The sequence below is a fragment of the Vespa mandarinia genome, chromosome 3 (genome assembly GCF_050613455.1).
Source record: "Vespa mandarinia isolate Hongniang chromosome 3, ASM5061345v1, whole genome shotgun sequence".
NCBI classification, from domain to species: domain Eukaryota; kingdom Metazoa; phylum Arthropoda; class Insecta; order Hymenoptera; family Vespidae; genus Vespa; species Vespa mandarinia.
The window spans coordinates 2,333,442-2,477,620 of NC_140812.1; the positions used below are offsets into that span (position 1 = coordinate 2,333,442).

Genomic DNA, 144,179 nt, shown 5'->3' on the forward strand with positions numbered 1-144,179 from the left:
TTACTATCTTGCCGCGTGTGGTGATAAAGAGAGAGAGAGAGAGAGAGAGAGAGAGAGAGAGAGAGAGATGGGATGGGATGGGGAGAGGGCAGAGAGACAGAGATAGGTGATTTTAGTGACGTGCGTCACTTATCCGACGAGGAAGAGCAGTCATGGGATGGGCAGAAGAGTATAAGTCAAATTTTGTTCCAGACAAAATGAATTAACGCTAATATACTCTACATATGCTGTCCTTTGCTTTGTCGTTTTAATCGTACAAATCAATTCTACTTCTTTCCCCGCTTTTTCACCTGAGATTCTGATGAAAATTTAAGGAGTGAAAATTTTGCTCGAAATAATATGTCGTAATTTGTAAAAAGACAAAAATATCTCTAAATCGATTATGATGTATATTTTGTATCGTTCAATGAGGACGAGGCGTATGTTATCAATGTCCATAATATAAGGCGGTACATGTTTCATTGTAAATATTATAAGTGCTTTTCCACGAAGCTAATAATTCTGTCTTAATCTATTATTTTGCCCGTCTAATAGAAAAATGTCAATCTACAATGTGTCGTTTCTTTTATAGAGTTTTTGTTTTTATTTATCGCTTCAAAGAAAATTATAACTTTTAACAATTAAGAAGCATTTTTGAATAATTTTGAAAATAAGTTTAATCATAATCTTATCATCTTTCTTTAGCTGGAATGAACGATCTTGTTTACCATCTACACGGATACAACTTTTACGTTGTCGGAGTTCAAAAATTTGGTAGAAGCATGTCTCTGGATGATGTTAAGCATCTTGACAGGAAGGAATTACTTTTCTTCCGTAATTTGGATTGTGCACCGTCGAAAGACACAATAACAGTGCCAAAATTTGGCGCTGTCGCTCTCAGATTTAAAGCTAATAATCCTGGTAATATTCAAAAGCTTACGATATATAATCATTTAAGATCGATTCAGTTCAGTCTCGGTTCAACCTCTCGGTTCTATCATTTCAATCACAGCTTAGCCATTTACATTGGCACATATTAATTCAATACAGTTACATTGCCAGTCACATTATACGAATCCTACTCATAGGAGACGTAGAGAGAGAGAGAGAGAGAGAGAGAGAGAGAGAGAGAGAGAGAGAGAGAGAGAGAGAGAGAGAGAGGGTAGAAGGTGGGGATAGGCGGATCTCCATTAATAGTTTTGAAAAAACTATTAATCGTTGCAGATCGATCACGAACGATACGGGACATAGAGAAAATAGGACGGATCGGTGACTGAACTGAGACTAAATTGAAATGCGTGAACGTGTACATTTAAATTACATACAATAATATTCAAAACACATTTTGAATTTGATTGGAACGGAGATTGAAGCGAAATGTGTGAATCGAGCTTTATGCGTTAAAACTATTTCATTATTAATATCCATTCACGATAGTAATCTCTGATCGTATTCATACTCAATATTAATATTGAATACCGTCGAATTTAGGATATTGGATGCTGCGAGACGAACACGCTGTCGATTGGACCCGTGGCCTCGATGTTATCCTACAAGTTGGTCAACCTAATGAGATGATAGCAGCGCCACAAGATTTCCCAAAATGTGGCTCCTTCATCGGACCCGACTACTTTCTGATATAGACCACTTTATATTTCATTAATAAACGATTTGTAAATAATTGTATATAATGTAAAATGAAATGTTCGCTGCTGGGATAATATTATTTTTTGTTAACAATAAACGATTCACATTCATCACGTTCACGATGTTAATAATTTTTAATCGATATTAATCGTAAGCCAATGGCCAACGAACAAAAGAATGACGCAAAACGTCAACTCTCGGACTCGTCCGAGGTGTCAATCTAACCAATATTATTTTTCTCCTTTCGATCGAAATACTACCGTCGGAAAATCGGAAAAAAAGAGATCAGGCTGATGAGCAGGGTTGTCAGTAATGTCCTGTCTGAACGGCGTACACGCCCAGATAGTCACGTTCTTTTCCGTTCCCCATGAGATTCTCTCCCTTCAGCACAAAGTTTTTCGCGAATATGCCAAGGTAGCCGTTGGTCCGGATTTCATTCATACCTTGCCGTCACTTTTGATCTTGACCGCGATGACGTTAGTTTTCTGGAAAAATCCACCGAATTCCAAGTGGTTCTTTCAAGCTACAAACGGCTTCCCATTGATCTATAAAACTTTTCAGGTAATGGCATATGTTCCTCTTGCTTTTCAAGTCGAATTTAACGATCCAAACTCTGACTCCTTTTTTCTCAATAAACTTTCAAGATCGCCACCGCATGGGCAGCAATCGATATGGTTTTTTGGTCTTGGTTGATTTTCCAAAGAATACTTTATTGCATGGTTTGGTTTTATTGGAGTTACGTAAGTATACTCGTGGGGAAACTGTTTAAATGAACCACCATAATGGAATTTATTTTCTCATCGTATCGCTTCTCTGAGTCTAACCCTAATTATGCAGGAAACTGAATATCGTGACATAGTTTATCCTTGGTGGCAACGAGTTTGGTCCTTGTATTATCCGTCCCCAACGCAATCACCAGTTCTCTCGGCCGGCTTCATTAGTTGGACCATTTCAATGTCACTTTCAGTCTCGGCGTTAGCCTGTGCAATATCTACGAGTCGTGTCAGAGCCTTCCTCGACGATTTTTCAATCGTTCTACAGGATTTATTTATCGCGATTAAACATTATATAGAATATCTCACGAAGAAGTTAGTGTTGTATAGAAATGTTTCTTTTAGAATTTTAATTGAATTTTCTTCATCGAATATATTTAAGAATAATTAACAGTATCAAATTCCCATATCTTAATAATCGAAATATATTGAACATATCTTTAAATAATTGGAGTATACGTTGTTTTTTTCTTTTTTTTTTAATTAACACTGTAATTTCCTCATAGAATACGTGAAATTGCGTTGTCCTGGGATAGTGACAAGTCTTCTTGCGATGGTGCGGATGGAAGCGATCTCAGTTCTCTCTGCGAAGACTATGGATCGGAGATCTCAAATGATATTAAACAAACGAAACGTCAGCAGGTGCATCCGATCTGTTATGGAACTAACTGGACGCCCAAGCCGAATTTCTTGAATTTTGGTAAAGAGACGCAGAGGAAAGCATCGATGAAGTCGGTGCATACTGTAACGGGTGTCGCAGAAACACAACGAGCAGAGAAATTTTCACCCAGACGTCATAAACGTGGCTGTCACACAGCTATACCTAGCAATTCGAGTGACAAATCGAGCGGATGTTAAAATCATTCCATTCTTTGGAGAATGTTTTTTTGTCATTTTTACTACAAATATAGATACAAGCATCATGATTCGATGATCCGAATGATGATTATTTTTCTCTTTTTCTGCCTTTTTTCTTTTTTTTTTTTACTTTGCTTTTATTCGATTTGGGAAGAAGGAATGGACTTCTTCCCTGACGATGATCGGATCATTAATTTTTTTTTATAGGTTGAACCTTCGAAAAGAATGAATTGACACTTCGATATCTTGTGAATAATTGATTAGGTATAATAGTTTAAAAGTAAAATTGAAAATCGCGTGATTTCGTTATTTAGACGAATAACATTGAACGCTTTAGAGCGTTTTATATTCTTATTATGGATAACATGAGATTACGTGAAAATAACTTTAGGATGAACTTTTCTTATAAAATTATTTCTTTTTCTGTGATCCAATAAAGTAAATTATGGTTTATTTTTATGATTCTCCATTAATCATCTCTAGAATATTTTCTTTGGTGAATGTTTCTCTTCGTCTCCTGTATGCATCGATGGTTTTAAATGAATATATTTATAACGTTTTACATAATATTTGTAAATCATCGTTATTTATTTGCACAAATGTGTATTACACAGATATAAAAGAACGTACGTTAATGTCGCATCTCATGTTATCCTTCTTTAATCGATGAAAAAAAAAAAAAAAGAAAAAGTGACGAGAGTCCTGCGACTCTCTGTATAGCCAGGATTTCCATGGCCCGATCACGAGAGAAGGTATACATTCTCATTGCGCATGCGTCTGTAGTATAAGGAGGGAGATAAAAACATACACACACACACACACACACAGAGAGAGAGAGAGAGAGAGAGAGTATTACTCCCCGTCTTGCACCGAAGCATTATTCTGTAACGATATTCCTTGTGGGGTAGGTCGAACAAAATAGCGGTCGGTAATTTCAGTCGAAGGCATATTAAACAAATAAGAGAAAAATATATTCCGTCGAATGATCAAAACTGTGACCTTTCTTTTTAACTTTACCATTTGATATTTTTAAGTAGAAAAGAAAAAACTCATCAAATTTTTTTCAACCTTTTTTAATTCCGACGAAAACGAAACTTATTTCACGATTTTTTTCTCGATCGGATTACTTTTTAAAATTTTTGAAGTGAAATTGTGATATTCGTTTCCGACCTCCGTTTTTTTTCTTTAATTGTGACGCATTTGGTAACAAGATCACAGAGTTTTTAGAACGAAAACAAAGAAAACTTTTTTGGTAAGTTTTGTTATTCTTTCAAAGATATTTAACATATCAGTCTTGTGTTTTATCGACTATTAATTTGTATCAATAAATCGGTCTGGACGAAACAATCGATAAACAAGGAGAATATTATAAAAGTTTAAGTTGGCTTTGAGATATTATAGACATTTGAGAGCTCGTAGAGATTTTTATTATTAAAAACGTTCATGGTTAAATATCCGTCCACGTGTACGCGAGTAACGTGATATAAACCTTGTTATTGATTTTGCGCTGCGGTTTCTAGCATGAGCATTGTGTGCGCGCGCACGCACGCACGCACGCACGCACGCACGATGGTCCATGGAAGCGAATTGGATCGCACGAAAACAATCGCATATATAGGCAGATGACGCACAGATACGTACATGTATATTTGCGTTCACTGGTCCATAGTAATATCTCGCACGAGTATGAGTGTCGAATCGAAGATCTTGCTGATGAGTGTACAGGGTTACGTAACTCGCATGATCTATAGGTATAATCAGTTTAAGGAGGATAATTCTGTCGCTGGAGAAAATACGAAGATGGAAAATACAAAGATCGTGCATATTAACGACAAAAAATATATTTTAGGATAAGCTATATGAAGAATTTATCATTATTGTTGGATGTGAGATTTTTTATTTGTTGACCTTTTCGAATAATAATATATTAATTAATATATTAATAATATTGTTAATATATTCTTCGATATAATATGTCTTATGATAATTGAATAAATTTCCTCTCGATATACGAATCGCTCCTTCTTATTAATTTTTAATACAATTAATTTACTATGAGTTGATTTTTGGTCAAGTTGATCACTCATTTAGGATTGAATATCAATCGTAAAAGATGTATGAGCGTATATGTGTACTCGTGTCCATATATGCAAATAGGTTCGCGCACAATTTTCCGACGCGTGTTCTTCTTACTCTTTCTCTTCGTTATTTTTCTGCGGATTCGTTTTATTCATTGAATCGATTTGAGTGTGCACATTGAAGTGTGCACGCAATGGAAAAGAAAAAAAATTAAAAAGGAAAAGAAAGGAACAGCTTTTACGGAAAGTATAACTGTGTAAAAAGCTACTTTTATATAATGTCTTTTCGAACAAGTATTTCAATAACATATTTCTGCTTTTCTTTCGAATTTCTAATTTAATTATTATTAAAACAATGAACGAAAGTTAACGAATAACTTTTTGCACGAAGGTGAATGCATTTTTCTTGTTTTGCTCTATTAAAGTAATTTTCCAATTTGTTGTCATAATTTCTTTAATAAAAGCTATCTTCATATAATCATGAATCGCATGTTACCAGATAACGGATTGTCCGATGACACGATTCTTCGTGAAGGAGTAATTTATATAATCGCTCCATCGTCATTTTTTTAATCGATCTTACGACATTAAAATATATGCATCGTATGTTAAAGGTCACGTAAATTCACTCAGTACCTATATAATTCTTAGAATTATACTGTAGAACTTGCCTACTAGAGATTTGAAATGAGCTTTCCAGACAATTGCTTTAAATAACTAAGCTATTCGGGTCCTTGGGGCAACCTGCTTACGAATGCCTATTTAAATTAGAGGAATGGAGACACGACACTGATTCCCAACATTACGAGTACTTTCATATAAAACAAACGATGTATTCATACATGAGATATTTTTATAAAAATTTGCAAATAAAGAAAAAAATAGCGTAATCATTTAAATGAAATAATTGGATTTGTAAGAAGATAAAAAAATATTTATGTCTAATAACGGAGACGTTTTTCTTTCAGAAACAATGACAGAAAAAATGTATTATTGGGACGGGGAGAAGAATCAAAGTGATTCTGATCAGACTTTCATAGAATTTAAAGCAAAATCTGGACCGACGGCAGGGAAGATGAAAAAAGAGGAATCGCATGCTGTTTCGAAAACTTCATCGTCCGCTACTCAAGGAAGATCAACGGATTTTGTGAGTCGCGAAGAAGATGCAGAGCGCGGAGGTTGGGACAATAAATTAGACTTTCTCTTCTCATGCATCAGCGTTTCCGTCGGCCTAGGAAACGTCTGGAGGTTTCCTTATCTTTGCTACAAGAACGGCGGTGGTAAATTAAAGTTTACATTAATTAATATAATTAATTTTTCAAGCCTATCAGTTAAGATCGTCGGAAATTTTTTCATGTCCTCGCCATCATAAAAAGTGTTACGAATAAATGCGCTTGAAATTAATTTATGCGAATGTTGTTAAAGCTATTGCACTTGGAGAAAGGTAACGCTCTACACTTTGTCGATAATGTCGTTTACTATTGTCATGCATCGGTAAGAAAACGATAAACATATTATATCAGAAATCGATCGACAGTGATGCACGATTATAGCAGTGAAAAATTTTATACAAATTTCTATTGAATTACTTGCAAATTTTCTACTTTTTTGTTCTCTCTCTCATAATGACAGAACACATTACCATTGATAGATCTTAATATATTAATCATTTTTATCTCAAAACATATATTTAATAATTCTTTACCTATTTTTAGATACAATCACGCGAGTGTACAAGTTGATGTAATGATTTACGTTTAGTCCATCAAAAAAAGTACACGTCATTTATTTCTTCGCAGGTGCATTTCTTATCACTTACGGTATCGCTATGCTATTCTGTGGGATTCCAATATTTTTCCAAGAAGTCGCCATTGGACAGTATCTTGGAGCTGGTGGAATGACTCTTGTTAGTCAACTGTGTCCCTTGTTACAAGGTAAGTTGTAGAAATCTTCGTTAATTAGATCGTGATATATTTGAAATATAATCATTTTATTATATCCTTCGTAGGTGTAGGATATGCCACGATGACTATTGTTTTTTTTCTTGACATATATTACTGCATAATTATTGCCTGGACTCTCTTTTATCTTATAAGCACCTTCATTAATTTACCTGGTGTCCCTTGGAGTAGTTGTGGTAAATATATTATACATTATACTATATATATATATATATAATATATAGCTGACGTCTCATGTTAAACGATATGCCGATATATCTACGATCCTATCGTTTTTATAAGCAAATACTTTAAATAAGAGTAGCTTTGAGGATGAAAATGTAATATTAATTGCGGCTATTTCATAGAAATGTCCGTTGCCAAGATACGAAAGTCATAACAATTTTATTAAATGGAAATCGATATTTTATGAAAAACAAAAGTTTTAGAGAATATCAATACGAATAAAACGGGCACCTACAGTTTTCTTTTTCACAGAGTTATGGTATCTCGAAGTTTAAAAAAATTATTATTATGCGATCAATTTTAGTTCTATAGAGCATGGGATAACCAATGAATTCATCAATCAATTTATCTTGTCTTATTTATTTATCTTTCTTTATACATTTTCGAAATCTTAATCATTTCTTTTTTAGTTTAGTTTTTTTGCTTGGAATCGTTGAATATTTCATAATATTGGTGTACACATAGAGTGAAAAGATTTGTTGAAATATTAATTGAAACATTACCTCTCATGAATAAATATTCTGACACCTTCTGATGTCAAAAATGTCGAACGGTCGATAATATCTAATATCTCTTGCGAGAAATACCTCTGCTAACATTGTTAAATTTCAAGGCGCCAGAACTCGATGAAATATGGATGAAAGTTTATACTGCAGCTTGTATTCGTATAGATAGATATTCTCTCTACGACTTTTGGTAGGCTTAAAATATAGATACCAATTGGAAAAGAAATTGCGATGACTTTCGTCTATCTTGAAAACATCACCGCCGTCTATGAAAAAGCTGCGATAAATATTATATTTATCTCGAAAAATTTGGGAATCGTATCGTTCGAGACCCGACATATAATGTATACGTATACACACGGGTAAAAGTATATAGGTATATACTTTTGTATATCATATAGATGTATAAATATAAGTAGATATACTGCGATTAAACTTTTCTATTCTTTTTTCTTTTCTTCTATTAGGACATTGGTGGAATACAAAGAATTGTTTTGATGCGTCGGTAGAAAGTAAGATCAGTCAAAATGACAAAAATGATACCATAAACATGACTTATCATCATACCACACCCGTAGAAGAATTTTACGAGTATGTAATCGCTCTTTCGGCGATCATTAGAAATAAACAAATAAATATATAGAATATTTATTTATTTATTTATTTATTTATTTATCTTCAGACGACGAGTACTTGGAGTTACATCCGGTATCGAAAACATCGGTGAAATCCAATGGGAACTCCTGGGTTGTTTGATAATCGGCTGGCTACTCGTTTACTTTATCATCCGACGTGGCCTCCATCAAAGCGGTAAGATCATCTGGTTTTCAGCCTTGTTCCCGTACGTGGTGCTTTTCATTCTTTTGGGAAGAGCGGTGACCTTGGAGGGATCCTACGATGGTTTACTGTATTACGTGACGCCAAGATGGAAAGAATTGTTAAATCCCGGACCGTGGATCGACGGGACGACACAAATTTTCTTCGCTTATAGTATTGGAACCGGCGCCTTACCTGCCTTGGGATCTTACAATAGATTTCATCACAATTGTTATAGGTAAAAAGATATTTAACGTTTTAACCTCGTTGCTACAGCCACATACGTTTCTACTCTTGGCTCGAGGTATTAAAGATCGCACGTAATTTAAATTCTTATTGCTCGCTTTTTAATTAAGGATTAATCTTTCCCTTTATCGATGACCTTCGGCTTTTCAACCGTAACATTTACATTCAATCCTCTGCTCTCGTTCATTAGCTCGGTCGAAAGGATTGATTCTTTATGTTAAGAAAATAAAAAAGAAACGAGAAAAGAGAAAGTAAGCCTTTTTGAAAGCAGGGTCGATCAATGAAGAAGAAGACCTTCTCCGGTGAAATCTTTAGTGAGTTTTATCTTCCAGAGATGCACTAATTACTTGCGTAGTCAACACCCTGACTTGTCTTCTGGCCGGGTGTCTGACATTTTCGATATTGGGTCACATCGCTTTGGAACAAGGTACTGAGGTGTCTGAGGTCGTCAAGAGCGGACCTGGCCTTGTGTTTCTCACGTATCCTGAGGTCGTTCTAAAGCTTCCTGGCGCTCCGATTTGGGCTATTATATTCTTCGTCATGCTTCTCGTAAGAAAATTATCGTTCCAGCGAGAGACTTTTTAACGTCTCTCTCTCTCTCTCTCTCTCTCTCTCTCTTCTTCAGCAAAAAGAAAAAAAAAGATACACTGTTTAAAAAAAAAAAATATATATATATATAATATACTCCATATTTTTTAATGCATTTGCGTTTCAAACTCGATACTTCGTCACCTTCGTCGACATACATTATAATTTTTTCTTTGATAATAGCAAATGACGAGACGTAAGAAAAATAATTGTACAATAAATAAGAAGATTTATTGACGATAGATAGCACATTTCTCCTTTTTATTTAAGGCTTATTTGTTTGATCGTCGTAGAGAATAGGACGTAACGTAATCTTTTTTTTCCTTTTTCCTTTTTGTGGTAAAATATTGTCAATAGTACCCTTTTAGTTTTCCAATTTTGTTTTCACTTTTTTTGATTGATTGAAAATTAATTAAAGTTTATTTTATCAGAATAATTGATTTTCTTTTACAGGCAACCGAATAAATAAAAAGTTCTTTTCCCTTTCTTTTTATTTTTTTCATAAGATCGAACAAATTTTCAAAATAACTCGTTAAAATTATTTATCAACGGATTTAAAAAACACATTTGCTCGTCGTTATAATGCCGTGTAAGAGTATATAAAATAAAAATTAATCAAACGTATCGAAGTTTAATGATAATCGTTAAATTATTTACTATAGATTCTTGGAATCGATAGTGAATTTTGCATCGTCGATTCGTTCATCACCGGTATCATCGATAATTGGCCGGATCTTCGTCCTCACCGAAGCAAATTCACCATCGTCATTTGTATCCTGATGTTTTTCTTAGGACTTCCTATGGTGACAAATGTTAGTAATCTTTTAAAATGTCTACAAATACATTTTACATTTAATAGTTAAATCTCCCTTTCAGGGTGGCGTTTATATATTTCAATTAATGGATTTCTATTCGGCAAGTGGAATGTCCATTTTATGGGTATGCTTTTTCCAAACGATAGCTATATCGTGGTTTTTCGGAGCACAAAAGTTTTGTGACTGTGTACACCAGATGATGGGAATACGATTGAATAAATTTTGGTACATCTGTTGGATCTTCTTTGCGCCCGTGATTATGGCAGTGCGTATAACAATTGAGGGAACAACCATCTTCTTTTTATCATTGACAATACAACAATGGATTTTCGTTCCTTTTTTTTTCTTTTTCAGTTTATCTTCATATTTCAATGCGTCCTATATAAACCATTGAAATATGGGAACGATTATGAGTATCCGATATGGGCGGAAATCGTTGGTTTTTGCTTAAGTATTTCATCGATGATTTGGATACCCCTTTATGCGATTTATTACGTCTTTGTAACACCGGGATCGATTAAGGAGGTGAGATTATTGTTTAATATCATATTTTCTATACATTTTCATTCTCCTCAATGTTCGTTATTCGTTATTACTTGTAGAACATTTCGAAGGGACTGAAACCCAACATAATGTCTCATCCGAAATTACCTAAAGGAGAAAAATCTACGGTAATACCGATGTCGGAAAGCAGTGCTGGCTTGATAACGAAGAACAGTAGTTTTTTAAGTCAAACATGATCGAGACTATAACAACTATCGTTCTTATAACGTTCTTAGATCGAGATTGGCGTTTAAGAGTGCAATTTATCTTGAAATTTGGTGAAATGGCAATGTAGCTGAGATCTTTCTTTTATTTGGTACATCTATCTTATCAATTTTTTTTCGGACGCTATTTCGGTTAGTTTTTCTCCGATTGTTTCAATATATCTCTTGTTGATATCTTATTAATATAGAAACGAACGAAGGGCTGTGCGATTTATAGGACAGATATTTCTTCTTTGATTAATTTAGTATTCAATAGCATAGATAAGTGTTGACAGGAAAATATGAAACGAGCAGTATTTCTGACCACGACAAAGGGAATAGATCGATGGAATATGAATTTCCATTTACTATTTCCACTTAGTATTTACGTAATAAACGACGATGAAACGCTGATATAATACGAACCTAACTATTTTTAATGCTTCCTATATTTTACGTAAAAATCTTTTATCTTTTATTTTCGCATAGCGTTGTTATGACAATGAAAAATGATATTTCTAATATTAATATAAATTACTATATGATATTATAAAGAAGTAAACGGTATAAATGTTTTATTACAGTTTTGTTATCTATATAATGTATATCGAATGGAACGCAAGTAATAATATTTGACACGAACATCTGGTACGTCTCGATGTTGTGCATTTCATTAGAAAATTTTTATATCAATTTATATAAAAAAGAAACAAGATTAATTTCGATGCTTATTTATGCTTGATCAAGATGTGCGAATCGTCATAGGTCATAAGGCGCTAAATTATTATACGTGTAGTTTCTATAGGTAAAACTACATATACGAAATACCAATGACAAAGAACGTGCTGTGTGTGTGTGTGTGTGTGCGTGTGTGTGCGCGCGCGTGTGTGTGTATGTATATATATATATATATATATATATGTATACTTTTTTCATCATCATCCGCAAACACAATCGTCGGTAATTACAATTAATTTTATTATTCTTCTTATTTTATCATATTTGTAAACTAAATGAATTATAATCGAAGATTGTAATTGTAGAGAGATGCTCGAGAACTTCTCTAAATTCTTATATGTATAGGAGAAATATTATGGTTAAAATCTATACTACAGCTATGTACCTGCAAAACAATTTTTTTTAACAACGGCCATTTCTTAGAATTATCGAGTAACTATAAGCTAAAGGAAAATAATGAAATTCGATAAAAGAATGAGGATTATTCTTTTCTAATCCTGCCTTTGTATTTTGCTAATCATTTCCCTTTCCTTTTGTTCTAAGAAAATACTTACTGGCAAATTTCGAAACGGAGATAATGATCAGATGCTGATTGTTTTTAAGTAAATTAATTTACTATGATTTAATTTTGTTTCGATATCATCGTTTAATATTTTGACATTAAAAAGGTGGAGAGATATTCTCTAAAGATTAGATTTAATAAGTGCGTAAAAATGCATTTGCATAGGAACCTTGATGACTAACAAGCACGTATTTTCCGTCGACGTGAAAATTATCGTATAGGCATAGAATATAATAGTCTAATGAACTTTATCGAGACGCGATTAACTTCACTAAAGTTAAGATCTAACAATAAGAATTTTTTACGTGTCAGTTTGGATAACGATACCTGTCGCTAACATAACGCGCATGCTTAGGTTCATTCACCTCTCCTTCTTCAACGTTAGAAAATTTTTCTAACACAATAAAGTCACTTTGAAACCAGCTTGGAAAGATAGTTTCTTCATAGAAAACTATAAGTACTTTCTTTCTAAGGAAATAATTAACATAAAAAGTCGATGAAAGGATGGAATATCATTGCTTCATAGCTTCGGATCGATCGAAAGTTCGTCGAGTGTGGCACGAATGTATGCGAGCAATCAGAATTTAATAGCACAGCTTTATAATTTTCATGTTTCATTTTTTGCTCAATTGTTTATTATATCGTCCAACACATGACGTTCTGTCGTGACACAACTTTGACTTTGTTTAACAGAAGAATTTCTATTTTAACGTCCGTATATTCGAACCTTGTTCTAGTTTCATTCAATTTTCTATGCTATCGGTATATCGTACATGCATAGGTTAAAAAGTAACAAGAGAGAGAGAGAGAGAGAGAGGGAGAGAAATTTCGCTGATCTACGACCGTATTAATCGTATCGTCGGTATATCCTGATGTATTTTCAAAAAATATTTTTCAACGTAGATTTGTTAATACAAACTTTGGGACTTTTATCGTATCTCTCTATTTACGATCACACTATAATACAATATTGCCCGGTTTCTCTGGGTCATACGAATCAAAATTTGTCGAGAAATGAAAATAGGATGAAAAATTTCTCTAGAGAAATGGTTAGCTTGGTTAGAATAATAAGCGATAAATTTTATTTATATTATTCGCTCACTTTCGTTATTCGTTTAATAAAGAGCCAACAATTATATGAAATTTTTTCACGAACGAACGAATGAGGAAAGGAAGAAGGAAGAGGAGGAGTAAACAAGAAAGGTACGTGCTTCGTGTAAATCTTTTCACGAATTATCATATATCTCGAGAAGGGCGATTTATCATGGCATCGTTCACAATAAATTGCAGGGAAAAATAAAAGTTAACGAATAGAAGAGGTAGGGGATATTGAGGAAGGTGTCACGCAATGCGTGGCACCGTCTCTATGCCTTTTCTCCTTTTCCCTTTTATTAAAGGACGAGAAAAAAGGTCACGAATAGTACCCTTCTTTAAAATTTAAAAGACGTATGGATTCCTTAGATTGCTCTTTTTTTTTTTCAAAGTTCAAACTCGATCAAATACGTTCATAAAATATTCAACGACGCAATCCTCTTGCCTTCTAACGAAGTTAATTAAACATTTTGTATTTTCTGTTTTCTTATTGCAATTAATCCGGAGCATTATTGCATCCTATCACGTGAGAATGGACGCAGCTTGTTAAACTATAAATAATAGATTTTTCATTATGTAAGATAATTCGATTTTCGTTAAACTAATGATAATGTGGGGGGAGAGTAGGAAATGAGATAAGTTGAAAAGGGTAGAAATAGATCCTTGTTTTTTACGATATGTTATCGAATGACCGACTCGTTGAACACGATATCAGCATTTTCTTGTAGGATACTCTGAGGAGCACGAAATGAAAAGCTTAAGGAACCTTTGGCAAACAGGACGCTACTTGGGCGTATATGGTTCGAAGTCGTCGTCATGACGACACCCTTCGACGCCTTTGGATGCCTCTGTTTCAAATAATATACCTAACGGCTGAAAGAATGCATTTAAGACTTTCGTCCTTCGTTCTTCACTTTTTCCCCAAAGGAAAAAAAGAAAAGCGTCAATGTATGTGCGTTCTAAAATTTATCCTTTTTTAAGTCGTTAGTATCTCGGAAAACTGAAGCGATTAGTTTGTTAATTTTACTAACACGCAATCATTGTTCTCTACTTGTTATTGAAAATTTTAATATTCCTCGAATTTACTTATTAAGAGTCGCGTTATGGAAAATATTTATTATCGGCGTTACAGAACGCTTAAATCATTTATTTTGTTATTTAATTTTTATTTCTTTTTTCGTATTATTTACTGAACGCTCTTACGTTTTATAATACAATTATTCGCGAACTTTGTGATTCGATGTTGTGTAGAAACTTCATGATGGTTTCGCGGACACGTCATGTTACAAGTTTAGAACTAAAAATATTCACCGGTCTTTTCTAATAAATTTATATTTTACGAGGACTGTTAAAACTCGGTCGTGGAAAAAGCCAAGCAAGATACGAGATAACAGCCGTAGAATGTATGGTTTTCTTGTATACTCGCAACCACGCCTTACACTAAAAGCGCACCACCACTTGTGTTTCTACACTGCCTGCAGCACTTGAAATATTTAATATTTCATACGTGAGCGCTTGATACTCCGAGGTGTCTCGACTGACTCCTACGCGCTTAATAGACTACTTTCCGATTCAATAATCAAGATCATTTTCTTCTTTGTATAAATAGGATATTATAAAAGGAAACGAAAGGGATGACATAATTCGTTAGAGTTTTAATAAAAAATTTCTTATATATCGAAATGAAGCATGACTTTGAACTGTTATTGTTCGATATCTATCTAACATTCCGTTTATTTCGTTATCGTCATCTACGTATAATTCTTCGAACGCGCAATTATTTTGCTGCAAGAAACGATATTCTAAACGATATTCCCAAATGATGGATCAAACATTTTTCTAATATTTTTCTGTCGTAATACATATCATATTTTCTACTTTTGGCCTACCTACGAGCTTGTAACGTAAGCTACGTAAATGTAATAAATTCGTACGCAAAGCCATCTTTCACAGATCTTAGAATATCTAAAGAAGATCCGTTAATCAATGACGTTATTATATCTATTATATCTATTATATCTATAGATTTTTAATTAAGTGCTGTGAACTTATACATGACGTTGACGCAGACCAATATGATAGATATGTTATTTATACGAGCGTCATATAATGTTACGCTCGTTTTAACTTCGAGTATCAAAGTGAAGCCGTCATATTGATTTTTATCGTAAATAATGAAATGCTTTAATCGTCGTCGAGATTCGTCGCCGTATGAGAAAAACGATTTTTGATGAAAGTCCCTCCCCTTATTCGAAAGAAAGACGTACAAGACGTACAAGAATATGGATCCTAGTTTTATTTAATGATTACTCGGGATAATATCACGACCCAGAAATCGTCATCTTGGATCGATACGGTACGCCTTACGTGACGTCTGAGGGTTGGGTGAAACGAAGTACACACTGAAAATAATTATCTTACGTACGACACGGCAGAGTAATTCGGTAGGTTTATGCTCAACCTATTTCGCGAACGTCATATTTTAAACGTATTGAGTTATTCGAGCATTACGTTAAATTCATATTTTCTTTTATTAATAAATTTATGATTAATTAAAAAATATACTCGGTATTTGAATTCAGCATTTGAACTCGATATTCAATGTACACGATTCGTTGAGATAATGCAGTATGTTGAAAAGGTAATCGAGATGTCGATGAAGCAATTATAATTGATACAAATCTTTGATTATTTATCGTTTAATGATATATAAGGAGAGAATGAAACGATGCCCTCCCTTCATAAGTACTTACTTATACAAGTTTTTATGGGAGACAGGATTTTACTTCCAAGCCTGCAGAACTTTTACTTTATTGCATTAAAACTTTAAAATCCGGGGCTATACCATAACGTACTTCAAGTATATTGCGTTGTAATGTTTGCTAAAGAGAAAAAATTGCAGTTGGTTTTTTCGAGGGTATAAAAATTACCCTCCGTTTCATCCCATCTCCCACTTAGCACCCCTATCTTCTTTTCGTACTCCGAGACTAATAATATTTTTAACTTATATGCCATTTTTCTTTTTTCCTTAGACAAATTTTCTTTAGACAGACAACAACTGTCATCAGATTGGGACTTAATTTGCAAATAAGAATAGCAAGTAGAGTAGAGTAACAAACTTGCAATTAGATAATATTTATTAGATAATTGATTATTAATTTCTTTTAGCTTCGTAGCTATCGCATTATTAGATGTCGCATTAATGAGACAAGTAAAATCCTAGGATGAAAACGGGATTTTTAATAATTTCTACATTGTTGTCGTTAATCATATCCTTCAATTCTAAAGATGATCGATTAGTTAACCATCAAAGGCGAATGGAATAAGTTCGAATAAGGTTACGTTTGTCAGTAGTAGAAAATACATAACACCAGTAAAGTTTACACGATACGTTTCGCTCAAGACACTCTCCAGTGGCAATTAGAACCATCACCTCCATTTGTCTTTTTCCCTTCTTTTTTTCTCTTGCTCTTTTTTCTCTTTTTCACTTTCCTTTCATGAGAAGTATTAACTTCGATGTCGGCAATTTATATAGCATTGTAGAAAAATGCGATACAAAGGAGAATTTCTTTATGGTCTAGGAAGATTAAGTTTTCCTACGTAGATTGATGAAAAGAAAGAATTGTAAAAAATGCGAATTGAAAAGAGAAGAAGAAAGAGAAGAAAAAAAATACCTTTCGTTCGCAGTCCTCGATATCGAGCTACGCTTGATATTTACGCGATGTTAAGCTTCATTGTAATTATAGTTTTTGAATGAGAGCACGTCGATAGATCTTTAAAAGCCGATAATAAAAAGAAAAGAAATTAATTCGTTAATTAAACAAATATATCTTCTCCTTTTCCTCATCTCGATTTCTTTCATTTCCCTTGAATATTCATTTTAATGCCTATTCCTTCTCTAAGACGTATCAAACTGGATTAGTAGATCCGGACTTGATCACGCTTGACGAAACAAGAAGCTTGAATACATTACAGATAATGCACTAAGCTAGTAGTTTGCATATTAGAAGAAGCGCCTTTCGTTTCATTAAGATCAAACTCTTAATGAAGTCTATCTTTGGTCTGAATTCTTCAAATGCGTTGCAATGCTGCATGAATATTTTTTATTCGGCAGGAATTTATTATTCTTCGATAAATACTTCGATATAATACACAGGTACATTATTTGTACTTTTTGTATTTTTTTTTTTTTTTATGACGATAAGAATTTATATATCGATAAGAATTATATATAATATTTATCGATTGAGTGAGATCAACAATTAATCGTCGAAAGATATCATGGAAATAGAAACTTGAAAAAAGAACATTCCTCTGGAAATATTTATTATATGACGGATTTTAGTCATCGTAATATCTCTGAAAGTCGTTGACCATCGTATTTATGCTTCGTTCGTTCCCATAAATTAATCCTCTTCTTTTCTTTCCCTTTTCGTCATTATTTCCTCTTCTTTTATTGTTTTCAAGCTAACCTCGCAGGATAGATCCAGGATGATCTATTATGCCAGCATATCATCATATACCATTATATATACCTTTTATCGTCTACGTATCGTTAAAAATGAATGGAGTTGTCACGATAGATACGATTGCTGATTCGTTTCGTTGAAAATGAATGTTGCTGGACTGGAGTTTTCTCCTTTTTTCCTATTCCTTTTCTATTTCCTTTTCTTTTTTTTTCTTCGTTTCTTTTAACTTCAGCTCGTTGACGAAAAACAAGAAAGAAAGAAAGAAAGAAAGAAAGAAAGAAAGAAAGAAAGAAGAAACGAAGACAATGTTAGGTAAAAGTCTCGGTTGGACAGTCACTTACGTTTTCTTCTCGTTGAATTTTACCCGAGAAACCCACCATCTTTCCTCATTCCCTTCTTTTCTTTTTTACTTTTCTCTTCGCATTCTTTTTTATCTCTTTTTTCCCTTCTATCTGTTTCCCTTTTCCGTTTTTCTTCGTCACGCTGTTGGTGTTATACACCGACCACACCCATAACCCTCCGAAAGAAGTATTACTTGCATCCTGTCCGTGATATAGAACTTGGCGTTTCCGCGATTTTCGGTCGAGCTGAAGGAAACGCGGATGAATTCTCTTTTATAACGGTCTGCATATATACTGCGTGCCCATTTTAATCAATGTCTCAGTATTCGAACGTCGATGATATAAATATATAAGGCACACGTCGTAATCGATCTTTTATAAAATGACATATCTTTATTAATACAAAATTCTTTCAAATACTCTACCTTTAAATGATCTTCAAACGATTATTTTCCATTTCTATAAAAATTACAAATAAATTTCTTATTTCATGAATTCTACTAGCTATTAGAATGGACGAGAAACGGTTTTTGTCTGAATTTTCATTGCGTTGTAATCTAATATGGATTGTTTAAAGAATATTGCGATTGTGTGTGCGCGTGCTCATGTAAAGAGTATCACATATGCGAACGAATAAATTCGAATTTATGGTTTAAATCCAGACCAGTTTTCGAACTAATAAACGAACCGAAAGTTTACAAAAGCTTACGAGTGACCCACTTAAGGTGGATCTCTGGAAGTTTACAAAAGGTGAACGCCGTAACCTTTCAATTTGTAGTACGGATCTACTTCATCTTTAATATCAACTCTCTTTTTTTCTCTTTCCCTTCTACTATTCTTCTTTAGTATTCATCGCGAGCGAAATCATTATTTTTCTTAAATAAACTCACGTTGTTATTATTATATATTTTGCTTTTCGAATGTACTTTCTCACGTTCTCTGTAGAGGATGCTCTAAAATAACGGGAACAATGAGTTTAATAAAGTGAATAGATCCATTATGACGAGTTTATTTATCGTCGTCCTTCTTATGATCCTTTTTCCATTATTTTACATGAGATTTATAATTAAATGTTCTCTTACCTTGATATACGACGGAAAAGTATTTATAATAAGCGTATCCTTTTGAAAAGATGCAACAACACTGAAAATAACTTGGGCGTGAAACAATAACGACGAAACCACGGAGGAGAAACGAATTACTACATAGAGTGCACAGTTTAAACTCGAGGACCGACCCTTTGATCTCGCGACTCGCTGACAAATTATTCCAACTCCAATCGTCATTGGTTCGCATCTGCCGACGTCTTTGATCTTGCATTGAAAATTTAGCATCTGGCCGTCTCTAATCTAACTTTCGATGAAAGCATAAAAAAAGAATAAGCGGAAGATGATGGAAAGAATGAAGAAAAAGGGATATCTCGCATTTTGTTCCTCTCTCAAACGCTTCTCCACGAACGCTTAAACGAGGAATATGCAAAATTTCAACGTTCGTCATTTTTTTTTACTTTTCTTACGAACGACTCCATGGATATGTAAACAGGTTATTTTGTTGAATAAAATTGCCGACAAATGGAACAATTTTACTCGTGGAACAATTAACATGTGGTCATAGAGATATGCGGAAACTTATATGTGCACATGGCTTAGACCCTAGAGAGAGAGAGAGAGAGGAAACGTTGCGTATGCACCGATGCAAAGGACCTAACACAGTTTATGCTGTATTTGCATAGGGTATTTGCTTGGTGCCAGTAATTGGAATTTCTAGAAGATTCGTCGAATGTAATTGTAGAGAGGCACTGTGATTTTCATATTTATTATAACAAATCCCATGATACACCTATGATACATGATATATTCTTTTTAATCCGAAGAAATCTTTTATGAATCAATGCTAAAAGCCAATGTTAACTGACTTTCGAATTGTTTCAATCGTAATATTTTATTGATAGATCTATGAATAAGATTGTACAGTCGAGGTATAGGTAAGGGACATTTCGTGAAAAGATAATGAAGAAATATGTGAAAAATCAATATGTCCTCGATCGTGGTAAACGATGTTTACTCGCGATTCAAACGCCTCTATAGAACGCCTCTTAATGTAATGTAAAACTCGTAAAGTATCGTATAGAATCGAGCTACGATCAATTATGTTCTATTAACGATGTATTCCGTATACTACAATACCGAGTACATTTCTTTTCATTTTCTCGCAAAGAGAAATGCCGTCGATGACTTGGCATTACTGAACAAATAACCTTTTAAAAGCTCTCGAACGGCGTGAAAGCACTTTTCCTACTGCTTTTTAATTAATTCCCCTTTTTCTTTTCCGTTTGAATTATTTTTTCTTCTCAATTGTCATATTTTTCTTCCTCAACGTTCCTAATATTGGATACTCATAATGATCCTTTCTTCTTTCTTTTTTTTTACTCACTTTTATAAAAGTGATTAAAAAAAGATCTTTCATAAAATTTCAACATTGATCAGCAGCTTGATCGTACAAGACTCTGATTGAATAATTTACGATTTACGGCTACTTCTTCGATGAAGAATCGAAATAAAGCGTAAGAATTGATAAAAATGTTGAAATTGTACCGACGATGGATTCATATAAGCCATTCTATTAAATTTTCATTTTCAGGGAAAAGCGTGAAATTTTTGAAACGCTCTTCTGCGATCTCTCTTGTTTCGGTGGATTTACTTATGAACGTACGTATAAACACAAAAAACATTTACAGATGCATGTTGCTACGTACTTACATAGCTCTCGTGTTCATTTCCCTAGATACTTTAGCCCATCTTCCGCGCTGTTGGTGGAGAATACACGTCGACGGTTTTCCTCTTACAACTGTTGTATACCACTTTTTTGAATGAACATCATAAAAATCTAGCTTGTTTCTCGGAAGAACTCCAAAACGAGAGAAATGTACCCTTTCCGTCGGAAGTTTGAAATAATGATAGGTACGGACGGATTTCCTTTTTTCTCTTCATGTTTTTTTTTTTCTTCTTTTTTTTTCCTTTCGCTGTTGTTTCATCATTCGTTCCTTTGTCACTTATTTTTTATTTCTACTTTCTTCAAGTTCTCTTCCTCCTATCTAATATTTTGACGTAAAATCCGTTGTGGATTCGAAGGATGATACCAAAGAGAGAAACGACATACGCATTTAATTTACGTTCTACGGAGTGTCCGTTTAATGGGATTAAGAAACGTGTACAGCATACGGGTGCACGTCGAAATGATTTGATGAATATAATGCGATTACGTAAGATCGTTAATACGAATGAGACACATGTTCCGTATCTCACGGATACATACGCAACGACATACGTAACGACATTGGGAGCAGTATTAAAGTACTGCCGCATTATGTTCAGTGATAATATTCATGACAGTATCAAGAAGTCTCTCGTTTATTCGTAGAGACTTTCTATCATAATAATTGTGCTAGAATAATATAGTAGTCTGTTACTTAAAAAGAATGTAATATGGCTCTACAAAAAGGGAACTAAAAGGCACGCGCGCGCGAAAATAGAGAAAAGTGTTGCAAATCGTGTTAAATTAAAATGCGCAAATAACTTTTGTGCAACAGAAAACAGCGCTTTTTTTTCTCGAAAGGAAATCTATATTTTTCACTGTACCAATTGATGAAGTTTCTTATGTCCTACATAAAAGTATTAACATAGTTATGCCCTAAACCTATACGTTAGAAAGTTATTATCCGTACATTAATACTTGGCGGCAGACGTAAATAATTCAGAGAAATTCAGTTACGATAACTTTTTAACGTATAAGTTAAGGCCATTAGTATGTTAATACTTTTATGTAGAGCGTAAAAACTGCAGTCAAATTGTGCAGTCAAAAATATAAGTTTTCGTTAAAAAAGAAAGTGCGCTTGCATTTTACTGATGCACCGACGCACAAGAGCGCAAGAATGGACCAATGTGCAAAAATGTAAAAAAATTATCCGCTTATTATGCACCACTAGTCTAGTACCATTTAACTTCGACTTATAACATTTTTTTTCACCATTGTCTCATTGTCTTTCGAAAGTTTCACATTGCTCGCTTTGCGCCGCTCACACATACATTACGCAAAATAGTCACACGCAAGCATTTATACTTTAATTTGCACGATACAAATTTTTCTCTTATGAACACCACATAACAAGTATTAATACAAATAGCAGAAAGTTTCTTTTTTCTCTGCTCGTTTGACATCGATGTTTCGCATTTCTCGCAAAAAGAATTTCGTAAAAAAGCAAAAAGTACTTTTTTTTTTTTCCACAGCTATTTTCCATAAACAAGATCACCGTGACAGCATTTTCCGTCGTCTTTTCCTATTGTTATTTTTTTGCCGCTTCGCTTTCGGTTTGCACGTATTTTTTTAAAGATTTTCTCATATCGTAATATAGTTCATTTTTAAATTGATGTTCATTTGCAAAAAGTTTTCTCTTCGACTTGTTTTTTTAATTTATATTTTTAATAATTTTACACTTTTTCGTCGAAAAAGAGAACAATATGTATACCCATATAATACGCGATGTCTATCTACGTATTATTTAAGTTTAATGGAAAGGGATTTTAAGTTTCAAACGCTAGAGTAAAGCAGTTTTCATTTCTACAACTGCGCCAACTTTACAATCCCTTAAGGGGGCTTCTCTTCCTATGCATCTGCATGGTTTAATATCATGAACTCTCATCGATGTTACACTTTCGATGCGATTTTACTGATCGTGGGCTCGTTCGAGGGATAAAAGTTTCCGACAACATCCGATTAATCTTTTGAAAAATTGTTGAAAAATTATTATTTTCTTTGCAAAAATAGTAGAGTATTTTCAACGGTAATTTTCTTCCAAGTAAAAGCTTGCTCGTTTTGTCGGAACAATCGGAAACAATAAGCTCTCTCGCGTAAAAAAAATCTTTCGAATGAGCTCAAGATAACTATAATTATGTTAAACCGTAAGTCGTTACTTTTATGGTTTCTAATTTTCTTTCAATTTATTAAGGCCCGATGACGTTACTTCGTGCCGTATCAAAACAATCGAAGTTCCTTCCTTTACACGGACGTGGGATATCTGTTGCTTTGTACGTTGAGTGATCGAAAGTAAGGAGGAAGAAAGAAAAAACGTTGACACGATCAATAACTCTCTGGTGTAGAGTAAAAGAAATATTAGGATATTGATTCCCTTCCTATGGGTATCTAATTAAACGACCAGAGTCTCTGGTTGTGGCGCCGTGGCTAGAGAAGATCATACTTTGTTGGATGTTCACTTTTAATTCAGTTTTTCAACTCACGCGCGCCGACGTTGTACTTGACAGGTACAATGTACTTACCTACACAAGCGTATAAAGCGATACAATGAATCCGAGAGAAAGGACAATATACTCCTAACGCGCTTGTACTTCATTTTTTTTCCGCACACGTTTCGAGTGATATTAGGTGAATATCTCCTTATCGTAAAATATCTCGTTTCCGGTAGCGGATATTTCTACCTAAAGATATTCTCGTCACGCGTTATTCTCGATTCCACTTTGGTGCTGTACAATGTATCAATTAATAGAAAATTACGAGGACTTCATTTTTATCTTAAACGGGCTCCGATATTTTTATTTATTCTTCTTGTCAACCGATATCCTCATAAGTTTTTCACTTTGATAATGATTATCTAATGAAAATAAAAGAAGATATTCAAGTAAATATTAAGAGAAATTTCAGCCAGATATTTTTAATACTAATAAATTCGAATGATCAATAAATTGCTTCCCTTTCTAAGAATTAATTTCCTTCCTCTTTTTTCTTTTTCCTTTTTTTCTTTTTTTCTTTTTTCTTTTTTCTTTTTCTTTTTTTTTTTTGATGTGGTACAGTATACCAAAAAAAAAAAAAAGAAAGAAGAAGAAACGAAGAGGAGTTGAGGTCATAAAAAAAAAAAAAAAGGAAAGGAATGAACAGGGGGTTTTGGTATTGACCCAGCTGGTAGTGCTTTGTTGTTTCGTTCTCTTCGTATAGCAATAAGCTCTCTTCTCCACTTTCATCGTCCTCCTTATCATCCTTGAGGTCAGTTTTGTGCGACCATTTCCACGAAATATCACTCCTTATTTTTCTACGCAGATCCTCCTCCTCCATGTTTTTGTTCACACGCACGAGAATGCTCGCACAACGTGTGTCTCCGAGCAAATGCGCCTGCCTCTACTCATGATATTTCTAGGTAATATAAAGATTAGCAAATTTTTTATTAACTATAGTCACATTATAAATATATTATAGATGATCAATTATCGTTGTGATTCGTTTTTACGAATAAAAAGAAGATATATTTATTAATGCATTGCTTTGATTCAAGATATGATTTGATCGTAACGATTTCGTTATTATATCTTTATGAATTAATCATATTGCTCAGTTAGCTTATTTATTATTTATGTGAAAGTATCTGTATGATACAGTGAAAAACAATATTTAAATTTGTTAAATTACAATGCCGATGATCGTATAAGCGTAAGAAACAAGATGGGTTCTAGCATTATCTATACGATGCTTTTTAACCAACTAATCGTAAGCTACCCGATATCTCAGAGATATCATTCTCTTGCAATTTGTTACATTGATTTCTTTAATTACACTTACAACGATATTACATGTATCGTTTTTAAGACAAATTGTTTTGTATTTGCATAAAATTGTATTATTCATCCTTCCGCTATTTAATTATTGCCGAACATATGTCAAGCTCTTGATCATTAGATTAGAATTAAATTAATACAAGTTTTAAATATTGATGAAATAAGAAGTTGTAATTAATTAATCAATAAAGTTCTTTAAAGAAACTCATCGAAATGTTAAGATCGTTAAAGAGCTTTAGGACGTTCAATTGGCATTTCGCTAATCTAATTAAACAAATTTGATGAAAATTACACGTTGATCACGTAGCAGGAAAGTCATAAAAAAAAAAAGAAACGATCGAGAGTTTGCGGGAATATTTCCTCTTTTTTTTCCTTTTTTCACTTTTAAATAACGTCTCGTGATTAACGAGTTACGCAAAGATTATTATCGCTGTCTCCAAACGGTAATTATCCGCGATACGGTTTTTATCGTCTTACCGTAATTAACTTAATTACAAACAATTTTGTGATTCACGCTTTATACCCGATCGTTATCTTTATAGGCTCGATATGCTACAATTCTTATATAAATAGCCAACTATAGCCAATGGATTTCTATAATTCCCTATGACGAACTCTGAGTTAAGATTATTATTATGTAGTCGCGAAACAGATAGAATCATTGGGAGATGCATAATAAAGAAGTGATTGGCTAGAAACAAAATGCAATATGAGTAAATGGCCAAGGTGTTAATATCTCATCGTGTTTATTTTTCATCGTTCTAATTCGAAATCATAAACAAAGTAATTAACGTTCTAGAGGTATGCGTATAAATGTGACCATGAAGGTTGCGATATAAACGGATCAGAAATTTCTTTCCAAGAATATCTAATCGTGTTATTTAGAGAATAATAATAAATATGATAGTATGTATATATGTATCACTAAAGGATGACATAAAAGTTTGCGTTATAACGTTTAAAAATAATTAATTTTGCTTACAATTTTTTTTTGTTACAAAAAACATTGAAATAGAATAGGATATTAAAACAAAATTATAATTTTAATACGTATATTCTACATCAACATATATGTTGTTGTGTATCAATATTTATAATTTTGTGTACCATAATAAAATTACCGTACTGTAATGTGTAAATGCGTAATAACAACGCATTGCCAATCAGCACCTAGCATAGACTTTTCAAGCAACAAGCTACGAAAAGCCTGCGGTAAAACAATCAAACTTTTACATAATAGAACGAAAGTGACTTTCAACGAGAAAAAGAGCAAAAGCGACATGGAAAGAGAGAGAGAGAGAGAGAGAGAGAGAGAGAGGGAGAGAATCATTTAAGGTCGTAACCTTATGCTATCCCCGAGCTATACCCAAACTTTACAAATTCTCGACGAAGACTGTTCTAGAGGACACGCAGCTAATTTAAAATCTATGTACACTATCGTGCCATTTGAGTATTTGACGTAAGATCGAAAATAAAGAGAGAGAATCAAACGACTTATGATCGACTCGGAGTTCGTACGAAGAAAGATAACGAAAAGCGGGCTAGTAAGATATTTGAGCAGACGTCGGAGATAAAGGTTCGAGAGAAAGAAATACGGAGAGAAAAGAAGATGCCTTTCTCCCTTGTGGATAAAGATGGATATATACATACATACATACATACAGCATATATATATATATGTGTATATATATAAAAGAAGAATAGCAGAGAGAGAGAGAGAGAGAGAGAAAGACAGAAGAAGCTCCAGGTCGACGAGCAGTGGTTGAGGCGTATCTGAAAGTTAAAGGAAGACACGTATAGATAGATAGGTAGATAGAAAAGAGAGAAAGAGGATAGATGGAATTCAAAGCGCAGGTGCGAACTACGAGCTCGGCCCGTCGGCGTCGGCGTCGGCGTCGGCGTTGGTGTCGCAGCAGCACAACCACCACCAGTAGCCCTTTTAATTCCTTTCCGTCATCTCCCCGCTTCACAAACAACGTCGAGCGCGTCGGGACGCGTGTTTCGTGACGTACAGAGCGCGGCAGGAGTTCAGAATATCCCGAACTCCACGAAACCTTCAAGCCCGACTCGCCTACCTCTCTCTTTCTCTCTCTCTCTCTCTCTCTCTCTCTCTCTCTCTCTCTCTCTACCTACCTATCTATCTAGCTACCTTGCGTACGCATATAACGCACGGTCTCTCTCTCTCTCTCCCCCCCTTCCGATCAGTTTCGCTTTTTTTTTTTAATTTGTTCTCTCATTCTCGTGTGTGCGGTGATCTCGATCGTGTTCATAGATAGATCCGAAAAGCTAAAGAGAGAGAGAGAGAGAGAGAGAGAGAAACGAGTTTGATATGAGACGCGATTCTTGAGCGCTTCTTGTCTAAGGAAAGGAAGATTCTTCGGGAGAAGAAAGAAAGGTCAGTGATATATTAAAAGCAGTCATCGCCTTCGATATTATCGACAAAAGTTATATATCATTGACTTTCGCCCTGTGCGTGGAATATAAAGGGGAAAGGTCCAAGTTTCTTTTCTAGGCCATTCACTGATTCATATTACAATAATCATGTTTACAGTAAAAAAACGTCTTCGACGATCTTTTTTCCTTTTTTCTTTATTTTCTTATCGCTACATAGGTGTATATTATTTTTTATATGTATTTATTTTTTTTCTTTTCAATCCAATTCGAGTTATTCGGCGATCGTAGAAAGTTCCTTTTTTTCTTTTAATTTTCTTTTTTTTCGTCCTTTCTTCCGTTCGTTGTCCCTACGCACAGAGAAACGTCAATTTTTACAAACGTTATTTGAGCTTTTTCGATTTAACTCAATGATCGCTGATTGAATGTTGTACGAGAAGGAAGGAGACAGTTAGTGAACTGAGAATGCGCACCTTTGTGATCAGGAAGGAGTGAAATTTTGTGGTTTCGATTGAATTGGAAATTGTGATTCTTAACTTCAGGTAGTGACGATCGTTCTTTATTTTCTTTTCCTTTCTTTCAAAATCACTGTAAAGATATCGATCGATCGCTTTCGGTTCGACGTACGGTGAAAAGAGTAGTATAGTTGGAGAGGGTCGAGCACGGAAGTCCAAAGGTGCGCTTCCTTTGTTCACGACGAGCGGATGGAAGAGACGGGCAAGAATCAGACACCTGTTACTATGAATTGCAAGAATTGCCCATGAGATTCAACACCATTTCTATTATCACTTTATCGCCTTTAAGGAATTCATTACAAAATCGTGAAAATTACGACATTGTAGAAAATTGTTTTTTTTCTTTTTTCTTTTTACGACTAGATCTTACCAATTTTATTAAGAACAAGGAATTATTATCCATAAGTCAGGTTACCGATAGAAATAACACAATTATCCCTTTTTCTTTAATTCAGATCAGTATAATTGGCAATTTTTGAAAGGAAGTAAAAATTGTACCAGCCAATCAATTGAAACAAAGGAAATATCTCGAACGAACGTAGCTTAATAGAAATACGAAGCGATTATGCCAATATCGCATAATATCGTTAACGAATACAATATTGCCAACGAAATTGTCATTGATGAGTAGTCGTCGTTAATCAAGCTCAAAATTAGTCAATCTTAAAGATTTCGTCGTAGGTAGAATATTTAACCCGAAGGGCATCACGTTCGATCGTTTACGTAAAGGCTTACTTTCTCCAATAATAATTATTCGATTTAATAGTTGTATTAATGGTAATCTCGCATGTTCCTTTTGCATTAAGGTATATCCATCTATATTTTAATTTAACTCACGGACACGCCCTCTTTGATATTTATTAACGATTTCACGATTATACTATTTTGAATTTTTTTTAACGATGGTTACAAATTTTATATTATTTCATATTAATATGTATTGTACATCTATACGAATTCGTATATACTCGTAAGATAATTATACTCGTATTTCATTTAAACGATATAGACATTAAGTGTATATATTTTGTGTACCGAATTCAACAAAAATAAGCGGGTTGCATCGATTGGAGGATGAAATTTACCGATGGTATAAGAGCACGTCGCTCATAAACCATCGATTCGAATACACATGAATCGTATGAATATACGATTTCCAAGAAGATATTATAATTAATATTATTCAATAATAAATTTTATATCGTCATTCGGCTCTTTATAATATATTTCAAATTGCAAGCCATTTATTCTTTATTTTCGTTCCGTGTTTTTGACTAGTTACCGTCCCCGATAATTTTAACGATCTTTCATTTTCATACATTCGAACATAATTTACATCGAATTGAATGGACAAGACATCGTTTTTTTTTCTTCTTCTTCTTTTTTTACTCTTTGAATTGACGCAAATAACAATCGATTTGTTAAATAGAATAAATATTTGCAATTCTTTTTGCTTCATTTTTTATCGAGTAGAAAAAACATTAGGTAATTAATTTTCTGTTTCGCAACGTTATCATAAAGAGCTTGCAAACGAAGGTTGATACGGATGTAACATAGAATGAAAAGTTCATTTCTTATTGGTCGGCGAACGTAACAAGTGGCTTCGGGTGTTTTCAAGTCTCTTCCGGATTCTTTTTCTGCGGTGGTCCTTCTCCGTTCTGTAAATCCTAGCCACTTTATGGTAGTGAACAACGACGGTAACATAATATTAACTTTTTCCACTATAGAGGAGACCTTCTTTTCTTCTTCTTTCTTTGTTTTCGTTTCTCTCTCACGTTAACAATAGGGGCATCTCTCTTCATCTCTTCTTATACTCTCGAACAGTAAACGCCAACTACATCGAATAACTAACCGAGTGCGAAAGAGAATACGAGCTGGGCGGTTCCTTAACGACCTAGCTAGTCAGTAATTAAATAAATGATCGCGTAATATATTATCTTCTCTGTCGTCTCTCTATTTCTATATCTCCCTTAAATATGCCAGGGAAATAGATATAAAAATACGTCGATGGATCGGCCGTATCGAATCCTACCAATTTCCTTCTCTTTTTAACCGATCAATATCCGAGTCTTCTTATTAGAACGGAAATTCTAATCCAATCATATCGATTAATGGGCATCATCATTTACCTTTTTTTATAACTCGTAAATCTTTAAATGTAAATAGTAAATGGCTGTTACTGTTATAATTTAATAAACAAAAAGTCAAAAAACCGATTCTATAATTCGTTTGAATGAAATTTCCAGTTTACACGTTCGATGACAAAATCAATGGATTTTAATTGTAACGAATCAAATCAGGAAATATCAAAACTAGAACGAATATTATTTCGAAATAAATATGAAAATGTCACGAAGCGAACATTTCGATTTATATCTTCCTTTCATCCTGAATGTTTTATGTTTGATAAATTTTCTTACCTTTTATTCGGCATATACTTGTAAACGTTCGTTACACCCTATATACGTCATAAAATGTAGACATTGCACTTTGATAAAAACCTGAAGGGTGTGTCCTGATTTGGGTGTGTGTTCCTTAGGTCACCCTGTTTGTGTAATACATGGAGATGTTACAGCACGGCTCGTTTCCGTTTCATCCCTTTGTCATCGCGGTTGTTTCCTCATGAACATATAAAATCTACCTCTCTCTCTCTCTCTCTCTCTCTCTCTCTCTCTCTTTATGTGCGTTGTATTAGATTCATAAATGTATACCATACGTACATATATTTTACGTATTCCACGATGATAACAGACACACAGAAAGAGTGGTAATACATATGAAGTGGTAATACATATGATTGGTAATATATGTTACTTTAGCTCTTTCAATCCACTAGGGCAATTATTTATTTGCGTTCCATTATGGATAGTTTCTTATATTCGAACGTAAGAATCTCCACATTCTTTATTCATTTCATGTAACAAAGATGTCCCGTCTTTGAATTTTTTCATCTCTGATGAACTTAAACGTAGCCATAATTTAATCTCATTCAATTAGATTTATGTCGCCGTAGTAAAGAAAGGGCACATCAATGTGCTAGCAGACGGGTTAAGCGTTAAGGAATTCATTTTTCTATCGGGGAATTATAATTTGATTATTTTCGAACGATTATTTATTAAGAAAAATAATTTTTTCTCTTCTTATGCGTTTGTGATATCTTTTGATATACATGACGCGGACCTTTTTTGTCTCTGCCTTTTACAGAGTTCTTAAGACAGAAAATATTTGTCTTATTATCAATATTTTAGTAAAACAGATGTTTTGTACTGAAATATGTGAGACCATTTCAGATAGTAAATTATCTTTTTCTTTTCATTCTTTACTCCTATCCGTTAAAAAAAAGTACACTGCCTGAGTATAAGAATTGTATGGGTGTGCTCAATGAAAATCCTGAATTGGTGCGGTTCATATGCACACCCTTGGAAGTAATTTATTGTCACACGAAATATTTCCTCTTAAAGGTCATTAAGGGTTTTTTATTCAGCACGAAGAGTCTCTCGCATGAACGAAACACGAGTAAGGGACCATGGCCTATACCTATTTATGTTTTAAACGTGCTTCCCGGAATGTCCTAGGCCGTCCAATAAATTCAAGAAGTAGGCTCGTAGTAGGCCAAACGATATACGACATTTATCTTATCAGTCTGGCCATTAAATAATTACTTTTTTAGTTGTAAATCAGTGTAATGTCGCGTACAGGGAACACACTATTAATATTTATTTAAACATATACGAGACGAACTAATCCGGACGCAAGGTTCATTCCTTCCCATTTCTCCGTTAATCTTTCCAATCGTTAGTCCATATAGTTGGTACAAATCATCAGAGTCAAGTCATATTCAATCCCATGATAATCACAAGCGCTGATACCAACGTAGTAGAACTTGACAGTACGATCTAAGATATAGGTATCTAATGGCGAATAGTGTAATCTCGATCTTGTATATTTGAGATCGCGCTTCTAGCATTAAATTGCCAAAGGCTAAAGCATTACTACTGGTATACCTCTTACAAAGGAAATACGGTAACGTGCGTGCGTCATTCATAATACATACGCTTGGCGTATTATACGACGAGGCCGTTGTTCCGTTAATAAGAAAAGTTTTTTTTATATAAGCGCATCGTCTTTTTTCACATTCGATAGGCATTGATTATATTTCACTTTCTCTTCGTCACGGTACAAATGAGTTATACGATGAACTGGAAAGGAGAGAGAAAAGAAAGTTGGTCCATATGGCTAGTCGAAACCGAAATCGAATTAGACGGGACAACGGCTCGTGAAAACGCAGTGGCAGGTGCTTTTAAGGTGATTTTTTTTTCGTTCGCGAACTTTTATATAAGGTTGCTTTTATAGGCGGTACCCTCTCTTTCTTCTTCTTCTTCTTCTTCTTCTTCTTCTTCTTCTTCTTTTTCTTCTTCTTCTATCTTCTTCTTCGTTAAGATCCAATAAAGGCGCGCGTTCGCCTTTCTGTGCTTTCTCCTTGATAATGTCATTTCACGAGCGTCGTCGTCGAACTTTATAGTCCAGACGGGTTTAAGCGAAATTAGACGGCAAACGGCACATTGTATCGGCGAAAAAAGAAATGACCTCTTTCAAAGTAACTCTTTCTAAGGGAACAAAATGCAAGTAAATCATTTTCTTCTTTATCGAAGGTTAAAATTTGAATCTCTCAATTCGCGAATTATTTTTCAGTAACCGTACAAATCTTAAATATCTGAAAGATTTATTGGGGTAAGATAAGATAATGTCTCGTAATTCCAAAAGTGAGTTTCAAATTGCTCTTCGAGCAATGACTAGCGGGAGGGTTGGAATAACTGAAGTCATGCGGAAAGAACCCTTGAAAGAGATTCTTGAGGCAAGATTCAGTTCCGGATTCAGTTCTTCACGAGATTTCTTATTTTATGTTTTATTAGGTCATTTCAGGGGGGAATTTTCTACTATAAAATTGTAGAATCTGATGGTTCGTTATGCGAATAACGTAAAGAACGTAACAGAAAAATATTGCCACGCCAATGAAAAGCTTTATCTCATTGACCTAAATCGTTATTAATTTAGTAACGATTTTTCCGACTACTAACGTTGAGAAAAAGTATTTGGAAAAAAAAGTTAAATAGACATTCCTAACAACAATTTCATCCTTCTCTCGCGTTATTAATTATACCGGTGAGATTACTATTCCAGGAAAGATGAGATTCCATCGATTACGCCGTTGCACGCAGAACTGTTTTTAATTACGAACTGAGAATTTCCAGAAAATGATTGTAGGAGAAGGTATAGAATGAAGTTTAGCGAGTATCACGATCACAGAATTTCTGTTTGCGATGTGTTTCGTCCTTTTCCTGATAAGGATAACTTTGCCTTCTTTGAATTGTACTACGATGCGCAGCAAGGTCTATTACCATTTTACCAAGTCCTTTTCTTTGGTAAGAAAAAGCGAGATGAGTAAGCGAGAGAATGTAGGAGGAGAAAAAAGTGCAAGAAAAATCTTCTTTGTGTATATTCTGAGATTACTAGCGAGAGAAATTCTACGTTCCTTGCGCACGTATATAGAAATTATTACGGAAAAGAAGAAAATATTTAATACTACACTTCTTTTTTGTTTCCTTTCTTCATATCTTCATTTCTTTCTTTATTTCTTTATTCATTATGTTTTTTCTCTTTCTCTCCTTTCATGCCATTTTCTTTCTCTTTCTCTCACTTCTTTCCATTGCGTATTTCACATTTTTATCGTGAATTGTAAATAGAAATGAGAGAAATCGAAGAAATTCGATAACTTAACTTTTTCGATTATTTTTCAACATTATCACAGGGAAATATTTAATGGAATCAGTTTTGCGAAAAGAATAGGCTCGTTATAATTTTCAATGGAATCAAATGGAATGTTTCAATTTTGTTTGTTTGTCGAAGCTTTGCACGAGTCATGAGATTTTTTTAAATGCGCGAATGTAGATGTGAGCTGTTTTCTATATCAGCAAAAATTTGAAGCTACAACAAAATTTTATATACTATTTATGTAGCATGATTTACATTGTTGCTTTTCTATTTCAAATAAATTCTTCGATTGGTTTCCTATTTCAATATAAACCTTTCGTACGATCGAGCAGGAAGACTGATGGATAATTTATTAATGTTATCGAAATGTTGCGTCCTCTTAATAGACTTAAATTAACGAAACGATTTTAAATAAATGAAAAATTTACTTTACTATAATTAAATAACAAATGCTATACTTGTTACAACATATACGCATATATACGCATATATATGCGTGATCTTAATAATGAATTGATCACGATAAAATCTAAAATGTTGCGTTTCTCTCAGGGAAGTCGAGTTGTACTCAATTCTATCTGTTGCAATTTCCAAGTTACATTGTTCCTCTGGATATGTTCCATGCAATGTATAATTTAATTCTCTTATTTTAGATCCTTGAAAAAACTCAAGGATTCATTCTCCACGTTGTGATGGCATATTTGTCCTTTTGGGCCTTGCCGCGTTGATCCTTTTTTCCGTTCCTATAAATAAATTTGCCATTTAGCGTTCAACGAGTCAAGGAAATATATATACGTTATAAATAATATAATCTTTTAAGTGTTTTATGTCTTGATAATACCTGACTTCATGAAACTTCGTCATGCCGTAATATTGTTCGGTCTCGAGCTTAAATTAACTGCAACTGTAGATCTTTTCCCGTTGCCGCGCTTTTAAACAAATTTTAATATTAAAATATACAATAATATTATAGTAGTGATCATGCTTAATGCATAGGTAATAAAGAAACGAATAAAACGAGTGTAGTTATTATGCAGAGTTCATAATATTAATATAATATAATGCAAATATTATGTTGATCATTATGATGACGGAACTAAGGGCGGGGGATTGGGAGGCGCAGTTCATTGGCCGTGACGAATGCTAAAAGCGGTCGGGCTAGTTTCTTTTGATAATGAATAATTATTCTCGTTTATAGTTTTTTAATTTGCCTTTTTCCAACTCGTATGATGCTTTTTTTGATACTCAACTCTTTTTTTTGTCCCTCTTCACGGTATACCTACGTATAAATATAAAATGTTCAAATAAAATCGTATCACAATGATCAAAGTTTTTCCTTATTCACGGATAATTTTTCTGCATTTTTTAACGTTGAAAATGTGCGTTGTTATCGATGACGTTCATCGCGACGAAACCAAGAGAAAAAGACAGAATTTGGTAGTATGCAACTTTTTACTTCTTCGCTTGTAGTTGCATTATCTGACCTAAACAGTCATGGGTGCATTTGGACTTCTCTAAAAAAAAGAGACTTCTCCGAATCTGAAACCGAATCTGAAATAGCGACCATAATGTCAAATTAACCAATTAACAAAGCTATTAAGGAAAAAATTAAGGAAATAGTACATGTCAAATGAGACACAAGCATTTCCGTCAAAAATACTAATCACATTATGTTAAGAAAAATAATTGTTTTCAACTTTTATAGAAAAGTACACATTGTCTTTTTGGAGTTTCATTTGAAATATCAATTAAAGAGCAAACATATGAATGGACGGTACCGTAGAAATGTATTAATTGTAGAGAGCCACTGAGGATTGCATAGATTGTAACTTTTGACATTGGCTGAATTATTCGTGTCCCATTGATCTTCTACGAAAACTCTACGAGACAGAGGGATGATTCTTCGATACATGTATTTATAATGGCCTCCTTCATCATGCTCCGATATATATTTTTATATCCCATATAACTTGTTTTTCACGTTATTTTCTTAATAAACAGTTTTTTACTATTGCACGAACATCATGTCGCAAGTTTTATTCTTCGTCGAGATAAAAAAATTTTATTTAAATACGAAAGAAATTTTATTAATAATTTTTCCTCCAAAATTATTAACAAAGTATCTTGAATTGTTTTCAAAAATGTTGAATCACTTTTAAATGATTTTATTTATTGAAAAAATCGAATTAATTACAAAGTAGATTATACTCTAGATAGAAATTTTATTTTGACTTGGCGACTAGCATTGATTTAGCGCCCGTACTAATTCAATTGCCTCCATTATTAATGGAAATAATCTCGCAATAGATTGTTTCTACTAATGAGAAGATGTTATTTTTTTATTTTTTTTATTTTATATTAAATTCATTTTTTACTCTTTGATTTGATTTTAGTACTAGACACGTCCTCTTGATTGCGAGATGGGTGTTTGAATATTTCACACTTTATTGGAAAATTTTCTCAATGAGAAAGGAAATGTCTCTCACGAGGACATTAAATACTTTTGAGAATAAAATTGCAAATCCTTGATAAGGCCTTGGGCGTAAGGAGAAATGCAAAAGCATAAGACCCAGACGTATTTAATATAACAATACCCGTGAGAGTTTCTTGAGAAATCCAAGAAAAAGTTCTTATCGTTGCACAAAAAATAAATGGATTTATTGGTCTACAAGTGCGATGATTAAAGTAATTGGTTACGTGCGATGATACGTCATGGTAATATGAAGAAATCTCAAATGGTTTTATTTCCAACCCGAGAACTATTCATTATATTTGATGACTTTAAAATAATCTATAAATTATAGATTTTGTTTGAGGAAAGTAAAAGGAAGGTGATGTCGATAGAATCGAAAACGAACGATCGTGAAGTTAATTTTAGATTCGATTAAGATTCTTTCCTTTTCTTTTTTTCCTTTCTTTCTTTTACTTTTACAAGTTGAAATTTTGTTCGTCTTCCCCGTCTTAAATGTTCTCAAAGTTGATCGAGCACGAGCTCGGTCTTCATCAACTTGATCAAGAACGAGCCGAAGTTTTCTCTTATTTTCAATTTCGCTTCTCCCTAATCTATAGATCAGATGTCGTGAGAGCTATCTCAATCCGTTAACCGTCAAGATTTACAATCGGTAAACGTTAATGTATGAAATTTATTTTAATAAAAAAATTAAATGATATGGATTTAGAGTTTTCTGGTGATATGTTAAAGCAATGTAAAACGAATAATCCAAAAGGTATAATGCTCTTTTTCGGTAGAAAGAAGAAACAAATGATTTATTTATTCTCGTATCAGTGGAAAAATTACATTTTTATGATGAGTTAACTCGTATTTCTCGGTTAATAGCTTAATGCGAACTTAAATAAAGAAAAGAAAAAAAAAAATGTGAGAAATTCTTCCGATGCGTTAGCCTAGGGCCAATTTTTTTCTTTTTTTTTTTTTTTTTTTTTTTTTACACGATAAACTCGCTTTTAAGTCGATAAGCGTTGAACGTTTTAATTCACTAAGCGTAACCGAGACTTAACAGACAAGAATCGATACTTCGTTTTCAATCATGATCCGATAAAGTTACGTAAATATTATCTATTTTCCATTTTGCAAATTTCACGAGACGAATTTTTCGATAAATTATTTCTCTTTCGAACATTCTTTCATCAAATGGGAAACTTTATTTAAGTTAAAGTAGTTTCGTATAGAAAAGTTATTAAACGAAAATCGATTTATCCGCGTGAAAGAATTCCAAAAGTTTCAGTGTATCTATGAGGATGAATCTAACAATGAAGATAAAATCAAGAAAGTGGATTATTTTGTACAAATATAAAAACGAGGCAAGAGGATATTTAAATCGGGTAGATCATGAAGAGAGAATTTTCGAATTTGTTTCGTCGAATTTAAGAAGGATTGAATAAAACTAACGCGTATTTGATTGACAAGCGCACATATATCTATATAGTACGTATGCAAGGATAGGGAAATCAGGTTGTCGATTCCCAATGGGTGCAGAAGGTGAATGCTTTCAGTCGAAGAAGTTTCGCGTTCTATCGATCAGAGTCTACGTTCTTTCTAGCTACCTCCCAGTAAATCCCAAGTGTATGCGAGCAATCGTATAAAAGATCGAGGCCATGATTCATCGCCAAAAAATTCTCAGCTTACTAGATTTATCGTTGGAATCAATCAGAGTTGAGTATCGATATTGATATCGTTTCATTGTTACCGCGTTTCTGCATATAATCTCGCTCTTGGTAGGTTCGCACTAATCGACCTAAGTCGGTGGTGTACCGATAATCCTACACCTCTCTCTCTCTCTCTCTCTCTCTCTCTCTCTCTCTGTTCTTGAATCTAGGTAATTTCTCAAGTTGAGAAATTCGTACGGAAGATATTCGTTCCAATTAACGCAGTGAATGCGTTTTATTATATCGTTGAAATGCTAAGGTAAGGTAAATCGGTTGAATAACTGAAACGAACGACAATACTATTTAATTAAACATTCTAAGCGTTTCACGACTATCGACTTGACCCAGATCCCGTTAAAAAGTAGAGTAAAAGGTAAATCCCCATGCAAGTTAGATATCTTTTGCGGCCGAGAATACCCTATATTTTTCTTTACTCTCGTCAGGGGTGTTTTCGTAACTTGAATCGTACAATAGAAAGTTATCCCTTTGAAAGTTATTCCTTTTCATATCAAAAGAACATCGAAAGAATAGTGTTATAGCGTTTGTAAAACTTTCCGAACTTTTGATATAAATGGCCGATAATTGCGTGTGTTTAACGAAATTGTTTAAAAGAGCTCAATTTCATAATACCTTTGAATTATTTAATAAGGGAGAATCGATTGAATTACATTTTTGGTGGAACGATACTAAGGAAATTTATTTCTAATTTCCGTATGGTTCGTTAAACCAAACTTACACCTATCTTTACTCTCTTCTTCCATCTCTTTCTTGTTCATTAGTTCTCAACGTTCTCTACTTCCTTCCGTGTTACTTTACACTCTGTCGTAAGCGATAAAATTGCGCTCGACTATTCACATTTCGTTAATGTATTTCAATTTATACGCAGAATTTATGTAATCGGACACGCACTTTGATATCCGATGAATTTTTTTTTCTATCAGGATCAACGTTATGTTTAACGTTTGGATATTTTTTTTATGCTCTTCTCCAGCATGATTAGTAGGAATAATTATTATAGAGAATAAAACGCCTTTGAATATCTGTAGAACTTCTCTCGTTATAAACTTTTACATCTTCAATGTTAACGATTAAGCTCTTGGCGAAATTTCGGTGCTGGAGCGAGGATTAAAAGGGCGTAAAATTAAAAGGTAAGTGGTGGTGGTGGTGGTGGTGGTGGTGGTGGTGGTGGTGATGCTGGTGGTAGTGGTGGTGGTAAATGGCTATAAAGAAGGTAGAAGTAGTAATAAGTAAGCGCAACGAGTAAAGGGGTCGCAAGAGTTTAGACGTAGGTACTTATAAGAGGAGGGCATGGCATATACGTGTCTTTAGTATGTGACTCATTCTAGGTTTACTTTTCCTTTCATTTTTTTTTTCTCGCAAATGCGCTAAATGTCCTAAGTAATGTTACTACTCGTCTACTTGCAATTATTACGACAATTTTCATGGGAATTAAAAATCAGTCGCATGTTTCATGAGCTACAGCACATTGATGTAATGTGCGTGCGCGTGCGTATGTATAGAAAGTAGAACAAGTAAATCGATCAAGTGGTTTGTCTTAAAATGAATCCCATTTAAAGAAAAATGCAATTTTATTTGATCTTAATGATAGTAATAAATTCTCATCATAAATATATAATAAGTTCTAATTAACGTTACTGAAATGTTTTCGATAGAAAAGAATCATTCGATATTATGAATTAGATATGACCCTTCAGAGAGAGAGAGAGAGAGAGAGAGAGAGAGAGAGAGAGAGATAATCAATCCTCCACGGTAATGGCTCATTTTGAGATATGAAAATCTTATATGAACGTTTAATTAGCAAGTAAATCGATCAAGCATAATTACAAGTTGAAAATTAAATTGTTACCTCACCGAGAGATCTCCGCGATGAAAATAATTTTCGTACGTGCTTTTTGATTCCTTTATTTTTATCATTTTGCTGGAATACAACATGGTCTTGTTATCATATCACTTCTTTGACAGTTGATATAGAAACGTAACAAAGCGTAGAATAACATGCACTTGGAGAAGATTGTATACGCTAAGTAAGCGTGTATGTTTAAAATCGGAAAATCAATGTTCTATTTTCCATAAGTAAACGTACGAAGAAGTTCGATCAGTTCGAAGTTAGAGTGGTTTATTTAAACTCTGCGCTATAACACAATCGATATTTACCTCGATCATCATACGCTGATTTATATTTTCATTGGTTAATTATTTCGTTAATTCGTATCTAATATATAAGATCAATAAAACACGGTCCTTCAAATTTTTGGATTCAATTTGAGTAAATCAATAAGTAAAATAACGTAAATTTTTAAGTAATATCATCCAATTCCGTGTCATTTAGCGATTAATTAATTCACCAATTAAACGTCGAGAGCTCATTGTTTTGGGAAACGAGTCTGTATAAGAGTCATATTATGATATACGTTGCACATACTTCTTGTTGCATATGTGGTGTTTCGTGAAAGTAAATTATGCTCATCGGACAAAAGTTATTGCATGACGATTGCGTGCAGTAAGTTCAATGAAACAAGAACAAACATTTAATTTAGACGCGAAGAGAAAAGGGTAAGGCTACGTGTCTTCTTTGAATGGAACTCGCATGTCCTCGCAAAAATGAAATACTCGTAAATCTTTTCACGGTTGTAGGACACTTGTGCACGCGAGCTAATGCACGTGTACGAAATGGGATATACAAAACCTGCTGCACGGTGCACTTGTTGAAGAACTCTGAATAATAACACCAGCCTGCACTCGCTACATCTAGCGGAGGGATTTTTTTATTCGTGAACGACGTTATGCCGTATACCATCGTCGCTCGTGAAATTATAGTTTTCTCATTCTTCAAATCGTCGACTTTGAGAAATTTCTTTTTCTTCTTTTAAATCAGTCTAACGGACGATCGCATTACAAAAAAGAAAATAAATTTATTTCTTGGCGGGGATACGGGGAAATTTTGCGCAAAAAAGAAAAAAAAAAAGAAAAAAAAAAAAAAAAACAAAAGAAAAAAGAAGAAAGAAAGGAAAATCGAAGCTCATGTTTTTCTTATGTTCTGGCGAAGAAAGTTTCTTCGATGCAGTTTTTCCGAGTAGGTAGTTACGATGAATGAAAATCGGAAACCAAAAGTTCTCTCATCTTGTATACTCACACACAGACACACGCTTCTCTCGTCTAATATCCAAATAATACGAGAAGAAAAATGATACGTTTGTTCCTCATCCTTTTTCGTTCAGCAGATTGATCAAAAAATTTGCGCTCGATTTCGAACATTTAACCAGATTTCGTGTTCACTGGAAATTAAATTATTCTATTCTCTTTGTATAAGACTCATAATCATTGCATCGTCTTCTTTTATTTTCCAGCCTGACCCGAGTTCATTTGAAGGATATAATTTAGTCATGCAAGAATAACGAACAAAACTTTTTCTTCCGTCAGTCGACCTACTACGATTTAATTGCATTAATTAAATTAAATTAATTAAATGATTTGTTAAAATTAAACTCATTCATTCATTAAAAAAAATTATTTATAACATACATAGATTTTAACTAATTTCTCGCGAATCGCAGCCTATTTTTCAGAATAAATAATCCATTGGAAAAATGATTAAAGGATTTCCCTTAACATTTGAGAATAGTAATTTTTTTAATCGATTGCTGGCAAATTAAACTTTTATTTCTGTCTTATGCGTGAACTACGTTCGGTATTGTTTGTATTCTATAGGTATCCTAAGGACACGTGCAATGTGCATATAACGTTGTATAGTAATCTAAAAGTTCAATATAACTAACGGAAGGAAACTTTTCCTCTTTTCCTCTCTCTCTCTCTCTCTCTCTCTCCCTCTCTCGAAACTAGATATTTCATGTTTCCGCAATTCCTCATGTGCAACGATGCTAAAGTTCCAAGCAATGTTACAGCAAATCGAAAATAGTAGACTGTCATCGGATTTGTGCAAGCGTGCGTTTTCAAACTCTCCTAGACCTTCCCAAGTCTATTCAGTAATTTATTTACATCACTACTTTATTCACTACACATCGACATAGCTTGTTGTTAATTATTTTTACGTACAAACTGAATTGTGGTATCGATCAATGTTTCTTCGATCAGCTCTATTTTATTTCTTTTTCCACTCTTCTCCATCTATCTTTACGAGTTTAATCGAAAACTTTTTGAAATCATTGCCACTAATCATTAACATCTGTTTTAGACCATAATAGATAGAGTATTGATGTTTACGCTTTCGAACTTTTCACCTTATTTTTTTAATTCTCATATATTATATGCCATTGTGTAAATGAAATATTAGATTATTTTGGGGATAAAGATCGGTGAAATTCTATCGTATCAAATAAATTTGATCAAACAAACGTTTAACTCTTTCGTTGTGGCAGCGTCGTTCGCAAGTACATGTTCCTGTTAACGGTCGAACTTGCACTTCGGTGCTGACCGATCGTGTACTTTATTAACGATCGAATATACGCTTCATCGTTGATAGAACGTACCATTTGATACTTTGTCGAATCATGCAAATCATTGGTTTCTTCTTCAAGTTTTATCGAGGTAATAATTAAAACTTTGAATCAATAAAATTACCGGTGGGAGAGAACTATTATATGTGTAATTATTATTAATAACAAAAGTTTAAATTAATTCGCATTCGAACGGAAAATTCGATAAACAAACCGGAAACGTTTAATTTCCCTTGAAATGTTCATTCTGTATATGTTATTCAATTGTGCGCATTGATAAAATTATTTATTTATGTCATTATATTCATTATCCAAACGACTTAATTATTTTCTCCCTGTTTGATGAAAATTTTGTATATAGAAGAAGATTTCCTTTCGAGATAATTATTCTTCGAAGTCTCCCGAAGTTGAGACCTTTATCCGAACTAAGAGCAGAATGTTTAATAAATAAATAAATAAATATTTAAATATTCACGAGATGGTTAAGTTCTTTCGAGTGTCTCTTGTGAAGTATAAACGTTAAAAATTTGAACATTTTCTTTACGAAACTGTTCTCATGCTTTAAACTTTATAAATGCACCGTATAAATCTTTTCGAGTTTATTCCCTGGATACAAAGTAACAAAAACTCTACTCTATATTCACCGCCGATTACGTCGAAACGTGCTTCTGCAAAATGACGTGACGAAATGCTCAACACGTAACCTATGGATACCTCTCTGTTTCCTATTCAAGGCAATGAAAAAGATATATAGGTCACGAAAATGCACATTGACTAATATCTTGACAAATATATTGACGAACCTTTTTCGTACAACGTCATCTTTTCCATCAGGATATTTACAAACAAAATTATCTGTATTAAATTTGAAGAGAAAAGGAAGGAACCCTTTTCGAATTGAGTCATAATTAATAACGACAGAAATGTGCCATCATCGAACTCCCATTGTTCGTATTGATATTGTGTCGAAGTTAATTAAAATATTAATTTCCTCGAGGAACATTCATAATTATATTGAAATAAGTTTGAAATCAGATGCGTTCATCTTGGTCTTGAAAGTCTTTCCTTGAATTCTCTCTATCCACATTTACATTTCCGGTCACCGTTTAATTTAAAGCTTCGTAAAATGGAAATAATCTAAAATTCTATTAGTTAAGATTCGTGAAATAGTGAAAACGTAAAATTCTCTTCCTTTTTCTGTCTCTCTATTTCATCGCTCGCTAGACACAGCACTGATTCACGCTTTAGCATTCGTTACTGCAGAGAATTCTAATCTAGCTTACGTTAACGCTTTGTCGTTGGCTTAGAGTAAGGATTAAATCTACGCAATATCCATAGACTAAGCGTTACGCTTACGGAACGAATAAAACGATTTATATCCTTCGATCGAACGAGATCGAACTTTTTTTTCGTTCGCAATCGCCTAGTTCAAATTTCTCACTCGATATTCCCGTTATATCCATGACACTACAGCCTGCTCTATTTTTGCATAAATCTGAATATGCATGTTTCTAGAACACTCAAAGCATAATATCGCGATTATTATATATAGATGTAGAACCAGTGAAAAGATAGAGAGAGAGAGAGAGAGAGAGAGCATTTGATTCTTCTCGCGAGAACGCTATAATTTTTCGTGATAAAGAAAGAGATCTATAATGATTTATATCACAAAGACATCTCTTGGAAAACGTATACTCATAGAATGTCGTTTAATCGACAATGAACTTTCTCTTGGTCCAATAAAAAGATATAGAAAAAATGCTTCAGAAATAGATATCGGTTAGAAATAGTTTTAATATAAAAAAAAAAAAAAAAAAAAAAAAAGAATACAATGAACTCGAAAATCGAATTGAAATATTATCTTTGGGTTACTGGAATAATTCAATAGTTAAGCATTATTATTGTTTTATTTCATTTTGGCATACCAAATGTTATTTGTGCATCCATACATACACGTAGGATATGTACGTCGTTATAGAAACACAAGCTGATTTCGGGTCAAGCTGACGTAGCTGAACCTGTCATGGGAATATCAAAACATGGAGGAAGAGAAGGAATCACTTTTGCATTAATATGCATATCAATGCATTAGGGCCGCGTCGTTTACCTCAGCGAAGGCATTGTTATTCGCATCACAATCGGTTAAATTAACGAACGGTGCTCTTTGCGTCGATTAAAACAACCTTACCTTTTGTAAATTGCGTCGTTTACGCGTTTGAGATTGAGCAAACGCGGTTAGATATCTTCGAACTCGTCAAGCTATCGCTCGATACTATAATAAATGCCTGCTTCAAAGTTTAAGAGGTTAAATCGATGGATGATATTATGGTAGAAAGATATCTTTTTATATTTATAACGAATAACCTCTCTCACCTTCTCCTTGCCTTGGATTGCCTTTCTAATCCTTGGATTGAATATTATTACTCGACATAAAGGCAATGTTTATAGATATTTTCGAATCCTTATTGCCAGGAGAAATACATAGGAATATCAAAATATCAAACATTATTCGCACCATAGAGGGAAACGCTCGAATTAAAGGTTCCCAATATATTTTAGTTCTTATACTTTTAGTTCTCCTTGTCTCGAGAAATGGAACATTATTTTTCTCGCACCTTTTCCAATTCGGATAAGATAGATAAATGTCCTCGTAGATTAAAAGAAAACAATCTTGAAAAAATTATTTCAATAAAATTTTATAGAATAACGCAGCGTAGGAAAAATAGTTAAGAAAATGTTCCTAGTTTAAAGCATGTGTTTATTATACCAAATCATTTTTCTTTCTATTTTTCATCATTCACTTTGGAAAATTTCTTTTTAATTAGTTTTATCAAAAGAAATATTATGCCCATCGAGTGATTTAATGTGAATTTGAGAATACTACGAAAGATCGATTCAATTTAATTATCAACGTTCTCAATAACGTTGGTGTTTCAATAAAAAAAGAAAAAAAAAAGCAATGAAAATTTAACAGCTTTTTCATGATCAAAGCCCAAATAATTATTAAAACTAATATCCAGCCAATTGTAGAAAGAAAAGTACAGAATTGTTGATGCAACTATGTATCAAATTTGGTCAACTTTCGAAAGAAATCACGTTCAAGTATTACATTTTTCATATTACTTGAAATGCAATTAAAATTATCCAAGTCCAGATAGATTATCCAACTTGGACGAAGTTGTCGAAATTGCAAATTGAATTATTTAGGGAGTACCTTGCATACACATCGGTACTTCCTGAGGAGAAGAGTAATTATTGATAAAACAGCATAAGTTTCTGATGCGTTTAATTTCACATTAGGTTCGATAACAATTTCACCAATTGTATTGATTTTTCAAGAGTAATCGTTTTTTCTCCTCACTTCATTGAATATTTCCAAATTTTTTTTTTTTATATCTCTTGGCTTTTTCTACTTAATTGAATTATCAGCTTTAAGGTAAAAGATAGTACCTCAATGAAATTCTTCAGGTTAGATCAAAGTGTTAATAACTTTTCAAAGTATTATAACTTTTCTAATAAATACATCGTTTGCTTCAACATTTTGTTTTCTGGAGAAGAACAGAAAATTGATTTCACTCTTTGATCAATAAATTCAATCGTTTGGCCGATTAATCGTTAGCTTGATTAATTTTACATCTTCCATGTAATATTTATATTGAGAAGTATTTATGTCAAGTAACTGTACTTTGTAAATAATCCACTAATTGGACTGTTTTTTTTACATAGGTACTCCACAATTTCCCCTCGGACCATTGTACAAATCGACGTTATTCCATTCTCTTGATAGAAAATATAAGAACTACTTTCGTGATATTATAAAACTAAGAAAATATTCGCTCGGTCAATATAGATAAGTAATGTCAGAATATATATATATATATATATATATATATATATATATATATATATATATATATATGCATGTATGTGTACAGAATGCTTTGAAAATAATGGTATAATCGAGCAAGGAAAAATCTTCATGAAAGAATAAATCGAAAAAGTAGAAAAAAATTTTTATACACACACACACAATACTAGTGTAATAGTATAGAATAGAGATAATTGAAACATTTCTTATTGGGCAACCCAATACTATAGATTTCTTTCCAATTTTGCAATTTTTAGTTAACAGTATTACTAAAAATTTTTCTAAAATGAATGCTGAAAATGTCGATGAATTTCTATACCAATATTTATGTACTTTTCCAATCAGATTATATAATACAATAGTGAATATATTTCAAGAACATCCATTATTTTACTTCTCACGAAAAATGGCATTATCTGGTTGGTATAGTAAGATAAATGCCTGCTCGATATTTATATTCATTATGTCATCATTTTCTCAATAACACGACGTAGCGATCAGGAAATAGAACCATAATATATAAAATTCATACAATCTCGAGTTGCTAAGAATATTAAATTGCAATGAAGAAAGAAATACTTATTTAAATATCGATAATAATTACTACTATAGATAATAATTAATTTTAGACAAATCAATATAGGAAACAAAGCATCATAGTTCTAAAATCAATCCTTCGGAATAAATATTATGAAGCAAAAAACAAGAAAAAAAGGAAGAGGGAGAGAGGGAAAGAGAGAGAGAAATCAATTAAATCCTACGAACAAATAAAATAACGTAAAATACTACACTTTGCTCGATTAAACCTTAAAACATAACGTTCGGATTATAATCTGCATAGGCAATTCTCTATTCGTAAAATAAATCATAATATACTGCGTCAAAGCTGTTCCACTCGAGGAACTGCAATTAATATTTGCATTCGACGAAAACGCGTTAATTAATAGCAAAGTCAAAATTATATTGTATTATAATCGCTATGTAATGTACCATAGTTGTGATAATGCATAAGAACGGATTAAGTACGTTGCATTTTTTTACTGATTTCTGTGAATCTTATAATATTAAATTAGATATATCACATTGATTTATATTATTTTCCATAATTTTACTTAAAATTCTATTAAAACTTTTATTAATTAATCCTTATAAACGATCCCCATCCTCTGATGGTAATATCGAAGAGTAAAAATATATTCTAGAGAAGTTTTGTCACCGCTTTATTAATAAATAATAATAATAAAACACATCACACTCCTTGATATCTGTACTTTTACATTTAAAACGTTATATTAATGTTTTCACCTTAAATTAATGATACTCAAAAGAGAATGGATGTTTTTTTTATGTTAAACAAATCTAACTGTACTTGTATTATATCTCACTAGATTGCATTGAAAAAATGTCGTAAATATTTATCGGAAGATTGTAAAAGAAAAAATAAACATAAAATAGAAATGCTCTTTGGAAGGAGCGCTCATTCATTTTATTTTTGTCGACATGAACAGTCGAGTATATAGCATAACATTATGGCCTTATGTAGAAGTGGTATCAATAATAAATATGAAGGACAAACGCGTCTCTAATAGTGCGAGTAATTGCGCTCTAGAATATTAGATCGTTAATCGTGTCTCTAATAAAGGTAATTATCTTCAGACAATTTACGTTCGATATATTGATTGTGTTCTATAAGTAACGCGAGCAAGTCCTATCGAACGTCGATATCTTTCTCGAAGGGTTCTTGATGTCAAGTATACTCGTGTCAAGAACTTGTAAATAGGGATCAATACGAATCCCATATACATGCGTGCGTTCATAGGTAGCATGCAATGTAGTTTGTTTAATGTTTCTGTCTATCTAAAGTAGCATCTTAAAAGTTACGATAAATGATATTATTGCCTTTTTAATTTTTAATAACGTTCTTCGTCTCTCTCTCTCTCTCTCTCTCTCTCTCTCTCTCTCTCTCTCTCTCTCTCTCTCTCTCTCACGTATAAGAATTGTCAATTAAAAGTAATAAGATCGTAATTGGTTGAACAAAATGTTTTCATCCAACAAGACGAAGAACACTCGTTGTCTTGTCGCGAAGAATAGAAATATCTATGGAAAAATTCAGAAAGAACACTTGATGCAAAAAGTACATCAAGTTTGAATTTTTGCATTTTCAAGAATGCACAAGTCGGTGCACTGTCCGATGCATTTTTTATTAAGCGAATAAAAGAGAAAAGGAAAAAGGTCGACACGCGGTTCTTCAAGGAACATCTGCGAAAATGTCAGATCGTACGATGAAAAAAGTTGGACATACGTTCGAAATATTTGAGAGAAATAAAACTGATCAATCAGGTTGATTGAAACGTAAAAAAAGAGATTCTGAACGAGACAATCTCGATAGCAACGATAGTTTTCTTAACGGACCTAAACGAAAAGGAAAGAGCACTCGAAATAACGAAATAACTTCTTTTGGAAAATTGATGAAGTTAATTCAACTCTTAAAACGAAGAAGAAGCTCCTTTACATTACCAATATTAAATTTTTATTTTGAAGTAGTAGATTCGAAATAATGTCTTTCTCAATCGTTTCCAATCCTTTCAATAAGCAACTTTTAATTGCCACATTTTATAATCAACTTGAAGAATCTTTAATTCGGACGTCATGCTAGTTTCTTTTGGAAGTTAATGGCTATTCGCCATTAATCCATCTTACGGCTTTAAACGAAATTCATGAGGTTTATAAACTAGCAGCATGTAATTTCATTGATAATTTAAAGCACGTTAGAAACTTTATTATCTCTCTGAATGTAATACTTTATCAAAAACAATTTTACGAGAGCATGATATGGATTAAGATTTGATTATCGTTTTTAGTATCAAATTTCTTGTTTTACGATGTTTTTACTCTTGACATTTGGCAAACTTGATCACGCTATTCTGCATTCGATTCTGCAGCATCGCCGTCGGAAATTCTTTAACTAGTCGGTGGTCATGAATCATTCAGTTAAATATTAAGAAGAGACTTCTTAGCTTGTAGAAAGATCAGAAGCGTTAGATTTCGTGTTTTATCTCATCAACCAACCAAACAGAGTGAACAAAAATAGGATTTGTTTGGTGTCTGTCGCAGCAATATCTATCCTAGCTGACGCTGCCATTTCTACGCTTTTCAAAAATATATAGAATAATATACGAGACTTTTTAAGTTCTTTCAAAACAGACTCCAATATTATGGAAAAGTTCCAAGAGAGATCGTAGGAAGTGCACGTCAGCGGGAGATTATAACCAACCACACGAGATCGAGTTAACTTTCGACGTAAAAACGATAAATCGATTTATTCGATATATTCGAAGACATTTAGTATTGTTTAGTCGACGTTTTGGAAAATGCCAAAGGATGTAAATCATTTTCTTATTATAATTTTAAAACTTATTACTAATTATAATTTTTAAATGTTTCGTTTTTTCTTTTTTTTTTTTTATTTTCTCACAAGAAAAGTTAATATTTAGAATGGTATGGTATGTCACCATTTAACATTTATTTAGTATCTATTTCTTTTATGCGTTTTATTTTATTTCATTTAAAGTCCTTTTGCCTTATCGTAAATTGCAATAGCTGAATATCTTTAAAGTTCAGTATATCCATAGTAAAGATGGGTTGCTCGTTTATCGTTGACGCGAATAACAATCCAAAGTGAGCGCTTACATTTGCGCTGTCATTTGCGGTACTCAACTTTCCATAATACTAACAAAGTGTTTGCATATTTAACGTAGATAGATTCGCCGACCTCGGCAGGATATCGTACATCGAATTTACGTATGCATTTTGATTCCACCATTCAGAATAATGACTGTTGGATTTTAATCGATATTGGAATTACAATGATAATTAATTAAAAATATGAAGAAAAATGTGCCGATTTCATTAATAAATTATAGAAAATTATTTCGTTTATGAAATTTATTTTATCTTATAACATTTACATGTGTGTACATGTTATATACATTTTCAAGATAGGCATACCACGTAATAAAGCCCGATCCCTAGGTCGCTAAATGCCATTCAAATATATTTGATTATTCTCGCATTGTGATGGAAAACTATCAGCAGTTCTGCCAATAGAATTTTCGGGACACCTGTTGTATGAACACAGACTTAATCAGTAAATCCTTGACTATATCAATTGGGACATTCGAATCGTTGAATTTTAATTACATCCTTTGACAGGATCTGTCATCAATTAGAAAAATATCTAATTTTAAGCTATATATGCATATGTATGCACGTGCAAGCTTCGAAATTCAAGAGGAACTTTTCATTCCAATATTTTTTCATTCGTTTCGTTCACTATTAAAATTCATCGTGAGATTAGGATATTATTTTGTATTATCTTTAGTTTCAATCACGGCAAGGAAACTGGTTGCCTAAACAAAATAGTCTCGTTGAATATAATACTTATTGTTTAAATACAACAAATCTGCTCATTCAAGATTATATGAATATAAATTGGATTTTTATTTATCTTTTAAATCGCAGTACTTTAATGCAAATGATTAATGAACTTACCATGTAAGAAAGAACATTTTTTCGTATTTACATATGTAAATTATGTACGAATATTTTTCTATTGTACACCATATCCTATTAAAAAATGCAACGTAATATCGTAGAAAAAATGCGTCTGCTTTTCTGCAGGCTTTAAACGTAACAAAATTCTTGCATTACGAAATGAGATTTAAAATTAAAAAGTTATTTATCGCAGGAAAAAATGAACGACATCGTAAAACCGATCAGCGATTACCGATTATCTTTTTGTTTAACACATAAATATAAAAATAAAATTGTCATTATCTCTCTATTGGATGATTTTCGTGCAAAACTTTTTTTTCAATATAAAATCGTTTTCGATTATTCGAAGAAACTATTATTGAGGGTATGTATTTATGTCAATCGATAAAATGAATATCTATTTAAATATCATCGTACAGTCGGTCATAGGTAAAAGTTTCATGAAAGAAAAGTCGCGACTAATAATAAATATAATCCATTTGTCTGATCTTGGAATTAAAGTCATTAAGAAAGTAATCTTTAAAAAAATCGGTATAACGTTATTCTCTCGAAATATCTTCGACAAAAAAGAAATAAATCATGAGATCGGGCAACATTCGAGATAAGTATCTCGCTTTGAAGGAGAAGAACTTTGCTTATTTGCATAAGGCATTATGAAAGAAGGGAAACTAGAAAGAAGTACTATAGTGAGAATCAAATTAAACTAACATAAGTCATGTACTATTTGCTACTCGTGTGACAAAATGGACTCTCTTAGAAGTTGAATTAAAAGTGTTGATTATAAGATGATTGATTTTGATTACTGAGACACACACACACACACACACACACACAGCGGAGGATGAGAAATTATTAAAAAAAAATAATTTCTTTTTGTATAAATCGAGATTCGTTACGCAGAAAGTATTTTGTTCCTATGCCGAGGAAAAATGTATTAAAATATTAGAGTGTATGACTACGCATTGCGGCGTTGCGGAGTAGTGCCTAATAAAAAAAAACGCAAAAGAAAATAAAATAACAAAACAACAATAAGCATCGAAAAAAGATATCGTCGTAGAAAGAGCAAATGTATCGATAGCTTCTTGTTGTTATGTCATTAATAAACATTATTGCAGAAGAAAAAAAGAAATAACCAAGTACATCGGACTCCAAGATAAAGCATTCGTTCTATAAAATGATAATGAATATTGGAATTTTCTCGATTTATCTCGGTACTTCCGTACTTTTTTTCGCTGAAGCTGACTCGCTTTTTAGATAACGGGTAGTTTTAGATAACGGGTAAAAGTACTTTTTACTTTGAAAAACACTCGAAGCGTTAAGTTTCTCAATAGATCCTTGAGTCTGACCGATTCAAAGATATATATAAACGATTGCTTTCATAATTTTTAACGACGCGGATAAGAAACGCAGTCGATCTTTTATATATTATATTTTCATGACTCAATGAGTTATTTTGACTTTATTAGAATTTCGTACAATTATCAGAACACAAAATTCAAGAATTAATTTACATTGATTCGCAATATATATCTTAAGAAATATTCCTCTTCAATAAATATTTAAAATAAATTTTTTCAACATCATGAAGTATTTAATGTACTTGATCCATATATTATGAATAAATAAATATCTTTTCAGTATGTTGTCATAAACATAGCAACTTGCTTTTTTCATCGACTTTCATACTTTCATTTTTTCTCTCGCGATAGTATTATCGCGTCTCATAAATTTTGAGCAATTTCTTTGGAATTATTCGTGGAAGCTTTCTTTTTTCATTTTACGTTTGTTATCGTATTTTGAGCATGCAACTTCTTTATGTCGGACGAACGATTGCCTTCTGCCCCAGTTACTCATAAATTGCAACAATCTTTTTTAAGATATCCATTTTTTCTAAACCACTCTCAAGCGTTACATCGTTTTACGTCATGCCTCGAAACTCTCAAAATGTATCGCGCATCCTTCATTCCTAATTCTAAATCTTATCTTAAGCGAAACATAACGCGATCACTTTCTGTAATAGTATTGTATTTTTGTACATTTCCCATGTAACAAACAATGTACGGTAATTGGCATTACGCGAGAATGGAAGCGATACATTTGCTTGCAGTACAACGGCTTTCAACGATCGCACTATAAATCCTCTTATCTGCGTGGATAATATCCTGTATCTTTATGAATACGTCGACGAAAATAACAAGATAAATCTTCGAGTTCGGCGTTCGTACTCACTCACTGAACTTCATCTTAAATTCACGTTTGTTGAGAAAGAGGAATAGGAGAGAAATGTTTTCATAATTCGTTCTGCAATATTGCCTCCTTTTTTAAAATGCAATATAAAATTCATCCAACTTTATGTATTCTTTGAATATCCGACGGTCAAGCTTTTTTCAGTTAGTAATAATTTATTTTACGTCAGTAATGATTTGTGCAATAATTGTTACGTGGTTATTTAGAGACTTTTTCACATCATCTTCAATAATTTCATTGCAAAGCGACTAAACTATTTTATTCTACTTTGGAATTATACAACGAGCGTGTCTTTCCAAATCGTTACTGAATATTAAGCCGCAGATGTATTAATCAATTTGGACAAAGAAATATCTATGATGATTTTTAATTCACACGATTAATGAAAATGACTACTTTTCCTTTCTAACGATAAACGAACTGCGATCACTTTACAGGCCTGAATTTTCCTTTATTACAAAACAAACGATTTATTCGATAAATAAACTTGCACGTTATCGCATTAAGAGATAGAACTCTTTTATTCTGACATTTTTAAAAAGCAATTTTTAAAAAGAAAATTGATAATCGGTCACATTGATTCGCTTCTTTTCGTAGAAGCAAAGTAATTCCTTCCTAGATGATATTCTTCATATACATTTAATATTCGTAGACATTTCCAATAAGATAAGATTTCTCTTGTTGCAAAGAAACGCGCGCATCGTTTAGACAGGATAATTTCGAACGAGAAATCTTAGTATCTTAGTATTTCCTCTCATTTCTTCCATTTTAACGGCGCACTCGCGATACAAAAGAGGATAAAAATATTCAACAAACGTCATTCAAGATAGCAATGCTCGTTGATACTGCCAATATTCTCGACAGTGGGTCAAAAAAGAAAGAATCGAGAGGTGGAAATAGAAAACGAGCAAGTATAAAGAAGAAGGACAGAAGAGAGAAAGGATAGAAGCGAAAAGGAAAAGAAGAACATTGGATGCAAAATTCATATCTTTTTACCATTGACCGGAGGACTCGTATAGATGACTTGTATCGTTGCTCTCCGTGGATTGTGATTTCAACGAGTGAGAGAGAAGGAGTGGTAGGAGTAACGAGGGAAGCGCAGTAGAGGATGGGGAAAGAAAAAGAAGAGGGGAGCCATGAAAATCGATAGAACGAGGGTCGTATACGAACGAGGGTGAGAGTAAAACGAAGGCGCAAAACTTTCGGTGATAACATCGCCACGTAGTAGGCTTAACCGTTGCGCTATATTACTGCTCCTACTACTACTACTGCCATTACTATTACTACTGCTATTGCTACTGCTACTGGTATTACTACACTCCTACACCTTATGCTTTACTACCTACCATTTGACCATCGGCGAGACTTTCGTAAGGGAGAGAGTGAGAGTGAGAGTGAGAGAGAGAGAGAGAGAGAGAGAGAGAGAGAGAGAGAAGCTTATCGTTGGTAAAAATCAGAAAATGCGGCTGAGTCACCTCGAGACTTTAAAAACGACGATAAAATCTTTCTGATCCCATTTACGAAGCTAACAAAACTTTCCGAAGCGTCAATGTGTTCGTGCAGAAGAAGAAGAAAAAGAAGCTTCTATGTTCTCTACGTACTCTATTTCTTTCTCTCTTTCTCTTACGAGGCGGAAGCTATTTGACCTTTGACCCGAGCCCGACGACGCTTTGACAAATTCACGAGTCGTCGTATCGTAACAGAGTTGGTTACCTTATCCTTTGACCTTCTTTTTCTGAGCGTAGGATGACAATCGAAAAGAGTAATGGATACTGTGTTGCTCTAACGAAAAAGGCTTCACGAGAAACCTTTTTTTTTTCTCTATTATAATTTCGTTTCTGAAAACGATGATTGCATAGTCAATTATCTCTCTCTCTCTCTCTCCCGCTCTCGTTTTTTTGCGAATCTAACATAAAAAACATACTGTGAGCTTTTTTTTGAAAGCACAAACAAGAGATACGATCTGTTCGATTATATTGTAATAATAAGATTAGATGTTATATGCACGGATACGTGTATGTGTATGTGTTTGAACATAATCAAGAAAGATATAAGAGGAAAGAATATACAAAGTTCTTGAGTGAAAGTTCTCGAGAAGTAATATAATTCGTAATGAGATATATGAATTTGTATCATATTATTACTTATACTTGTATCTATTGTCAAGATTGTCCAACCAAGTTCAATGATATTTTCGAGAATAGGTTATGGAACGAGGACGAAGCCTTAATCGTAAAAATCTTGTGTTAAGTTAATTGAACAAAAAATATACAAAAGATAAGAGAAATAATTTCTTTCTGGATTATAAATTCTGGATTAATCCCATTAATGGCTAACTCTATATATAATTTAGTCGTTGTTATGGTAAAATGGCCATCAGATTATTTCGCTTTTTACAGATGCGAAAAGAAAAAAAGTTTTACGTTAACCACAGAATTTTAACATAATTTATACGAGCGACACAGTTCTTCTCCTATTTTATCCTACGTAGCATGTTTAAATTTTACCCTTCGCATTTTTTCCTATGTGATACGTATGATACATGTAAATCTATTACAAGTATTATATACGTATCCTATGCCTTTCACGTTGCAACGTGAAAATAACGAGCGATGAGATAAAAAGAATGAGCTATCAAAAGATTTATTGTTCATTGCGTTTCGTTATTGTCGTAGAAGACGCAACCTAGATAAAAAATATGATTTCATGAATCGAGATCAGTCATTTCCAATTCTTTGCGTAAATTAATACATTGACGACGATAATGAAATAGATTTTTTGTAATTAAAACTCTGATTATGCCTAGACAAATAATATTTTTATTCTAATGATATTTAACGCAAGAGAATAGGGAAAACAACCTATGAGATCTATATGAAAATTCAAGTTGTATATACGTTTCAAATATTTCTCTTATGAACTTTTACCTGTACTCCTAAATACTTGACCAATAGCTTCTGATGTACCGTCATTGTAGACTTTTTAGCTGCTTATATTTGAATCTTCTTTCACATTCTTTATACTTCTCGATGAGGCACTTTAAAAGTAGGTCGGAATAATGTTGTTTCATATTTGTTAGGGTTTATTTTTAGTTTCCAGTTCATCAAGCAATTATTGATTTTTCACATAAAGTTTGTAATTTGTTTTGTATGTTTTTTATTTCATAGTTAGCGGCGTATAATATTCGTTGTCTGCGATAGCTTCGCTTTTATAGACGTATCTTCTCTTCTTCCAAGTTGTTTCCAAACAGTATATGCTGAAATATGTAATATTGAATAGTATTAGCGAATTTATTGTTGCCTGTTGTAATCCATTTTTTACTTCGAATGCTTTTGTTGACTTATTAGAGCTTTTGTAAATTATAAATTTTCGAAATGTTTTTTGTCCGAAACATATGAGCTTTGATAAAAAAAAAAAAAAACAAAAAAGAAATGTTTCGAACGATCTGAAACAGAAACGCCGAGAGATTTCAACATTGTTTTCCTATATATGCATACGTATATAAATCAAATTTCCTAATTCGCACACTGATCTTGTGTTGTAAAATGAAACTCAAAAGAAAAAAAAAATAATAAATAAATAAGAGTGAATACATTACTTGTTGCGTCAGACTTAATAGACGTTTTACGTGTAAACTTTAATCATTTTAGCAAGCCGATATATATTCATTTTATGAAAAGCACACTATGCCTGCTTATGTTAGTGGGAAGCGAAAAATTACTTTCTTATGATTAATGCTTGAATCGTTATATTTTATATATTTAACAGAAAAAAAAAAAAAAAAATTAATAAAGTTTCCAAACGTTATGAAAATTATTTGCTATCGTATAAATAACTTATTGTAGGAGTGCCCGTTAAATTTTTTTATCGGCAACGAATGAAATTTATAGAGAACAATAGCATTTATTATTAATTATATACCAATATTATTTCTGCGTTGACAATAGAAAACTTCCTTTTTGCGGAAAAGAAAATAGAAAATGTCCTAATCTATCCAGAATTTTAAAGAGAACTGAAATATTCCATTTCTATCAAAAGTTATAGTGAGGGAACATTTTTTGCAATGACGATTGTATAAGAAACTCCCTGCGGTCGTGTATAAAACGAACTGTAACTTATTATATATTTATAAGGACGAAGTTTTCATATATTTATGCGTAGGGAACTTGTGAAGTTTACTGATATGAGGTATATATGAATATTATGAGTATGCATCCAGAAGGTGTAGATTTATTAAGGGCTATATGTTTAAAGAAATGTTTTTATATATAAAAATAAAAAAGAAGTATATAAAAAAGAAAAAGAGAATAGAAAGCAATATTAATCAAACATACGTAGCTTCGGACTTTTTTGTATTATTCATAGATACATATGCATATACATGTTGTATGAATATTTCATTCAATTGAAATAAAAAAATTTTTCATTTTCATTTGAATTTTTTCTTTGATATTTTGCTGCAGTATCTATGTACTCTATTATCTATTAGCGCTATTAGCACTGTTACCCGATACATTATTGCTTTAGGATCGAAGTATCGATCAATATAATATATTATAGAGATGTTGTTATCTCTGAGAGAAGCTAAATACGCAAACATTTCTGGCGGTGCGTATCCTGGTATGCTTAATTTTTTTTTTAAATGTGCTCGTTGAGATTATCAAAAGTCCTGCTTTGGACCATTTATTTAATTGGTTACTGCCCTAGATTGTTTTTCTAATCTTTTCCGTAATTCGATTCTTTTTCTTTTACGTTAAACATTGTCAATAAGAACGAAAATACAAAAAATTGAATAAAGACAAAATCGAGTATTATCAACTGGTAATACAATTATACGGGGCTGAAAGACAAGTAAAAACGATAATGGACGAAAATTAAAGAAACTTTGTACTTGTCATCTTATCTGATTAGTGTTAGGTATACATATGGATGATCATACATATGGTATACATATGGATGATCATGTGTCGAAATTATCGAGAACATGATTCCTTGGATGTTCGTTTGCATGAAAAACCATTATGCGAGCTGATGTAATGCAAAAGGGTAGATCTCACAGAGATCTTTGTGAGATAGTAGTGCCTGTAGATTTTTTACAAATATATGCTTTCTTCTTTATTATTATAAATCATCATCGTCGTATATAACGTAGTAGAATGTATTATGTAGAGCACAAGAGTTTACTTTAGGAACAATACAGGGGCAAGAGAAGACGTTTGTTCGGTCCGCTTATTTCCACTTTCGACGCTCTCGAAGTTCACAGAGTAGAATCTCAGCTGCATAGTCGTAAGATTTTCTTATTTACGTTGGTTATTACGATTAATAAATAGTATTTAATACTTTTTCAATGAAATTTTGTTGACAAAATCATCAAGTGAGTCGTAATTCCTTTGTGTAAGCATTTCGGTATGCGTTTTCTTGCATTTGGATCAGACAATTTGTCGATGGGAATCAGTTTAAGCATATAAATAATTAGAAAATTGGTCAGTTCATGGAAACAAGATAAACGCCATTCAAGCATTTACATGAAATCAGTAGCGGAGATAGGAGCTTCGTCTCTTTCATTGTAGATTTAAAGGGGTGCCACTATACGAGACTTATTCTTTACGATAAACGACGATAGAAATAACGTTTATATCAACAATGAATCTGGGCATAATTCTTAATCAATTTTGATGAACGATGTTTCATTTTAAAAATGAAGGTTTAAACGAGGAGCCTATTTGTTCAAATTTTTGTAAAAGCTTTATTTTCTTCGAAAAAGTCCTGTCAAAAATATTGTTTTTGAGCATAAAAAAGGTTTTAAAAAATTTCAGAACGCCGTCTCCTCGTTCAAATCATATTTATCTTAAAAATGAGACCATGCTCACAAAATCAATCAACCTGAATTCTTTGTTGTTGTATAAACCATTTGACAAATCGCAATGCTCGCTTAACACACTTCGAACAAACGTGTGCCGGTACATGCTGCTCGTTTTTTTTTTCTAGTCAGCTTGCTAACTCATTCACGCGGTTACTTTATGATCAATACAAAAGAAAAATCATTTATTCTCGAGAGCTATCCTACAAATACATAAATACATATTTTGATTTTATTTCGGTTTTCATTTATTCTTGAATATAATACACACACACACACACACACACACATATATATATATATATATATATATATATATATATGTATGTGTGTCAGTTTGAAAGACTTATTTTCGGAATCGTTCCAATCCCAGTCTAAGGCTTCATCTTCGCTGGATGTCAGTGCAATCGATGCCGGTCTGTTGGATGACAATGAAGAGCATGTCCATATACGGTGGATAGTATTTACGACCGATTAATCCTCCATATACAATGCTGGAGTCATTGGTCTCGGCGGGACTTTTTGTTTTACGAGAGTAATAACGAACACAGTAATGAAACTGTCTATGTAGACGTAAGCAATTACATGATGATCGTACTACACTGCAATAACTCCGCAGCGAAGATTATGGTAACAAAGAACACAATTTAATTCGTTCACACTTTGAGGAAGCAAAACGTGTGCTCGAGCGACCTCTCTCACTGTTGGTATAATATTCATGAGAAGCACGAATTATCGTCAATATGTATTAGTGAAATATCGATGTGAATCAAAATGATTCTGTCATGGATTACTGTAATAGTTACTTTGTCACCTCTACATGTCAAATTTCATACATTGTGATCGACAAATATAACATTATCGCATTGAATTTGAACGAGATCATATGTTAAGTCCAGTTGGATAATTTAAGATGATTAGTTTTTGATTGGACCGTGAAATCTTCACCAGGGATTAAGAATGTGAATTGGATTCACGTCGAGTGACGTGATATAGATCGATAGGATAATATAGAGATAAAGAGGCTGAAAATCGAACAAAACTAAGAGCAAACTATAAAAAATAAATATTTCAAGTTACTTTAAAAATAGGTTTCCATCTAAATAATATTCAGTAAATGTTCAATAAGAGTTATAAGAGAATACAGAACAAATTTGAAATTGAATTGTAATTTCACAAATTTCTGCTTCAAGATTAATTAGTTTATTACTGATTTCACAGAATACGGAATACGGACTTACTAACTAATTAGCAATTTAAAAGAATGCAGAATACAGACGTAATAACTAATCACAGAGTTATTGACAGATTAATTACCGGGTAATTATTGACTGGCGAATATCGACTATTTTTTTTTCTGATTGACCTCTTTAAATGCATCTATCTTGAAGTAGGAACTTGCCGAGGATAAGAGATCTATTCTTTATATTTTGATTATACGATTTTTAGTTCAACGCGAAATTCGAAAAATTTATCGGAATGCACTTTTTATAAACAAAGATATTCAAGATCTTTTCAAATGTTTATGTCTTCAAACGTGTTATTTGAGTCCATTGATGGCCTTATATTCAAAGGATTATAAGGTATCGAAGGATTATACGATGTAATAGGATAGCTTATCGTTTGGTAAATCCTAAAAAGGTATCGGTTTACTTTCTCTCCTAAATGGGTCCTTAGATTACACATTCCAAACCTTCAGCGTAGAAAATCTTTAGCCTGAGAAAAGAAATAAATAAACGTACTTACGTAGGACGTAACAAGAGACTGTGCTTTCTTTTTTCTCGTATTAGTCGGCCGCACAATTTTTACCGTCGTATAACATTCAGCAAAGACGAGGCCTAATTTTTATTAAAGCGGTATTTCCTTGGGTTTTTATTCAAAAACAGCCAGAGGCGAAACATGTATTCTCACTTACTACGAAATGCGGTGAAAAAAAATTCTCTTTCTTTTTCTCTTTTTCCGCTCGAAGCTATTTTCGACGGATTTGAGACGCTCGATCGGCAGCTTTTTCTATTTCGATTTGAGCAATCTTATACGTGGATAGAAAAGAATTTTACTTCAGTTGAAACTCGTATTTCTAAAATCGTTCGTTCCTCCATTTAAACATTTCGCTTTGAAATTCGTTTCTTTGCGTAATAAATAATTCGACAATTTTCTTTTAAAATCGTGCCTGCAATATGTGACATTCAAACTAATAACTCTGGCCATAACGAAAGTGTAAATTTGTGAAATATACGATCCATCTGGCAAATAATTAATTGTTAATAATTCGTTGTGAATTTTAACGAGATAAATTCAGATTTTCTAATTATATTTAAATATAAAATTAAATTTAGAAATGACAACTCTTTAATTTAGTAATATCACAAACGTACTCACAAATATAATTATCATATGTTGGGAAGAGAGGGAAAGGGAGATTGAAATTACATATTTAAGAATATATTTTATATAATAATAATTTACAAAATAGTTATATACAAAGGAATAAACTTGCTTACATACATTCGTAACGACTTTACTTTTCAATGCATAGAAGTGAACTCTAATGCACTCCTTTTAGAAACGCGACCTACTTTTAAACTTTAAGGCTGTTCACTCAATATCGTTCGAAACGCGTGTGACTTAAGAGACAGATGCGAAAAGAAATGAACTGAAAACGCGTTAGGAGAACTCTCTCTCTTTCTCTCTCTCTCTCTCTCTCTCTCTCTCTCTCTCTCTCTCTCTCGCTTGATTCCTTGTGTCGGTATATATGCTTATATTGTAGGTATTTTGTACACTTGACACCGGGTGCGTTTATGAGTTAGAATATGAGCTGAGAAATCAGACACAATGTGTGATCATCAATTTGTACAGAACAGTCTATTCTTAGATAGACGTAGATACTTTTCTTATATTCGATTAACGTGCATTATTTACGTGCATTAGTTTTTTTGCATCTGTCTAAAAGTTGCAAAAAGTATTGTAAGCATATCTGGATGAAATCCATGCAACATGTGAACTTATCAATAGCTCCTTCGAAAGATAACAATTATTGTGCAAGATCATTATTTCCGATTTTCAAAATAGACTTTTTTACTTGGATGAAAATATGCATATGTAGTATAACATACATATGCATATTTTTTTACGCTACATCAGAGAGATATGGATTCTTTTCTTTCCTCTTCTTTTCTTTCTAGGGATGATCGACTACTTAACATATAAAGGAACAGATATCCATTGACCATATAGGCACGAATGAAAGGTACTTGATAAATTGAAGGAAAAAGACTGAAAACTGGATTTACACCTTAAATTCTTACGGTCTCAATTATCGTCTGACTTTGAAGATTATGAGCTCATTCAAAAAATAATCGTTTACACGAGATTCAGATCGTTTCTGATTTTTAAAACGGATTTTTATTCCGAAGAAAATGACTCTTGAAAATGACCCATTTTTAGACATTATTTTTCTTAAGGGACTAATATTTTGCTCAAAAATTGAAAACGATTATCTCGCATAGAAAACTTTTATCTTTTTAATGAGCCCTTAATTATCAAAATCGGACAAAGATTTTAACCATGAAAATTCATGACGTAAATCCTCGCAAACGGATAGGCAGAGAGTCTCCTTAAGACGTACTAATTTATGCATCTTACATGCATGGCCATTGTTACAAAGAAATATCACATAACAAATCATTCGTACAATAATATCGATCATATAATTCGAATCGTTTAACCGCTGCACGTATGAAGGGAATTTCTAACTACTTTCCGATCGACTTCTGCATCCTGTACACGTATCAGCTTGGCACGTGACAGACAACGCACATCCTCCACTTGAAAGAACAAACGTGATTACCCATTGGAGTTGTATTGCTACAGGTGGTGCGTCACTCATCTTCTTGGGTCTTTTCTATCGTTCGTTTTAGAGCGAGGAGCTTTTTTAATATTTCAACAATTTTCTCTATAAATGAATTACGTAAACTATAATCCTCGGAAAAGAAACAATTCTTTTCTGAAAGTCAACTTATATTTAGATTTGGTGAAATTTTTGGCAGAAAACAATAGTTCAAAAGCTTCTTATATAAGGTATATTTGAATAGTCTGTACAAACTTTGTGAATAAGTGCCAAGTCTGAATAAGGCCTAAACAAGCAGAAAATGTCCCATGAACGTATACGGTCTCTGTCCACGTTATGTTCCGTTTTGTCTTATCTTTAAAATTGCCCTGCCGCCGATATTAATGTCCTTTATGTCGTCAATTATTAAAAATACATTATTTATACATTTTACATCAATGCGACACAACTCAATCGTTTTTCCACTGGTATATAAAATCCGACCGAGTTATTTTCTCGTTGTGTCCATGTAACGCAATGATGCTAACGCAAATGCTGGGGCAATGCCAAATTTAAAACTTAACAACTCAACAACGGCCCGTACAAAATTCATGCATGAGCAATATGTTGGAAACGTTTCGATATCAGCAACAGAAATATGTAATAAAGAATATGGGGTATCATTCAAATATTTAAATTGACCTTTGGTCTCCGAAGTTATCGCAAAGTCACATAATTATTACTACCACGTGTGCCCTTTAACATCACACATTTGTTTGAAACATTATGTGGATTTTTAATACTTAGGGAAACAATCGCGTGTAAACATTTAAACCGGACATATTATATGTACATATTATATATATGGTGTGTGTGTGTGTGTGTGTGTGTGTGTGTGTATATATATATATATATATATATATATATATATATATATATGTATATATACATACATATACAGAGAAAGAGAGAAATCACTAGGGAAATTATTCAGAAAGTTTCGAATGTACAAAGACATTGGTTTAAAAAGGCTGAGATAAAGGTAATACCGTCTTTTATCCAGGAACGATAATCTAATTATATTTCCCTCACGGAGGACCCAACGAAGGACCCTTTTTCTTTTCTTTTCTTTTCTTATCTTTTCTTTTATCGGTATTTTCTTCCCTTTGTTCCACAAGCAAAATACTGATACCTCTTTTTTCATAGTTCTCTCTTAGAGTGAAATCTTCGTTTTGATTTTGATTTGAAAAATTTTTTAAAAGATCACTAAAATGCCTTTGTACAAAATAATTTTGATGTACTAACAAGATATATTACCTAAGAAACTGCCTTACTGCGATAAAATAACATTTTTAAGGATGAAAATTACTCTTAGACTTTACTCTTAAGCTGATGAAGATTGATAATAATAAAAAATTACACATTTATTTGGCGATGGTAGAAGAAAATCTTTCAAAAATCATCGTTTGAAAGGAATAGTTTGTGCAGCCCTTTATTTTTTGAGACATGAGGTTTTATATTTGAACATAATTAAACATATTATCATATTTTTTGATTCTTCGTTGTGATACCTGATTTATATAAAAAATAAATATCTGCTTGTCTAGTTTTTCGCCTAGATAATGTTAAATATCGTAGAAAATAGATGCTGTATAAAAAAATTTGTTGTTGTTTTTTTGTCTGAAATAAGATGACGTTACAAAAATTGTAGGTTTTTATTTAAGTAAATAAAGTTTACATTGAAATAGCCTTGAGAACGTCCACCGAATCGGAAGTAAGTAATACTATTATATTTATAATCCAGAACCAAACAACTGTTGTTTGTTTCAAACTTTCTTTTCGTAAATGAGCTCTTTTTGAGATATTTATGTTTCGCTATTTAATAAACCTACACGGTATATATATATATGTAAATGGATCTTTCGTACTTAACAATTGAGATGGTACGCGATGGTTGCTAAGCTAAATCTAGTTTGGTTAAATTTAAGTAAAGTGAAAATTAATGACCTGTTATGGATATAATGTAAATATTTGTAGTAACCTCAAATCATTTGAATTATGGTATGCTTATCTTGTGATAACATTGTTCGATTATAAAGAAAATTACATGTCTGTTATTTTCGTTCGTCCAGAATTATAATATATTCCTGACGTGTATTTAATTCCTTCTTTTCAATGCTTTATATTTTCATCGTTGTAGGCGTTAGAAATGTGTAGTTAAAGATTCACTTATAAGAGGAAATTACACTGATCTTATCTTTTAATATTTACCAAATTATTAGCTATCCTATTGTACCGTGTAGGATCGTAGACGTTAATATGCTTGATCAATAAGAAGAGCACATCTTTTATACTCGGCAAGTTCCTTAGATGAGATCAGCTAAGTATGTTTAATGAGGCCAATCAGAATGTACCTGTCCGACATTCGTCATTAAGTAAACCCGGTAATTAACTTCATCAAAAAGTCCTTATTAAGTCTTTATTCTGCATTCTTTTAAACTGACAATTAGTCAATAAGTCTACGTTTTGCATTCAGTGAAACCAATAACAAACTAATTAATCTCGAATCGGAAATTAATAAATTTGCCACTCAGTTGAAAGATATTGTATCATATATTTTTATAACTTATTAACTGAACATTATACGCCAATCATTTAAACGGAAATCCATTTTTAAATCAATACGCCGCTTGTGGAAAGGAATTTGAAATCTTTATTTTTAATACTCTGCTCTATCTTATTGGCTCAACTTTTAGTTTATTCATCTATCAGATCTCATTCTATTTCCTCCTATCGATCTATGTCTCCTCGCTCAGCATCGAATTCACATTCCTAAAGATCAATCTCTGGTAATAGCTTCACGATTTGACTTACCATTTTAAATTACAGCACGGGACGTAAGACTCTATCAACCTGTAAAGTTTCATCGAAATCGAAGGCGGCTACTATGGTGAATATTCTTTGTAAGTGATTAAACGACGAATAAATGATCGAATCGTCTCAGTCAAGTTTAAATATTGAGTGTAATTTAATTGATAGGACAAACTTTTTAAATATACGTATATATTTATCTACGCTTTTGTCTGGCTTGTATCGCAAACAGAATTATTCGGTTTGTACAGTTTATGTAAATCAGAATCGTGTATATGTAAATCTAACTGTGGACTTGCACGAAACCATTCTTAGTGTCTAGTGCGAAGATTTATTTTTTTCGACTGCGAAATTTCGCATAAGACGATAAGACTTATTACACGTAAATAACGTTAAATATCGCACTTTTGCTATCTTTGATTTTATTTTTCTACGTTTTTTTCTTAAAAGACCTTTCGGTTTAATCTTTTTTCTTTCTTTCTTTCTTTTTTTTCTTTTCTTTTTTTTCTTTTTCTTTCATCACTGAATAGACCATCGCTGGACCGTCGACGAAGACGAAAATCCGATTGAAGACAATCGATTCAAATAGGAAAATAACTTATCTTAAGGTACTCGAGTGGAAAATTCTCGCGAGATAGAACGAATTTCGAGATATAACGCATCCAATTTCATGATTTTTCGAGTGGTCCTTTAAACAAAGATTTCCACTTTCTAAAATTGGCTTATGCAAGACATAATTGGAGATCTTCAAATTCAAAAATCAAGAATTTTGCTTTGAGGAAAATTCGCAATCCAAAATTCTCAATCTTAAAAAGATAACATTTTATAACATAAATTAACGTTTCACCTTTGTGTTATTTTACGACACTGGACTATCATCATTTTATTTCGACCTCTATGCGCGGGTTCCTCTAATTGCAGGACAATTAGCGTTCCAGATTTCCTCGACTGCTCTAATCGAAGCAATTAACTCAAATTTAATCGGTCACCTTCGTGCTTCATCGTTTACTTCTTACTTTTTAATGGTTTCTTAAAAAGGAAAAAAAAAAAAAAAAGAAAAAGAACAAAAAGAATGGAAAAACGAATTTTCGTATCTTCAATTTTAATATTTTTCTTTTTCTTTTCAAATAAATTCTAACGAAACCGTTTCTTTTTGCCAATTAAAATTATTAAATTATAAAAAAATATCTGTTCTTTCACGAAATAATAATAAGTCGGGATTTAATTAGTTGCGATTTAATTTTGTTTACAGAGCGTGTTTGGTCTCAGCTGTTGCGTGATAATAAATACTCGAAAAGTTTGGCTTGCAGATCCAGTTGAATTTTTGGAATTTTGTTCTTGCTTCGTTTGAAATCATTTATACAATTGTCATCCAAGCTTACATTATACAATTTCGCTCGAAATTAAATAAAAATACAAGGAGAATGTAAATTTATTTCTAAATATATCTTACGCTTGTATCACTCGATTTAACATCTTGCGATCTTTAAGCATTGTTATTATCATTAAGATCTTGTTATTCCAAATATTATAATAACTTTACAATTGGTGAAGATTTCGGTATTAAACTTATGAAAATTAAAATCTCTTTTCACTCCCTATTGAGATTCTTCAAAATTATCAAATCGGATAACTTTGACTCAAATTATTATGGATAAAAAGATAGCATTTATTCAAATATTAATGAATTGGCAATAAAACAAAACGTGAACGTTGTAATTGAAATCGATCTTTTTTCGAACTTTCTTGTTTCCGATACTCCGCATACTCGTTGTCGCCTGATATTACATAAACATTGGTCATACCTCCTCAACACCCAACACCTCCCGTTCGTCGGACTATAAATGCGCCATCGATTCCATTCATACTGATAGAAGGAACGCATTAAACTCCTATAGCTGATTGGTCGGTGCGTATTTATTTAATCCTCTTTGTTGCAGGTACGTATTGAATGAAGCAACATCGAAAGATAGTATCTCATTAATCCGGCCGACTGTAACGGTTTGGTGAGTAAACTCGCTCCGTAGATAAAATAATACGCGACGTATTCTCGTGTTTGTATGATGGATGACGAATACATGGATGACGGTTGCGAGAAACGATCTTGTATATATGCTAAAAATAACGAAAGAGAATAATAGAAAATACATAACGGAAAATGCATGCGAGAATAAAGAAAAAGAAAAAGAAGAAAAGTATAGAGAGCGAGCGCATTAAAGAATTGCAACGGTAAACGTATATATATATCGGTGAAATCGGTGAATTCGACGAAGCGAATAGGCACGAATCGATCTTCGTGAGAGTTTTCTCATGCCGCGAAGGAAGTACATAGATATTTATAATATTCTTGGTGGTAAGCGTAGTTTCCATTACTCCTACAAAATTCTATGACGTTCTAATTAATGATATTATTTTTTGTACATTTATACATTGAGAAATAAAATTCCTCGACAATGTTACGAACCCCATTCTATATTATTCCATACGGATCAACATTTATCGAATATTATGCAATAATTATCTCCTTTATCTATGGTGAATTTACTCGAGTACTTTCAATTTAATAATTAACCTTTTAGTTGGCGTAAGCGCGTTAAAGCGCTTCCGATTATCGTGCACGTAATATCGCCCGTACAAAAAGAGCGTGTATACACGGTTTAGTTTGAACTTGAATTAATTAATACAATTAATCAAGATTGCGCATTTAACGAATTTTAATTCGCATACAAAGGCAAACTTTAAAATTATTTTCAATGTTCTTGTATATTCCTTCCAAATATATATTTTTACTATTCATTTTCAATTATTGTTGAGTTTCTTTGGCAACCTTAATCGGTTACCATCGAGATAATATTATATACAGCGTCGAAAGGCATGGTATAACACATATACACACATTAGGTTGAAAAGGGCGAATTTCTTCGATCAGAGGGATCGAATTAAATTCGATTTCTTTCACATGGTAAAAAAGAAACGCTTCCAACAAATATATATATATATATATATATATATATATATATATATATATATGTATATAAATATGTACGGTAAGATCGGCAGTACTTTCTATTCTAAGGTAGAATCGTTCGGTATGAGACATTTAATCGTGGATAGCGGTCAATTGTCATTAAGATGTGCCATAACATTCGCAGAGGAGTAATATGACTTACCACTCCTGAAAAGGATTATGACATTGATAACAATGGCTAATGATAGTAATAGCGGTGATGCACCATACAAGGATATTTTCATCCAAAGTCTCCTTACACGCGATTCGTGATTCTATAGGAGTCAATGAGCATTATTCGCCGGATGCATGCAACTAAATTGGAATAACGTGCAAGTGCCACTGATTTGAATATTTCCCTTTATTTCTTTTCTTATTTTTCGTGGAATTACACACTTACTTTAATATGCGGCGATATGATGACTGGCAATTTTTTTACCTCACTTTCTTTTTCTATTCTTTTCTTATGAAAAGAAATATCGACTATTTTTACTTATATATAATGTGTTCTACGAATTCAGAATAATTACGTTAATGTTATATAAATATTATCACTTGAGTAATATGTTCGTTGCGTTGAATTACATATTTCTGTGTCTCTTTTTTTATTATATTTTTTTTTACAAAAATTAACAGTAATAATCAGATATTGTAATAGTTTATATCGCAGTAATATTTACTACTCAAATCCTAATAACTTTAATTTGAAACATTTGTTTATAAAAGCAATGAAATTGGGGATATTTGCTCGCATCGTTTAGAATGAGATACCCGGTATATACGAAAATTATAATGATTGATTATACAGAGGGTACCTAGAAAGAGGAATCACATCTATGTGTTATAAAGTATGTATTCTTGCCTCTCATCTCGAGAGTTTTAATTAACTATTAATAAGTTAATCAATATTTTCACGAAAATTGTATTTAATTCTAGCGACTGTCGTGGATCACAATCATTTCTGAAATTTAACGACAGTAACAATTCTTCTATCGAGTTTCAACTTTTAATTAACGTCACACTTCTTATTTTTCTTATTTATATTATTCTATATAATGTTATTATTGTATTCATCGAATGTGCGATGAAATTTGAAAATTCGAATCGGGTGAGTATCAGAAGAAAAGAATTTTTCGTTTCGTTTCGTTCTATTCTCGGTGGAAAAACTCATTTTTCGTTGCTGTGCGCGAATTCACACATTTCTACTTTAGCATGCGTATACTCTACTTCTTCTATTATTTGCTGTCTACTTTTAAAATGCAGTTTGGATGTCCCATGGGAAAACCGTAGAAAGTTGTCGAATTGTCAAAGATGGAGAATTTCTGCGAAGTTGAGCATGGAAACAAAGAAAATAAAATTCTTCAGAAATTCTTCCGTGAATTGCTATTGGCGTGCGCACTCATTTATTCGTCAGAATAGTTTTCCATTCGCACTCCTATGGGTTATGTGTGTGTGTGTGTGTGTGTGTGTACATATAGTTTTACCAAATCGTAGTCGTTTGATATTTCGTAGGAGGTAAATAGGTATGTACATGTGCGAGTACAATTTCTATATTTCTGTAAGGGAAAAATCGTTGCTACGTCTAAGAGGAAATTGTAATTTCGAAAAGCGTACTTTCTGTTAAGCGTACTTCCAGAAATTTCCTTGATAAAAAAGATTTTTCCTTTACAAATCATATATTTTATTCTTAGTAGTTAAGGTTTAAGGGTACCTTTACTTTGGATAATATAAGTATTCATTTATTTGAATTCATTATGAATATTTCAATTCATCGAACAAATGAAAATATTGCAGTTATTTCTTCTACTAACCTCTGATACAGAAATTTACAGATTTAGATAAAATGAATTAAAGACGTATGAATAATAATTCACAGTGATCATAAATGTGAATAAATGAAATATTTTCATTTTTCGAAAAAATGTCTGCAGTAACATGAAGAAACTTTTATGTTCTCCCGAGCAGAAAACGTAACACGATTGAACTGCAAAATAGCAAATCGAACTATTGACACGTAGCTACATTTATATACCCCAGAAATGTTGGCGGATGTCGATAGATATATTCGAGGATCGTTTAACCTAATTTTACGAAACCTATTGCGATGGAGGATAAAGTTAAGTTTTCCTTTATTCTTTCATAAAAATAATCATTACATGTTGAATGAAAAAACTTGAAAATTTTTTACCTCATTTTACATCTGCAATTACCTCTAAAATTTATCATATCATTTACCATGGTTTCATTATATTGTACTACCTGAACGATTAAATTAATTTAATTTTCGATTCAAAACTTTAGTTCATTTAAAAAAAGAAACAAAGAGTCTCCAATTTATTACGGTCACCGAGCGATAGACATTATACAGGCCGAATGTCCTCATAGAAGGTTTCTAAAACAATTAGCGGATTTAATTCTTAACTAAAGAGCACGAAAAAGAGGAAAGCATAAATTAAACTTTTATGTGTCAATCCTGAAAAACGCCTTCTGTGTTGTAAACCTCTCATAAAGCCTGATTAACAAAAATTCAAATAGATCGTCTCCCTGAACCACTCTTTATATTTCCGTCTATATCTTCTATATATATACATATATCTTCTATATCCTTATACAAATTTTCTCTTCTAAAGTTCTTCGAGGGTGGAGTCATAATCGATTAGACAATTAGAGTATTTTAGAAATCTTAATTGCAACCTTCGTTGCCCTTAAAGTAAGGAACTGTCTACCATCCCTGATTTTAATACGAGCGACTCGACCTTCAGAATTTTATTGTTACGTTGCGCATACGCCAAGAATTGACTTTGACTGGCGCACATGCGTTACCTTGCTTCCTTTCTAACATGCGCACTAGTAGTAATGCTTTCGACAGCTTAATGCCAAAGGCTCGATCTCTCAATCTAGGTTAACCAGTGAATCAATACATTTAGCATTTGTTTTATTAAATATTATACTTACTAAATATTATTACTGTCACAAGTAACAAGATTACGATAATGCGGAATATTCCCACAATTGCCGATTAAACTCTATATGATTATCGAAATTCTTGGTAAATCATCAAGAAGTCTTGATGGATCTTAGTTCCCAGCGATTCTAATTATCACGATTCTTGATGAATCTTTGGTGGATCCTAATTACCGACGATTAATCCTTGGTGATTCCTAGGTGTTGCTTCCCTCGGGATTTTTTTAAGGCTCATTTACTCTCAACGATTATCCGGCAAGACGATCGGAAATATTAAAGAAAAGATTAAGGATAACGGAAAGATTTGTACGAAGAATTCGAGCGTGAAAAGTATAACGAATGAGAGGGGATAAATTTTGATTGGTTTATTCTCGAATATTTCATTACACACAACAATTTCATTTCTTGTACAAGGTGATTGCACTAATTTATCATTAAAAAATAGATAGATTAATGGAATATTTTTGTTGTTGGATAAAACTTTTAGTTCAGAATTGAATGTTAAATGTATTTATCGCCTTTTTAAATTATTAAATTGTAGTAATAAATTGTTTTTGTCAGAAAAAGGAGTTTAAGTTTGTTTCGTCAAATCGTGTGATTACATCAACGCGTCCACAAACTCGAAATATTCCAAGTTTAGACAATTTTCGAAACGTCGTTAATTCACTCACCTTATATGCATTCCCAACGATTTTTAATGAATAATTCATGGTGAATATTTTCTTAATGTGCATTCGAGTTCAAACTATTACTAATTACGGTAAAGGTAAAAGTTAATATGTAGGTATGACAGTCAATCCGTCTATAATTAAGACTTATTTGTATCTTACCGAGCTCTGCAATTGTATTAAAGTCTGTTCCCGTTGATAATTACCAAGATTTAGAGATTACGCCGGTTCAATCGATACTGCACAAACCTGTATTTCTATCTCTAATCAAATAATTTGAAGTCTTAATCAGGAAGCACGAAAACATTTGATTTTAAGATTTATCTTTCTTAATTTTCGAGTTTAATGATTGTTCGAGAAATTTCGCAATTTCATCGCGAATTCAAAAATCGATTAGTTAGGATTCGTTGAACCGAGAAAAAGCTCGCACGATTAAAATGATCGAGCATGCGTGTTCGAAAATGAAAAATGTAGGACCAATTCGCAAGTGTATTATCCTTTCGTTGCTTTGAAAGATCCTCGGAAGTGAGAACAAAGAGAGACGAATAATTTAAGGCAGTGCACACAATTCGAATAAGCCAAAGAATATTTATATTTCACTGTTTATTGCTGTGAAGATAGAGATAGGCGTGCGTATGAAGAAAAAAAAAAAAAAAAGAAATCTGTTGGATATAACTCGTTGGATCAACTCGCTAACCTTCCTTTAGACGTTGACTGATTTGTTCAAGCATTTTTTCTTTCTTTCTTTCTTTCTTTTTTTTTTTTTATTTTTATGAAATCACAAAAGAAAATGATAAAAGATATTTATGAAAGAAATCCATCAGAATTTTCTTCTTTTTTTTTTTCATGTCGCTTTGTATCGTTCGAAAAGTTTATTTTACGTATCAGGAGAGAAAGGAACGATCATGGTTGAAAAACTTCCTTTGTAGTGGTCTTACGTCTTGAGTAGGGGTACGGGAAAAGCTAAACTTTAATGAGATTAACTTTCCGACTTACGACGGTTTCTTTTAATACGGTTATTGTTAAAGTTAACCTCTTAGATGAATTTTTATTTTACGCCACGGAACATAATAATAGAAAGTAGTTGATGGAGTTAATTAGAGATATCGAAATCGCAATTACTATCAGAAAACAAAAAACAAAAAACAAATGATGCTCGCTTACCGAATTATTTCAAATTGTACAGATGGTAATTAATTATTCCCTTTTTTCTTCATTAATTTTCTTATTTCTTCGTTAAATAAAGAATCGGTATATATACGAATAACATATGGAGCCTTATACTTTTAGTCCATAATAAATAGAATATAATCCATGTAATGTCGTTCTTTTTATTGAGATAAACGAGACAGAAATGAGTTTTCATTTGAGCGAAATGCACGTACGCGGTATTCATTTTACCCACGTAAATTGTAATGTGCCAAAACTATGAGGGGTCCACTCGCACGCACAGAGCTATAAATAAAGCTGCAACAACATTATATTAATTAAAAATTTTTGTAGAGCTTTACTTACCGAGCGATATGTCCATTATTCTTTTTCTTTTAATCTTTTATTTTTTCTTCCTTTCTTTCTTTCTTTCTTTCTTGGCGATTTTTCCCGTTTTCCGTTTCCCTTTCATGTTCGTTCGTTCGTTCGTTCGTTCGTTCGTTTCAGAGCTTTCATCTCAAATCTTAATTTGTTTCTCGGCGATAAGAAAATCGGTAGTCGTTAACACATAGCGACAATTCTTTGAGTGAGAACTTCATTTTTAAATTCTAATAAATCCCTTTTATTCTGATCGCTCTTCCGCTGTCAAATGAATTTTGCTTTCTTCGTCATGCTAAATATTTCATCGAACATCGCATGATTTTAGGTTATATCTTGTAAGCCCGACAAGTCTTCATCATCCTGGCAACGCAAATTGAGCCCCCGGGGTGTCGTCAAGGTGAAAATTGGAGAATACCGCAAAGATGGCTCCTCATCTCTGGGAGATATTTAGCAAAGTCAACTGTAATTTCTCTTATCCTATTATTTTCCGTAACAACAAGATGGAATACTCCCGATTGAAATAACAACAATACTCGATGCAAATTACGATGTACCATATCCTGTTTTGTTGTTGAATAAACCTTCCTCGGAGGACCATGAATTGTTGGGATATGTTACAAAAACAGATTCACCAGTGGCAGCATGGAGTTGTTTTGGAGCAAAAAACTTTTAATTATGAATGTATAATTTTGAATTAACGCGACTTTAGCAAACCGATCTTTGAGATAACTGATTCGTATGGACGTTGTAGACGAACTTACTCGTCTCGCAATACGGTGTGCTAAAGTTTTCGATATTTGTCATTTTCACGGAAGGACTTTTCAATTTTTCGGAAGGACCCATACTGATTCGATTAATTAGCTGAACAATATCAATAATTTAGCTTTATACAAGAACCGTACTCGATCTAGACAATAAGAAGCAATTGAATTTTAATGTCTTGTAGTACTTAAAAATTCTATATTTTATTTACAAGCATCAATTACTTCCTAAAACAATATCTTTTAATAGGATTACATAAAGTACGTAATATTTATTTAGATTCATTTGATTGATTATACGTATTGATTATTTAAGGTCAATTAATTTTGACAATAGAAAATATAGTGATAGCATTCAATAAATATTGACAAACGCAGAGATTTTTCTATTAGAGTAGACTTTAAAGTTTTCTTTAATACGAATTTTATATGGATAAATGTGGTACACTGTTAATGATCTTGCTTTTAGCGCTGCTCGCTTCTCTTTTCGATCATTGGAGTAGTCTTCCTAAATATAAATGACTTAATCAGATTATATAAATATATTCTAAATAAATGTTGCTATGAAGAAGTAAGTAAGAAATAATCAAAAAAGCAATATTCGAATTAATATACGTATTTGATTTTAATTAAAGAGAGGAAAAGTCTCAATTTGAAATATTTTCAGACAAAATTTAGCGACCAGCTGAAAATTTCGTTATATCTAATAGTAATATAAAACACGAATAATATCATCTATTTTGAACAGAATTAGCATTAATTCAGAAATGTATTTTTAAGAATGAAAAAAAAAAAAATTTAATTTAATTATGCGACGAAAGTAGCGGTCATAATAGGTATAAGCAAAAATTTTCATCGATCAAAAGTAATCATGAAATCTTTTTTTTAATATCATTTGTTCCAATATAAAGATTTAAAATGAAATATGTTCTGTTTGGAAAAATCGAACGTTATTTATTATATATATATATATATTTATCGAAGAATATAATTTGTCAGTTAAAATTCGATTTCTCCATAGTCCACGCATTAACTACGTGACCACCGAAAGTTAACTACAAATAGTGGAAGAATAAATATTATAAAAGAGGGAAAGTACAGTATACGTTCCTACATGTCTACGAAGTTGAACCACTAACAATTCCCAAAGGATACCCCTAAGGGTATTTGAAATTGTTGTTATTCAGCGAGAATTTACTAAATATAATACCGAAAATCCAATTTTCAATGGATCTACTCAAACATTGATTGATTCCAAAAATAGTTGATTTTATCGAATGGATAAATTGTTTTAAAATTTACCCATTACTTTTCCGAAAACAAAAAAAAAGATATGCATCCATTAGAAGCTCTCATCTTTTAAAAAGATCTCTCTATTGAGTATGCGAAAAATTTTTCTACATTTTTCTATTATCTAGTTTTCTAATAAAGAGAGTTTCTAATAACGAAAGTCGAGAAAAGAAGAAGGATAGAGAAACTTCTTATATCCAATTCGGTAGAGTCTAATGATTTATCATGTATATATCCCGATCTGCACCATAGAATAAACATTTATTTAATTTGGCTCCATAAAACTCCCGAAAAACAAAGGAGGAAGAGGAAGATAGGAAGCAAATTGATCGGCGACTTATTGATTTCCGGTTAGTATGGACCGTGACGTGATTCAAGACTGATCACCTCAATCGCCTCAAATCGCCATAAGATATTTTTCTCTTTTCTTGTAACAGTGTATTTCCACTCTTGGTACTTAGCGCGAACGGAACATGTATCATCCACGATCGATTAGAAACCATAGAGAAGTCTCTATGGTCACCGTACAGAATGGTCCCGTATAAAATCATTCAACGAATATCTTTCTCTCTTTTCAATCTCGATCTACGAATATTATCCGATAAACGCTCGTGCATGCATATGCATGCAATATTTATACACGTAAAATGATAAAACATCCTCGAAAACCAACGTTATTGTGCTTCTCGACACATTGAAAAATTCATCCTACTTACGCTTCTGACAAGTCGCGAAACTTAATCATGAAAGGTAAAAGCAATAAGTCTCTTTGGAAAGAAATGGTATTCCTCGACGAGAAAAAAGAAAAAAAAGTGTTATTTTCATTCGCCTTTACCGACGCCTTCAGCTAATTTCTGACATTACTAATCTGAAATTTTTTTATTGGCATATCAATTTCATTAAGGATTCAAATGTCAAACTTATATTGGCATATATACCTAAGGTACTTTATCTTTTCTTATTTTTATTTCTTTATGCCTTTATTCGTTTCTGATCTTTTTATTTGGGTCCAAACTTGAGATTTGCTCGCATAAATATTTTATTCCGATTTCTTTGTTAAAAGCTTTAATTAATTGTCATGCTTGTCGGATATTCGTAAAGCTTAAAAGGCACTGAGCAAAATCCTAGAAATATTTATTTCTATCTAATGAAAATTTCTCACCAGCTCCTAACTCGTTGCCATATTTTAACAAATAAGATTATACATTTTTTCGTAAAAAAATAGTCATTGTATCGATATTAATTTCATAATATCTTTCCTTTTATAAATATTTCATATGATTAAAAGAGATTAGAATTGTCACAATCCAGCAGCCGATTAAACGCAATGGGAGTTATTAAATACAACATGATCGCATATTGTCATTTCGCAAGATATTACTTAAATACTTCAAAGCTCAATTAATGTCGTAAAATGGCAATATTTGTTTTACTTATACGTTATCACGATTCCAAGCTTTTTTTTCGTACTATTCTACACTTGAATCTTAATTGTTAATTAAAGTAATAATTGCTTTATAAAAAACGTATATGAACGTTGATCATTTCATTATTATACATAGATCAGAGTATAATGACGAATGCGAATAGACGTGTTTGATGTCTTATTTTCTAGTTAACACGTCTAATTTAATATCATCGTCGCGTAAGAGATAAATGGGAGATCACTGGACTATTAAGGTCGGTAGTTTGGGTGGTTTTCGCATTAGTTCCTAATTGATAAACAGCCTCTTACGTCTTGTCTGGCAACTAATGAGTTTACTACGATTACAAGACACCATTAGAACTTTTATCGTTTATTTTTCTTTATCCCTCTCTCTCTCTCTCTCTCTCTCTCTCTCTCTCTCTCTCTCTCTCCCTCCATTTTTTGCTTCGTTCGAGTTATAAATATAAATAACGTCGTAACATAAATATTCTATTTGTTCCGTGAAATAAATGTATCACTTTTTCTTGAGAAATACCGAAAATGTTTGATGTCATCGCAAAGAGAAAATCTAAACGTTAGGTCAAACGTACGTATCCATATCCGTATAAGTCTTTAATCGAAACGGTATCTCGATGGTAATATCCATTTAATCCATCACTCTTGTCAAGCATAACGACGGATCAGATTATAATTCGTCTGCATTGTAGTAAATACAAGATCGCGCAAATTAATGTCAGATTGTTCTATTCCTTTCGAGATAGACGATGACGATCGTTAATTCGCTGAATAAAAGTAATCTCTTCGTGATGTCTCCTTCTAAAAATCTTTCGATATTTTTATTTATCTAAGTATTGTGAAATAAGATTGATCGATAAACGAATATACTAGAGAGTGAACTCTCTCTCTATCTCTCTTAGCTTATAATAGTGTAAAAGATATAGCAAGTAAGTTGTCTGTATATACGTCATTTTATCTGAAAAGAATAAGTTCCATCAACGAATATGAAATATCTTTATTTCGAATCTATTATATTTTCAAAAATTTCAAAATGAATAGCAACGGATTCAAATTCATTTAAATTTTCTCTCGATGATTGAAACCTTCGATCATGTGTCATTAGAAAATTTCTGATAAAAAAGTTTTGTTATCGGCATTTATACACTAAATTCTTCGACATGAAACATAAATAAAAAAGAAAAAAAAAGGAAAAATGTATTTTTATTTTATAGATCCGGTTGTATCATATATTCGACGTCAAATTATCGATTTTCCCAACTTCCTACATTCTCTCTTTCTTTTGCAATTCGTAAATTCATATACATTCATATAAACGAGATATGTTAGGAGCATTTATAAAGTTGCTAAATTATTGCAACGATTGCGTCGGTCCATCTGCAGATTTTATGGATATCTTTGAAATAATATTCGTAGAATTGTGCTTGGTGCATATAACGAATTTCAATTTATAGATAAATCTTAATAAGTTAAAGAAAGCAGAATATACTTACAAGTTATTTAAGGTTTCTCATTAAACATACTAATTGTAATCCTAATTTTACATAAAAATAAATACCATACTTAGATATCATACTTTGTCGATCTATAGGAAAATAAAGTTCAACTTAAGACTAAAATAGAACATGAAAAGGAATCATTGATTTGTAAGGTAAAATGAAAAAGATAAAAAGAAGGAAAAAAAAGACAGAGCATTTTTTTGACTACTATAAATGGTATACGAATATTTGTTTGACTAGTATCGAAATGAACTTTCGTATTGATAAAAAATATCCAGTTGCCGTAGGAAGTATCGAATTTTCTTTTTTTTTTCTGTCGAACAGCTCAGCGAAATTGTATTTTTTGGGAATTCATACGCTAACTCGATATTCAGTCGGTACTCAAATGACGATTAATCGCAAATACGGTTTTACTAGTTTTCCCACGATCTTTTTCATCGATTCTATCAAATTAATCATATTCGGAAGATTCAGGCGACAACATTATGAAGAAGTATATAATTTATTTGTCATAATATAATATGTAGTAGTGTGTATATGTAATAATACGTATGTAAATATAAAATAATAAATAGCTGGTTACTTCCTGTCTCGTTGTAAAAATGAATTGATCCATTTTTAATCAATCGATTATTCTAATATATGGATTTATTTTATTGATCTATAAAAGCTAAATGCATAAACTAACATGGGTCACCGACGCTAATAGCGTTATACCCTAAAAATATGCATGTGTCCGTCTAATAATGTAGTTAAGAGAAAATTGCATATCGAGAACACAAGTCAAACATTAGCGTGATTTCATAATTGTCTTCGACAATTAATTGCATTCGCAATTTTTAATCCTTATTATCGTTCTTATTTTTAAAATTCTCCAAAGATCTTTTTAACAGAGATACTTAATACACTTTTGCAAACCATTTGAGACAAACTCTCCCATTATTCGAATCATTTCATTATTTTGTTAAACCTAAATTATAAGCGAAACTAAGTTTTTTTTTTCTTTTTTCTTATAACTGTAGATTTATATTTGCATATTGTTTCTTCAGTTTAGTTCAATCTATTATCTTTACTAAAAATTCTTGGCATCGCTCAAAGTTACCTCGATTGGCTTATTAAGAAAGTTTGGGTTATCGTACTTCCTTAAATTAGTTGAAGAACTCACGGTCTATGGTACGATGGAGATCCTGCATAAAGCGTGCATCAACATGCGTCAGTTGCATGGACTATCTCCTCTTCATAATCGTCCCTCGAACATGATCGACGCCTTGGTGATACGTTTGACTTTCTCACAAACCTTTGCTGACCTTCCAAGTAGGAATGAGCTTCGTATGTATCTCGAGTGTATTAGATAAATTTGCCAGCTCCTACGTAGGACAGATGCAATGTTGAAAGCTAGGATTACACTGACAGAAGATCTATGGCCCGGTGTGACTTAACATATGTTGGTCGATTCGTTTGCGTTCTGGCTTACAAGTTGAGATACCTGCCGAGAAGAAAGTCTTTTCATGTTGTAGTCCGTTCTACCAAGACAAAAAAACATCCAAAGTGTAATGTTTGAGAAGTGTAATGTTTGAGAATAGATGGACTCATCGTTGTTCTTGTTTATAAAGAAAGTAAAAAAAAATTTTAACCACCAAGTACCCCTTAGTCTAGGCTGATGAAATTCGAATGTCCTGCATATGATACTTCGTGGGGCACAAGTTCCACGAAAAATTGCCTATATTTTCTTAATGTTTTTAAAGAACTTTCTCGGTGAAACATATCGTAAAATAGAAATGAAACAAAACTTTCGATATTTCTTCTCTTTCCTTAAATAACAAAATTCTAGTTTTACGCATGATATAAATAAATACCATTCGTTGTACTTTTAAATAACATTCAAAACGTATCTGCGAAAAGTTTTCGCCTGGATTTATGGAGGAGTTTGATAGTTCAGCCTTTTACGTAAAACCGATATATAAATCTGTTTGAGAGCCGTTTAAATGAAATATTTTATATATTCTTTTAATTCCATCGATTTTCCCAAATAACTTGGGAAAGAGGATAAAAGACGAGAACGCAGACAGTAACACCATTCGCTTTGGAGTTTTGTTCAATCGACCTGGTGCAATGTGAAAAGAGATTCCGTGCAGATCGATCATTATCATTACTAGTTTTCGACGTTAGATGTCATGATGTACATGCGGAAACAATTCATCTCAACGACATTCTATAAAATTGTTGTGCCTTAGAGATTCAAAGGGTTTGCGACAGGTCGTTAAAAAATGAACCATTGCGATCGATCGAATTGATACAGGTTTTGAGAATTCAAATTCAACCTTTGCCAAACACATTCACTCTTTTAGAAATAAAATTTCTCTAAAGAAATCTTTGTATATTAAGCTTTAATAATGAAAAAACCAAGTATAAATTTTTTCGTAAGAAATGCAAAATTTTATAATATATAAATGTATATAAAAATACTTGTTTAATAAAACATACTCATTTAGTAATTAACAATACGTCGTAATTCATAATTTATAAATAACGTAAGAACTAACAGATGTAAATAACTTAATTGTAATAACTTAATCTATGATCTACTGCATTGCCGATGAGACTTTCTTTCAGAAAATGTCTAGATGACTTTTTTTTTTGTACAATTATAATATGTAATTGCGAATTATGAATTATGAATTATGAAGAATTGTTAATCAATATTAAATAAGTATTTTCATGCAAATCTTTGTACTATAAAATTTTGCAATTTTTTATTAAATTTACATTTGATAATATATTTTATCAGTGAATTGAATTTGTAAAAGGGTGGATTTGATTTGAAAAAGAATTGAATTAAATTTGCAAAAGTAAAAAATATTTTATTGTAACGCGGATTGAAAAAAAATCATTAAGAGAAAAAATTACAAACATATTTACTACAACTTTTCCTGAATAGTTTTCTTAATTTATGACGATAGAGTTATTTTTCGTGAAACTTTTCCAAAGAGAACCTATTTCCGTTATGCTCGCGCACGCAAGTCATAAGCTTCGTAAATTAAGGAAATGGATTTCCTCGTCTCGAATCGAATTTCCATCATTATCCGAAAAGCATAATCTTGGATCACAACTTCTGTATTGTTACCGAAGAGAATCGTTATCGTCATTGAAGAAATAACTTTGGAGATACGATATTTTAGAATGGCACTTAGGTTTAGGAGAGGTAAATAATCACGAAGTGGCCTATTCCCATAGGATCACTACGTTCTCACTAACTTATCCCAAACGAATAATTTTCTTCGGAGAATGGAAAATTGCCAACATTTTATAGATGCGTGCATAAATATATTATACAAACATATTTGTACAACAGCGAAAGAAACAAAAGTGAAGAGAGAGAGAGAGAGAGAGAGGGGAAGAGGAAGAGAAAGAAAGAGAACACATGAAGGGAAAATATTTTACGATGTTATAGGTGGAAAACCACGATTTTCAATCTTTCTAGCTAACATAGAGATAGTATTCTTCATTGAGATTGTTCGTTCAAATTCCTGATCGTTTCGAAAACTTGAACAATAAATATCGATCTTTCATCACTTTCTTTTTCATCATTTTTGTTACTTCGCTTTTTCGAAAGTCCAACGTTAACTTTGATTTACGTCAAAGTATTCTTTTCTTTGCTCCATGCTTCGTTCTAACTTATTTATATAAACGAAAAACCAATTAACTGGAAATTGAAAGCGCATTAACAGTCAAGAAGAGAAAAAAGTGAGAGTGAAAGAGAGAAAAAAAGAGAGAGAGAGAGAGAGAGAGAGAGAGAGAGAGAGGGTGAGCGATGAAAGAAAGGAAGGATAATAAAAACTTCGATCATGTCGTTTTGTAGTTTCACACCATCATATTTTATTGTACCTTTACTCGCGTAATGCAGTTGTCTAGCTAAAGTAGATCGACACTCGTCACAAATTAATAACGCATTTTAATACGACCATCGAAAAAAATTAATAATCTCATTGCTAGATTTAACTCTAACACGGTTTCTTTTATTTTATTTGTTTGATAAAAATAAGAAAGACAAAGATATCTTTAAATATAAGTTATTATCATGGCTCGCAAAAGTTTCGATACGGATTCACATTCGAATAAGCTTGGATAAGCCAAGACAACTTTTAATGTGTTCTATATGAAGCGATACGATATCGCAGTTTACTCCCTCTATCGTTATTAGCCTCGGGATGCGCTCGCTACGTGGCTTTATAGTGGACGTTGACGACAATGTCCAACAATATTGCAAGTCCTTTCTCTCTCTCTCTCTCTCTCTCTCTCTGTCTGTCTTTCTCGCTTTTTCTCATTTAGAAATTTTACAACCATAGCTACACTCCTGTTAGCATCTGATGATAATATTTTTCTTTTCCCTGCCACTCTTCTTTCTCAAATCATCAGAACGTAACGTCGGGCAAAGTTATCGAGATAAAGACATTATTGGAAAGAAAATGATGAAGAAAAAGAAGTCTTAAAGTTCCATATACATTCCGTTTAGAAATCTTTTATGGAATTTTTCATGAAAGAAAATAAAATGAAAATATCTATGAGATACTTGATATTTGAAGATTTTAAAGGCATTTTTATTCGTCATAAATAACCCAGAATTGAAAGGATTAGAACGAAAGAGAATAAAAGACGAATAGCAAGAATAAGAGATATGTCGGACGAGAAATTAGGAAGGACGCTATCATATATCGGCTAATAGACAAATGATAAAATGTTTGACATAGATCCCAGGAAGATCCTTAAAGTAATTATATTTGTACCGAATGTTTTTCAAAGCTAGCAATATTTTTATTTCTTAAAAAAGAAAAAAAGAAAAAAAATAATTTTCGTATAATCTAATAAAAACTGTTAGATCTTGCTTTGTTGATCGTTAACGAATTTAAAATTATTTATTACAAACTTATAACGAGCTACAAATCGTCAAAATCATAAATTATAGAGTTAAACTTCATAATCTCAAGATTCTTCATTTCTCAAGATACATTATACATATGTGAATCAAAGATGACGGAACGTCATCCATAGTAATGATATTGGTAACTCAATTTGAATCGTCCGAATGAATAAATATATTCTATATTTGACAGTATATCTTAATTTATAAGAAATTTGGTTGGTTTTGTTAAAAAGGATAAATTAAAAAGTAATAGCTGGATTTTAAACGAAAGAAACTTTAAGAACCTATTCGATATTTATAAGCAAGGATTATTAGATAATTGGTTTTGCTTTCGAAGGCATCGTAAAATAAAATGAATAAATAAAATAAAATGAATATGAACGAGCAAATAACATTAATTAATGATTGAAATGAAATATAACGACATTTCAAACGATGAGAAATATTTTGCCTTGTCTGGTCTAATGTGGATTGACTCATTTATCAATATAATGATGAAGTTACATAGGCACTGCCACTATACTCTACTTCACCTCTGATTTGTAGTGCTATTCAACGTTCATTGAATTATTCTAAGGACCTTGGTTTCCCATGTACTTGTATACATGATGTATACGTACACATGAAATCCATCGCATGTCAGGATACAATAACGATACTACCTAATATAATAGCATAAAGTACAACTAACATGATTAAAACTGATGTTAATATAATTAAATTATAATTATTCTATTTTGTGAATGACGTAGAAGAAAGGAAAATTTCGAGTTAACGATATCCCGGTGTTCCATATTGACATACGAATTTAAAACGAGTGTTACAAGTTTCACTTGTAATACTCTGAATTCTAATCAATGGGAGTTGAAAATTCTGTCTGGTCGATGTTATACGTTGGGCAAAGCTTTCTATGTCCGAGACAGGATCAATATTACATGTACGTTGGGAAACCAACGAAGGAAAGATAGAAAGAAGGGAAAAAAGGAAAGAAAAGGAAAGGAAAGGAAAGGAAAGGAAAGGAGAGAAGGAGAGCTGGCCAACCAACAGGTGAAGCAATGTCGAGTAAGAGAGACTGGGGGCACGAGGCCAAGGGAAGAATATAAAATTACCCTCAACCGTTAGATAGAAGTTTACGTCTGACCCAGCTTACCAAGGGGTGGATCTCTTAATGGACATTCTACCTTGGATTTCTCATGGCCTTGCTACACAAGTCTTCCACTTCCGGAATTAACGCACGCCAACAGTACTCATTGTATTTAAAGGAAACCACGCTAATCGCATTTGGAATTTATCAGAGAATCGATGAATCTATATAATACATAGATAGAATCTCTTCAGTATCTTGATTTCTCTATAATTGTTTATTTTATACAGACGTAGATATCACCTAAAATACAATAGTTCTAATGTTTAGTTCTCCTCGTCGTACATAATTTTAATAATTTTAACAGAGAGTATCTATATATATTGTATTCATGACGATTCACATTGTTTTCCAAATTTTTATATTTAAATCTACCATCGAAGGATTAAGTAAATATAATTTTAATATAATATTCGACGATCATATTGTTATGTCGCATTTAGCGAAAAAATGGACAAATTTTAGAAGCTATCAAACGCTATTGTTTCCGTTACTTGTTCAGCGAACGTGCACGTCGTTATTTAAATAAGAATCCTTATATGTACAGTTATATTATTATTCTTTATAATATATTTTGTATACATCTTAATAATTTTATCGTATGTAACCAAGGCATAGGCATTATTTAATATATTATTAGTTATCGCTTTCGTAATGATACAAAATTATGTATGATCTTTACGTATAATGTATAAACGAAACTTTTCCCTAATATCCAATTAGATCGTAAAGCTCTTTCGAAAAATTATTTGATTCGTGCAGACGCACGTTCAGCATTGTATTAATTTAAATGAGAACGACACTTTTTGATAAAAGAAATCGTTTATATTAAATTAAAATCATATTTGTTAAACCAAAAACGTCAACAAGGTAATTCAAGTAATTAGACGAGTAAGTAAATAATTCAAATTCAAGTAAATAATTATTATTTACTTGATCGAAGGATGGAAGTTTCAGAATAAAACAAATTGCACGATATTTTAAGTCGAATAGAAAATTTTGAAAAAAAAAAAAAAATTGGAGGATTCATATCGTGAATTTAGTTTTTATTATATTTCAGCCGAAGTTAGGGTCCGTGTGTACTTTTAAATTTGCATGTCTGTATCACCATGAATATGATCTCGTAATTACCATCATGATCAAATTTTGAACATTACTATCGCTCCACCGTACATGTATAACGTGTGCCGTAACATTCTCATATGAACCTATATGAACGACACACAGTAATTTATGCTTGTCCTGTTATCTCGCGTACAATAGTGATTGTAAAATAGTTAAGATATTCCGAATCTGTAATTACAGAATTCAGGGAAAACGAACTGAAAGGACCAAACAGTTTATTACAATTTCTGAATCATTTTTCAATGAACGTGCATTAATACGAAGTTAAAGCTGCTTTAATTTCTATTCAAAGCTTCAATAAAATTTTCAAACTTTTCATTTTCACACAATTTTCGAGATTTTAGATATTTACAGACACAAAACAGAATTTAATCATTGCCTAATAATATTCTTTAAGATAAAAAATTATTATTGTCAATGGACTGGGTAAGGGAGTAGACTGAAAAGTCCTTAGATCGTTCGTGCAGTTTAAAAAGCCAGCAATTTCCGGTTAAAAGGCATTACGTTCTTTTTTTCTTTTTCCAATAGAAAATTTGAATCTCAAATCTTCTTACTTACACCCGACGTTACGTAAACACCAATGGTAGTAGAAATGAGAACATTTTGCTTGACTCAAGTTGTTTTCTCTTGGTGTAAAAGCTTCACTTCCCATAATCTCTCCTCTTCCCGCTTCTTGCGCATTTACGATTCTTGTCGATCCTCCTTAAAACTTATCTACTTATTATGCTTGTCGTGCTTCCAAAAAGAAGCGAAAGCTTTCCTATTCTCTTGATCATACGATATTCATATCAGGTTATATTTACCTCGAGATCGTTTTTTCTTTTATTTTTCTTAATCATTTAAGTATAAAATAAAAAAAAAAAAAATGTAAAAACATCGAAGTAAATTTCGGAAATTTGTTTATATTTCGACTATAACTTGTTAATATAGTATAAAAAATGGTTCGACTATGTTATTTCATATAATAAATCAAAAAGAATGAGATTACTCTCGATTATTATAAAAAGATTTGAAAAAAATACCCCTCCTCGAAAGAAACGATTCATTTTTAGGGATATACATGAGAAATGCATTAAAACTTTTGGTTACATTGAGTAAAGCTGTATGATCTTTGTCAATGCCGTCGTCGTTTTACGGCGGCTCTCTACGAGCATCGAATTTACCGAGTTTGGCATTACAAGCGCGTTCTTCTATGCCAGCAATACACGCACGCACGCACACACACACACACACACACAGAGAAAGAGAGAGAGAGAGAGAGAGAAAGAGAAGCGAATGCACGACGCAGTAGTATTGTAGCTTTTCGAGAGCAGCGTCATGTTAACGTCAGCAAAGCGTATTGGATGAGTTCGCTGTCATTACATCCGTTCGCTATAGGGCAATCCACGTGAAGAGTACATTCGGATCTCCTGGTGCAAACAAAAATGCGAAACTCATATGAGTGGAGGAGGGAGAAAATTCGAAGCTTTCTGGCTTTGAATATTCCTGCGAAAAAGATGAGCTGACTGAAAAAAAATTCGTAATCACTCAAATGTACATACGTTTCTCGTACATCCATCTTTTCCCTTCCCATTGCATCCTCTTTTCTTTTGCCTATTTCTATCTCACTTTGTAGCAATCTATCAGATGCTTGCAAATATATTCGTCGAATTATTATATGTATTTATTTAAAATTAACAGTAGAAAAAATTATATCTTAATCAAAATATCTGCTATTACTTTCTATGGTCTTCTACCACTTCTTAAGTAATTGTCTAATCTCATTTCTAAAAAATAGTACATCTTTTGAAGTTACGTCTATTTTCGGACTTTCAAATCGGACAGCAAACTGTGTATCAGACAAGATTGAAATTATTTCTGAATAAATGAAAATCAGATGGGGTAATGAGAAAGCTAAATGCATATTGTTTTTTGCTAGCTGCAATAGCAATACGAGATTCGGCATTATCGTAAAGTAAGATAGTCTTTTTAATCTTGCGTCAATTTGTGACTATTTGTGGCCGCTTTTTTATCAATCTACCGTGTACCTCAAATATTGACTAATCGACTATGACCCGGTGGTAAAAGCTCATAATATATTATTACTTCCTGGAATTCTATCAAAAAATAATTTTGCTAGCATGAATGTTTCGTCGAATCTCTATCACGCTTCACGCTTCGAGATTTACTTATGATTTTTTACGTTTTGGATTGTCATAATAAACCCATTTTTTCATTTTGTAACAATTTGTTACAAAAAAAGAAGAAGAAGAAAAAAAAAAGAAGAAAAAAGAAAAAAAAAAGAAGCTTTTCCTTCTGTGCTTGGCAATTAAGAATAAACAAGTGTTTAATCGACTCGAAATAATCAAATCAATCAGTTGATATCGAATCACTTCCTTTTTGAAAGTTTAACCGCTGGAAAACAGTTGATGCATTAATTGCAAGCTCTTCCAATTATTGAACTAGATATTACCGAAAAGCTCTGGCAATTCATTATTCGCAAATTCTTTTGACTTTCCTGAACGTGATTTGTCATTAACGTTAATTTCGCCATTTCTAAATCTTTTAAAGCATCCCTCAGAAACATCGGTGAATACAATGTTCTCTCCATAGATTTCAGATTTAAATGGATAGTTAGATCCAGCTTGTTTCTGTAGCAATTTTCTTTTCGTTGAAATAGAAAAGCATACAATAACAGCGTAAAAGCATATTATCAGATCCCATTTATACCTATAATAAAAATAAGTACAACGAGTTAAGTAACGCTATTACTTAAGATGCCGTAGATAAATTTTAAAGTTGTAAGTACTTTCTTAAGTTTATAGAGCTCCGTAAAGGAAATGAAGAAAGACGAAAAATAAAATTACCAATACGCAATAATTTCCACTTATTTGCAATCCGATGTACTTTTACAAGGACCTAATTATTCCGGATTAGCATTTTTCCCTACGATATATGATAAATATCAGCTTGGTATTGGTATTTCGTCATTTTTATTCTCAGATCTCAGATATCAAACATTATATACTACGTAATTTAGGTACCAATTGTAACATTTCTGTAGTTATTGTACAGTATAAATATGTAATTGAGTGTTAATAGTTTACGAGAATTTCTAAACATCTTTATTACATTACATTACACTATAGTCGATATAAAATATTAACATATGTCACGCGTACGATGTACTTGAAAAATGAAATTGAATTGTGATAATACAAATCATATCTCAGTTCATAGATATAAGTAGACTGATATAGTGACCTATATAAATTCTTGGAATTTAAACGGATTCGAGCATCGATCGTTTACTCTTTATAATAAGAATTTGAAGAACCTTCTTAAGGTTGTTCATCGAATGAAATCTTCCCATTAGGGCGAAGAGAAAAAGAAGAGTTACGCTCTCTTAGTTGACATTAATTATTGCGCGATATTTCACCCAGCGAAAAAAAAGAAATCTCCCGAGCGAGTAATAGGAAGAAACAATTGAAAAGAAACGAGCTATAGAATTGAACGTGTAGAGAGAGGAGGGAGAGAGAGAGAGAGAGAGAGAGAGAGAGAGAGAGAGAGAGAGAGATAACTGGGAAGAAAAATTAAGACTTTGCCATTTTCTCAACGCTACATTTTTTCAACAATAATTAAACTTTCGTGTCATTGAGCTTTCTCATGGAACTAAAGGAGGATCGTGCATTTTAATTTACCTGTATAAGCCCAGAGGCTTAACGAGCCATTCGTCTCGATGTTATGCCTGCTTTATATTTTTTAATTTTCTTTTTTCTTCGGACGAACCAAATTTAACATAATTAATTATAAGTATTCTCGTACAATTCCGTTTTTATTTAAACATATTGCTTGAATTGTCCTAAGAGATTATTATTTTATCATATTTTTACTTTTAAAAAGATACTGAAAACAAACAAATATCAACTGTCTCTTCGTTCTGGAAAGCTCGCTTTATAAGCCAAATAATAGTCGAAAAACGTTTAAGATTCCTCTCTCAATCTATTTTTTTGCGAATTTTGATGAATGATTAAATCGGCCATCACGCGTAAGGACACTTTTACTCTTCAAGTATAAATCTTGTGTAAAAGGTATTTTGAGTGTATTTTTTAAGTTCTATGAAAACAAAAATAAAGAAGAATGAAAAATAGGAAGAATAGAAAATAGGACTACGATCATTATTTAGATCGTGTTCTATAATTATGTAAGTTTAACGAAAATCTAGAGACTATATTTTTCAAATTCGTAACTCGAGACTCGCTAAGAACTTATGGTATCTTTCTTCCGCTTGAGATAAATGAAGTGTGTCAAGTTCGCCGTTACACTTTCCATAAGTTAAAAGCATGAAATTCAGGAATCGTGAATAAAACATTTATGTTAATATACGATCGATTTGTTCGTACGTTCGTACGAACTTTAAAGGATTTCAGATTGTCTATTGTATTTTTGTACAATTAGGATTTTGTACGATTACGCATTGGACGAAATCGCATCGACGATATTTCATAGAGGACCGAATGATACTGTTAACGTCACACATTTTCAATACTAATAATGAATAATGAATGACAGTCGTCTTTATAAACCAAATACGCAAATACGTACGTTCTAGGTTAAAGTTAAGGTTAAAAAAAATTACTGCAGTTTAAATGATTCAATTTATCGTTTCGCATTTCTATTCGTTATAATCTACGAATTCGAGCGACGTGTATGCTTATGTATGCATTATTATTAGCAAATTCTTTTATTAGACATAACTCTTCGTTATGTTCCGTTTCAAAGTAACAAATAATTAAATGCAATTGTAACAAATAAAAAAATAATTTCTTTATGGATAAAAGATAAGGGCGGATTCTTAAGGATTAAAATAGAATTACGATAACATATTATTTTAAAATATTAGTACAGATTTCTTACTCGTGTCTAATCGAGAGGGACTATTGCTTAATATTAAATGTTGAATATTTTATTTGGATCTAATATAACGTAACATTTAGGAAAACGCAGCACCTCTATACGTCAATCTCTTTGTCATTCTATGCAATTCTTTTTTTCATACTTTATGAGAAAGAAGAAAAAAGTCAAAAAAATGTAACTACGTTTTTTCAATTGCATAAACGATTAGAAAAGTGTACTTCATCTATCTGCATATTCAAGACACTATATATAAAGATTCTTCAATCGATATTGAAATATTCATGTTACCTGGTTTCATGACAGTCGACAAATTCTGTCTTGCCTGCCTGTTGCAAGCTAAAGAGGAACAGGTACTTCTAACCTTCGATTTCGTTTAAATATATAAAAGTGGGTCAATACATTTTTCCTATCGATGCATATCAATATCTACAGAACATGAAAAACTCCAAAAACGACAAATTCGTATAGCATTGTAGTTATTGATCCGCAAACGTTAACGAATCTTTTAAAGGGGTTCATTCATTCGCAATGGACAATACGAATTTCGTGTGTTAAATTTTTCTGTAAAAAGTTTTACACTCAATCCGTGACAAAAGTTTCATTCGGATAAAATTGGATTCCTGTAAATCTTTGTCGCAAGTGTCGTTAAACTTCGTTTATCATTGGTATATATTGGTTTCTATTAGAACGTTTTTATTTCAGTCACAATCGATCGTTCACACTTTATCCGCTTATATATAAATACATATGCATATGCATAGTATGTATTAAAAATAAAAGTATTAATTAAAAGTCAATTAACAAAACGTCAGAATCGAGTTCTCCAGAATCCAGTATGATTGGAATTTAGACGTTATTCAATTAAACAGAATGCTCCTTCCTTCCTTTAGGTTATACAATTTATTGAGTGTCACCGACGTTCAAACAACGCTAACGGTGAGCTATTGTTACAACGGAGAAAACGGATCGATTCGATGGCGGAACTTGCGCCGAGTCTACATCGAAATAGTCGCGTTAGTAATTGGTTATTCATAGAGCGAGGTCGTTTCTAATTTTCCTACAAAACGAAAAATAGTAAATGTAGTTTCATTAAACAAAAAAAGAAAAAACAAAAAAAAAAAAAAAAAACAAAAAAAATAAGAAAAAACTATAATCGACTGGGCGATATTACGACATTTCGAAAATCCCAAACGAATTCGATATATTCAAATACGATAGGTATTATTGCCAACTACTTTCGACGAGTTTTTTAAATATTCCAAAAATAGTAGACTTGTATTACGATTACATTTCTATCTCACCAACAAATTGAATATAGTCTAAAAGCAATCCATCAAATTCAAATGAATACGGGCAAAATTTGCGAATAATCTGAAATTTAAACCGATTAAAATCTTAATTCTTTCACCTATGATTTAATAAAGAAATTTATATAATAATTCAAATATTTTTTTCTGCATGATTACCTCGAAGAAAATATATGTATATCGACATACTGATTACAATAGAAAATGTGTCAGAGGATGTATTAGGAACGCTTGTAAAAGTGATTGACATGGATATTATACTGCGTACTAATCAATCTTTTATTAAGTGTATTCGAGAGGTGTATCGAAAATAAGAGGCTATCATTTTGAATCATTTCTTAGAAAATAATACTTTTTTTAAAAATGACGTTCCTCGGGAACGTCAATCAAATCCAAAAGAAATAATGCTGTTATATTTGACTCCCAAAAACGAACAATCTTCGTTTTAAACTTTCTTTTTCTTCGTATTCACATTATTTTTTCTTTTTTCTTTTTTCTTTTTTTGGAGTCACTCTCGTTTATTTATTACTCTTATTATCATAGAAATTATTCCTTGAAAAGAGATCGTTATATTTATATGCTTTCATAAATTATTGTCTGTAAATATGTTATTAAGAGATAACTTATATCGTATCTATGTATAAATTTCAAGGTGACTTTGGATTTATAAAACTTTTATTATCTTTCTTTTTTTTTTTCAGAAGAAGTTTTAGCGTACTTAAGCGTAGTTTAAAAGTTCCTTTGATAGTATCTCTGTTGGTCCATCTCAATGACGAATTTGATTGGCGATTGCAAATGTCCTTACTCTTTTTTTAAATATTCTTTGAAAGGAATTCTATGTAATATTATTGTAATATCAGGGATGTGATTATCGTATACATATATTCGATATGAGTCAGCGTCGTTTATGGAATATACGAACTAAGATGGGTCGATAGAGGAACGTCTTTGACCTTTGAAAGACTCTCTCTCTCTCTCTCTCCCGTTTCTTATAAAACTATGTATATGTATTATTTTTCTTCTATATTTCTAAAGAGATTATTCTCTGTATTAATTATTCATTGTTTCGGTCGATAAAATATGAGAAATATCGACGATAAAGAATCTCTCGAATAAAGAAGAAAAAAATGAAAAAAATAAAAAAGAAATGAGATTGCGTATCGAGGATGATTAATGACTTAGTTTAGTAAAGCCGCCAAAATCGATTAAATATATACGATAACGAATAGCAGCTGAAAGAAAGGAGGGACAAAAAAAGAAAAGGGTTCAAAGCGGTCACGAATTGCGATGAGATAAAGCTCACCAATCGTCCAGCTACGATACCCTCGATTATCTTCCGGCTACCACGAGTTGCTTCGTATCTCTCTGACCGCCGTCAGTTGTGGTCCCATGATTCCACGAGGCGGAAACTGTCCATTAACGTGAGGCAATGATGATGATGCCAGAACGACGACGGACACCCAGGTCACCGACAACGCAGAAGCCAACGGAACCGATACCGAACGACAACTTATATTGAAGTGTCAGGCATACTCGTTTGCTCGTTAACGTCCACTATAATTAGTTCTTTCAATAAAGAGATATACGGAAAAGTGAACGAGAGGGGAGAGAGAGAGAGAGAGAGAGAGAGAGAGAGAGAGAGAGAGAGAAGAAAAAGAAGAAGGAGGAAGCGCTGAAACAGAAGGAAGGTTCAAAGGAAAGTAAAGAAACTTTCAGAATCGAAAAGTTATCTTCTAGTCCCAAGTGTCAATTAAAGGGAGAACCAAAGGACATCGGAAGAAGGAGGTGGACACGAAACTCAAAACGAAACTTTAGCTGTCTCTATTAAATTTAAATTAATTCGTAAAGAAGTAACGTCGATCGATTTCTCCAAAAGGCTAACGACGTCGGTCCGTTGCGAACAAGATTTCGTCGGAGATTCCTCGCTTTTCGGTGTGTTACTACCTCGTTACAACTATTTGTGGCTTTTCTTCACGGAGAAACTTACAGTTGAAGTTTTAAACGAAATTTTCATGTTATGACTCACGTATATCTTCGCTAGGGTGCGAATCTTCTGTGAAAGATGATCTTTTCTTAATAGGAAACGAAAATAACAATTTTGTTTGCTTTTATCAGTCTGAACTTTTTCCTTTGACTTCAGAATTAACTACAAAGGAAAGATTCAAGGAAAATCTTTAAGTTTCAATTTTAAATAACAAATAGATTTTTGAATTTGAAAGGAAAATTCTATCCCAGTGAATTACCCAATAAATCATTTTGCAACATATAAATTTGATTCTTAATAGAAAGTTGATTTGGTGTTCAATTTGTTTGCAATTACTTTTCAGTGCTGTGCCATTACGTAATATAGATATGTGTGTGCGTATATGCGATATCTAACGTCAAAGAAATTAATCGTTGGCTCATTGTGAAAGGAATTGAGTAATTCGCATAGTGTGACATCCAAAACAATGTCTGTCAATGACATGACTTGACCTTCTATCCATATTTCTATGTGGAAATATTTATTAATGATCGAAAGATATTCTTGCATTTCCCATGGATCGGTATGTAATCTCCCATTTTCAATATTATTTCAAAAATCATTCTAAAAAGCTATTGCTATCTATTTTCTCTCTCTCTCTCTCTCTCTCTCTCTCACTCTCTCGCGACCAAATTCTGATCCGTCCTAGTTTCTTTGCATTAATTAACTCGTATCTTGATCCGTTTTCATAATGCAGGTTTTCATTGAAAAGCCAAGAAATTATTCGTTTTACAGCAAAGTAAGGCCGAAAATAGCCTTTTCTCTCATTTACAAGATTCCGCTTTAGAAGACGATAAGTGAAAAAATTTTAAGAGTTCTAAGATGTTCTCTATACTTTATCATACATTCGCCAAAAAAAATGCTAGCAAACTGAACGTTCCATTTTTTTTCTTTTGTTGCAGTCTCGGTGTACCGGTACACCGTAGAGGAGCGAACAATGGGTATGAGAAGAACAGAAGCTAAGTAGCAGGCTGCAGGTACGGGAACAGAGAGAGAGAGAGGACGTAACAAAGAAAGAAAAATATAAGAAACAGAGGACGTCGCGAGGACGGAGAAGGAGACGGGCGAAGAAAAAGGAGAGAAGGAGGAAGGAAGAGTAACGAGAAGGAAAGAGGAAAAAAAGTTGAAGGAGAGGAAGAAGGAAGAAATTAGCGAAAACAAGCGCAAATATACATCGAAAATATGAGGACGAGTAGAACTTTCGATGCTACGTGGAGGCTAACGTGGTTCATCTGCCTCCTGGCTAGCAGTTTGGCGCAAACATTACCAATGTGTCCAGATCAACGCGAGATCTTACCCTGTTTTTGTACCATGAAAAAGGCTGGCTTGGATATCGTATGTGAACAAACCGAATTATCGCATATCTCGAAAGCCATGAATGCTATAAAAGGAAGGCCAAATACTGTCATTTTCTATTTGAGACTGAGGCACAATAATTTGCCGAAGCTCCAAGGTTACATGTTTCTTGGACTGGATATACGTCACCTAAGTATTCACAATAGCACTCTGGCTGCGGTTGAGGAATCCTCGTTGAACTCGATCGGTAAGTCAGTCAAGATCAATTGAGAGTACGATTGAAATTTCTTGTCTCGAGGTGAATTCTGTATCGTTGCTTTCTCATAAATTAAAATTATCACGCTTAATTCTGCCTTAATCCTTACTCGATCATATGTATCTCGAATTAGGCCAGAGGTTATAACAGAAATATATCTACTGGTGATGACTTAAAACGATGATGCGAACTTTATTCGAAATCCTATTGAGTATTAATATTTTTAATCATTGTTCCAGGAAACAAATTGACACAATTGGACTTCTCGCAGAATTATTTAGCAATCGTTCCATCGACTGCGTTAAGAAATCTCCATCATCTCCTTATTTTAAATCTGAATCACAATAAGATAAATGGCCTTCATGCCAAAGCTTTCGAAGGCCTCGATACGCTTGAAATTCTCACTCTCTACGAAAATGAGATATCCACGATAGAAGCGGACGCATTCAAAGGACTTGACAAGTACGATATTTCGATTTATTTATTATTACGTTTTATTCGAACGCGACAGTTTACGTTTTAATCATAATGCAAATTATGCCAACAGTCGAAAATTAAAACGTCTCAATCTGGGAGGGAATGAATTAACGAGCATACCAACATCTGCTCTCTCCACGTTGGATATGTTGAAGAAACTGGAGATGCAAGAGAATAGAATACAATCAATCAAGGAAGGAGATTTCGAAGGTAAGCTAATGGATTCGATTGATTTTTGATTAATCACTGTCTCATCCGTATCTACGATCGAATGCAATATTTTAACGTTATTCATATGATCCAGACAAAATTATATAACATAAATTATATAAAGTTTAATACAAATTGAACTGCTACGTTCTATTTCTTTTTTTTTTTCAAAACAATATTACACCGTGAAATATAGTTGATTGAAATTAGTTACTTGCTTAAGGAAATGGCGCAGAAAAATAATAAATCCTTTAAATACCAATCAATCAGTTCTTTTTTTGTCTGGCGCTAAAGATATCGGTGTTATTTCAAAAGAAAAGATAACGATTTAAACGATATTGCTTCTAGGGGATAATCATTGTCGTGCTTTTGTAATGTCGATTTTCGAATTTTACACAGGATTGAAAAGTTTGGATTCGTTAGGATTGGCGCACAATCGTATTCGCACTGTACCGGCTCGTGCATTTTTCCATTTGGCGCAATTAAATTCTTTGGAGCTCGACGGAAATGAAATCATTCATGTCGATCCAGATGCATTTATCGGCCTTGAAGGTGAGTACAATCGAATTGCCTCTAAACATTTCCTTGGAAGATAAACTTACTTTCTCACCTCATCAGATTTTAATAAGAGCGTTCAATTTTCTTTAATGTTTGAGCATCGGAGTTTGACACGGTCTTTCCATTTTTGCGCAAATACCTAGTTTTTCCTTTTTCTTATCCTTTTCTTTTTTCCTAAAAGAAATTTATACTTCCAAAGCCGTGCTTGAATAAAAAAAAAAGTGCATCCCACAAGCTTGAGTTCGCTTATACAAATCAGAAACTTACAAGACAAGTGTATATGAGTCAGGAGGCATGATGTATTGCGTGTGAGATCCTTTCACCGTCGCGTGGATATATGTCGAAACGTTTAATTACGATCATTATGCAAACCCCATTATGTTACGTACAAAACATGAGAGTTCGATTAACCCTAGCAGTTTAATCCTAGATTATATCAAAAGTTAATTTGCAATTTGGAGAACTGAAATGATTTATTTTCGTACGCGGACGAACGGGAACAAAAATGACATTGTCCTATTTTGTTTTTTATTTTAGAGAATCTACAATATTTACGGTTAGGAGATAACAATCTGCACGCGGTACCGAGCGATGCGCTGAGACGACTCCATCGTTTGCGTCATCTGGATTTAAGAGCCAACAATATAACCGTGCTCCCGGAGGACGCTTTCACCGGTTACGGAGACTCGATATCTTTTCTTAATCTTCAAAAAAATTTGTAATAACCATTCCTATTCTTCTTTGATTCTTATCTGTCGAGAGACCGAGAGATTTCGTATCGACATCGATATCAACACATTTTTGACATTTCAGAATCAAGGAACTACCACCATTGGTCTTTGAAAATTTGAATTCCTTGGAAACGCTCAACTTGCAGAACAATAAACTTAACCACATACCAGAGGAAGTAACAGAAACGATCGTCGATACGTTGCGACATATCGACATAACGGGTAATGAAATAATAAAAACTCGATAAATAATTCTTATTATAGGCGTAGAAAATGTTATTGACGTCATAATAAGATATTGATATGACATAATAATATATCGTCAAAATATTAAATTATAAAAGAAACTATCATTATGAGAGAAATTCGCAGACGTTACACTCATAAGATATGTAAGAAAAACAAACTAATACGATTAATTATGTACATTATCTCTTTTATTATTTCACATAGACAACCCATTGGTTTGCGATTGTGAGCTACGTTGGTATCCAGCTTGGCTTCAAAATCTTCGCGACAAGGACGACGAGATTATGTCGAAGAAACGTACGGTTTGTATGATGATATCCGAGCATCGAGAATACTCTGTGCAAAATATACCGTTAGAAAAAATGGGCTGCGTCAAGAGCATAGAGAGGGTGCCGTCGAACGGAATTTCCGTTTACCGAGGCGTCTGTTTCGCTTATTTCTTTGCATTCGTTTTCATCGGCTTGTAAACGTTTCATCTTTATTGTCGTCCCCATTGTCGTCATCATTATAATCTTTTTCTTCTTATATTTTATTGCTCATTTTATTTTTCTCTTCCTCGCGAGACAACGTCCTCGTCACGAGAAAATACGCGATCTCAACGAGAATTTTTTCAAATTGTGCCAGCAACACGCTTTCGTTAATTTATCTAGCGTGCTAATTATTCCTTGATTTAACATCTTTTTAATGATAAATTGAGATCTCGTTCCGATCGGACAGAGACATCGAATATGCTCTATAAAGGATAGTAATGTTTGACAAATTATATGAAACATAAGGCACCGCTAAAAAGTTTTTCGTTTTCTAAGAGTAATCATTATATGTTCGAACGAGGTATTCTCGAAGTAACTGCGACAATCGATAGTTCTACGACGACTAGAATATTTCTCTTAGTCGATTAGCTCTTCTGAGTACGTTTCTACGTTGCGGTATTTGACCAAGAAATAAAGTTTCGTTCACAGAAGAAAGAGGCTAAGAAGAGAGCGGCGTGAATTAAAATGCGAATCGTTCAATAATCTCATCGTCGTAGTGTTCATCATTTGATCGACATAAATGATCGAAGAATCGTTTCTCATATAATCGTTGTATTCGCAAGGAAAGGGAGGAAAGGAATTACGACGAAAGAGAAAAGAAAAATTCCGTCGATCTCACGGAAGCATGTCTCGTTTTCTACGGGCGCATGAGCTTTCATCACTGAAACGTTACATATCAATATCGTTGCCAAGCATTTTGTGAATATTCGTTAAGATCGCACAAGCGAGAGGAGATTAATGTAATTGTTGAAGAAGAAAAAAAAACAAAAAAGAAAGGTCCCTCTAAGAAAAATAAAGTAAAAAAGAATATAATTAATTAATAATACTAATACTAATAATAATTAATAATAATAGTAATAATAATAATAATAACAATAATAATAATAATAATAATAATAATAATAATAATAATAATAATAATAATAATAATAATAATAATAATGGTAACAACAACAACAACAACAACAACAACAACAACAACAACAACAACAACAACAACAATAATAATAATAACAGTCATTTACATAAACATATCAACGCTTTTCTGACGAAACAATCTCAATGATACTTGTGACATTTTAATTATTCGCACGTCATGAACTCTTTCACATTTGTTATAGAAATAATTTGAGTGTGAATACCGACGAAATCAATTTTTTACGAAAATGAATTCCAATATAATTTATCCAGCAATACGAAATTGTTGGAGTATAGCCGTCGATATTGTAATTAAATTACATTGAATTCTCTCAGGTCAAACCGCGCAAAGAACGGGCTATTACAATAGCTAACAATATCTTCAATCGATTCAGATCGTTAATTCTCTCGGCTATCTCGTGCAAAAGCCCATGTAGCCGTTGAAATGACATAACAACTGTTGATGACTCCTAATACACCGTACAGGAAGCCGACACTTGTCAAAGCCAGTAGAGTACAAACGCGGTTATTCAAAGATCTCGTTGCTCCTATTTCGTGACTTTACAAATCTAAATGCTGATACTGATGTGCGCACTAAAATTATTATTACCAATGACCATTATACCAACGTACGTATGCGCATACGGTGACTCTTCCCACTGATTTTGCTTTTCGTTGAAATCTTATTTCTAAAATTACTAATTATGTGTTTCCCATTCATCGACGTAATTATTATTTGTAAGGATTTGTATCCATGCGAGGCAACAGTGGGTATAATTATTACTAACTATTCGTATCGTCATCTATCATGATCGTTCTCTGTAATATCAACCTTCATATTCGATTATACGAAATTACAAGTTAAACATTACTAATAAAAAATAATTGTTAAAGTTAATGACGAACATTTCTTGTAACGAGATCTTGCTTCACGTAAAACATGTCATCGATATCGAAGAGATGTTCACGTAAAGGGTTACATTGCAAAAACACTAAGAAAGTAAAATATGTTTTACAATTTGATAGGAGTCTAATAAATAAATAAATAAATAAATAAATAAATTATACAAATATAATATATAGGTAAAAATTAATATACTGTAATTACTTTTTTTATATTATTATAATGTATTATTATTTTTTTATATTTCTTCACTTTATACCAAAGTGCCCAGTTTTTTACGGCATTTGTAATTATTATTTTTATTACTATTATTATTATTATTATTATTATTATTATTATTATCATTATTATTATTATTATTGTTATTGTTATTGTTATTATTGCATTTATTATTATATTATTATTATATAGAAGTATATATCGAAATTAGACTAGATATAACAATGTGATTTTGTCACCGGCGACTCTCTTTTATTTGATTCGATATTTTTAATAGAGGACAGTGAAAAAAATAGAAAGTTATGGTTTTATTTTTCTTGTTATACATAAATAATCATCAATCGTTATCTTTTCTTTCTTTCTTTCTTTTTTGTTTTTGTACCAATTCAGTGTTTAAAGCATACAACTTTTACATTTTCGAGAAGATACCTAAAAGTAAGAACATATAATATTGATATATAATTTATCGCTGAACAAAAGACAATAATTTCTGTAGAATTTTTCTTTTTCTCCATCGATTGAGGGTTAAAGGTGCACAGAAATATCACAACACACACACACATATCATTTATACGCCCAAAGTTTAGATCGTAAGATAATAATTAATCGAAGTTGAATTTAAAGACTTCGAAGCTTATGAACACTAAAGATCGTATACATATCGTGACTGTATGAGATTTCAAAGAATTTATTTGTTAATATATATAAATATATGTGCTATATACATACATATATTACCTTTAAAAATATATATATATATATATATATATACATATATAGTATATACACATTTTGCATATGCATATTAGGTGTTTTTTTTTCAACGACGCATTAAGCAGAAAATACCAAGCCGTTGCACGCACTTTACCTAAGCCTCGATCTTCTTTCTCTTGTTTCTTTTTCAATAATTCCTTTTAAATTTTTCGTCTTTTTCGTCATATACAAAACCTATAATGTAAAATACCAAAGTTTTTCGTTTAGATTATCAGTCGATCTTTAATGATCAAAGTATTCTAAAATTTCATCCCAAATGGAAGAAAGAATTTTTATTGTATAATATAATAATTATAAACTCAAAATTGATACGCTGAATATGATGATTCTCTAAAGGCCCTATGTAATAACATTGAGAATCCGTATAAGGCATATCCGAAGATTTACAAAGACACATGAAACTCATGCAATTTACGTGTGGACGAAAGAGAATATTTCGGCGGATATCGTCTGCAACGTAAATCTGTCGTATTTATTAAAAACTATGGAGGAATTAGGTCGAATACATTCTTTTTAAGGTACGCAATATATCGTACCTAAGCCCTATGCTCGGCAGTTATGTGTAACGGCGAGGTAAAAAATAAGTAGCAACTAGGAGAATATAAAAGGATGCAAAAGAAAAATATTAGTGATATTAGTACAGTAGCACTCGTTACAAAGGGTCAGAAGTCTAGTCTGCGAATTTTAACTTTAAAATCATAGAAAGAATAAAAGTTTATGCGAAACTTCCATTAAGCTATTGATAATTCTTCATTTTTGTATCTTTCTTATTTTTAATGTTATTATTCATGGTTTGTAAACTTCTTTAAATATATTGTCCACTTGTAAGGATCATCATTCTTTAGGTGTATCGATTTAAGCAAGTGAAGCGTTTATCAACGTATAGACTCGAATCTTCATAATAATAAAAAAAATAAAAGCTAAAAAAGACGTTTCAATTGTCCCCTTGTCTACAATTGTTAGAAACGGAAAATAAATACATTCTAAAATAGATAAATATTAAAGCTTTAGTGATCGGCCATTACGACCTCGACATCTGACCCGGAAGTTACTGTAGGAAATGTACCTATTGTAGAATTTATTAATCATGTAGAGAGAAAAAAGAGATTAACAAAAAAGAAAAAAAAAAAAAAAAAAAGAATGAAAGGGAAAGACCCTCGTGTGCGTTTTAATCGGCGTAACGGTGGGAAAAACCCGAAAGAACCATGTCAAGACATATCTTTCAAACGTGCCGCCGTCATTCTCGTCGGGCGCGTCAATTAATATTATTATAAACTAATTATTATAAACGGTATTTTTGTACAGTGTCTTACAGCGAGTCGGACGACGCGGTCGGCGCGGTCGACGCACTCGACGAGATCGTCCGCATAACGTCCTTAAATTTTATCGCAATCCTAGCGCGTAATATTCCAAGAAAAGGAAAAAAAAAGAAAAATGGAAAAGATACATGGATAAAAACAAAAGCAAATTGTATAAGTAATGAAGAAAACAACGAGGATAGAGTCGAAGTAAGAAGAAAATTTCTTGGAAAGAATATTATACACAAAAAGAACATCCTCTTTTAACCATTTCACCAATTATTCGAATCTTTCGTGTATAAGTGAAGAATATACGGAACTTAATTTGCTACGAAAAAGTTGTTCGAGTAAAACTAGATTACAAACTATGTATGATTATTACATTCTATGCTCTTCTAAGATATTATTACTTCGCTTTTTTCACGTGTGCAAAAGAATCGAGAGAGAGAGAGAGAGAGAGAGAGAGAGAGAGAGAATCTTATATATGTACATTTTCTATATTAAGCATAACATATATGTATATTGTATACACAGAAAGACACCTACACAAGTATTACACAATATACATGCAACATTACAAGACAATGGATATCTCTTGTATCTACATCTTATGTGTTTTCTCTTTTATTAAAATATACACATAGCTATATTATATATATAATATAGCTATTATAGCTGTGAATTTAGTGAATATAAATTATATATAAGTAAGCATAAATAAAACGTATAAGGCTATGATTCACACAATCACACGAGCATGAGTTCGCGTGAGTGTATGGAAATGTATTATGAAACCTACACGCACGCATATACATACGTGTATTTTAATAGATAAAATAATAAATTCTTTATTCATAAATACACAGGAAAGAAACATATCTAAGAATGTCACAAATACACACAGACACACCTTTATGCCTAAAGAAACTATATCGATGTTACATATATGTATATATACATACATGTTTGTGTATATATATATATATATATATAAATGCATATATTATGTGTATATTATACAAAACCATACCCCATATATACGAAATTTCGTCTATATGTCTATACAAAAAAGTCCTATATATATATATATATATATATATATATATATATACATTATTGAGGATAAATTGCTACGTGATATAGTATTTACAAAAGATTTTTTCTCCTCGTAAATATTCCCAAAATACCTATTTCAAATTCCAATCTACGTGTTATTGTTTATTATGTCGTTAACGATTAACTGTGTACATGTGTGAACTTTCAAATGAAATAAAAAGTATATAAGCCAGAATAATACGAACGTATAATCCTCTCTAATATGTTACTTTACTTTTATTTATACTTGCTTATAATTATAACTATTAATAATAATCCCTCCTTTAATGCTCGAAAATAAGTAAGAGGATCAGATTCTTAGATTGACTGTCTCTAAGAGATAAGAAAAATTAATTTTTCTTTGCAAGCTGTATTCTACCATCAATCTTTTATTCGTTAATTCGCGGAAACGTGGCATGCGTTAGTTTGCAACGATAAACATTCAATCTTTAAAGCTAGTGACGCCGTCAAATTACTCCGATCAATGGATGATCGACTCTTTATAATAAAAAGAGAACATAGATAACCTCGTCTAAAGGACGATTATATCACTGTTTATTAGTGAGATCTGCGCCTAACGAACGATTTCGAGCAATCGCTATATTAAATGTACAAGTGTGACGTCATCTAGATCACTGTTTATCAGGTTAGGTCAATAAAGTTTTTATTTTATATGTTAGTATGACCACGTGTTTATACTTGAAAATAACGCATGTCGTACGATATATATTCGATTCACCGAAATGAGAAATTCAGTGTTACAAGTGCAGTTATTTAAGTTAATAGTTAATAAAACTCGTAACAAATAAAGGAAGAAATTTATTAAAATGAAGAAGCTTCTTATTGTGGTCTGTGTATACTTTTTCGTGGTAAGAAAAGCAAATATTATATATATGTGTGTATATATATGTATATATATATATATATATATATATATATATTTATATTTATTTATTTATTTATTATTTAATTATTTATATTTATCCCACTTGAATTATCTTATACGAATAAAGTATAATTAACGCAACCTTAACATAATTTCATTCGTAATAGTTTAAATCAATAGAATCGGAAACGACGGAATATATTGAAAATATGTCGAACGAAACTTCCAACGAGGACTTTTGCTTCAATATGAGTGGAATAGATCCTGGTATTTCTCTATAAAGATTCGAATATACTTAAACTTTAATATCATTTCAGAAGTTTTAAAGTAGGAACTGTTTTAGAACATTTGTTCTTCTTGAATCACATAGAAAGATTGGAAAAATCAGAAAGGGAGGAATTTAAATACAAAATTGGTTGTTACGCGTCATGTCTTTTTCAACAGTACAAAGTTGTATGTATTATCACATTAGTATAAATAATTAATTTTCAGAATATATTTCTAATCGATATATTTCTTCAGATGGATGGTCCCCACATTCAAATATCGGATATGATCGAGTTGTTCAAATCGGACTTAAAGTTCTACGGACCATACATACAAAAGGAAATTGACGAATTCCCCATTACTATAGAAATGTGTGCCAAACAAGGTAAGTGAAATATTATTTAACAATTATTAATAACAAAGATTAATTTTAAATCGATACTAATTTTGAACGTTTTAGTCGAAATAATAACCGACGCGTGTGAAGTGGGATGGAAATTTGTAAAATGTATGAAGCTAATATCAAATCGTGACAAATAATAAAAAAAATAAAATATACTAGTGGATTTACATAACTTCATATATTATAAAATAAAAATATATATAATAAAATATAATAAGTATAATTTAATCATATATAATAAAATATAATAAAAACTAATAAACTTTGCTGCATCACTGGCGTGTCTTTTTTTATCATATAAACTCATTGAGCTCTTTTATCATTATGAAATATATTTATATGGAAGCTCAAAAACAGTTTTATTTAACTACGTATACGTTTTTTTTTTACTATAATATATCGGCGTGACATCATTATAATCACTTTTTGTTTGTCTGATAGGGTTAGCTAAGATTTTATTCAGTATAAGCTTGTTTTTACGTAACATAAGATATAAATTCGAAGAAATGTAGTATTATATGTGGAATTTTTTAAATAATCAATTATTATATTTTCTCATAAATAAGTGACAAAATTTATTAAAATAAGGGGCTTCCTTTTCGCGTTTTTAACTTGTTTTACTATGGTGAGTAAAATAAGCAATTATTTAAATACTGTTTTACATTAATTATTCATTAACTTACGAGTATAATTTCACGTGTTAATAATATAATTAATAATTTCATAATTATCGAATGAAAACAGCCAATAGAGGATTATTTTTGTAAGAAGTACAACGCAATAGTTCTCCGGTGTGATTTACGAAGTCGATTTTATATCCGCGAATATCTTTCGAATGCGATGATGTGCTAACTTGCGAACGCGGCTTCGAAAAAATCGCGCGTTTAACTACCGGTTGATAAATTAGAAAAGGATATACGATAGAGAAAAAAATATGCTAATTACCTGTAATTATGCCGAGCGACGAAACACTGTGTCCAAGATGGCGATGAGAACACCAGCATGGAACGCGTAGTGGACTCCGTAGTTCAAGTACACCGCTAGTTAATTCAATTAATAATTATCTCAATTAAAAGTAATAAAAAATATAATAAAAGTATGTAAGTAATATGATACGAAAGACAAATGTAATTAATTCAAATTTCAAACATAGAGAATAATTTTCTAACGAAACATTTATACTTTCTAGAGATATAGAAACGTAAAATTTTAGACATAGACGATAACTTTCTAACGAAACATTTATACTTTCTAGAGATATAGAAACGTAAAATTTTAAACATAGACAATAACTTTCTAACGAAACATTTATACTTTCTAAAGATATAAAAACGTTAAATAGATATACACTTGTATTACGAGTGTATAGATGATCCTTTTGCTTTATATATTACGTCTGAAATAATGAGTAATTGTTAAATCGAAATAATTCGATGGATTTACGTATTTGTGTGTGTAAAAATAATCGTCGAATTTTTATTTATACATATCGAATAATTACGTCATTTATGATCGAAGTAATGTATCATGTGTCGATAATGATATATAATCGAGAATGTTCGACTATCGAAAAGAAAGGAACAAAGTAAAAACGATAAATATGTAATTATGTATAAGCGACAGGAAATAAAAATCGACCACGGAGGAAACTATGACAAATATTTTCGGACAGCATTAATCTATATAAATTTCAAGAACTGGACTGACCTATATAATTTCTTAAAAAATATCTGTTTTTGATGGGAAAAAAATGACGAAAAAAAAAAAAGGAAGAGAAAATATATTTTTTGAAAGAAAAAGTGTATCTTTGCACACACATCAGTGCACAAATGCAAAAAAACTGACTTATATTAAGTTGCTTTATTACGTACATTAATTACTTCGTAATAGCAATGAGGTATATAATATGTGTTTTATTATAGTCTTACTCAACCAATATCAAAGCAGATATTAAGAAAAGAACTACACATGGCTTTACGCTTGTCATGAGTTCCCTTTGTTACGACCTTCATTTCTTCTGCGAACACGTGACAATGAAACACATGGTCGTGTTAAGAGGAAAAAGAAAAACTGGACGCTCGCGTTGTTGCTACATGATAGGGATATGCGCTTCCATCATTCTCTAAGTTGTCCTCAGTACTAGATCATGTGAACAGTTTTTCTTAATATTTACCTCTCGAATTTTTGGCTATAATTACAGCTAACATAATTTTTCATTTACATTACATTCCTTGTTATCTAATAATATTCAGCTTAATCATTTATATTTTATTAATCGTATTTTCCGCTTTTATTTTTGCGATCTTTTAACCGGTTTCTTTACGAGGTTCTAATTAATAACTGTCCATTAATCAGTTTTCATTTTAGGTTATATTAGATTTTTACATATACTTAAATATTGGCGCAAAGTTTTTCGAAGATTATGCGGAGCGTAAGAATACGTAAGTGTCGCGGACGCGATTAAAAGTCCTACCAAGTACTGCGTTTTCATTGTTCGAAATTTGGACATCACGAACGGTGGATTACTTAATAATCCATTATGAAGCTGACAATTTCGGACCGGCAGAGCTATCCGTAAACGGGTTTTCATATATCTTCTGTTAGTTAATCACATTGTGTTAACCGACCACGAGTAAACACGCGATTGCAGCGCCTTTGTTTCGCTTTATGGTCTTTCAGTCTGTGTAGATCCTTTAATGTTAACAAGAGTGATCTTTGGAAGGATCGTGAAGGAACGTGTCTACGTTCGATTGCCTTTCAAATATTATTTCTAGTGTAGTTTTCTTAATTTTTACGCTACTCGGAAAGCTGACAAATATTATATCGATATTAATACACTAGAAAATTAATTGTATGCACGCAGGAGTTATCGATATTTGTATCTATCCGTAAGAAAAATATCTTTATGTATATGAAAATCGTATAAACGACAAAATACAATCGAACACGATTAATTAACGAACAACGTTGTGATTAGAACGTTGTGATTTAAAAGACGAGAAAAGTCGCGAAAATAAAATTGAAAAATAAGTGTAGCTCCTGTCTTCACTGTAGTGAAGAAATAAGTGTAGCTCCACGAGAGATGCCGTAAGGCCGATATTATTATCGCGAATATCTTTTAAACAAGACGATGCAACGGCTTGCGAACATACACGCGTAGAAATTACATTTTGGGGAATCGATTGATATATAAAATAAAGATGTACGTTAAATAAGAATACACTAATAAATACCTGTAATTAACGAGACGACGAAGATCTGTTGCGACTGATACGACGGCATAATTCCAAATGGCGGAATCACCAATAGCGAGAAGACTGGACCTACGCGCAAGCGCAGTCAGTACGCCATCTGTATAATGAACTTCCCACCTCACGAAGCCATCGAATTTTTCGATTTATCATACGAAACAATAGAAACATTGAAAATATGATATAGGAATTTAAAAATTATCTAAACGGATATTATGTTAAGCCAAATTAAAAAATTTAATCATTAAAATTCAACAGATACGGAGATATAACTCAAAACTACTAATATCGATAAAAACGATCGATAAATTGACTTTGACAAATATCGAAACAGTTTTCATTTGCCTTCCGAAGGATAAAGATCGAAATTCTATCTTTCCATACGGTTAAACTTATATAAATCATTATTTTGACAATTTAAAAATTATTTGAAGAATTATAAACATACGCGGATTATAAATAACTAGAATTTAAACTAATAGAAAATTCATTTAAACATTATGTAGTTCAAAACAGAAATATTAAAAAAAAAATGTATATTTAAATAGAGTTATATTTTCAATATAATATTACATACTCTTATGACGCGTTAAACTTGAAATATTCTCCTTTCAGCGTGCGTTGATCGTTTAATGCCAACGAGAAGGACCATTGGAAGGACAATGCGAGTTTCTACGTCAGTCTGCTTTCGTACTCCAAGGAGTAAATGACGAAATATACTCTTTCCATACCGCTACATTTAATCGTATTACAAATACGACCATTCTTATAATTATTTAAACAATGCTCTCGGATAATGATGAAGTAATAATTAAACAACATTACATTTCAATACAAGACTCGTATAGCTCTTAAGACGCGTTAAAAAGTATAAGTTACATTAAACCTTCGTATATCGATAATGACAACAAGAAGGACTTTTGGAAGGACAATGTGAGTTACCACATCAGTTTCTTTCCGTACATCAAGGAATAAACGTCGAAATGCACCCTCTCCGTACGACTATATTTAATCATCTTACGGATACGACTTTTAACTAATTATATAAACAGTGTACGATATAACCGTAATGCGATAAAACAATATAAAATATTACATATTAAAAAGACGGAAACGAGCCAGAAACTTAAAATAATTCTAATCTAAAATGTACTTCAAAATTTTATCTCGCGGTTGTTTGCCTTGTGCAGCATAAATATAAACAGTCCTTCGATTAAATTTTATAATTACCGAATTAGTTCTAGTCGCACTACGAACTCTGCACATCGTCTCTTTCCTTTTATACACGTGGAAACTTATAAATTAATAATTACGGTAACTTTATAATTATTTAAACAATCTGTAATGTACGCAGGAGAGGATAAAGTTATGTTAAATAATAGTACATTTATTTAAACATTAAAATGACTGCATCGCGCGAGGGAATTAAAATAATTTTAATATAACCTTCTATTACTTTAAAATTTTAATTTCGGAGTAGTTGCCTCGTGTAATATATACATAAACGCACTTTTTCTCGACTTTGACAGTTCGCGAGTTAGTTTCCTCTTGTCCTCCGACCTGTGCACATCGCGATTCACTTTTCTAAACAATAAAGCTTATAAATAAATATAATCGGTAATTTTATAATCATTTAAACGATTTTTATTGCAAACAGGATAGAATAGAGTAATATTAAAACAATAGTTCATTTATTTAAACATTAAAAAGTCTGAATCGCGTGCGGGACTTAAAATAATTTTAATATAAATTTCTATTACTTAAAATTTTAATTTCGGAGTAGTTGCCTCGTGTAATATAAACATAAACGCACTTTTTCTTGACTTTGACAGTTCGCGAGTTAGTTTCCTATTGTCCTCCGACCTGTGCACATCGCGATTCATTTTTCTAAACAATAAAGCTTATAAATTAATATTTTCGGTAATTTTGTAATTATTAAACTGATTTTTATTGCAAGCAGGATAGAATAGAGTAATATTTAAACATTAGTTCATTTATTTAAACATTAAAAAGTCTGAATCGCGTGCGGGACTTAAAATAATTTTAATATAAATTTCTATTACTTTAGATTTTTAATTTCGGAGTAGTTGCCTCGTGTAATATAAACATAAACGCACTTTTTCTTGACTTTGACAGTTCGCGAGTTAGTTTCCTCTTGTCCTCCGACCTGTGCACATCGCGATTCATTTTTCTAAACAATAAAGCTTATAAATTAATATTTTCGGTAATTTTGTAATTATTAAAATGATTTTTATTGCAAGCAGGATAGAATAGAGTAATATTTAAACATTAGTTCATTTATTTAAACATTAAAAAGACTGAATCGCGTGCGGGTCTTAAAATAATTTTATTATAAATTTCTATTACTTTAGATTTTTAATTTCGGAGTAGTTGCCTCGTGTAATATAAACATAAACGCACTTTTTCTCGACTTTGACAGTTCGCGAGTTAGTTTCCTCTTGTCCTCCGACCTGTGCACATCGCGATTCACTTTTCTAAACACTAAAGCTTATAAATAAATATAATCGGTAATTTTATAATTATTTAAACGATTTTTATTGCACGCGGTATAGAATAGAGTAATTTATAAGCAATAGATCATTTATTTAAACATTAAAAAGTCTGAATCGCGTGCGGGACTTAAAATAATTTTAATATAAATTTCTATTACTTAAAATTTTAATTTCGGTGTAGTTGCCTCGTGTAATATAAACATAAACGCACTTTTTCTTGACTTTGACAGTTCGCGAGTTAGTTTCCTCTTGTCCTCCGACCTGTGCACATCGCGATTCACTTTTCTAAACAATAAAGCTTATAAATAAATATAATCGGTAATTTTATAATCATTTAAACGATTTTTATTGCAAACAGGATAGAATAGAGTAATATTTAAACATTAGTTCATTTATTTAAACATTAAAAAGTCTGAATCGCGTGCGGGACTTAAAATAATTTTAATATAAATTTCTATTACTTTAGATTTTTAATTTCGGAGTAGTTGCCTCGTGTAATATAAACATAAACGCACTTTTTCTTGACTTTGACAGTTCGCGAGTTAGTTTCCTCTTGTCCTCCGACCTGTGCACATCGCGATTCATTTTTCTAAACAATAAAGCTTATAAATTAATATTTTCGGTAATTTTGTAATTATTAAAATGATTTTTATTGCAAGCAGGATAGAATAGAGTAATATTTAAACATTAGTTCATTTATTTAAACATTAAAAAGACTGAATCGCGTGCGGGACTTAAAATAATTTTAATATAAATTTCTATTACTTTAAATTTTTAATTTCGCAGTAGTTGCCTCGTGTAATATAAACATAAACGCACTTTTTCTCGACTTTGACAGTTCGCGAGTTAGTTTCCTCTTGTCCTCCGACCTGTGCACATCGCGATTCACTTTTCTAAACACTAAAGCTTATAAATAAATATAATCGGTAATTTTATAATTATTTAAACGATTTTTATTGCACGCGGTATAGAATAGAGTAATTTATAAGCAAAAGATCATTTATTTAAACATTAAAAAGTCTGAATCGCGTGCGGGTCTTAAAATAATTTTATTATAAATTTCTATTACTTTAGATTTTTAATTTCGGAGTAGTTGCCTCGTGTAATATAAACATAAACGCACTTTTTCTTGACTTTGACAGTTCGCGAGTTAGTTTCCTCTTGTCCTCCGACCTGTGCACATCGCGATTCATTTTTCTAAACAATAAAGCTTATAAATTAATATTTTCGGTAATTTTGTAATTATTAAAATGATTTTTATTGCAAGCAGGATAGAATAGAGTAATATTTAAACATTAGTTCATTTATTTAAACATTAAAAAGTCTGAATCGCGTGCGGGACTTAAAATAATTTTAATATAAATTTCTATTACTTAAAATTTTAATTTCGGAGTAGTTGCCTCGTGTAATATAAACATAAGCGCACTTTTTCTCGACTTTGACAGTTCGCGAGTTAGTTTCCTCTTGTCCTCCGACCTGTGCACATCGTGATTCACTTTTCTAAACAATAAAGCTTATAAATTAATATTTTCGGTAATTTTGTAATTATTAAAATGATTTTTATTGCACGCAGGATAGAATATAGTAATATTTAAACAATAGTATATTTATTTAAACATTAAAAATTCTAAATCGCGATTACCGAATCATTTCTCTTTTTTCTTTTGACGAGTAAACATCTCAAGTGTCTCAGGATGTCTTCGTTGCAAGTATCAACGAATATTAAGGTAATTATATTTTTATATCTTACGTTTCTTCAATAATTTATACAGTTTGTTATTATAACGATGATATTAATAATTTTGTTTTTATTTTGTTTTTTCAGAACGTCATTGCAATCGCTTGGGAACCAATGTTGTAATCGAATATTTGTATCTCTTAAATATGAATATCGCGAAGTAGAAGCAGTGTTCGTTCGCGTTTCGCGATTTAAAAAGCAAAAGTTTTTGCAACGTCTGCGTGCAATGCAGTCGTTAGAGTCAGTGTTTGTTCGCAAACTTTATTAATTTTTTAACAGTCGCATAGGCTGTATTTATAAAAGACAGTAGTGTTTCGCGAAGTAAATTCAGTGACCGTTCTTTAAAAAATAACTATCGCGATATAAAGTCAGTGCATCATTGAAGAAATTTTTGATCAACTTCGATATCGACCTACCTAATTTTCAACCACATACGAATCGTCCACTTTCAATTTCGATTTGAACGAGTGTTTTGGAGCCATCGCAGAACTTCTTAAGTAGTGAGTGAATTTTTAAGTCCCTCCAATCACTCAATCATGTCGAGGACGAAAGGTCCGAATCGGCACGGGTGATTGGTTGTAATTAATTAGTAGAGGAGCATTGAGTGACCACGAGTAAATTTCTTCGGAGATTTACTCGTGAATGGTTTCTTATTTTTTCATTTATTTATTAGATTAGGATAGGGTCTTCTTGCTCAAACGCGTTTATAATTATTTGAGATTTTGAATATTTTAATACATTTTTAAATATTTTACTCGCGCGGAAATAAGTAAAGAATCGATATTCATAAGTTCTAATATGGAACGAGTAAGAAGACACTCGCGATGGATAGTCTCTGGATTACAAACGAAACTGTGGATGATTTTATTACAATAATTAAAATATTCGTTTGTAAGAAGGAACGTCCAAGGGTTTGCTTTATATTTTTAAATAATTATTAATTAAATATTTAATCAATTTAAATTGATACAAAAAAAGTCTCGATAGAGTCATTGGTTTTGAAAGAGAAAAATCGAGTAGAATGATTGCTAAAAACAAAGAGACGTAGCCCGTAAGCCTAGATAAAAAATTAATTATTTTTTAGCTCAGGATTTTCAGCAATTAATACACTATTATCTAATTTCTAATTTTTTTATAATTAATATCTAATTTCTCCCACGCAGCGAAAAAGTATCTTTCGTAAGGATAATAATAAGTTTTCAGATTCGTTAGGGTTTAGATAGAGGTTATTTAGGGTTTTTTAGAGTTATATTTCATATCTTAGAATTTGGAATCAAATTTTGTCGTTACAGTTTTAGAGTGATAATCGATTAGGTTGAGGCAAAGAAGAGGCTATATGCCGAAGACAACATGTGGCTCAAGAGGACAACTATTAGGCTATTGAGTTATTTTCGAAGGTTCACGAGGAACTTTCGAAAATGGCTCTTAATTTTACTATGTTAGTATTTTAATTTTACCATGTTGTCACTCAAAATGCTCTTATGGTGATGGGTGTACGGGTGTAAATTTAAAAAACTGAGACGAAGTAACTTTCCGTAAATAATATTCCCACATTGCCACGCGTACGCGAATAGGATTATTTCATATTTTATGCCTTTTTAATATTAAACTTTTTTTAAAAACTTAATTGAATTTATGATTCTAGTTTAATAAAATCAAATTTTACGTTAAAGTCGATTTATAAATTTAGCACATTTTTTCTTTTCTAAAGTTCAATACAATTCATAATTTTATTTTAATAAAATCGAGTTCTATATTAAAATCACATATCTATGAAATGTAAAAGTAATATAATATTTTTTAGATCAGTATTCAGAATTTTTCATTCTTTTTTAATTAATATTCTTTTTTTCTTAGCTTTTAAGTTTAATTAAATTAAATTCCGAAGTTTATCGTTCGTATTATTAATATACATATATATTAATTCTTTTTTCTTTCCTTATTTCTTTTCAGCTAGGTCCGAGTCGTGGGATCGCAAACACGTGAAGGAATGATTAACTAATATTCAAACAATAGGATATTCTTAGCAACGTTATAGAGATCATGTACATATATTATCATATATTATCGATTAATAAATATAATATTTCTTTCCGAGAGAATAATATTTATTTATATCTATGTACGGAATTTTTCATTTCTTTTTAATTAATCTTTTATTTTTCTTAACTTTAGTCAAATCAACTTCAGCATTTTGTCGTCCGTATAATTACTGTCATTTCTATTTTTTCTTATTTACTGTCATTAATTATCCTCTATATATATCTCGGGTGGGACCCATGGGATGGGGACATGGGTGTGGGCCTCTGTGCGGGTTGCTTTCCCAGGATCTTATAGAGCTGCTTCTCTTTTCTTCTCTTTTTGGGGCTCTCTTTTCTATTTCATATTTTTCATTCTTATTACTATTGTTAATTATGATTTATTAGTCTCGGGTGGGACCCATGGGATGGGGACATGGGTGTGGGCCTCTGTGCGGGTTGCTGTCTTAGCATCGTGTGGAGCTGCTTCTATTTTCTTATCTTTCTGCAGCTTTCTTTTCTATCTAATATTTTTCTTATTTAATTATGTTTTTAATTATGTTTTTAATTATGTTATTAATATGTTATTTCTTTTCATTATGTCTTTTCAGATTTTTATTATGTTATTTCTTTTTAATTATGTTTTTATGGTTTTAATTATCTTTTTAATATATTCTTATTAAGTATGATTTACATGTTTTAGGTAGGAACCATTAGATGAAGCGGACTGTTGTTTCAGCAGCATGCAGAGCTACTTATATTTTCTTATCTTTCAGCAGCTCTCTTTTATTACTCATATTTTTCTTCTTTAATTATGTTTTTAATTATGTTTTTTTTATCTTATTAATATGTTATTTCTTTTCATTATGTCTTTTCAGATTTTTATTATGTTATTTCTTTTTAATTATGTTTTTATGGTTTTAATTATCTTTTTAATATATTCTTATTAATTATGATTTACAGGTTTTAGGTAGGAACCATTAAATGAAGCGGACTGTTGTTTCAGCAGCATGCAGAGCTACTTATATTTTCTTATCTTTCAGCAGCTCTCTTTTATTACTCATATTTTTCTTCTTTAATTATGTTTTTAATTATGTTTTTTATTATCTTATTAATATGTTATTTCTTTTTATTATGTCTTTTCAGAATTTAATTATGTTTTTTTAATAATTATTTATGCTATTACTTCTTAATTATGTTTCTATGTTTTTAGGTTTGTTATTAATATATTCTAATTAATTTTAATTTTTAAGCATTAAGTAGGTCCCAGGGGATGAAGCGGACTGTTGTTTCAGCAGCGCGCAGAGCTACTTCTATTTTCTTATTTTTCAGAAGCTCTCTTTTATTACTCATATTTTTCTTCTTTAATTATGTTTTTAATTATGTTTTTTATTATCTTATTAATATGTTATTTCTTTTTATTATGTCATTTCAGAATTTAATTATGTTTTTTTAATATTTATTTATGCTATTTCTTTTTAATTATGTTTTTATGTTTTTACGTTTGTTATTAATATATTCTAATTAATTTTAATTTTTAAGCATTAGGTAGGACCCAGGGAATGAAGCGGACTGTTGTTTCAGCAGCGCGCAGAGCTGCTTCTATTTTCTCATCTTTCTACAGGTTTCTTACCTATTTATATATATTTATTATCTATTATATTTCTGTTTTATTTATAATCTATATATATTATGTTTTATTTTATATATTCTTTTCCTTTCTTATTTTCTCCTTAACTTCTTTTTTTTCAGGATAGATCATCAAGGCATAGGTTCACCTCTGGACGAATGCGTCATCGCCTGGCACGATTCATCATCGATTTTTACACGCGATTACGGGCAGGATAGGAGAACACTGGCGTGCGTGTCGGCGTGCACAAGCGTTGGTGTTCTCGGGCGCGATTAAACTTCGTTTGATTGCTCGTATCGAAAACGCGAATTTAGAGTAGAGTCATCGTTTTTCTAACACTCACGTGAATGAACGCGGGCGCGACTTAAAAGTCCTACCGGGGACTTCGTTTAAATTTTTGCTCGAATATTCGATTAGATTACCACGCGAACGCGTTATTTTTAGAGTAGAGTCACCGTTTTCCGAGCACTTGCGTGGGTGTCCGGGCGCGATTAAAAGTCCTACCATGGACTTCGTTTAGTGTTGAAATTCGGGGTGCGCGAACGGTTTACCTTGTAGTGCTGTACATAGCTGGCTGATGTTATGACAATCCTAATGTTTGGTAGCGGGGCGGAAATCCCGACAAATATCATGGAAAGTCTAAATACCGGTTAGCATATGTCACTTTGGATTTCAACTTAGAGTCATCGTTATTCTAACACCCGCGTGGGTGTTCGCGTGCGCGATTAAAAGTCCTACCGGGGACTTCGTTTTATTTGCTCGAATATTCGATTAGTTTATTTAGAGTAGAGTCACCGATTTTCGAACACTTGCGTGGGTGTCCGGGCGCGATTAAAAGTCCTATCATGGACTTCGTTTTAGTGTTGAAATTCGGCATGCGCTTCGGATTTCAACTTAGAGTCACCGTTATTCTAACACTCACGTAAGAGTTCGCTTGCGCGATTGAAAGTCCTACTGGGGACTTCGTTTTATTTCTTCGACATATCGATTAGATTACTTCGCGAATTTGGATAGAACTGTAGAATCTACGTAATAATAACACACGTGAGTGTCGCGAACGCGATTAATGCGCTTTGATTGTTCGAAATTCGGATGCACGAATTCAGATGTGCTTAATAATCCCTTATGCCTGAGGCGGAGGGTGTCGAACGGTTAAGCTTTCTGTAAGCGGAGTCCCTGTAGCTAAGGCTAGATACTTCCTGTTAGCTTTGTCCCATGCCCAAGATATCCGAAGCGGAAGGCATAAGGGTCGGTATCGCGGAGCGCGAATTTTAGAGTAAAGTAGAGTCACCGTTAGCTCGTGGGTCTCCACATGCAGCAACCTCCACGTGGTGAGACCTGGATCGTTAATACTTGCAAAGTTTAATTGTAAATTTTTAAATGCAAGTATTAACGAACGAATAGCTGCATATTGAATTACTTTTCCAATATCTATTCAAACTAATTCCAACTAAACATTAACATATTTTCATTTTAAATAGTTTATAATACTTCAAAAGAAGAAATATAGCAGAAATCTATTGAACAATAATTTCTCAGAGAAACGAAAAGGAAATTTCTCTATCACAATTTTATATCCGTTGCCATTTCTATTTTTTCTTATTTATTATCAATAATTATTCTTTATAAATCTCGGGTGGGACCCATGGGAGGGGCCTGTGGGTGAGGGCTTCTGTGCGGGCTGCTGTCTCAGCATCATATAGAACTGTTTCTCTTGTCTTATCTTTTTGGGGCTCTCTATTCATCTCTTTCTGGGGCTCTCTTTTCTTTCTTCGGCACTCGTTTCTATCTCAAATTTTTCTTTTTGAATTATGTTTTCAATTATGTTATTATTATTTTATTTCCTTTTTAATATGAATTCTTAATATTTATTTATGTTGTTTCTTTCTAATTCTGTATTTAATTATGTGTTTAATTATGTGTTTATGTTTTTAATTATGTTTATTTTCTGTTTATATTATATATATATCGTTTTCTGTTTTATATATTCTTTTGTTCTTTTATTTCCCCTTTATCTTTTTCATTTACAGGATAGGTCATCGAGGGATAGGTTCATCTGTGGACGGATGCATCGTCGCCTGGCTGGATTCATTCTCGATTTTTACGCGTGAATACGGGAAGGATAGGAAGAACACTGGCGCGCGTGTCGGCGGGCACAGGCGTTGGTGTTCTCGGGCGCGATTAAACTTCGTTTGATTGTTCGAATCGAAAACGCGAATTGTAGAGTAGAGTCATCGTTTTTCTAACACTTGCGTGGGTGTTCGGGCGCGATTAAAGGTCCTACCGTGGACTTCGTTTGATTTTTTCCAAATTTCGATGGGGGTACTTCGCGAATTTCGGCCTAACAGTAGAATCTACGTAATTACAACACACACGTGAGTGTCGCGACGCGATTAGTATTTCTAAGGAGTGCGCTTTGTTTGTTCGAAATTCGGAAAGCACAATTTCAGATGTGCTTAATTATCCGTTATATCTGAAGTGGACGGTGCAAACGGTGGAGCTATCTGTAAGAGGTGTGCAGTAGCTAAAGCTACGCATACCCTGTTAGTTAAGAAGCCAGTGCATTGAAGCGGAAAGGTATCTCGGATCGGTATCGTGGAACGCGGATTTTAGAGTAGAGTCACCGTCAGTCCGTGGGTCTCCACATGCAGCAACTTCCACGTAGTGAGACCTGGGTCGGTATTACTTGCATACTCTAATTCTAAATTCTTAACGCAAGTATTACTGAGCGAATGGCTGCATATTTTATTACTTTTTAATATAATATCTTTTTAATCTTATTCCAAATGGACATTAATATTTTTCCATTTTATATCGCTAATAATACTTCAAAAGAAGGAATATGAGAGAATTCTGTTGTGCAATAATTTCTTAGAGAAACGAAAAGGAAATTTCTCTATCACACTTTAATGGCCGATGTCATTTCTATTTATTCTTATTTACTTTCATTAATTATCCTTTGTGTATTTCGGGCGGGACCCATGGGAGGGGCCTGTGGGTGAGGGCTTCTGTGCGGGTTGCTTTCTCAGCATCTTAAATAGCTGCATCTCTTTTCTTCTCTTTTTGGTGCTCTCTTTTCCATTTCATATTTTTCATTCTTATTTACTATTATTAATTATGATTTATTAGACTCGGGTGGGACCCATGGGATGGGGACATGGGTGTGGGCCTCTGTGCGGGTTGCTGTCTTAGCATTGTGTGGAGCTACTTCTATTTTCTTATCTTTCTGCAGCTTTCTTTTCTATCTAATATTTTTCTTATTTAATCATGTCTTTAATTATGTTAATGATATGTTATTTCTATTCATTATGTCTTTTCAGATTTTTATTATGTTATTTCTATTTAATTATATCTTTTCAGAATATAATTATGTTATTTCTTATTAATTATGTTTTTTTAATATTTATTTATGTTATTTCTTTTTAATTATGATTTTATGTTTTTAGTTATGTTCTTAATATGTTTTTATTAATTGTAATTTTTAAGCATAAGGTCGGAACCGTGAGATGAAGAGGAATGTTGTTTCAGCATCGTGCAGAGCTGCTTCTATTTTCTTATTTATCAGTAGCTCTCTTTTATTATTCATATTTTTCTTCTTTAATTGTTTTTTATTATATTATTTCTTTTTAATCATGTCTTTTCAGAATATATTTATGTTATTTATTTTTAATTATGTTTTTTTAATATTTATTTATGCTATTTCTTTTTAATTATGTTTTTATGTTTTTACGTTTGTTATTAATATATTCTAATTAATTTTAATTTTTAAGCATTAGGTAGGACCCAGGGAATGAAGCGGACTGTTGTTTCAGCAGCGCGCAGAGCTGCTTCTATTTTCTCATCTTTCTACAGGTTTCTTACCTATTTATATATATTTATTTTCTATTATATTTCTGTTTTATTTATAATCTATATATATTATGTTTTATTTTATATATTCTTTTCCTTTCTTATTTTCTCCTTAACTTCTTTTTTTTCAGGATAGATCATCAAGGCATAGGTTCACCTCTGGACGAATGCGTCATCGCCTGGCACGATTCATCATCGATTTTTACACGCGATTACGGGCAGGATAGGAGAACACTGGCGTGCGTGTCGGCGTGCACAAGCGTTGGTGTTCTCGGGCGCGATTAAACTTCGTTTGATTGCTCGTATCGAAAACGCGAATTTAGAGTAGAGTCATCGTTTTTCTAACACTCACGTGAATGAACGCGGGCGCGACTTAAAAGTCCTACCGGGGACTTCGTTTAAATTTTTGCTCGAATATTCGATTAGATTACCACGCGAACGCGTTATTTTTAGAGTAGAGTCACCGTTTTCCGAGCACTTGCGTGGGTGTCCGGGCGCGATTAAAAGTCCTACCATGGACTTCGTTTAGTGTTGAAATTCGGGGTGCGCGAACGGTTTACCTTGTAGTGCTGTACATAGCTGGCTGATGTTATGACAATCCTAATGTTTGGTAGCGGGGCGGAAATCCCGACAAATATCATGGAAAGTCTAAATACCGGTTAGCATATGTCACTTTGGATTTCAACTTAGAGTCATCGTTATTCTAACACCCGCGTGGGTGTTCGCGTGCGCGATTAAAAGTCCTACCGGGGACTTCGTTTTATTTGCTCGAATATTCGATTAGTTTATTTAGAGTAGAGTCACCGATTTTCGAACACTTGCGTGGGTGTCCGGGCGCGATTAAAAGTCCTATCATGGACTTCGTTTTAGTGTTGAAATTCGGCATGCGCTTCGGATTTCAACTTAGAGTCACCGTTATTCTAACACTCACGTAAGAGTTCGCTTGCGCGATTGAAAGTCCTACTGGGGACTTCGTTTTATTTCTTCGACATATCGATTAGATTACTTCGCGAATTTGGATAGAACTGTAGAATCTACGTAATAATAACACACGTGAGTGTCGCGAACGCGATTAATGCGCTTTGATTGTTCGAAATTCGGATGCACGAATTCAGATGTGCTTAATAATCCGTTATGCCTGAGGCGAAGGGTGTCGAACGGTTAAGCTTTCTGTAAGTGGAGTCCCTGTAGCTAAGGCTAGATACTTCCTGTTAGCTTTGTCCCATGCCCAAGATATCCGAAGCGGAAGGCATGATGGATCGGTATCGCGGTACGCGGATTTTAGAGTAAAGTAGAGTCACCGTTAGCTCGTGGGTCTCCACATGCAGCAACTTCCACGTAGTGAGATCTGGGTCGTTAATACTTGCAAAGTTTAATTGTGAACTTTTAAATGCAAGTATTACCGAGCGAATGGCTGCATATTGAATTACTTTTCCAATATCTATTCAAACTAATTCCAACTAAACATTAATATATTTCCATCTTATATAGCTAATAATTCTTCGAAAGAAGAAATATAACAGAATTTATTGTACAATAATTTCTTACAGAACGACAAGGAAATTTATCTATCACAATTTTAGGTCCGTTGTCATTTCTATTTATTCTTATTTACTCTCATTAATTAACCTTTATATATCTCGGGTGGGACCCACAGGAGGGGCCTGTGGGTGAGGGCTTTTGTGCGGGCTGCTGTCTCAGCATCATATAGAACTGTTTCTCTTGTCTTATCTTTTTGGGGCTCTCTATTCCTCTCTTTCTGGGGCTCTCTTTTCTTTCTTCGGCACTCGTTTCTATCTCAAATTTTTCTTTTTGAATTATGTTTTCAATTATGTTATTATTATTTTATTTTCTTTTTAATATGTATTCTTAATATTTATTTATGTTGTTTTTTTCTAATTCTGTATTTAATTATGTGTTTAATTATGTGTTTATGTTTTTAATTATGTTTATTTTCTGTTTATATTATATATATATCGTTTTCTGTTTTATATATTCTTTTGTTCTTTTATTTCCCCTTTATCTTTTTCTTTTACAGGATAGGTCATCGAGGGATAGGTTCATCTGTGGACGGATGCATCGTCGCCTGGCTGGATTCATTCTCGATTTTTACGCGTGAATACGGGAAGGATAGGAAGAACACTGGCGCGCGTGTCGGCGGGCACAGGCGTTGGTGTTCTCGGGCGCGATTAAACTTCGTTTGATTGTTCGAATCGAAAACGCGAATTGTAGAGTAGAGTCATCGTTTTTCTAACACTTGCGTGGGTGTTCGGGCGCGATTAAAGGTCCTACCGTGGACTTCGTTTGATTTTTTCCAAATTTCGATGGGGGTACTTCGCGAATTTCGGCCTAACAGTAGAATCTACGTAATTACAACACACACGTGAGTGTCGCGACGCGATTAGTATTTCTAAGGAGTGCGCTTTGTTTGTTCGAAATTCGGAAAGCACAATTTCAGATGTGCTTAATTATCCGTTATATCTGAAGTGGACGGTGCAAACGGTGGAGCTATCTGTAAGAGGTGTGCAGTAGCTAAAGCTACGCATACCCTGTTAGTTAAGAAGCCAGTGCATTGAAGCGGAAAGGTATCTCGGATCGGTATCGTGGAACGCGGATTTTAGAGTAGAGTCACCGTCAGTCCGTGGGTCTCCTAATGCAGCAACTTCCACGTAGTGAGACCTGGGTCGGTATTACTTGCAAAGTCTAATTCTAAATCATATTACGCAAGTACTACCGAGCGAATGGCTGCATATTTTATTACTTTTCCAATATATTTTTAATCTTATTCCAAATGGACATTAATATTTTTCCATTTTATATCGCTAATAATACTTCAAAAGTAGGAATATGAGAGAATTCTGTTGTGCAATAATTTCTTAGAGAAACGAAAAGGAAATTTCTCTATCACACTTTAATGGCCGATGTCATTTCTATTTATTCTTATTTACTTTCATTAATTATCCTTTGTGTATTTCGGGCGGGACCCATGGGAGGGGCCTGTGGGTGAGGGCTTCCGTGCGGGCTGCTGTCTCAGCATCTTGTAGAAATGCGTCCCTTTTCCTTCCTTCGGCTCTTTTCCTATTACGGCTCTTTTTTCTATTTTTACTCCGGTTCTTTTATATAATCTTATTCCGGCTCTTTTTCCTATTCTTATTCCAGCTCTTTTTTTTCTTCCTCCGCCTCTCTTTCCTTTTCTTTCAATAGGATCATCGCATGATCATAAGGATCATCGAGGGGATTATCGAGGGATCAAGAGGGGAACAGGAAGGGATCATTAATGGATCATGAAGGGGTTATGGAGGAATCATCAAGGGATCATCGAAGTATCAACTAGGTATCGTTAAGAGACATTGAGGGATCATCGAGCGATTTTCAATATGTGAACCTTATGTTTCGAGTTTCATCGTTTTCATGTGCACGTACGTCTCGTCTCTTTTCTTCTCCTTCCCTTATTTCCTCCTTATCTTCTTCTTTCTCTGCTCATCGAAGAATCATTGAATGGTAGATCTGCTTGTCACCAAGAAACGTATTTGTTGATGGTTAGTTACCCCTTACATACTATTTTTCATGTTTTCCTTTTTTTTTTTTTTTTTTTTTAGTATCGCTTGTTGGCACCTTCGGCTACTACCCCGCGCCGTATCGTCCCGGCCGGTAGTTACCACTCCTAACGTCCCATTCCCATTTTAGTTGCATTTTACTTGTGTTATATTTGCCTTTCACCTGTATCTTCATAAGTTAGATTTGCAGTTACGTGCCACTTATATAATCTATTGTGGTAGTGGTTTCGTCATAGTTACGTCACTACTGTGTCAATGTTCCGACAAAGCTACGTATGAAGATACGTAAAAGATTCGCTAAGACGGGTCTAAATTTGCGTCAGAGTTGTGTTCGGTTGCGATCGTATTTGCGACTGCTTACGTCCGTAGTTGCGACTTCTTACATCCGTAGTAGCGACTGGTTACGTTTGTAGTTTTGACTGGTTATGTTTGTAGTTGCTACTGGTTTAGTTTGTAGTTGAAACTGGTTACGTCCGTAGTTGAGACTGCTTCCGTTTGAAGTTGCGACTGGTTGTGTTTGCAGTTGCTACTGGTACAGTTTGTCGTTATGACTGGTTACGTTCGTAGTTGAGACTGGTTATGTTTGTAGTTTCGACTGGTTCTCTTTGTAGTTGCCACTTCTTATATCCGTAGTAGCGACTGGTTACGTTTGTAGTTGCGACTGGTTGCTTGTAGCTGCTACTGGTTACGTTCGTAGTTGAGACTGGTTATGTTTGTAGTTGCGACTGGTTCCGTTTGTAGTTGCGACTTCTTACATCCGTAGTAGGGACTGGTTACGTTTGTAGTTGCAACTGGTTATGTTTGTAGTTGCTACTGGTTAAGTTTGTAATTGAGACTGGTTACGTTCTTAGTTGAGACTGGTTCCGTTTGCAGTTACGACTGGTTATGTTTGTAGTTGCTACTGGTTTAGTTTGTAGTTGCGACTTGCTATGTTTGTAATTGCGACTGGTTATGTTTGTAGTTGCGACTGGTTATGTTTGTAGCTGCTACTGATTAAGTTTGTAGTTGAAACTGGTTATGTCCGTAGTTGAGACTGTTTCCGTTTGTAGTTGCGACTGGTTATGTTTGCAGTTGCTACTGGTACAGTTTGTCGTTACGACTGGTTACGTTCGTAGTTGAGCCTGGTTCTGTTTGTAGTTGCGACTGCTTATGCTTGTAGTTGCTACTGGTTTAGTTTGTAGTTGCGACTTGTTACGTTCGTAGTTGAGACTGGTTCCGTTTGCAGTTACGACTGGTTCCGTTTGTAGGTGCGACTGGATATGTTTGCAGTTGCTACTGGTACAGTTTGTCGTTGTGACTGGATACGTTCTTAGTTGAGACTGGTTCCGTTTGCAGTTACGACTGGTTATGTTTGTAGTTGATACTGGTTTAGTTTGTAGTTGCGACTTGCTATGTTTGTAATTGCGACTTCTTACATCCGTAGTAGCGACTGGTTACGTTTGTAGTTGTGACTGGTTATGTTTGTAGTTGCTTCTGGTTTAGTTTGTAGTTGAAACTGGTTACGTCCGTAGTTGAGACTGTTTCCGTTAGTAGTTGCGACTGGTTATGTTTGTAGTTGCTACTGGTATAGTTTATAGATGTGACTGGTTACGTTCGTAGTTGAGACTGGTTCCGTTTGCAGTAGCGACTGCTTATGTTTGTATTTGCTACTGGTTTAGTTTGTAGTTGCGACTTGTTACGTTCGTAGTTGAGACTGGTTCCGTTTGCAGTTACGACTGGTTCCGTTTGTAGGTGCGACTGGATATGTTTGCAGTTGCAACTGGTACAGTTTGTCGTTGTGACTGGTTACGTTCGTAGATGAGACTGGTTCCGTTTGCAGTTACGACTGGTTATGTTTGCATTTGCTACTGGTTTAGTATGTAGTTGCGACTTGCTATGTTTGTAGTTGCGACTGGTTATGTTTGTAGTTGCGACTGGTTATGTTTGTAGTTGCGGCTTCTTACATCCGTAGTAGCGACTGGTTACGTTTGTAGTTGCGACTGGTTATGTTTGTAGCTGCTACTGATTCAGTTTGTAGTTGAGACTGGTTATGTCCGTAGTTGAGACTGTTTCTGTTAGTAGTTGCGACTGGTTATGTTTGTAGTTGCTACTGGTATAGTTTATAGATGTGACTGGTTACGTTCGTAGTTGAGACTGGTTCCGTTTGCAGTAGCGACTGCTTATGTTTGTATTTGCTACTGGTTTAGTTTGTAGTTGCGACTTGTTACGTTCGTAGTTGAGACTGGTTCCGTTTGCAATTACGACTGGTTCCGTTTGTAGGTGCGACTGGATATGTTTGCAGTTGCAACTGGTACAGTTTGTCGTTGTGACTGGTTACGTTCGTAGATGAGACTGGTTCCGTTTGCAGTTACGACTGGTTATGTTTGCATTTGCTACTGGTTTAGTATGTAGTTGCGACTTGCTATGTTTGTAGTTGCGACTGGTTATGTTTGTAGTTGCGACTGGTTATGTTTGTAGTTGCGGCTTCTTACATCCGTAGTAGCGACTTGTTACGTTTGTAGTTGCGACTGGTTATGTTTGTAGCTGCTACTGATTAAGTTTGTAGGTGAGACTGGTCATGTCCGTAGTTGAGACTGTTTCCGTTTGTAGTTGCGACTGGTTGTGTTTGCAGTTGCTACTGGTACAGTTTGTCGTTATGACTGGTTACGTTCGTAGTTGTGACTGGTTATGTTTGTAGTTTCGACTGGTTCTCTTTGTAGTTGCCACTTCTTATATCCGTAGTAGCGACTGGTTACGTTTGTAGTTGGGACTGGTTGCTTGTAGCTGCTACTGGTTACGTTCGTAGTTGAGACTGGTTATGTTTGTAGTTGCGACTGGGTCCGTTTGTAGTTGCGACTTCTTACATCCGTAGTAGGGACTGGTTACGTTTGTAGTTGCGACTGGTTGCTTGTAGCTGCTACTGGTTACGTTCGTAGTTGAGACTGGTTATGTTTGTAGTTGCGACTTGTTCCGTTTGTAGTTGCGACTGGTTATGTTTGCAGTTGCTACTGGTACAGTTTGTAGTTGCGACTGGTATAGTTTATAGATGTGACTGGTTACGTTCGTAGTTGAGACTGGTTTCGTTTGCAGTAGCGACTGCTTATGTTTGTATTTGCTACTAGTTTAGTTTGTAGTTGCGACTTGTTATGTTCGTAGTTGAGACTGGTTCCGTTTGCAGTTACGACTGGTTATGTTTGCATTTGCTACTGGTTTCGTTTGTAGATGCGACTTCTTACATCCGTAGTAGGGACTGTTTACGTTTGTAATTGCAACTGGTTATGTTTGTAGTTGCTACTGGTTAAGTTTGTAATTGAGACTGGTTACGTTCTTAGTTGAGACTGGTTCCGTTTGCAGTTACGACTATTTATGTTTGTAGTTGCTACTGGTTTAGTTTGTAGTTGCGACTTGCTATGTTTGTAATTGCGACTGGTTATGTTTGTAGTTGCGACTGGTTATGTTTGTAGCTGCTACTGATTAAGTTTGTAGTTGAAACTGGTTATGTCCGTAGTTGAGACTGTTTCCGTTTGTAGTTGCGACTGGTTATGTTTGCAGTTGCTACTGGTACAGTTTGTCGTTATGACTGGTTACGTTTGTAGTTGAGCCTGGTTCTGTTTGTAGTTGCGACTGCTTATGCTTGTAGTTGCTACTGGTTTAGTTTGTAGTTGCGACTTGTTACGTTCGTAGTTGAGACTGGTTCCGTTTGCAGTTACGACTGGTTCCGTTTGTAGGTGCGACTGGATATGTTTGCAGTTGCTACTGGTACAGTTTGTCGTTGTGACTGGATACGTTCTTAGTTGAGACTGGTTCCGTTTGCAGTTACGACTGGTTATGTTTGTAGTTGCTACTGGTTTAGTTTGTAGTTGCGACTTGCTATGTTTGTTGTTGCGACTGGTTATGTTTGCAGTTGCTACTGGTACAGTTTGTAGTTGCGACTGGTATAGTTTATAGATGTGACTGGTTACGTTCGTAGTTGAGACTGGTTCCGTTTGCAGTAGCGACTGCTTATGTTTGTATTTGCTACTAGTTTAGTTTGTAGTTGCGACTTGTTATGTTCGTAGTTGAGACTGGTTCCGTTTGCAGTTACGACTGGTTATGTTTGCATTTGCTACTGGTTTCGTTTGTAGATGCGACTTCTTACATCCGTAGTAGGGACTGGTTACGTTTGTAGTTGCAACTGGTTATGTTTGTAGTTGCTACTGGTTAAGTTTGTAATTGAGACTGGTTACGTTCTTAGTTGAGACTGGTTCCGTTTGCAGTTACGACTGGTTATGTTTGTAGTTGCTACTGGTTTAGTTTGTAGTTGCGACTTGCTATGTTTGTAATTGCGACTGGTTATGTTTGTAGTTGCGACTGGTTATGTTTGTAGCTGCTACTGATTAAGTTTGTAGTTGAAACTGGTTATGTCCGTAGTTGAGACTGTTTCCGTTTGTAGTTGCGACTGGTTATGTTTGCAGTTGCTACTGGTACAGTTTGTCGTTATGACTGGTTACGTTCGTAGTTGAGCCTGGTTCTGTTTGTAGTTGCGACTGCTTATGCTTGTAGTTGCTACTGGTTTAGTTTGTAGTTGCGACTTGTTACGTTCGTAGTTGAGACTGGTTCCGTTTGCAGTTACGACTGGTTCCGTTTGTAGGTGCGACTGGATATGTTTGCAGTTGCTACTGGTACAGTTTGTCGTTGTGACTGGATACGTTCTTAGTTGAGACTGGTTCCGTTTGCAGTTACGACTGGTTATGTTTGTAGTTGCTACTGGTTTAGTTTGTAGTTGCGACTTGCTATGTTTGTAATTACGACTGGTTATGTTTGTAGTTGCGACTGGTTATGTTTGTAGTTGCGACTTCTTACATCCGTAGTAGCGACTGGTTACGTTTGTAGTTGTGACTGGTTATGTTTGTAGTTGCTTCTGGTTTAGTTTGTAGTTGAAACTGATTACGTCCGTAGTTGAGACTGTTTCCGTTAGTAGTTGCGACTGGTTATGTTTGTAGTTGCTACTGGTATAGTTTATAGATGTGACTGGTTACGTTCGTAGTTGAGACTGGTTCCGTTTGCAGTAGCGACTGCTTATGTTTGTATTTGCTACTGGTTTAGTTTGTAGTTGCGACTTGTTACGTTCGTAGTTGAGACTGGTTCCGTTTGCAGTTACGACTGGTTCCGTTTGTAGGTGCGACTGGATATGTTTGCAGTTGCAACTGGTACAGTTTGTCGTTGTGACTGGTTACGTTCGTAGATGAGACTGGTTCCGTTTGCAGTTACGACTGGTTATGTTTGCATTTGCTACTGGTTTAGTATGTAGTTGCGACTTGCTATGTTTGTAGTTTCGACTGGTTATGTTTGTAGTTGCGACTGGTTATGTTTGTAGTTGCGGCTTCTTACATCCGTAGTAGCGACTGGTTACGTTTGTAGTTGCGACTGGTTATGTTTGTAGCTGCTACTGATTCAGTTTGTAGTTGAGACTGGTTATGTCCGTAGTTGAGACTGTTTCTGTTAGTAGTTGCGACTGGTTATGTTTGTAGTTGCTACTGGTATAGTTTATAGATGTGACTGGTTACGTTCGTAGTTGAGACTGGTTCCGTTTGCAGTAGCGACTGCTTATGTTTGTATTTGCTACTGGTTTAGTTTGTAGTTGCGACTTGTTACGTTCGTAGTTGAGACTGGTTCCGTTTGCAATTACGACTGGTTCCGTTTGTAGGTGCGACTGGATATGTTTGCAGTTGCAACTGGTACGGTTTGTCGTTGTGACTGGTTACGTTCGTAGATGAGACTGGTTCCGTTTGCAGTTACGACTGGTTATGTTTGCATTTGCTACTGGTTTAGTATGTAGTTGCGACTTGGTATGTTTGTAGTTGCGACTGGTTATGTTTGTAGTTGCGGCTTCTTACATCTGTAGTAGCGACTGGTTACGTTTGTAGTTGCGACTAGTTATGTTTGTAGCTGCTACTGATTAAGTTTGTAGTTGAGACTGGTTATGTCCGTAGTTGAGACTGTTTCTGTTAGTAGTTGCGACTGGTTATGTTTATAGTTGCTACTGGTATAGTTTATAGTTGTGACTGGTTACGTTCGTAGTTGAGACTGGTTCCGTTTGTAGTGGCGACTGCTTATGTTAGTAGTTGCTACTGGTTTAGTTTGTAGTTGCGACTTGTTACGTTCGTAGTTGAGACTGGTTCCGTTTGCAGTTACGACTGGTTATGTTTGTAGTTGCTACTGGTTTAGTTTGTAGTTGCGACTTGCTATGTTTGTAGTTGCGACTGGCTATGTTTGTAGTTGCGACTGGTTATGTTTGTAGTTGCGGCTTCTTACATCCGTAGTAGCGACTGGTTACGTGTGTAGTTGTGACTGGTTATGTTTGTAGTTGCTTCTGGTTTAGTTTGTAGTTGAAACTGGTTACGTCCTTAGTTGAGACTGTTTCCGTTAGTGGTTGCGACTGGTTATGTTTGTAGTTTCGACTGGTTTCCTTTGTAGTTACCACTTCTTACTTCCGTAGTAGCAACTGGTTACGTTTGTAGTTGCGACTGGTTATGTTTGTAGTTTCGACTGGTTCCTTTTGTAGTTGCCACTTCTTACATCCGTAGTAGCGACTGGTTACGTTTGTTGTTGCGACTGGTATACTTTATAGATGTGACTGGTTACGTTCGTAGTTGAGACTCTTTCCGTTTGTAGTTGCGACTGGTTATGTTTGCAGTTGCTACTGGTACAGTTTGTCGTTATGACTGGTTACGTTCGTAGTTGAGACTGGTTATGTTTGTAGTATCGACTGGTTCTCTTTGTAGTTGCCACTTCTTATATCCGTAGTAGCGACTGGTTACGTTTGTAGTTACGACTGGTTATGTTTGCATTTGCTACTGGTTTAGATGTAGTTGCGACTTGCTATGTTTGTAGTTGCGACTGGTTATGTTTGTAGTTGCGGCTTCTTACATCCATAGTAGCGACTGGTTACGTTTGTAGTTGTGACTGGTTATGTTTGTAGCTGCTACTGATTAAGTTTGTAGTTGAGACTGGTTATGTCCGTAGTTGATACTGTTTCTGTTAGTAGTTGCGACTGGTTATGTTTGTAGTTGCTACTGGTATAGTTTATAGTTGTGACTGGTTACGTTCGTAGTTGAGACTGGTTCCGTTTGTAGTAGCGACTGCTTATGTTAGTAGTTGCTACTGGTTTAGTTTGTAGTTGCGACTTGTTACGTTCGTAGTTGAGACTGGTTCCGTTTGCAGTTACGACTGGTTATGTTTGTAGTTGCTACTGGTTTAGTTTGTAGTTGCGACTTGCTATGTTTGTAGTTGCGACTGGTTATGTTTGTAGTTGCGACTGGTTATGTTTGTAGTTGCGGCTTCTTATATCCGTAGTAGCGACTGGTTACGTGTGTAGTTGTGACTGGTTATGTTTGTAGTTGCTTCTGGTTTAGTTTGTAGTTGAAACTGGTTACGTCCTTAGTTGAGACTGTTTCCGTTAGTAGTTGCGACTGGTTATGTTTGTAGTTTCGACTGGTTTCCTTTGTAGTTGCCACTTCTTACTTCCGTAGTAGCGACTGGTTACGTTTGTAGTTGCGACTGGTTATGTTTGTAGTTTCGACTGGTTCCTTTTGTAGTTGCCACTTCTTACATCCGTAGTAGCGACTGGTTACGTTTGTTGTTGCGACTGGTATACTTTATAGATGTGACTGGTTACGTTCGTAGTTGAGACTGTTTCCGTTTGTAGCTGCGACTGGTTATGTTTGCAGTTGCTACTGGTACAGTTTGTCGTTATGACTGGTTACGTTCGTAGTTGAGACTGGTTATGTTTGTAGTATCGACTGGTTCTCTTTGTAGTTGCCACTTCTTATATCCGTAGTAGCGACTGGTTACGTTTGTAGTTACGACTGGTTATGTTTGCATTTGCTACTGGTTTAGTTTGTAGTTGCGACTTGCTATGTTTGTAGTTGCGACTGGTTATGTTTGTAGTTGCGGCTTCTTACATCCATAGTAGCGACTGGTTACGTTTGTAGTTGTGACTGGTTATATTTGGAGTTGCTACTGGTTTAGTTTGTAGTTGAAACAGGTTACGTCCGTAGTTGAGACTGTTTCCGTTAGTAGTTGCGACTGGTTATGTTTGTAGTTGCTACTGGTATAGCTTAAAGTTGTGACTGGTTACGTTCGTAGTTGAGACTGGTTCCGTTTGTAGTAGCGACTGCTTTTGTTAGTAGTTTCTACTGGTTTAGTTTGTAGTTGCGACTTGTTACGTTCGTAGTTGAGACTGGTTCCGTTTGCAGTTACGACTGGTTATGTTTGTAGTTGCTACTGGTTTAGTTTGTAGTTGCGACTTGCTATGTTTGTAGTTGCGACTGGTTATGTTTGTAGTTGCGGCTTCTTACATCCGTAGTAGCGACTTGTTACGTTTGTAGTTGCGACTGGTTATGTTTGTAGCTGCTACTGATTAAGTTTGTAGGTGAGACTGGTCATGTCCGTAGTTGAGACTGTTTCCGTTTGTAGTTGCGACTGGTTGTGTTTGCAGTTGCTACTGGTACAGTTTGTCGTTATGACTGGTTACGTTCGTAGTAGAGACTGGTTATGTTTGTAGTTTCGACTGGTTCTCTTTGTAGTTGCCACTTCTTATATCCGTAGTAGCGACTGGTTACGTTTGTAGTTGGGACTGGTTGCTTGTAGCTGCTACTGGTTACGTTCGTAGTTGAGACTGGTTATGTTTGTAGTTGCGACTGGTTCCGTTTGTAGTTGCGACTTCTTACATCCGTAGTAGGGACTGGTTACGTTTGTAGTTGCGACTGGTTGCTTGTAGCTGCTACTGATTACGTTCGTAGTTGAGACTGGTTATGTTTGTAGTTGCGATTTGTTCCGTTTGTAGTTGCGACTGGTTATGTTTGCAGTTGCTACTGGTACAGTTTGTAGTTGCGACTGGTATAGTTTATAGATGTGACTGGTTACGTTCGTAGTTGAGACTGGTTCCGTTTGCAGTAGCGACTGCTTATGTTTGTATTTGCTACTAGTTTAGTTTGTAGTTGCGACTTGTTACGTTCGTAGATGAGACTGGTTCCGTTTGCAGTTACGACTGGTTATGTTTGCATTTGCTACTGGTTTAGTATGTAGTTGCGACTTGGTATGTTTGTAGTTGCGACTGGTTATGTTTGTAGTTGCGACTGGTTATGTTTGTAGTTGCGGCTTCTTACATCCGTAGTAGCGACTGGTTACGTTTGTAGTTGCGACTAGTTATGTTTGTAGCTGCTACTGATTAAGTTTGTAGTTGAGACTGGTTATGTCCGTAGTTGAGACTGTTTCTGTTAGTAGTTGCGACTGGTTATGTTTATAGTTGCTACTGGTATAGTTTATAGTTGTGACTGGTTACGTTCGTAGTTGAGACTGGTTCCGTTTGTAGTAGCGACTGCTTATGTTAGTAGTTGCTACTGGTTTAGTTTGTAGTTGCGACTTGTTACGTTCGTAGTTGAGACTGGTTCCGTTTGCAGTTACGACTGGTTATGTTTGTAGTTGCTACTGGTTTAGTTTGTAGTTGCGACTTGCTATGTTTGTAGTTGCGACTGGTTATGTTTGTAGTTGCGACTGGTTATGTTTGTAGTTGCGGCTTCTTACATCCGTAGTAGCGACTGGTTACGTGTGTAGTTGTGACTGGTTATGTTTGTAGTTGCTTCTGGTTTAGTTTGTAGTTGAAACTGGTTACGTCCTTAGTTGAGACTGTTTCCGTTAGTAGTTGCGACTGGTTATGTTTGTAGTTTCGACTGGTTTCCTTTGTAGTTGCCACTTCTTACTTCCGTAGTAGCGACTGGTTACGTTTGTAGTTGCGACTGGTTATGTTTGTAGTTTCGACTGGTTCCTTTTGTAGTTGCCACTTCTTACATCCGTAGTAGCGACTGGTTACGTTTGTTGTTGCGACTGGTATACTTTATAGATGTGACTGGTTACGTTCGTAGTTGAGACTCTTTCCGTTTGTAGTTGCGACTGGTTATGTTTGCAGTTGCTACTGGTACAGTTTGTCGTTATGACTGGTTACGTTCGTAGTTGAGACTGGTTATGTTTGTAGTATCGACTGGTTCTCTTTGTAGTTGCCACTTCTTATATCCGTAGTAGCGACTGGTTACGTTTGTAGTTACGACTGGTTATGTTTGCATTTGCTACTGGTTTAGATGTAGTTGCGACTTGCTATGTTTGTAGTTGCGACTGGTTATGTTTGTAGTTGCGGCTTCTTACATCCATAGTAGCGACTGGTTACGTTTGTAGTTGTGACTGGTTATGTTTGTAGCTGCTACTGATTAAGTTTGTAGTTGAGACTGGTTATGTCCGTAGTTGATACTGTTTCTGTTAGTAGTTGCGACTGGTTATGTTTGTAGTTGCTACTGGTATAGTTTATAGTTGTGACTGGTTACGTTCGTAGTTGAGACTGGTTCCGTTTGTAGTAGCGACTGCTTATGTTAGTAGTTGCTACTGGTTTAGTTTGTAGTTGCGACTTGTTACGTTCGTAGTTGAGACTGGTTCCGTTTGCAGTTACGACTGGTTATGTTTGTAGTTGCTACTGGTTTAGTTTGTAGTTGCGACTTGCTATGTTTGTAGTTGCGACTGGTTATGTTTGTAGTTGCGGCTTCTTACATCCGTAGTAGCGACTTGTTACGTTTGTAGTTGCGACTGGTTATGTTTGTAGCTGCTACTGATTAAGTTTGTAGGTGAGACTGGTCATGTCCGTAGTTGAGACTGTTTCCGTTTGTAGTTGCGACTGGTTGTGTTTGCAGTTGCTACTGGTACAGTTTGTCGTTATGACTGGTTACGTTCGTAGTAGAGACTGGTTATGTTTGTAGTTTCGACTGGTTCTCTTTGTAGTTGCCACTTCTTATATCCGTAGTAGCGACTGGTTACGTTTGTAGTTGGGACTGGTTGCTTGTAGCTGCTACTGGTTACGTTCGTAGTTGAGACTGGTTATGTTTGTAGTTGCGACTGGTTCCGTTTGTAGTTGCGACTTCTTACATCCGTAGTAGGGACTGGTTACGTTTGTAGTTGCGACTGGTTGCTTGTAGCTGCTACTGATTACGTTCGTAGTTGAGACTGGTTATGTTTGTAGTTGCGACTTGTTCCGTTTGTAGTTGCGACTGGTTATGTTTGCAGTTGCTACTGGTACAGTTTGTAGTTGCGACTGGTATAGTTTATAGATGTGACTGGTTACGTTCGTAGTTGAGACTGGTTCCGTTTGCAGTAGCGACTGCTTATGTTTGTATTTGCTACTAGTTTAGTTTGTAGTTGCGACTTGTTATGTTCGTAGTTGAGACTGGTTCCGTTTGCAGTTACGACTGGTTATGTTTGCATTTGCTACTGGTTTCGTTTGTAGATGCGACTTGCTATGTTTGTGGTTGCGACTGGTTATGTTTGTAGTTGCGGCTTCTTACATCCGTAGTAGCGACTGGTTACGTTTGTAGTTGTGACTGGTTATGTTTGTAGTTGCTTCTGGTTTAGTTTGTAGTTGATACAGGTTACGTCCTTAGTTGAGACTGTTTCCGTTAGTAGTTGCGACTGGTTATGTTTGTAGTTTCGACTGGTTTCCTTTGTAGTTGCCACTTCTTACATCCGTAGAAGCGACTGGTTACGTTTGTAGTTGCGACTGGTTATGTTTGTAGTTTCGACTGGTTCCTTTTGTAGTTGCCACTTCTTACATCCGTAGTAGCGACTGGTTACGTTTGTAGTTGCGACTGGTTATGTCTGTAGCTGCTACTGATTAAGTTTGTAGGTGAGACTGGTCATGTCCGTAGTTGAGACTGTTTCCGTTTGTAGTTGCGACTGGTTATGTTTGCAGTTGCTACTGGTACAGTTTGTCGTTATGACTGGTTACGTTCGCAGTTGAGACTGGTTATGTTTGCAGCACCGACTGCTTATGTTTGTAGTTGCTACTGGTTTAGTTTGTAGTTACGACTTGTTACGTTCGTAGTTGAGACTGGTTCCGTTTGCAGTTACGACTGGTTCCGTTTGTAGGTGCGACTGGATATGTTTGCAGTTGCTACTGGTACAGTTTGTCGTTGTGACTGGATACGAACTTAGTTGAGACTGGTTCCGTTTGTAGTTACGACTGTTTATGTTTGCAGTTGCTACTTGTACAGTTTGTCGTTATGACTGGTTACGTTCTTAGTTGAGTCTGGTTCTGTTTGTAGTTGCGACTGCTTATGCTTGTAGTTGCTACTGGTTTAGTTTGTAGTTGCGACTTGTTACGTTCGTAGTTCCGACTTCTTACATCCGTAGTAGCGACTGGTTACGTTTGTAGTTTTGACTGGTTATGTTTGTCGTTGCTACTGGTTTAGTTTGTAGTTGAAACTGGTTACGTCCGTAGTTGAGACTGCTTCCGTTTGAAGTTGCGACTGGTTGTGTTTGCAGTTGCTACTGGTACAGTTTGTCGTTATGACTGGTTACGTTCGTAGTTGAGACTGGTTATGTTTGTAGTTTCGACTGGTTGTCTTTGTAGTTGCCACTTCTTATATCCGTAGTAGCGACTGGTTACGTTTGTAGTTGCGACTGGTTGCTTGTAGCTGCTACTGGTTACGTTCGTAGTTGAGACTAGTTATGTTTGTAGTTGCGACTGGTTCCGTTTGTAGTTGCGACTTCTTACATCCGTAGTAGGGACTGGTTACGTTTGTAGATGCGACTGGTTGCTTGTAGCTGCTACTAGTTACGTTCGTAGTTGAGACTGGTTATGTTTGTAGTTGCGACTGGTTCCGTTTGTAGTTGCGACTTCTTATATCCGTAGTAGCGACTGGTTACGTTTGTAGTTACGACTGGTTATGTTTGCATTTGCTACTGGTTTAGTTTGTAGTTGCGACTTGCTATGTTTGTAGTTGCTACTGGTACAGTTTGTAGTTGCGACTGGTATAGTTTATAGATGTGACTGGTTACGTTCGTAGTTGAGACTGGTTCCGTTTGCAGTAGCGACTGCTTATGTTTGTATTTGTTACTAGTTTAGTTTGTAGTTGCGACTTGTTACGTTCGTAGTTGAGACTGGTTCCGTTTGCAGTTACGACTGGTTATGTTTGCATTTGCTACTGGTTTAGTTTGTAGATGCGACTTGCTATGTTTGTGGTTGCGACTGGTTATGTTTGTAGTTGCGACTGGTTATGTTTGTAGTTGCGGCTTCTTACATCCGTAGTAGCGACTGGTTACGTTTGTAGTTGTGACTGGTTATATTTGGAGTTGCTACTGGTTTAGTTTGTAGTTGAAACAGGTTACGTCCGTAGTTGAGACTGTTTCCGTTAGTAGTTGCGACTGGTTATGTTTGTAGTTGCTACTGGTATAGTTTATAGTTGTGACTGGTTACGTTCGTAGTTGAGACTGGTTCCGTTTGTAGTAGCGACTGCTTCTGTTGGTATTTGCGACTGGTTTAGTTTGTAGTTGCGACTTATTACGTTCGTAGTTGAGACTGGTTCCGTTTGCAGTTACGACTGGTTATGTTCGTAGTTGCTACTGGTTTAGTTTGTAGTTGCGAATTGCTATGTTTGTAGTTGCGACTGGTTATGTTTGTAGTTGCGACTGGTTATGTTTGTAGTTGCGGCTTCTTACATCCGTAGTAGCGACTGGTTACGTTTGTAGTTGCTTCTGGTTTAGTTTGTAGTTGAAATTGGTTACGTCCTTAGTTGAGACTGTTTCCGTTTGTAGTTGCGACTGGTTATGTTTGTAGTTGCTACTGGTTTAGATTGAAGTTGTGACTAGTTAAGTGCGTAGTTCCGGCTTCTTGTATCCGTAGTAGCAACTGGTTACGTTTGTAGTTGTGACTGGTTATGTTTTTAGTTGCGACTGGTTATGTTCGTAGCTGAGACTAGTTATGCATGCAGTTGCGACTGGTTTCGTTTGTAGTTGCGACTGGTTATGTTTGTACTTGCGACTGCTTATGTTCGCAGTTGTGGATAATTATGTACGCAGTTGAGACTGGTTTTGTTTGTAGTTGCGACTGGTTGTGTTCGCAGTTGTGGCTGGTTCCGTTTGTAGTTGCGTGTGGTTACGTTCGCAGTTGAGACTGGTTACGTTCGTGGTTGTCACTGGTTATGTACGCAGTTGCGACTGGTTATGTTTGTATTTGCGACTGGTTATGTTCGTAGCTGAGACTAGTTATGTATGCAGTTGCGACTGGTTATGTTCGTAGCTGAGACTAGTTATGTATGCAGTTGCGACTGGTTTCGTTTGTAGTTGCGACTGGTTTCGTTCGCAGTTGTGACTGGTTATGTTTGTAGTTGCGACTGGTTACGTTCGCAGTTGAGATCGGTTACGTTCGTTGTTGAGACTGGTTATTTTCGCAGTTGCGACTGGTTACGTTTGTACTTGTGACTGGTTACGTTCGCAGTTAAGACTGGTTACGTTCGTGGTTGAGACTGGTTATTTTCGCAGTTGCGACTGGTTACGTTTGTACTTGTGACTGGTTACGTTCGCAGTTAAGACTGGTTACGTTCGTGGTTGAGACTGGTTATGTTCGCAGTTGCGACTGGTTTCGTTTGTAGTTGCGACTGGTTATGTTTGTAGTTGTGTCTGCTTATGTTCTTAGCTGAGGCTACTTATGTACACAGTTGAGACTGGTTTCGTTTGCAGTTGCAACTGGTTGTGTTCGCAGTTGTGACTGGTTACGTTTGCAGTTGCGAGTGGTTATGTTCGCTGTTGAGACTGGTTACGTTTCTGGTTGTTACTGGTTATGTTTGCAGTTGCGACTGGTTACGTTTGTAGTTGCGACTGTTTATGTTCGCAGTTGTGATTGGTTACGTTTGTAATTGTGACTGGGTATGTTCGTAGTTGCGACTGTTTATATCGTTAGTTGGGTCTGGTTTCGTCCGAAGCTACGGCTGATAATGGTCGTATTTGATACTGGTAGAGTTTTTAGTTGCGTCAGGGTTGCGTCAGGGTTGCGTCAGGGTTGCGTCAGGGTTGCGTCAGGGTTGCGTCAGGGTTGCGTCAGGGTTGCGTCAGGGTTGCGTCAGGGTTGCGTCAGGGTTGCGTCAGGGTTGCGTCAGGGTTGCGTCAGGGTTGCGTCAGGGTTGCGTCAGGGTTGCGTCAGGGTTGCGTCAGGGTTGCGTCAGGGTTGCGTCAGGGTTGCGTCAGGGTTGCGTCAGGGTTGCGTCAGGGTTGCGTCAGGGTTGCGTCAGGGTTGCGTCAGGGTTGCGTCAGGGTTGCGTCAGGGTTGCGTCAGGGTTGCGTCAGGGTTGCGTCAGGGTTGCGTCAGGGTTGCGTCAGGGTTGCGTCAGGGTTGCGTCAGGGTTGCGTCAGGGTTGCGTCAGGGTTGCGTCAGGGTTGCGTCAGGGTTGCGTCAGGGTTGCGTCAGGGTTGCGTCAGGGTTGCGTCAGGGTTGCGTCAGGGTTGCGTCAGGGTTGCGTCAGGGTTGCGTCAGGGTTGCGTCAGGGTTGCGTCAGGGTTGCGTCAGGGTTGCGTCAGGGTTGCGTCAGGGTTGCGTCAGGGTTGCGTCAGGGTTGCGTCAGGGTTGCGTCAGGGTTGCGTCAGGGTTGCGTCAGGGTTGCGTCAGGGTTGCGTCAGGGTTGCGTCAGGGTTGCGTCAGGGTTGCGTCAGGGTTGCGTCAGGGTTGCGTCAGGGTTGCGTCAGGGTTGCGTCAGGGTTGCGTCAGGGTTGCGTCAGGGTTGCGTCAGGGTTGCGTCAGGGTTGCGTCAGGGTTGCGTCAGGGTTGCGTCAGGGTTGCGTCAGGGTTGCGTCAGGGTTGCGTCAGGGTTGCGTCAGGGTTGCGTCAGGGTTGCGTCAGGGTTGCGTCAGGGTTGCGTCAGGGTTGCGTCAGGGTTGCGTCAGGGTTGCGTCAGGGTTGCGTCAGGGTTGCGTCAGGGTTGCGTCAGGGTTGCGTCAGGGTTGCGTCAGGGTTGCGTCAGGGTTGCGTCAGGGTTGCGTCAGGGTTGCGTCAGGGTTGCGTCAGGGTTGCGTCAGGGTTGCGTCAGGGTTGCGTCAGGGTTGCGTCAGGGTTGCGTCAGGGTTGCGTCAGGGTTGCGTCAGGGTTGCGTCAGGGTTGCGTCAGGGTTGCGTCAGGGTTGCGTCAGGGTTGCGTCAGGGTTGCGTCAGGGTTGCGTCAGGGTTGCGTCAGGGTTGCGTCAGGGTTGCGTCAGGGTTGCGTCAGGGTTGCGTCAGGGTTGCGTCAGGGTTGCGTCAGGGTTGCGTCAGGGTTGCGTCAGGGTTGCGTCAGGGTTGCGTCAGGGTTGCGTCAGGGTTGCGTCAGGGTTGCGTCAGGGTTGCGTCAGGGTTGCGTCAGGGTTGCGTCAGGGTTGCGTCAGGGTTGCGTCAGGGTTGCGTCAGGGTTGCGTCAGGGTTGCGTCAGGGTTGCGTCAGGGTTGCGTCAGGGTTGCGTCAGGGTTGCGTCAGGGTTGCGTCAGGGTTGCGTCAGGGTTGCGTCAGGGTTGCGTCAGGGTTGCGTCAGGGTTGCGTCAGGGTTGCGTCAGGGTTGCGTCAGGGTTGCGTCAGGGTTGCGTCAGGGTTGCGTCAGGGTTGCGTCAGGGTTGCGTCAGGGTTGCGTCAGGGTTGCGTCAGGGTTGCGTCAGGGTTGCGTCAGGGTTGCGTCAGGGTTGCGTCAGGGTTGCGTCAGGGTTGCGTCAGGGTTGCGTCAGGGTTGCGTCAGGGTTGCGTCAGGGTTGCGTCAGGGTTGCGTCAGGGTTGCGTCAGGGTTGCGTCAGGGTTGCGTCAGGGTTGCGTCAGGGTTGCGTCAGGGTTGCGTCAGGGTTGCGTCAGGGTTGCGTCAGGGTTGCGTCAGGGTTGCGTCAGGGTTGCGTCAGGGTTGCGTCAGGGTTGCGTCAGGGTTGCGTCAGGGTTGCGTCAGGGTTGCGTCAGGGTTGCGTCAGGGTTGCGTCAGGGTTGCGTCAGGGTTGCGTCAGGGTTGCGTCAGGGTTGCGTCAGGGTTGCGTCAGGGTTGCGTCAGGGTTGCGTCAGGGTTGCGTCAGGGTTGCGTCAGGGTTGCGTCAGGGTTGCGTCAGGGTTGCGTCAGGGTTGCGTCAGGGTTGCGTCAGGGTTGCGTCAGGGTTGCGTCAGGGTTGCGTCAGGGTTGCGTCAGGGTTGCGTCAGGGTTGCGTCAGGGTTGCGTCAGGGTTGCGTCAGGGTTGCGTCAGGGTTGCGTCAGGGTTGCGTCAGGGTTGCGTCAGGGTTGCGTCAGGGTTGCGTCAGGGTTGCGTCAGGGTTGCGTCAGGGTTGCGTCAGGGTTGCGTCAGGGTTGCGTCAGGGTTGCGTCAGGGTTGCGTCAGGGTTGCGTCAGGGTTGCGTCAGGGTTGCGTCAGGGTTGCGTCAGGGTTGCGTCAGGGTTGCGTCAGGGTTGCGTCAGGGTTGCGTCAGGGTTGCGTCAGGGTTGCGTCAGGGTTGCGTCAGGGTTGCGTCAGGGTTGCGTCAGGGTTGCGTCAGGGTTGCGTCAGGGTTGCGTCAGGGTTGCGTCAGGGTTGCGTCAGGGTTGCGTCAGGGTTGCGTCAGGGTTGCGTCAGGGTTGCGTCAGGGTTGCGTCAGGGTTGCGTCAGGGTTGCGTCAGGGTTGCGTCAGGGTTGCGTCAGGGTTGCGTCAGGGTTGCGTCAGGGTTGCGTCAGGGTTGCGTCAGGGTTGCGTCAGGGTTGCGTCAGGGTTGCGTCAGGGTTGCGTCAGGGTTGCGTCAGGGTTGCGTCAGGGTTGCGTCAGGGTTGCGTCAGGGTTGCGTCAGGGTTGCGTCAGGGTTGCGTCAGGGTTGCGTCAGGGTTGCGTCAGGGTTGCGTCAGGGTTGCGTCAGGGTTGCGTCAGGGTTGCGTCAGGGTTGCGTCAGGGTTGCGTCAGGGTTGCGTCAGGGTTGCGTCAGGGTTGCGTCAGGGTTGCGTCAGGGTTGCGTCAGGGTTGCGTCAGGGTTGCGTCAGGGTTGCGTCAGGGTTGCGTCAGGGTTGCGTCAGGGTTGCGTCAGGGTTGCGTCAGGGTTGCGTCAGGGTTGCGTCAGGGTTGCGTCAGGGTTGCGTCAGGGTTGCGTCAGGGTTGCGTCAGGGTTGCGTCAGGGTTGCGTCAGGGTTGCGTCAGGGTTGCGTCAGGGTTGCGTCAGGGTTGCGTCAGGGTTGCGTCAGGGTTGCGTCAGGGTTGCGTCAGGGTTGCGTCAGGGTTGCGTCAGGGTTGCGTCAGGGTTGCGTCAGGGTTGCGTCAGGGTTGCGTCAGGGTTGCGTCAGGGTTGCGTCAGGGTTGCGTCAGGGTTGCGTCAGGGTTGCGTCAGGGTTGCGTCAGGGTTGCGTCAGGGTTGCGTCAGGGTTGCGTCAGGGTTGCGTCAGGGTTGCGTCAGGGTTGCGTCAGGGTTGCGTCAGGGTTGCGTCAGGGTTGCGTCAGGGTTGCGTCAGGGTTGCGTCAGGGTTGCGTCAGGGTTGCGTCAGGGTTGCGTCAGGGTTGCGTCAGGGTTGCGTCAGGGTTGCGTCAGGGTTGCGTCAGGGTTGCGTCAGGGTTGCGTCAGGGTTGCGTCAGGGTTGCGTCAGGGTTGCGTCAGGGTTGCGTCAGGGTTGCGTCAGGGTTGCGTCAGGGTTGCGTCAGGGTTGCGTCAGGGTTGCGTCAGGGTTGCGTCAGGGTTGCGTCAGGGTTGCACCCTGACGCAACCCTGACGCAACCCTGACGCAACCTGACGCAACCCTGACGCAACCTGACGCAACCTGACGCAACTGACGCAACCTGACGCAACCCTGACGCAACCTGACGCAACCCTGACGCAACCCTGACGCAACCCTGACGCAACCCTGACGCAACCCTGACGCAACCTGACGCAACCTGACGCAACCCTGACGCAACCCTGACGCAACCCTGACGCAACCTGACGCCTGACGCAACCCTGACGCAACCCTGACGCAACCCTGACGCAACCCTGACGCAACCCTGACGCAACCCTGACGCAACCCTGACGCAACCCTGACGCAACCTGACGCAACCTGACGCAACGCAACCTGACGCAACCTGACGCAACCCTGACGCAACCCTGACGCAACCTGACGCAACCCTGACGCAACCCTGACGCAACCCTGACGCAACCTGACGCAACCCTGACGCAACCCTGACGCAACCCTGACGCAACCCTGACGCAACCCTGACGCAACCCTGACGCAACCCTGACGCAACCCTGACGCAACCCTGACGCAACCCTGACGCAACCCTGACGCAACCCTGACGCAACCTGACGCAACCCCCTGACGCAGCCTGACGCAACCCTGACGCAACCCTGACGCAACCTGACGCAACCTGACGCAACCTGACGCAACCTGACGCAACCTGACGCAACAACCTGACGCAACCCTGACGCAACCCTGACGCAACCTGACGCAACCCTGACGCAACCCTGACGCAACCTGACGCAACCCTGACCCTGACGCAACCCTGACGCAACCCTGACGCAACCCTGACGCAACCCTGACGCAACCCTGACGCAACCCTGACGCAACCTGACGCAACCCTGACGCAACCTGACGCAACCCTGACGCAACCCTGACGCAACCCTGACGCAACCCTGACGCAACCCTGACGCAACCCTGACGCAACCCTGACGCAACCCTGACGCAACCCTGACGCAACCCTGACGCAACCCTGACGCAACCCTGACGCAACCCTGACGCAACCCTGACGCAACCTGACGCAACCCTGACGCAACCCTGACGCAACCCTGACGCAACCCTGACGCAACCTGACGCAACCCTGACGCAACCTGACGCAACCCTGACGCAACCCTGACGCAACCCTGACGCAACCCTGACGCAACCTGACGCAACCTGACGCAACCTGACGCAACCCTGACGCAACCCTGACGCAACCCTGACGCAACCCTGACGCAACCCTGACGCAACCCTGACGCAACCCTGACGCAACCTGACGCAACCTGACGCAACCCTGACGCAACCCTGACGCAACCCTGACGCAACCCTGACGCAACCCTGACGCAACCCTGACGCAACCCTGACGCAACCTGACGCAACCTGACGCAACCCTGACGCAACCTGACGCAACCCTGACGCAACCCTGACGCAACCCTGACGCAACCCTGACGCAACCCTGACGCAACCCTGACGCAACCCTGACGCAACCCTGACGCAACCCTGACGCAACCCTGACGCAACCCTGACGCAACCTGACGCAACCCTGACGCAACCCTGACGCAACCCTGACGCAACCCTGACGCAACCCTGACGCAACCCTGACGCAACCCTGACGCAACCCTGACGCAACCCTGACGCAACCCTGACGCAACCCTGACGCAACCCTGACGCAACCTGACGCAACCCTGACGCAACCCTGACGCAACCTGACGCAACCCTGACGCAACCCTGACGCAACCCTGACGCAACCCTGACGCAACCCTGACGCAACCCTGACGCAACCTGACGCAACCTGACGCAACCCTGACGCAACCTGACGCAACCCTGACGCAACCCTGACGCAACCCTGACGCAACCTGACGCAACCCTGACGCAACCCTGACGCAACCCTGACGCAACCCTGACGCAA

At 34.7% G+C, this 144,179-nt stretch overlaps 5 protein-coding genes and 1 long non-coding RNA gene across 18 annotated transcripts in view; 5 read left to right on the top strand and 1 right to left on the bottom strand.

Annotated features, from left to right (window-relative positions):
* Positions 1-1,737, top strand: part of LOC118446893 (multicopper oxidase 3) — a 14,262-nt gene extending 12,525 nt beyond the window's left edge. For all 9 annotated transcript variants that reach the window (XM_035878065.2, XM_085656165.1, XM_085656166.1 and 6 more), the window contains 2 exons: positions 685-900; positions 1,471-1,737. In XM_035878065.2, the coding sequence (XP_035733958.1) occupies positions 685-900; positions 1,471-1,622 (368 nt within the window). In that variant the 3' untranslated portion in view covers positions 1,623-1,737. The remainder of the gene's footprint in view (positions 1-684; positions 901-1,470) is intronic.
* Positions 1,738-1,938: 201 nt separating this feature from the next.
* LOC146873098 (uncharacterized) lies at positions 1,939-3,483 on the top strand. Its single transcript, XM_085656037.1, has 4 exons — positions 1,939-2,187; positions 2,271-2,366; positions 2,464-2,714; positions 2,906-3,483. The coding sequence occupies exons 1-4, from the start codon at positions 1,939-1,941 to the stop codon at positions 3,255-3,257; spliced, it is 948 nt and encodes a 315-aa protein (XP_085512163.1). The 3' UTR covers positions 3,258-3,483.
* A 647-nt stretch (positions 3,484-4,130) lies between these two features.
* Positions 4,131-12,414, top strand: LOC118446894 (sodium- and chloride-dependent GABA transporter 2). Its single transcript, XM_035878067.2, has 11 exons — positions 4,131-4,509; positions 6,304-6,615; positions 7,135-7,269; positions 7,344-7,472; positions 8,495-8,618; positions 8,710-9,081; positions 9,422-9,638; positions 10,340-10,489; positions 10,554-10,757; positions 10,847-11,017; positions 11,095-12,414. The coding sequence occupies exons 2-11, from the start codon at positions 6,309-6,311 to the stop codon at positions 11,230-11,232; spliced, it is 1,947 nt and encodes a 648-aa protein (XP_035733960.2). The 5' UTR covers positions 4,131-4,509; positions 6,304-6,308; the 3' UTR covers positions 11,233-12,414.
* A 14,836-nt stretch (positions 12,415-27,250) lies between these two features.
* On the top strand, positions 27,251-98,659 carry LOC118446895 (uncharacterized). 5 transcript variants are annotated; one of them, XM_035878069.2, is made up of 9 exons: positions 93,521-94,088; positions 94,484-94,702; positions 95,082-95,722; positions 95,971-96,193; positions 96,279-96,418; positions 96,818-96,970; positions 97,514-97,694; positions 97,790-97,929; positions 98,161-98,659. In XM_035878069.2, the coding sequence occupies exons 3-9, from the start codon at positions 95,362-95,364 to the stop codon at positions 98,421-98,423; spliced, it is 1,461 nt and encodes a 486-aa protein (XP_035733962.1). In that variant the 5' UTR covers positions 93,521-94,088; positions 94,484-94,702; positions 95,082-95,361; the 3' UTR covers positions 98,424-98,659. The 5 variants fall into 5 exon arrangements, with proteins under 5 accessions (XP_035733966.1, XP_035733962.1, XP_035733963.1 ...); XM_035878073.2 differs by lacking the exons at positions 93,521-94,088; positions 94,484-94,702 and adding an exon at positions 27,251-27,455; XM_035878070.2 differs by lacking the exon at positions 94,484-94,702.
* Positions 34,203-108,532, bottom strand: LOC118446905 (uncharacterized). Its single transcript, XR_004839719.2, has 4 exons — positions 108,484-108,532; positions 106,196-106,290; positions 34,580-34,667; positions 34,203-34,481 (listed from the first exon to the last, which is right to left on the bottom strand). It is a non-coding gene; the product is annotated as an uncharacterized LOC118446905 (long non-coding RNA).
* Obp4 (odorant binding protein 4) lies at positions 104,404-105,525 on the top strand. The gene is made up of 5 exons (XM_035878096.2): positions 104,404-104,563; positions 104,748-104,847; positions 104,924-105,033; positions 105,103-105,232; positions 105,308-105,525. Exons 1-5 carry the CDS (start codon positions 104,522-104,524, stop codon positions 105,385-105,387), a joined length of 462 nt encoding a protein of 153 aa, XP_035733989.1. The 5' UTR covers positions 104,404-104,521; the 3' UTR covers positions 105,388-105,525.
* Positions 108,533-144,179: the final 35,647 nt, after the last annotated feature.

Bases quoted from the DNA above. Each gene is read 5' to 3' on its own strand.
- LOC118446894 (XM_035878067.2), top strand. From the start codon at position 6,309: ATGACAGAAAAAATGTATTATTGGGACGGGGAGAAGAATCAAAGTGAT. The intron at 7,473-8,494 runs GTAAATATATTA...TTCTTCTATTAG, and splicing joins TGTCCCTTGGAGTAGTTGTG to GACATTGGTGGAATACAAAG. The intron at 8,619-8,709 runs GTATGTAATCGC...ATTTATCTTCAG, and splicing joins CCCGTAGAAGAATTTTACGA to ACGACGAGTACTTGGAGTTA.
- LOC118446895 (XM_035878073.2), top strand. From the start codon at position 95,362: ATGAGGACGAGTAGAACTTTCGATGCTACGTGGAGGCTAACGTGGTTC. The intron at 96,419-96,817 runs GTAAGCTAATGG...AATTTTACACAG, and splicing joins CAAGGAAGGAGATTTCGAAG to GATTGAAAAGTTTGGATTCG. The intron at 96,971-97,513 runs GTGAGTACAATC...TTTTTATTTTAG, and splicing joins TGCATTTATCGGCCTTGAAG to AGAATCTACAATATTTACGG.
- LOC146873098 (XM_085656037.1), top strand. From the start codon at position 1,939: ATGTCCTGTCTGAACGGCGTACACGCCCAGATAGTCACGTTCTTTTCC. The intron at 2,367-2,463 runs GTAAGTATACTC...CTAATTATGCAG, and splicing joins TTTGGTTTTATTGGAGTTAC to GAAACTGAATATCGTGACAT. The intron at 2,715-2,905 runs GTTAGTGTTGTA...ATTTCCTCATAG, and splicing joins ATAGAATATCTCACGAAGAA to AATACGTGAAATTGCGTTGT.
- Obp4 (XM_035878096.2), top strand. From the start codon at position 104,522: ATGAAGAAGCTTCTTATTGTGGTCTGTGTATACTTTTTCGTG. The intron at 104,848-104,923 runs GTATTTCTCTAT...GAACTGTTTTAG, and splicing joins TATGAGTGGAATAGATCCTG to AACATTTGTTCTTCTTGAAT. The intron at 105,034-105,102 runs GTATGTATTATC...ATATTTCTTCAG, and splicing joins TTTTTCAACAGTACAAAGTT to ATGGATGGTCCCCACATTCA.